At 37.6% G+C, this 141,396-nt stretch overlaps 12 protein-coding genes across 18 annotated transcripts; 4 read left to right on the top strand and 8 right to left on the bottom strand.

Moving 5' to 3' along the window:
• Positions 1-4,090: 4,090 nt before the first annotated feature.
• LOC116203678 (mediator of RNA polymerase II transcription subunit 23-like) lies at positions 4,091-19,437 on the bottom strand. Of its 2 annotated transcripts, XM_031535538.1 has the most exons (22): positions 19,093-19,437; positions 18,957-19,000; positions 18,313-18,412; positions 17,252-18,217; positions 16,047-16,281; positions 14,032-14,249; positions 13,642-13,849; positions 12,504-12,784; positions 12,140-12,223; positions 11,375-11,469; positions 11,059-11,221; positions 10,720-10,965; positions 10,109-10,279; positions 9,838-9,951; positions 8,415-8,540; positions 7,928-8,076; positions 7,054-7,303; positions 6,246-6,969; positions 5,766-5,947; positions 5,306-5,409; positions 5,007-5,222; positions 4,091-4,639 (listed from the first exon to the last, which is right to left on the bottom strand). In XM_031535538.1, the coding sequence occupies exons 1-21, from the start codon at positions 19,189-19,191 to the stop codon at positions 5,018-5,020; spliced, it is 4,764 nt and encodes a 1,587-aa protein (XP_031391398.1). In that variant the 5' UTR covers positions 19,192-19,437; the 3' UTR covers positions 4,091-4,639; positions 5,007-5,017. The 2 variants fall into 2 exon arrangements, with proteins under 2 accessions (XP_031391398.1, XP_031391397.1); XM_031535537.1 differs by lacking the exon at positions 4,091-4,639 and having other exon boundaries at positions 4,681-5,222.
• Positions 19,438-24,509: 5,072 nt separating this feature from the next.
• Positions 24,510-25,792, top strand: LOC116206177 (guanine nucleotide-binding protein subunit gamma 2-like). The gene is made up of 4 exons (XM_031538976.1): positions 24,510-24,805; positions 24,926-24,978; positions 25,371-25,415; positions 25,532-25,792. Exons 1-4 carry the CDS (start codon positions 24,542-24,544, stop codon positions 25,611-25,613), a joined length of 444 nt encoding a protein of 147 aa, XP_031394836.1. The 5' UTR covers positions 24,510-24,541; the 3' UTR covers positions 25,614-25,792.
• Positions 25,793-29,673: 3,881 nt separating this feature from the next.
• Positions 29,674-32,684, bottom strand: LOC116206423 (syntaxin-22-like). The gene is made up of 7 exons (XM_031539295.1): positions 32,331-32,684; positions 32,080-32,173; positions 31,657-31,796; positions 31,439-31,510; positions 30,998-31,155; positions 30,795-30,895; positions 29,674-30,121 (listed from the first exon to the last, which is right to left on the bottom strand). Exons 1-7 carry the CDS (start codon positions 32,504-32,506, stop codon positions 30,056-30,058), a joined length of 807 nt encoding a protein of 268 aa, XP_031395155.1. The 5' UTR covers positions 32,507-32,684; the 3' UTR covers positions 29,674-30,055.
• Positions 32,685-33,845: 1,161 nt separating this feature from the next.
• LOC116206422 (potassium transporter 4) lies at positions 33,846-39,540 on the bottom strand. Its single transcript, XM_031539294.1, has 9 exons — positions 39,126-39,540; positions 37,776-38,016; positions 37,449-37,694; positions 36,902-36,952; positions 36,555-36,815; positions 36,305-36,357; positions 35,988-36,102; positions 35,604-35,858; positions 33,846-35,295 (listed from the first exon to the last, which is right to left on the bottom strand). The coding sequence occupies exons 1-9, from the start codon at positions 39,168-39,170 to the stop codon at positions 34,202-34,204; spliced, it is 2,361 nt and encodes a 786-aa protein (XP_031395154.1). The 5' UTR covers positions 39,171-39,540; the 3' UTR covers positions 33,846-34,201.
• A 7,794-nt stretch (positions 39,541-47,334) lies between these two features.
• LOC116206124 (nudix hydrolase 13, mitochondrial-like) lies at positions 47,335-50,774 on the bottom strand. Of its 2 annotated transcripts, XM_031538896.1 has the most exons (6): positions 50,317-50,774; positions 50,096-50,188; positions 48,638-48,752; positions 48,454-48,537; positions 47,948-48,097; positions 47,335-47,823 (listed from the first exon to the last, which is right to left on the bottom strand). In XM_031538896.1, the coding sequence occupies exons 2-6, from the start codon at positions 50,164-50,166 to the stop codon at positions 47,563-47,565; spliced, it is 681 nt and encodes a 226-aa protein (XP_031394756.1). In that variant the 5' UTR covers positions 50,167-50,188; positions 50,317-50,774; the 3' UTR covers positions 47,335-47,562. The 2 variants fall into 2 exon arrangements, with proteins under 2 accessions (XP_031394756.1, XP_031394757.1); XM_031538897.1 differs by lacking the exons at positions 50,096-50,188; positions 50,317-50,774 and adding an exon at positions 50,027-50,048.
• Positions 50,775-81,999: 31,225 nt separating this feature from the next.
• Positions 82,000-86,771, top strand: LOC116206254 (putative serine/threonine-protein kinase). Its single transcript, XM_031539073.1, has 8 exons — positions 82,000-82,853; positions 83,603-83,837; positions 84,227-84,435; positions 84,728-84,854; positions 85,050-85,121; positions 85,397-85,583; positions 85,666-85,798; positions 86,204-86,771. The coding sequence occupies exons 2-8, from the start codon at positions 83,687-83,689 to the stop codon at positions 86,471-86,473; spliced, it is 1,149 nt and encodes a 382-aa protein (XP_031394933.1). The 5' UTR covers positions 82,000-82,853; positions 83,603-83,686; the 3' UTR covers positions 86,474-86,771.
• A 568-nt stretch (positions 86,772-87,339) lies between these two features.
• Positions 87,340-91,944, bottom strand: LOC116206253. Its single transcript, XM_031539072.1, has 15 exons — positions 91,335-91,944; positions 90,758-90,852; positions 90,505-90,609; positions 90,294-90,398; positions 90,138-90,209; positions 89,842-89,954; positions 89,554-89,694; positions 89,126-89,194; positions 88,846-88,930; positions 88,656-88,727; positions 88,472-88,572; positions 88,240-88,357; positions 88,102-88,161; positions 87,905-88,015; positions 87,340-87,771 (listed from the first exon to the last, which is right to left on the bottom strand). Exons 1-15 carry the CDS (start codon positions 91,438-91,440, stop codon positions 87,661-87,663), a joined length of 1,464 nt encoding a protein of 487 aa, XP_031394932.1. The 5' UTR covers positions 91,441-91,944; the 3' UTR covers positions 87,340-87,660.
• A 121-nt stretch (positions 91,945-92,065) lies between these two features.
• Positions 92,066-98,630, bottom strand: LOC116206252. The gene is made up of 9 exons (XM_031539071.1): positions 98,088-98,630; positions 97,852-97,988; positions 97,401-97,514; positions 97,235-97,318; positions 96,206-96,379; positions 95,047-95,203; positions 94,410-94,558; positions 94,194-94,320; positions 92,066-94,018 (listed from the first exon to the last, which is right to left on the bottom strand). Exons 1-9 carry the CDS (start codon positions 98,403-98,405, stop codon positions 92,534-92,536), a joined length of 2,745 nt encoding a protein of 914 aa, XP_031394931.1. The 5' UTR covers positions 98,406-98,630; the 3' UTR covers positions 92,066-92,533.
• A 10,753-nt stretch (positions 98,631-109,383) lies between these two features.
• LOC116204696 (histone-lysine N-methyltransferase, H3 lysine-9 specific SUVH4) lies at positions 109,384-119,607 on the top strand. 2 transcript variants are annotated; one of them, XM_031536908.1, is made up of 16 exons: positions 109,388-109,627; positions 109,721-110,329; positions 110,435-110,527; positions 111,586-111,654; positions 111,961-112,015; positions 112,148-112,254; positions 113,361-113,537; positions 114,042-114,140; positions 114,510-114,608; positions 115,873-115,922; positions 116,009-116,097; positions 116,300-116,459; positions 116,728-116,833; positions 116,927-117,109; positions 117,750-117,983; positions 118,976-119,607. In XM_031536908.1, exons 2-16 carry the CDS (start codon positions 109,730-109,732, stop codon positions 119,087-119,089), a joined length of 2,235 nt encoding a protein of 744 aa, XP_031392768.1. In that variant the 5' UTR covers positions 109,388-109,627; positions 109,721-109,729; the 3' UTR covers positions 119,090-119,607. The 2 variants fall into 2 exon arrangements, 1 of the variants encoding a protein (XP_031392768.1); XR_004156393.1 differs by lacking the exon at positions 118,976-119,607 and having other exon boundaries at positions 109,384-109,627; positions 116,728-116,841; positions 117,750-117,886.
• A 2,239-nt stretch (positions 119,608-121,846) lies between these two features.
• LOC116203519 (alpha-mannosidase At3g26720-like) lies at positions 121,847-132,360 on the top strand. Its single transcript, XM_031535268.1, has 30 exons — positions 121,847-122,005; positions 122,231-122,577; positions 123,093-123,176; positions 123,291-123,379; positions 123,668-123,842; positions 124,061-124,180; positions 124,350-124,433; positions 124,539-124,610; positions 124,961-125,074; positions 125,214-125,314; positions 125,404-125,497; positions 125,901-126,068; positions 126,171-126,260; positions 126,585-126,650; positions 126,746-126,802; positions 127,321-127,540; positions 127,748-127,887; positions 128,096-128,164; positions 128,370-128,429; positions 128,501-128,572; positions 128,911-128,958; positions 129,072-129,191; positions 129,342-129,407; positions 129,872-129,984; positions 130,111-130,195; positions 130,686-130,796; positions 130,871-130,966; positions 131,102-131,149; positions 131,516-131,584; positions 131,967-132,360. The coding sequence occupies exons 2-30, from the start codon at positions 122,332-122,334 to the stop codon at positions 132,180-132,182; spliced, it is 3,093 nt and encodes a 1,030-aa protein (XP_031391128.1). The 5' UTR covers positions 121,847-122,005; positions 122,231-122,331; the 3' UTR covers positions 132,183-132,360.
• LOC116203520 (probable plastid-lipid-associated protein 10, chloroplastic) lies at positions 132,323-136,538 on the bottom strand. 3 transcript variants are annotated; one of them, XM_031535271.1, is made up of 9 exons: positions 136,242-136,538; positions 135,291-135,558; positions 135,082-135,195; positions 134,626-134,760; positions 134,226-134,321; positions 133,532-133,612; positions 133,085-133,171; positions 132,881-132,936; positions 132,323-132,726 (listed from the first exon to the last, which is right to left on the bottom strand). In XM_031535271.1, exons 2-9 carry the CDS (start codon positions 135,444-135,446, stop codon positions 132,666-132,668), a joined length of 786 nt encoding a protein of 261 aa, XP_031391131.1. In that variant the 5' UTR covers positions 135,447-135,558; positions 136,242-136,538; the 3' UTR covers positions 132,323-132,665. The 3 variants fall into 3 exon arrangements, with proteins under 3 accessions (XP_031391131.1, XP_031391130.1, XP_031391129.1); XM_031535270.1 differs by having other exon boundaries at positions 132,323-132,721; positions 135,291-135,541; positions 136,242-136,535; XM_031535269.1 differs by having other exon boundaries at positions 132,323-132,721; positions 136,242-136,534.
• A 1,017-nt stretch (positions 136,539-137,555) lies between these two features.
• On the bottom strand, positions 137,556-140,855 carry LOC116205555 (SUN domain-containing protein 4-like). 2 transcript variants are annotated; one of them, XM_031538183.1, is made up of 5 exons: positions 140,425-140,855; positions 139,636-139,827; positions 138,187-139,397; positions 138,004-138,089; positions 137,556-137,908 (listed from the first exon to the last, which is right to left on the bottom strand). In XM_031538183.1, the coding sequence occupies exons 2-5, from the start codon at positions 139,796-139,798 to the stop codon at positions 137,656-137,658; spliced, it is 1,713 nt and encodes a 570-aa protein (XP_031394043.1). In that variant the 5' UTR covers positions 139,799-139,827; positions 140,425-140,855; the 3' UTR covers positions 137,556-137,655. The 2 variants fall into 2 exon arrangements, with proteins under 2 accessions (XP_031394043.1, XP_031394044.1); XM_031538184.1 differs by lacking the exon at positions 140,425-140,855 and adding an exon at positions 140,039-140,410.
• Between the last annotated feature and the right edge of the window lie 541 nt (positions 140,856-141,396).

Raw genomic sequence — 141,396 nt, 5'->3', positions numbered from 1 at the left:
AAGGGCCGACTTGTGGCAAAATGTTTCAGACAAGTTCATGGTGTTGACTATGACGAAACTTTTTCCCCGGTGGCTATGCTTAAATCCATAAGGATCTTGCTTGCAATTGCAGCTTATTATGATTATGAGATCTGGCAAATGGATGTCAAAACTGCTTTCCTGAATGGGAAGCTCCTCGAGGATGTGTATATGACACAACCTGAGGGTTTTGTCGATCCACATAGTGCCGAAAAGGTTTGTAAGCTACAACGGTCTATTTATGGACTGAAGCAAGCTTCTAGGAGCTGGAATCTTCGTTTTGATGATGCAATCAAAGAGTTTGGTTTCATCAAGAATGAAGATGAACCCTGTGTTTACAAGAAAGTTAGTGGGAGCATAGTGATCTTCCTGGTGTTGTATGTAGACGACATACTTCTGATCGGAAATGACATTCCTTCCCTACAGTCTGTAAAGACTTGGTTGGGAAGGTGTTTCTCTATGAAGGACTTAGGCGAAGCTACCTACGTGCTAGGTATTAGGATCTATAGAGATAGATCCAGGAGAATGCTTGGCCTAAGTCAGAGTGCATACAGAGATAAAGTGCTTCGGCGTTTTAGCATGCAGGATTCTAAGAAAGGGTCGCTGCCTATGTTACATGGCATAAGCCTTTCAAAGGCTCAGAGTCCTTCTATTCGAGAGGAGAGGGATCGCATGAATAAGATTCCATATGCGTCGGCTATTGGATCCATCATGTATGCTATGTTATGCACTCGATCCGATGTCTCGTATGCTTTGAGTATGACGAGTCGATACCAATCAGATCCAGGTGAGAGACACTGGATCGCAGTAAAGAACATCCTTAAGTACTTACGAAGGACTAAGGAGATGTTTTTGGTATATGGAGGCGAAGAAGAGCTCGTTGTAAGAGGTTACACCGATGCTAGCTTCCAGACCGATAAGGACGACAGTAGATCGCAGTCAGGGTATGTGTTCTGCCTGAATGGAGGTGCTGTGAGTTGGAAGAGTTCCAAACAGGAGACAGTAGCCGACTCTACCACAGAGGCCGAGTATATTGTTGCCTCTAACGCTGCAAAAGAGGCGGTTTGGATCAAGAAGTTCGTGACAGAACTTGCTGAGGTTCCTAGCATCGTAGACCCAGTGGATCTCTATTGTGACAACAATGGAGCCATTGCGTAAGCTAAGGAACCCAGGTCTCACCAGCGATCCAAACATATACTCAGTCGCTTCCATCTCATTCGCGAGATTATCGACAGAGGAGATGTGAAGATATGCAGAATACCAACAGATGAGAATCTCGCAGATCCACTTACGAAGCCTCTTGTGCAGCGCAAGCACGAGGCTCACACTAGATCTATTGGCATTACACAAATGCCAGATTGGCTCTAGTGCAAGTGGGAGATTGTTGGGAATTGATGTATGCCCTAGAGGCAATCTATAATCAGTTTTGTAATATGATATCTATTTCATTATAAAACGAGGCATTTATGTTATTGTGTAGATTGCGCTAAATATGATTTTACACAATAATGTCCTTGGAATAGTATGTTCAATAGGGCATCAAGTGTGACTTGATTGTGAGATCCTATAATTACTGAACATTATTCCTAAATGTCCATAGTCAAAATATTATCGTTGATTAGGACAACGATAATACGGTTAGACTAGTATGGGTGTTGATTGATGACCAAGTCTCACAGGTCATGGATATGGAGATATCAAGTCACACCACAGGTATACATTAAGAGTAATGTGTACCGGACTGATCCGCCATGAGATTGCTACATGGGTTGTTACGTGACTGTCATTAGCATATCTCAAAGTGACTATAGTGTAATAGTCCTTTGACTTGAGGTCACCATGAATTCCTACATGTAATGTCATATACTTTGATACTGTCAAACGCCACCGTAACAGGCTGGTTATAAAGACAGTTATCGGGTATATCACATAGCATGGAGAGGAATGTGAGTGACCAAGATAGGATTTGTCCCTCCTACGAAACAGGAGCGATATCTCACGGCCACTTGGTAGTTAAGTCTAAAAGTGTATGCATACCCAAATGAGTCGATATTCATTTGTTCTGATAGACTTACCTGGTAAACCAAGAAAGAGAGATATTGAGCTATACAAGGATGTCATCGACCATGCCTTGGGCTCAATAGAGATATGGAGGACAATGGATTATATTACACGGTAATATAGGTCACGAGGTTCGTCGAGAAATTGACTTTTCAATTACTTGAGTAACAGTGATGCATTGCTAGATGTCGCTCACTGTTTGTAATATTGAAATAGAGATTTCGATATTACTGTCAACGTAATTGGGAACCTATAGGGTCACACACGACGACTAAATCGATGGGATATTTTGAAACAATAAAATCGTCTAATAGAGATTAGATGATTTATGGTGCGACTAATTAATCGGATATTTAATGAGATTAAATTTGTCGATTAATTAGACTCGATTTATTAGATTAAATTGACCAATCTGATGCACGATTAATACGATGACACATTGGCCAATAGTTCAATGTCACCTAGACTTACACATGTCACTTGGAGCCTTGATTTTCCTTATCCCACATCGGTCATGGGAAAAGAATTTGCCTCCCCATTTGCTTATAAAAGCAGTAGAAGGGGATGGATTCAAATATGTGTATGTATGCTTATATATATATATATATATGAGACAATGTATGCATATATAAGTGTACGCATATAATTGTAGGAAAAGTTAAAGTTGAATTGTTCAACTTTAATTAATCCTACTAGTTTAATAAATTTCGAGTGTCGCATCGGTGTTTCTTTCGAGTATTGGCCGCTAGCACCGCCGATCTCGAAAACTCGTTGACAAAGTCGGTGTGGATACTAGTAGAGGCGTCACGCGTGGGACGCTCGATCGACAACTTTAAATATTCCAGGTACGCTTTTATTTACTCTTATTCTTCTAGTAGGTCTTGGAATTAGTTTCACGGGTATGAAATTTTGAATTTCTATTCCTTTTTCGCTTCCGTTGCGCCCGGTGAAACTAGCACCAATGTCATTTTCCCCCTTTTCTGTGGATCAATGGACTACTTTTACCTTCATGCTTCTCTATCTGAGGTGGAAAATAGAAAGAAAGCAGGGAAAAGGGTCTCAGTGGAGGAAGCATGGAGGAGAAGGCATGAGGTCAGATTGTAGGAGCTCCGATTTGGTGCTCTAGTGGTAAGTGTTAACAACCAACAGAGTTAACAACGGGAGAATTGAGGAAAAATATGGCTAAAGGACTAAATTGAGAGACACAATTTTTTTTTACCATTAATGGAGTCAGCTACATAAGGACCATGTTGATGTTTTTATGTGTCACTTGAGGACCATTCTGTATGAGGTATCAAAATGATGTTATGAGGGACTAATATGATGTTACGAGGGCCAAGTTGATGTTAGGATGAACTAATTTGATGTTATAAGGGACCAATTTGATATTATTATAAGGGATCAATTTGATGTTACTAGCAACTATCATGATGCATATTTCATCCAAAGGACCCGATTGATACATTTTGATTATTTGAGGGACCAAATTGCTAGTTTACTCTAGAATTATCAAATATTATAAGTCACATTGGACTGAGTTGTCCACACTTGCTGAATTTAGTAATCCAAAAATGAAATGATTTTATTTACTTATTTATTATATTTTTGTGGGTGTTGATTATTTCCTAGTGCCCTAATACTGCACTTTGAGGAATATCTTTAAAAGTGCCTCGATAATTGGAAGTTTTCTCAATGTCACATAATATATCCATTATATACATGACTTTCTTCCTTCTCCATATAACAACGCTCGAGAAATGATCTAACAATGGCAACCACCAACGAACCACATAATCGTTCAGGTACAACTTGGTTGGGTATATGTACCTCACAGGACTTAGATATTTGGAAGGAACTGTTGTTCGTTCGGTTTCTATTAAATTGCGACCTCAAACTCGAGCCTGCAACAACCAACACTAGTCTATTGAGAGCGAGGAGGCGATTTGTATATCTAGTAATAACAGAGTCGAGACTCCGCTTGGACCTGATACCACATAATTGCTCTCAAAACTCAATACAAGAAGGGTACCATTCAATATGTGAATCCGCCATCTATGATTAGGCAAGTCTGAGATGAAAGGAAGCTAGTTATGCCCAGAACGAGATATTCACGAGGTACACCCTTGACCTATCATGAGAAGATATCATGGACAAGGGCAAGGTGCCAATGCTTGGCACAGAAAAAATTGGCCCGTGAAAAAGGAACGTCACAGAGCATTGCTCGAGCTCTGGTCCGTAGACTCCGAACTCTCTGAGGGATCAAATGATAAGGTATCATTCTGAGCAGTTTATATATGCGAGGGCCAAAGAATCTGTCTATCTGAACTTGCACAAGTGAACCAATGTTCACCAAATTTGCACTGCTGGTCCCTCTACTTTTCTATTCTTGGAAAAAAGGTCCCTCTGTCTGCCTTTGCCCTAAGTTTGCCTTTGTTTGTTTCCCTAAGCCCAAGGCCTTTTGCAAGTGCTGCTGCAAAATACTTTCGGATCATGTAACCTCTACACGCACAAGCACTGGAACTTCGGCACGTAGGGCATGATGTCTCCGGGTATAAAATGCCTGGAGCCACCAACTCATATAAGGATTAAAGAGTCATCCCAAAAGAAAAACCGATTCAAGAAACTCACTAAAAGAATTTTTGCTAATTTACATCAAGTCAGCGATGGAATCAGGAGAGGACAAATACACAGAGACAGATAATTGCAAGTTTAGGTAACTAGGAATTGTACTGAGGTGTTCCCCGAGTGAACGGGGGAAGTAAATTTAGCTAATCAACAATAATCATCCTAATTAACTACGTTCTATGTACAATCCTAGAATCATATGTGTTTGTGAACAACCAGTTAAGTGGTGATCACCGAGCACAATTAGTTATCGTTGACAGGGTCCATAAGTCAACCTAATATCAGCACAGATAAATATGTACCTTCGACACGACTACTGCAGACGATTATGGGGGATTTTGGGATAAGTTGCCGCGTATATGGAGGAATTCACGTCAGGTTTTAGATGGGAGAGAAGGTGCTGCACGTCTGGCCGTATACTCTCAGATAAGGTAGCAAAGAGAGCCAAAATGTCAGGCTTGGGCCTGCTACTGGGCTGTACGGGACCGCCCTGTCCTTCATAGTGCACGACATGATGCCTGTGGCAATAGCTAGTCAATGATACTCAACAAAATGTTGTTGGATGGGCTTTAGCATAACAAGAGTGAAAAATAGTACTTACAGAAAATCAATGAGATCGGCTATCTCTGATGCTTCAATTGGGGTCGGTGGCTGAGTGTTCTTGCCGAAAACATCCACCAGTACACTTAATAGGACCGAGAGTGTCTGGAGTCAAATTACAGCAGCGATTAGATCAATAAATTTAGCACAGATATAACAAGAAGTTTAAAACTTAAGATAAACATGTTGCGTCATTAAGTGTGACAAAAACTAAAAGCCCGGGCTTGGTTTTTTATTTTTTTTATGTTATCAAAATTCAATGCACTTCAATCCCCGGCACGCTTACATTAATAAGGATATTCAAGTTCTGAAATGAGTTATCGCCTCTATATCTTTCCCGTAATCTTTCTGCAGTAACCAAACCAAGAAATAATAACAGAAACCGAAACTGTCCCAGTCCTCATAGCATAGAGATCATGCATCAAAATCTAAGATCAACAAAAAATAAGAAATCTATTCACCTTGGTAAAGAGTGAGTGAGCATTGGCAAGTCTAGGGAGCAGAGGGCCCATTATACGGAATGCTATTCTCAGCATTGCAACAGATGTGACCGGCCTGAGATTCTTTATGATGACATGGGTCCCTTCCAGCCATTCTTGTGGAAGATTGCTAAAGAAAGAGTGCAGTAGCGCAATAATGTTACCTGACCATCACATTACATAGATTGTAAGCACTAGGGATGCAAACAGATTCACCAACTCATAAGATGGTTCTTCTATGATTTTTAAATCTTAATCTTTAAAGCTTTCAATTATTGAACCAGAAAACTACTTCTCAAACTGTTCTGAAACCCAGTTCTTCCTCAAGTATGCAATTAGCATATTGCCCGATACTTGGTTAAACTTAAGAAGTGCCCCAATTCAATCTGCCATAGCCTCTAGCTTCAATATAATAGCATTTACGAGAAAATTTGACAGCAATGAAGAAAACTAATTGCATACTTATAGCTGTCGAGGTGTTGTCCTGAGCAGCCCACGAAGGATCCAACAAGGCGTACTTAACAGCAGAGTCCAGCTCCCCACGTGATCTCTTCCCATCAGTAAGCCACCAACTGTCTTTTATTATCTGAGATGCCTGTATATAGAGCTGCACATGAAAGTCGGCGGGCAGCTGAGACAACAAGAGCCCACAAGCTTGAATCAACAGGCAAGACAGTTGTTCACTTGTGTAACCACTCCGCCAAACAAAGTTTGAAGTATTAGCTGAAGGAGATGATCTGCTTGCACTTAAGGAATCTGTGCTTCCTCCCGACGGAGAAGTTGGTAGAACTGAACCTTGCCCTCCGATGCTATTTGGAGCACCACGAAGGTTGTTGGATTGAATTAGTGTGGGTTGTATGTTAACAATGATTTGGACAAGAGATGATACAATCTGGGAAGCGGGAACAGGGAGAGAGAGGATCTCTATCACCGAAGTTTCGAGAATTAACTGGGTGTATGTTCCGGGATCCTGAATCTGGTAGAATGCCTTTAGAATCTCCGTTGAAGTGTGTACTTGGTTTGTCGGTGGAGTTTGGGTACGCGGAGGAGGACGAACTGTGTTACTATTCAGTGGAGGTATTACATTGTTTACCAGCTCCAGCAAGAGAGTTGCAAAATAGTCTAGAGGTGGGCAAATGGGATTCGTCGCGCTGATCAGCTGCTGGAACACTTCTGAGAATGGGATCTGAAATATCAGATGATCACATGTCAATAATGAGTCTTCTATGTTGAAAGAATTGTTTTCTGTGGAGCGAATATAGACAGAGACCTTTGCCACCTTCTGAGCATCAAGTATACTGAGTATGCGAACTATGAGCTTTCCTGGAAGGTGACCATAGAAGTATGCAAGTATATCCCGGACAAAAGAATATCTAAAAGGATGATAAGCTAGAAATTGAGAATAGATCGTCAAGAGTCGCTCAGTGCTATCAATGGCATCATTTTCGATAAGTCTGTAAATGATAAGGGGGAACACCGCAAGCAACCGTGCTGCTATGTCATCAAAGAAGGGAGGATACCTGGCATCAAGAGTTTGTCAACAGATGAATTATTACGATAGCTCATGCATGCGAAGTGTATATGCATGATATGTGTATAAGAACTAAGCCAGTTTCTAGCTGCTGAGCAAGAGGTTGACAAACAGTCAAATAGCAATAAAAAAAGAACCAAGAGGTTGCAAATTCCTGGAAACTAGGATTGACATCTAATTTGCTCCATATGAAATTCAAAGAAAGTCTCAGTATTTGAATTAATTGGTAATCCAATCAGTTCGTTGATTTTTGCAGGGTATGATGGTCTTAATGAAGTTTCAAATTATTGAAACAGTACAGATTTAGTGATAATAGATTACAAGATTATTCGTCAATTTAGCTAGAGGAAGGAATTATGAAGACGCTTTTCCATCCTCAGAACAGGGAATTTGGAGGCTATATTCTAACAAAGTTTACATCCTACTTGATTTAACATGATTCCAATAACTAACAAACAAGGAAGACAATTTCCTCTCCTTTTACTCCTCTCCTCTCCTTAACTAGAGAATGAGTGTTAAAGATACAGCCCCAGATAAATGCTTCGTGATGATATAGAAAGGTCAATCATGTGATTTACATAATAAATTGCTATTTTATATAGGATATTATTACCTATCCTTCCACGAGAGATGATTCCCTAGAGCCTTTTGTAACTCCATACGCTTGAAAGGTGTAGTCCGAAGCCAATGCTCGGGAGGTCCACAATTCAAACAATATAATTTCACTCTCTGTTGAAGTTCTTGTCTGTCAAGGAGACTAATCTGGAGCCCAATTTTCATAGAAGCACAAATTTATCAGTATTATCAAGGGGAGGAAAGATTTGTTGATTCTTGCATCTATATCGTGCAGTAGCAGATGCCAGAAGAATGGAAAGCTTCCTAGCTTTAGGCATGATGTTAACTTGAACTTGAAACACACTTAAATAGTTCTGAGGCATCTCAAGTAAGACTAACTGGTAGCAGCCAGACAATCCAGCTTATTGATCTAAATATTCGATGAGGAAATGACTGGTTTCATGGCTGTATCACAGATTATAAATAGAAGAGACTTGAAAAATCTCTAATTAAAAAAACCTAGAGAGATGTTTTATGAACCATACCACGATACTTAAGGCATGTGGATCATCGTCGCGGTCAGAGAGGGCCAGTAGCAAGATGTCCAAAGGGAGCAACTCGCTTGTCCAAATAAAAAATGCAAGGTTGGCACAGGTTTTCAGTAAAATGTCCTGAATTTAACAAGAGAAAACAGGGGTCAGAGATCCTGAAAGAGGAGCTGCAAGAATTAAAATAGAGAGCTGTCATGGTCCTTAAAATCATAAAATACATATGGCAATTGATCTTCAAACTGTTTCTTCATTCAGTTAGAAAAATGCTTCAGGCGATTCTCCGAGATATAAGTTTGTCGGGAAAAATACCCGTCAGCCCCCTAAAGTATCGATGCAAGGAACATTTACCCTTAAAACTAATTTTTGGAACATTTAATCCCTCAAGATCAACTTTAATTTTGCAAACATGTCCCACGTCCATTGCATGTGATTGGAAAAGTACAATGAAATTTATATTGAAAATGAACAAAAAGAAAAAGCGGAGTCCATCACCGTACGGGCACCCCATGTCTGACCACCTACCTTCATTTAAAGGATGTGATCAATGAGGCTGGGTTGGTCTCACTCACAAAAGGAGTGAGATGCATAAAGAACATCAAGAAACTAGCAGAACTAAAGCTTACTGAGCTGAATTCAAAGTGGGGTCAGCTCAGAGTGGGATAATGAGTGAAGCTTCAGTGAGCTTAGAAAAGACATCTGATGGAGCTTCCTATATGAGGTACTCTTGAGCTGGGAAAAGCTGAAAACTGAGTAAAGAAACACAAAAAGTGGGGGAGAGGGAGAAAGCTTTAGGCGCAGATCAGTCTCACTCATCCAGTCATCCTGTCTCTCACTCGTGACTGACCAGTCTGGCCTTGGCCGTATGCAACCGTCATCAGCCGCATCCTCCGGTAATGGAGGGGTGGCTGGAACTGGAAGGGGGTGGCTGAGCAGCAATAAGTACTTTTTTGAAAAAAAATCTGAAATCCTTTTTTTTTTTTGAAGCGCAATGAATGCATCATTTTCCATGAATTTTGATAGAAATTTTAAAGGCACAGGGACTCAAATTATAATTGAGGAAGTAAATGTACAAGTTGCCGAAAATAGTCTAGGGATGCTCCATACCCCTAATAGTTTAGTGGGCTGAAGGGCAACTCTACCTCAATAGTATAAACTGAGAGAGGTTTTCATTTCAGCCTAGAAAAATATGAGGATATCCATTAACAGTTTAAGATCGCAATAGTATTCTAATTATGATTGCTATGTTTTTCTTTTTTCTTTCTCTGAAAGTATAAGAAAACCTAGAAGTGACCCAAAAATGTTCTCTTTTCTAAATGGAAAAAGGTTTAGATCCTACAATAACAGCACCAAATGGGCAAAATGGACCTATTCCGTTTCCAATGCCACTTTATGAAAAATTTCAGAATAAACCATGAACCTGTATTAAATGCCCACGCTGACGTTCCACTTGAATGCTATGAAGTAGTACATCCACCATTGTATAAATATTGGCGGTCACTTCCTCAGGTGAGACTTCCCTCAACACGCGTACCTTAAATCAAAATCAAAGAAAGAACAAGAAATTAATTATATCAAAAATCAAAGAAGGAACATGAGATTAATTGGAAGACTTCTTAAGGGCTTGGATTTATTAATGCAGAATTAATTAAATATTTGCCATGCCAGAGTTCATCTACAAGAGGTCTCACCAGGTTTGTGCTGTTAATGCTCTCAGGATGCCCTTGCATCAAAGTCCATGCCCCAGCACATAAATACTGCCGATGTTGAGGAAAACTATGGCTGATATAAGTTGTTACATACGAAGGGTCAGCTGAAGGGGAAAGAAGCTGAGTGCATTGATTGATCACAGTTGTTTCTGCCTGAGAAATGTTTAATAGAAAAGCTTAGAAAGATGTTCATAGATTTACTAAGATAATTGGAATCACATATTTTGGACAAAGTGGAATGTCATTTTACTGATTTAGTTTCCAGTCATGTAGAAAGATTAGAAGAACGACTAGAATGCCCTCAAAACAAATTAAACATTTCTTTTGCTTTGAAAAACAGAATGAACATTTAGCAAAAAAGTATGCGGACCTTTTTTCTCCATAAGCTCTAAATAAAATTAATGAAAAAATTGCTCAGATATCGATCAATTACATGGCAACACATCAGGAAAAAATAATCGTAAACACGCATGGTGAAAATCAGAGGAAAAAAAATTGACTGAAGGGAATACAACATCAAGCATTGAATTTGAGAGAAAAGTGAAAGATTAGGAAATCAAACATAATTTTTTTGCAAAACATCAGGAACAAACCTGCTGCCATGCTTGAATGACAAGGGCCTTTTTATCGATCCGCGCTGCCAAGGCATCGCGAAGAACTGGTGGGAAGTAGCGTAATGTTTTCTCCGACCATGTGTGTTGGCTTGTTGCTAGTATCTGCTCTAGCATGTTTGGTACATAAATAACGTGATCAGCATCAGCAATTCCACGTGTTTTGATCAGGATGGCAAGCGTCATTACTGTTACTCTATTCAGTGTCTCTGTAAATTCAGTTGGACCCTACAGTATGAGACAAAACCAGAATATCTTAGATTCTTAATTATACTAGCAAAGAAATAAATCAAGATTTTTATCTTAGACAACTGCATTTACCTTACCCTCCCTCTTCACCGAGAAAAAATCTCTAAGTGAGAAAATGACATTCATGCACAAGTTCTCAGCTAATCTAAATACACGATGATCTCCTCGTTTACCCTTCAAAGCAGCAATAATTTTTGTCACATCATACATCAAAGCTTTGGTTTTCCCTTGGTACCTACAGGAAATAACATCTCAATTATTCTCCTCAATTTCCAGCATCACTATTCAACCACTATAATGTATAACAACAAAAGGCCGGAAAACACTAAGTGATAGTATATTTCAAAAATGCATACTATAGGTCATGGCATAAACTCCAGAGAATTACCTATAGAGAGGAAGCAGGCGATAGTTGATAATCTCAAATAACAAAAGAGTGACCCCAGGCTTGCTCAGCAAAGCAGGATTCCTCTGGGCCAAGTGCTGTAAAATGTTTTAAGATTTATGGTATAGGTAATGGGTAAGAAAAGGTGTTACGATAATCAGAGAAAATTTGATTCAGGAAAAGTCAATGCAATTTAAGAATATAGGCCTCAGCTGAAAACTTAGGTATGGGAAATTGGGGCTGATATATGCTTTCTTTTGGCTACTTCCTAAACAAAAACGATGAAGGTCCTGCATTGGATTGTTAAAAGATGCAATAAACTATTCTGCGCTTTTAGAGAACAAGAAAGCTCTGAAGACTAACAGGAAACTCATGCCAGGAATCTACCCAACATTTTCAAACTTAGCGACGCTTTCTTCATGTTGCTATAACTTTAAAGTCACCATACATTATGATGAATATGGACCACCACGTTTGTAGATGACAACAAAATGCAACTCCCCTTTTACTATGAATAATGTGAAGAGAGAACGAAAGGACGGTTGGCAAAAAGATTTCAAAGATCAGCATACTTTTCAGAGATACTGCACAAGATCCTTGCCACTGCCATTGAACATTTCAAATTTATCCTCTCAGTATAGTATTTTCTAAACTTAGGGATCTTTCCTTATGTAACTTTCATGTGTTGAGTTGTCTGTGATTTCAAATGTGCATGAAATGACCACCCTATTACAGAAGATCCCTTCTATTAAGAAAGGACAAACTTACACTGATGTGTGACCGAAACAACGAGTGAGGTGCAATGAGCAGCAAGCGAGTATATGTTTCAACCATTGCAATGCTTGGCACAACCTGTTTTAGCAGCAAGAACAAAATCTTCAAAAAAGTTTCAACTGAGAACTATCATATCAGAAACCATAGAACAAGAACTAGACAGGATGTCAACACAGCAGAAAGGACAAGATAATCAGCACGCAAAGTGCCGACCAATTAGTGTACTCACTATGCCAAATATTTCATGGCTTGATGAATCTAAGATACACCTTTAACAGCAGTGATCGCACAGGAGATTGGTTTAATACAGAATAACAGTAGAAAAATAGGAAGCACAGAAATGCATAATTAGTCCTACCTGACTGGAGAATAGAGATTCTTCCATCTGTTGAGCCAACTTCAAGCACAGGTTCATTGAAAATCCTGATATCAGGGACATCGGTAAGGGGCTTACTTCTCTCATTACCATTATCCTATCATTTGGCTGCAAATTAGATCCTGGTAATTGATCTGTATGTCCACCAGAGGACAACCAATTCATCACTGTTTCGGAAGCAGCTTGAGCCGTGGTGTAAGATACAACCCAAAACATCCCAACAGAACGCTCATCCATAGTCATGTAGTCCATCATACGATCACCTGGAAGCAGAAATAGAAAATGCTCAAGTAAATGCAATGGATGTAGCTCCAACAAGGTTCTTGCTAAAGAAAGAAGAGAATATTTGAAATCATTATCAATAATTATACCACCATGCTGCCACAAAGATTTAAAAAGACATTTAATATTACTTAAAGCTACATATTATATTGAAGAGATCGGGCATTCAAACTTCTGCTTAACCAATCAAATAAGCCATGCAATATCTCCAAGCAATATCTGTATATCAGCTCTATGCCACTGGTGAAAGTGATGGTCACAAGGATGAGTAGTTTTGGTTAATGTATGCACGCGCATAAAAAACTAAATAGGAAATTTCTTTGAAAAAAGAGACCAGAGAAAAAAAGATAATCTACCTACAGAAGTTCTCGCTTCGTCTGATGTATAACTAGGATTTGACGAAAGATACTGGTCTTTTTTTAATTGGTAAACGGATCATTAGTATTAAAAAAGAAAGCACCCAGAGGATGCAAATCCCTCTACAACAACATTTACTGAAGAAGAAAGAAAATTCATCTGCATGACAGAGAGAATTAAATCTATCAAAACAGTCATCGATTAAAGATACCCATTACTACATCAACTCATAATAAGCCAACACAACCTGAGGTAAAATTACAGGGTAAACCATGGTAATAATTCTTGTTACAAGAAAAAGTGACAAGATCTCTACTCAAAGATATCGAATCAAAGAATGAAAACAGAAGTGAAAGAGCTTGTGATGTTGACAGATGATAGACAACATGAATTATGTTGAGGACTTCAACAAATATTTTCAAAAGAAACTATATAGTATTAGAATAAGTTCGAATTTGCTACTTGACTATATAAATACCACCTTTTGTCACTTGTTTCCACCATTCATCAATTTGTCTTCCTTTCTGAAGTTGTTCACCATTCAAGTACTCCCTCGTTGATGTGTTCAGTGCCCGCATCTGTAAATTCTGACAACTGCTTACAAAATCAAGCAGGATGCTTTGAGCAGAATTGGGATCAGCATTTCTATCTTCTCGATGAAATGACAATATCTTCCTTGTCGTCTCCAACTTTTATGCATACAGAACATAAGATACATCAGTTTGAGCAGAATATTTAACCTACTGATAACAAGAAGCCATGAGAGTCCAACATGCATCCACAATATAGTGGTTTCAGATATGGAAAATGCCTCCATAATATAAAAGGAAATAAAATGTACAGTGCTATCTGGGAAATGGGAAAAATTAACCTTTCTTGCATCTGTACTCAATGCAGTCATCACAAGCTCCACCCTAATAATTTCTGCGAGGAGCCAAGTAACATGATTTGTGCGAAGAATATGAGGATCGCTTTCTGAAATGTGTATAAACAACTTGTCCACAAAATCAACAAAATCAATGCAACCACTTTTCACAAGGAAAAAGAAGATATCTGAAAAGGAAAGCCACTCTTGCCAGCAGTTCAGCTCTGCAAATGAAAAATTCATAAAATGATTAGCTTATATATCATGCTATCTCCATTGAGCATCATTATAAATGGCTATAGAAGCATCAGCAATACTCCGCTAACCATTTTTTTACTGGACATAACGAACATGTTCATCACTGCAATAAGTTGAGTTTATTGAAAAGGTTTGCGAGTGTTTTTTGTTTCCCAATCTTCACTTAAATTTCTCATTTCTATTTATTCATGAATAAATTAATCTCCATTTCTATGTTAGCTACTTAGCATATGCAATGTCCAAACTGGTCAATCACACAAATGAAACTATGCAGAACTAGGTAAAAAATAAAATAATAATAGAAAAACCATTAACAACCAACATTCTATAGGGATAGGTTTGGTGCATGGGAATGGAACGGAAAGGAAGGAACATAAAGAATTTTCTATAGTAAAATGTCATTATATATTGAGGAAAAAAAGTAATTTTAAGGTTGAATTTGAGAATATGAATGAATCCAAAATGTCATTTATATATATGCATTTTCAGATATAAGAAATTAAAACTAGGTTATGAAACTTATATAACACTTAGTAGAATGGTGGAATGAACATTAATGGCTTGTTTGATTTCTAAATCCGGTTTTAAGATTTTAACTCTAACTTTAACTCTACTCGCTACACAACATAAGTCAACAACACAATTATCACTTTTTCATTTTTCTTCAATTTTTTTAACCATTCAATTTAATTTTTAATAATAAATTCTCTCAACTATTCATTACTTTTTCTACAATTCAACAATACAATCATTACTTTTTTTTAACTATTCATTACTTTTTCACACTTTTTCTCATAATTTTACATCACGATCATTACGAACCAATTAAAATCAAAATTCAACTCAACTCAACTCTAAAACCAAACACATTATAAATGTTCCAAAGGAAAATCATTCTATCAAGTTGAGGGAAGAATGCCCACCAAATGGAATGCTCTTTTGAACTCATACGAGAAGTACAATATGATGAAATGGAGTGGAAGGATGAGATATTTATTCCATTCAAATTTCCGTGTACCCCACAGGGTCGAACTATCTCAACCTATATTAAGCTTACTCCAAGGCAATCCAAGCCTCTAATGCCATATAAAGTCACGTGAATTCCAGCCATTTCATGCCACCACATGAACTACATTGTTAGCTTGGAACTCTTCAAATTTTTTACGTGTTATTATTCTTGCAGTTTTCTTTTCAGAAAATCTATAAACATATTTTTAGGTACCCAGATTAATCTTAGGAAAGTTTTACTCATAATGAACGTCAGAGCAAGACCGATATTAACAGGAGAAAGCAGTAAATTTGAATAGCATTGTAATTTTACTATCAGACAGTGCAGAGAATTGGTTTCAACATATTAACAATTTTAAATCTTCATCTATTCAGCATATTGCCTCAGCACAAGACGGATAAAATACCAACTCAAACTGCAGCACTTTCAATGAAGAGCTGAACGCATATTCCAAGAACAATGTGAAGAATTGGTTTCAACATATTAATAACTTTAAATCTTCATCTATTCAGCATAAGGCGGACGAAATACCGACTCAAATTGCAGCATTTTCAATGAAAAGCCGAATGCATATTCCAACAACAACAACTATTATGACAGATCGAGGAATATCGGATATCAAAACTATAGCAGAATACATCTGTGAGGTTAAAAGAGGTAGCCAAAAGGAAAACTAGAAAGTCTAGAATATGGGCCAAATACTGACAATTTTAGATGAAAAAAAAAATGATACGAAAGCACGAGAAAGTGTTACCTGATTTTGTTAACTTCAATAGCTCAATAATCCGGCAAATAGTTGCCTCACTAATCATTTCGGAAGTGAAGACTGCACCAGCAGTTGGTGGTTGCCCAGCAGGTCTATTGAAAGGAGCCACGAGAAGCACACGCTTCCACCAGTCGGGTGATGGAGTAGTCCGAATAGCATGCCTTATACACCGCAAAGCTCTTTCCCAATCTAAACTTCCCCTCTGAATCGAACTTGCAAGCTCCTATACAATTAGAAATAGATAAATAAATAGGAATTCTCAGCAGGAATAAAAGGTACGACCATTAAAACCCGTCTGATCTTTCTCATTGTAAAGAAAAGTTGACATATATGAGAGAATTACAGCAACATAAGGGCAATTATCGGCCCAACTCGGAATTATGCAGGTAAACTAAACATATATGTTTAGAAACAAAAGATGAACAAAGTTTAAGATCCTAGAGTGGCATTTCAGAGGCCTACAATTTCCGTACAAGTTAAAAAACCGAGCAACTACAACACACAAATGTTACAGATATTGCAAGTGACAAAGGAGACCAGCTGCTACTGATATTTAAAATTGGGATAAAAGCGATTACAAAGATTGAGTACAAAGATGGAATTGAACAGAATGGCAAGATTTAGGGTGAAAAGAATAAAAAGCAAATAGTTAAGAGGCCAAAACCGAGGTACAAACTTGAGATCTTGAATTGACCATTAAAATTAATAAAAAAAAAAAAAGACAAATCTCCAATAGTGATACAATAATAGTTAAAAAAATTCATGCAAAGCTTTTCGCATAATCTTCATTTCCCCTTGCGTAGTTTATCAGCGACAATACTGCATTCCACCTGACACAGACCAAATTTATGGCTGGTGCTGAAAACCATACTTTACCAGGAATTTTTCCATGATTTGATCATGACCCATTCCCTCTACCTAGTACTCCGCATAGCATTAAATAAATAAAAGTAGTCAAAGCAAAGGCAAAATATGAATAGGAAAAAGATATTCACTCCATAAAATTGGCTAAATTATTAACCTAAATGAACAAATAAACGACAGCAGGTATTTCTCCAATCACTCATATAGTGCCTTCTAATAATCAAAACCGCATAACTGCTTAAAGTGGGAAAAATCATACCAAAAGGCACTTTTACATTGTCTCAGTAAAACTCACTTTGTTAACATAGAGTACCAGGAAAAATAATCACCTCTCCATGCAATGGCTCTCCAAGTACGCTTGGATATGTAATTGGTGAATACCTTAGGTTACCAACCGCTTCACCTGAAATATTAGGAGCCGTAAGGGATAGTATTCTCTGCGTTCCAAATGTAGGGCAATGGAGGTGCTGATCTAACATCTGCATGTGCATAGCCATCATGTCCCTTCTCCTGTGTATCTCTAAGATGAGAGTAAATAAGGCTTCATCATCCGGAATGTTCTCTATGAACTGTAACCCACTACGCAGTAACTCATAAAAAGGCATTCGGCATTTATCCTGCTCGACCAAAAGCCAAATGACATCTAAACAATTGTGCAGCCATTCAGTTAGAGCTTTGTCAGGTCTCCAGAACTTTGTACCCTCAGACTCATCACTACCCTGTTGCCTCTGATCCCAATTGACCAGCCAATTCAGCATATGAGAGAAAATCTCAGCATGAGTTGCAGGTTTCAAATTAAACTTAAGACCGGTCAAGATAATCTTGCAGCATAGCTGGCGCAGGCTGCTTATAGCACTGTCTCTGATAGATGAATGGACTCTTGTCATAGATTGATCAGGTAATTTAACAGGTGACATCGCAGCACCAGATGATGGTTCAATCATTGATTGTGTAGGAGACCCTATGCCATGAGCTGCTGTTAAAGGCGATGCAGGATTTGAAGGTTGAAAACTAGATGCATTCGGAATAGCATTGGAAGACGGGATTGTCCCAGACTGCGGCAAACCCGAGGATGACACAGTGGGCATCGATTGACTAGCTTGACCCATTGACATTTCAGCTGACGAAACCGATGAAAGAAGGGACGGCAAAAGAGTATCCCAGTTGATGTGACCAATGCCGCACAAGCTCTGCAGTGCAAAGAGAAGAAAATCTGCCCGTGGTGCATGACCACTGCACTGCACAACCAGAGATATGAAAACTGATTCTGTCACAGCACGCAACTGATCTTGATCCTGAAAATTCATGGCAAGCGATCAACAGGAAATGTTGAGTTCCACTAGCATAAATGGAAGAAAATCTGCCCCTAAATGGAAATTCTAAAACCTACCCCAAACTGGGCCAGAAGTTGCTGGAAGTCCAGGATGAACTGCTCATTTCGAGGAGGAAGTTCTCTGTTTAATGCAACCACACGCTTCTGAGTCTTGTTCCTGCAGGTCATTTCAATGCCAAATCATAAAGTTTTCTTCTTCAGCCATAACAATATGACCATCTCTCTCTAACACCTACTGAAAAATAAATATAGGTCTCATAGAGCATCTTTTATCTAATCTTTCTTCTCTCTGACATCCTCTCAACAACCACAATATAATTTACAATTGGACTTGAAGCGCCTCAACTAATGCAAACCAGCCCAGCAAAAAACCCTTTTACAACAAAGATAAAGCAAGACGCAGTTAGTAACATCGGCATTATTTCTAATGAATGATCAGCCCCATACGCGGCCAGAATGTCAAGCAAGTATTCCTCGGTACCGCGTGAACTTCGAAGTAACCAGAAATTCTGTCCGCATACTGAATTTGCGGAAACTGGGTCAGATGAATGCTAGTTCAAACCTTCTGCCCCACTTGGAAACTAGAATTAACGAGTTCAAATGACACGAGCAAGCTCGGACGTCAGACACTCACAAAAACCTTGTGATAAGCTAACTTTAACAAAAACCCATGAATTGGCTATTTGTCGAAATACACTTACGGAGGCTCTCTGGCGGAATCATCAGTCTTTTGTCGGCTACTTCTCTGCAAATTGAACGGAATTGGGGCATCAGTATCGCCAGAATAAAAATAATAGGGAGACCAACAAGGTGTAAACTGAGAAGAGAGTGAAGTACTCCTAAGTAGAGGTTGAACAGGTCGATAATGGCGGCACGGCCAGGGTGGAACTGGTAGGCTCGAGAGGCCGAGTTGGATCGCTGCTGCGGCTGATCCATTCTCCTACGCCCTGTTTGGTGCACCGGCGGGTAAATTACACCTAACGGGCATTACCACAGAGGCACCCGGGGATTAATAGAGAGAGGGGGAGCCGACTGGGGATCGGAGATGACCGTCGGCCGGCGGCGAGTGAAGGTGGCGGCGACCGGAGGCTCGCGCTACTGCTGCTGACGTTTTTTACAAGCTTGAATAGACTGTGTAGTGTTGTAGGGAGTACTCGACTCTTTGAGCGTTGGGTTGGGACTTACAGCGTGAAGTTGGTTCCTTTTCAACTTACCGATTTTGCATCCGAAAAAAAAAAGTTTAGAACCAAAATGATTAAATGATTAAAGATTAAGGAATGAAAATGAAAAGAAAATTAACGTCGTAATTTTTTTTTATGTTTAACGAAACAAATCACATGGGCTAATCATAAATAAAAGAATATGGTGCGATTTGTACAGACCACAATACATAAGTGGTGTTTTTGTCTTTATCCCAATAATCATTTGTGTCCTGAACTTTCATGTTTGATCCAATTTGCTTCCCGTTGGTTTTGTTCCCGAAGCGCGGGCCGTTTTTCGATTGACGGATCGTATGAAAACAAACGTACTGAGTTAAGCTACTTACCGGTTACAAAAATTGGGGATAAACGATTGAGTTTATCAATGTAAAATAAGAAATCAAATTCGATTGTTAATATAAATTAAAATATTGACTAATCTCTTGTATTAATAAATTTATCATATCAATACTATTACTGGATAAATGAGGAAAACTGAAAATTGTAAAAACAATTAGGAAAAGGGGAGACATAATCAAGACATACTCTCTCTCGGATATAAATTATATAAATATAAAAAGAAGTATATACAGAATTACCTTGTTTTAAGAGAAATTACAATAATCCACATGATTGCTTAAAATCTTGATTTATGATGTACTTGATAATATGTTATATATTTTTCATTGGCTCTTGTGAAAATATGCCAATTAAACCATATTTAAAAAAATGAATTAATTACACCGAGCATGTAAAAAATTTGCAAAATGTAACACTTTCATTAAAAAAAAAAATTTGTTAAGATTTGGTACAGAACACTCGAATCGGTTGCAATTATGTACGCTCCATCAACTGTTCCTCTTCCGCATAAGTGGCTGATGAATTACCAAATTACATTCGACGTGGCACTGAATTTAAAATAAAAATTCAAATTTTAATTAAAATCAAAATAATAAAAGAAATAAAAATAAAATAAAACAACTCAATTTGTGTTTGCTCTCTCCCACCCCCTCTCTCTTCTCTCTCTCCTTTCCTCTATCTCTAGCTTCTCTCTCCGTCTCCCCCAAAAACCACCACCACCGACAGGACCTGCCCCTTCGACTTCCTTCGCTCCGGCGGCCGCCTCCAGCACCACTAAGCCCACTGAAACCTCGTTTAGAATCCTCTGCCAGGCATCTGAGACCGCCAAGGTCCCGCGCGACATCCCCGGTGCCAAAATCCGCGTCCTCGACGAACCTGCCTCTGGTTCCTCCTGCGAGGAGCGTGTAATCCTCGTATGCTCGCACTCAGCACCCATTGAAGCCAAGGAAGAGACCAACGTCGACTTGAACTGACGTTCGATTCCGAGCTCTAGCGCGAGCACTGGAGCCCAATGGGGGTTGTCCTCCGCTCAGCAGGCTCTGGTGCGGGTGTTCGAGAGCGTCGTAGCAGTGGCTGAGGATACGGAGAAAGGAACTTGTTTGGGCAGCGATGAACATGGAAATGCCGACTGAACAGTGGTCTGTCGGGTGCTACCCGGGAGTAATCAGGTGGGTTCTGCCGCTGGTAGGGAAGGAAGGTTACCGGAGAAGATTAGGCAGGAGAACCCGGTCTTCATCGGATTGGTTCCCAGGGATCAGCTTCCTTCCGCCCTGTGCTTCTCCTGCTGACGAGTTGATCGAGGTATGTCTAGCCAATCCTTCTTCTGTGCCCAAGGGAGTTGGACATCAAGCTTAGTAGCTTGGCTTATGCTTCACGTATGATATGTAAGTGGAAGCTTCTCGCCCAACTGCAACCTCTCTCAAATTTATTTTAAATTTTGAATTTATTATTTTATTTTAAATAATATCTTTTAGTATTAGTATTATAGTTAACCATTTAATTTGTTGACCATAATTTACTTCTCTTTATACTCTAATCCTTTAATCGATTAGGTGGGATTGATAAAGGTATATTTAATTTCATTGAATTTATTTAAATATGAGATTATACTTTAACTAATTTAATCTTACCGTTCTATCGCTATTTATTAAGAGGGAATTAGATAAGTGTGCGTGTACAAAACACTTCACTACAAGTCATATGGCCCGCACATTGCGCGGGCTTTTGTAAATTAAATTTTTGAATTTATATATGGGATATACGATCCGTTAGACTTTTGTCATGAAGTTCCATTTAAGTTATGAAGGTGTCCCATAATAATTATTTTCCTTAAGTAAATGTGATAAAATGCAATTTATACCCTAAAAACATTTAACCTTATTCCGAGTATGGCAAATCTAGAGACTTTAACAAAGACCTTCCTAATGTTTTTGTTTTTTGTTTCTTTATCTTTTCTTTTTTAATAAGCATGAATATAATAAATAATAATAATAATAATAATAATATAATAATAATAATAATAATAATAGGGATATAGAAAAAATGTTATGTAAAAAAGACTTTTTCATTACAATTTAACAACATAATCATTACTTTCTCTCAATTATTCATTACTTTTTCACACTTTTTCTCATAATTCAACAACACAATTATTACAATTCAATTAAATCAAAACTCAACTCTAAAACCAAACACACAGTTTTCCGATATCGTATTTGTTCACATCTTATTGTCTTGATTTTGACAAAGATTATTCAACGAAAGCTCTTAATCCTCTTCCCTGTTTCACTCTTCTGTTTAACATATATTACTTGAACACATATTACAGAGTAATATGCTTGATGAGATTTTGAACTTTGTTTCAAAAAAGAGATTGTGTCAGGCAGGCATTAGAGAGCTTTTTTATGAAAAAAAAAACTCTCAAGCGTATTTAAATATAAAAAGGATTTTTTTAAAAAAACTCAAGTATATATTTAAAGATAAAAATAATATTTTCAACCTTAATATTTTATTTGGATTTATTGTTTATTTCCCTTCTGGAAAAGTACAATAATGTGGATTTAAGGGTGGTCCCTAATATTTTATTTATGCATTTACCCTTTTAACCCTATACTATTATGGCATTTGCTTGTCTAACCCTATTTAATGCATTATATACGATTTTATGTAGATATATTGAGATAGATATATATATATCAGAGATATTATTATATTAGTAAAAGTTCACATATAACACAAGTTAAAGTTCCTATTTCGAAAACTTTTCTCCTCATTTTTATAATAAAAATAAATCACTAAGTAGTAAGCAATAGTAAACACAATCTATATAGTGAAAATAATTAAAAAAATGAATATTAATTTAAAATTGTGAGAAAGTAATTTTTTAAGATAGAATATTTGTTGAAGAAAATTTTTTGCGAAAGAATAGAAATATAAAAGATGATTTACGAAAAGGTCATTTCATAGTTAATAAAAAAATATTTGATTTTAATTTATAGCAAGGATTACACAAGTATATGAGAATATATTATTAGTTTCATTTATACACTGTATTGATTATTTGCAAACCATCAAGATTAATCAAAAAATGGAAGATAATTTTCCAGCCTGCGGCAACGCTCGGAGTCGGCCCTATTAATTTATCAAATCAAGAGAAGATGCAGCATTGATGTAAATGTACAATGGGTGATAAAACTTTAGAAAAATTATAAACTGAAAAGTTTCTTAAACAAAGCCAAAATTAAAGCAAATCCAGCGGAAAACGCAGGCTTTAGAAGCTAGTAGTTCATATATCTAAGCTGCACCAACATTAGCTAGGTCGATCGGTCCAATCGGAGCTCGCTAACTCAACGAAAGAACCTCAGGCCGGCTGGGCTGACCATGAATTATATCAGGTCCTAAAGGCAATAATCGATCATAGTCAAAAACAACAAACTGCAAGAATGGGGACTTACGCTTTCAGGGATGCGGGACTGGAAAAGGAGCTCCGGGGCAACTTGGAGACCACATCGGAGATCCATGGAGAACTTCAATGTCTTCTCCGGCACCATCGGACTAAGCAGGCACAGCACGACGATCCACTCCCTTGTCGATAAGAACACTACTGTTTAAGGCACATCATCAGCCAGAATAGACGCTAGATATATTGGTTAATTCGTAACAAGTATTTTTGTTGTGGGCTACGACAACCTCAGCCTCATCATCAAGCTTTCCTCGCGGTAAAATCTCATTTCTAGATGATCAACACATAAAAGTGCGGCGATTTGCTGAAGGTTAACCGTCCTAAAACAGTAACCAAACGTGACCGATGAACCTACTGCTGAGCACGATGATACATCTTCGTGACATAAAACTGGCAGCTGAATTGGTCTGTCCTGCCCCTCCGATAGGAAAGAACATTATTATCTCAACAACCCATCATCAAGTTTGCTTCTTCTAACCCGAAATATGGAACGCTCTTTGTCAACTTTACTACGCACATCATTTATTAACAGATAGAAATAGACAAGATGAACTGTTTCGACCAACTGTGCAGAATTCTTACCGTGTATTTTGGTTTAAAAGTTAAAGTAATTTTATTTTTAATTGTGAAAAAGGACAAAATATCATGTAGTATGTTAAATTAAAATTAAAATTAAAATTTTTTACTTAAAAAATATGTATTTTTATTATGTAGTGAATTAAGTTAAAGTTAAAATTAAAATTTTTATAATTTTATCTCTGAAAATAAACCGCCATTACCTTCTGTATATGCAGTCGTCTGCGTTCACGTAAGGATGACACTGTTGCCACTTTGACAACTGATTTATTCATTAACTGTTTTTGATAGGTAATTTATTCATTAACTTATTTCTTTGGAAGGGACAATCTCCTCTAGCCATTATTGACAATTCCATTCTCAATTCCCCTCACTAGCCCACTTCGGCCCCCCTTACTTTGAGTATATATGAATATAGTTATCTGTCATATTCTAAAATTGAAAAATAAAATTAAAATTCTTCCGAAATTTTAGAAATATCTAATCCAGAGTCAATCTAGTAGAACGGCGACCATATCCAACTATTCTTACTTGTCGCTTCCGACTACACGCAATGACATTCAACAACAAGAAGTATATATATTTTTAACTGTAATTGGTTCGGTTAACTGTATCAATCTTAACTGAAGACTACATACATACAAATACGATATTGTTTCCTTCTTAATCATATCTCCACGTTTGGTCCATGTACCATTGTCTGTCTCAGTTTCTCTCTCTCTTCTCTCTCTCTCTCTGTCCCCCGTTTTCTTCCCTCTGCTCAAGCTCAAACTTCTCCCCAATGGCGGAGGAGCGCCAAGGGGAGCCATCAATGGCTGCGGGTGAGGTAGCGAAGAGAGCAGAAGGGGCCGCCCACCTCCCGAGAACAGAGCCCCCCGCCTCCAGTTTCGTCGGTCGGCACAGGCTAGCCGCCTCCATCACCCACCTCCATAACCAGATCAAAGCCCTTCAGGTCAGTCAGTCAGTCGCATCTCCCTCTGACCCGAATCGTTGACTTCATCATTGATATTTCCGAAGGATCAATTGGAATGTCTGAAATGGGCTTTTCTCTCTCTCTGTTTCCTCCCTGCAGGAAGAGCTGGAACAGCTCGAGACCATCGGTGAATCCTCCATTGTCTGCAGAGAGTGAGTTGTCACCAAAAAAAAAATCTTTCATCCTTTAATTTTCGGCTCTGTAGACCGAAAATCTGTCTCAGTTTGGCCCGAAATGCCGACGGAAATGAATCGGAGTTTTAATGACCCGTTGGGTCGCATTGGCCTGTCTGTTTCAGCAGTACGTTGTGATCCGGAATCTCCATAAGACCATGTTATCTGAGAAAACTTATTGATCTTTCCGTTGTCGGGGATGGGCATGTTTGAGACGGATTACGGAACTGGAGAGTGCGAATTGGCGAAACGAATAAATCCCGGCAAAAGCAAAGCTTGAAACTATAGGCTTTTAACGTGATTAGATTAGACATTGGACGTTATATCGATGTTTACTAACTGCTGCAATTGTTTCCGTATGTTTCGCGCAGACTGATCCCGAGTGTCGAGTCCAACCCAGATCCCCTGCTTCCAGTGTAAGGCTCCTCTTCCCTTCTATTGCATACAACAGTCGGGTCGATGGATTGGAAGTCATTTTAGGTTCGATGTGCTAATCATCGGATATTTGTTCTTTGCGCTATGGCTGAGGCAGGACGCGAGGCCCAGCCGATGCAGGATGGGACCGGTGGTTCCGTGGAGACAACACCTCCCGAAAGCACAAGCGATGGATCTAAATGACACATCGAGTTTCATTCTTCTTATATAAGCTAATTTGTGGTTCCTTTCGAGATAGATATAGATACGGATAGATTGGTCTATATTTGCCGTGTATTTTCGATGATGCCAGCAGCGATTACTCCTAATAGAAAGTAATGGAAAAGCAAATTATCGAATCAGGATAAGACTTCCATCCTTCTTTGGAATGCGTCCTTCCATAAATAGGACTTCCAACCTCGTCTACACACCACTGTAGCAGATGCCAAATTACAGCCCTCATCTTGCCGTCACTCTAGCTATGTCGGGCACCGAAACGATTGATCAGGCCGAAAGATTTAAGCACGTATGAGGCATATAAATCATCGATGCTTCCGAAGCACTGAACTACATAGTTCGTGTACGCATCTACGCATCTTAATTAGCGAGTTTGATCTTCTGGAGGCAAATGAGTCCACGACAATGAACTCGAAAGGAAAAGTAGGTGACCAAATTCAATGGTGGGTGTACAACGACATTGTATCTGTCAAATTGAAATCAGGGGATACGACGTATATCCTATTGATTTTGCTGGCCTATTAATAAGGATTGGTCGTGGGGAGAAAAAAAAAATGAACTCCGAACTTGCTGGTACTTTTTTTTTTTTTGGGTGAATTATTGGGCTGAAGCCCGGCGAACTTGTTGGTACTTGGTTTAATGGATATTCCAAAGTCGATGAAAATAATATTGGTCGACCAGGCAACTTGGTGACATGTACTGGGCCAAAGTCTTGTATACTATAGTTCAATGCCAAAGGTAGATTCTTATGGAACAGTCTTGAAGATCTCTAAATGGAAATATGGCTAGATCGTAGCGGGCTCTTTCGTTGTTGTTAGGAAATACATACCAGTGGTGCCCGCGCCACAAGACGTGCTCAAGAGTTCTCGAGAATTATATACCATCACTGTGAATTTCACGAACAATTTTGACGTTCTCATACCATGAAAAGGAGATCCGGTATAGAGATGCCCCGAAGAACATCGACCTTCTGGTGATTGCCTCGTTGTTTGCCATCGAAAGCCTTTTGTGAGAAAAAATGGAAAGGACGGAGAAGTAAAAAGGCAAACATGGTGAACCAAATTAGACAAAAGAACAAGGACATTCAACCGTCTCCTTTGTCTCCGTGGATAGATCTAATTCTCGACTTCCAAGCATTCCAAAGGTTGAGAGCGATGAATATCGGTAACACATCACTCGATCAAAGAAATAAATTTATTGAAGAACCACAATTTTATATATAGATATGCCTAATAACTATATATATACGGGAACCAATGATCTTTTTTTTTTTTGTTGATGTTTGGTAAAGTTTTTACGATAGTAAAAGTGGACAACAGTAGTAGCGACCTTGCTACCCCTGCGATGCAATATTTGAACTTTTGTGTTCAACCATGAACGTATCAGCCGATGTTTCATAAAGTTTGTTTCAAAAGTTTGTCCAATTGGAACATTGGACTCTTGATCACATGTTTGATCAAACTTCCATCAGTAGCAACTAAAACGGTTGAACGACCTAGATAAACCATTTGGATGAGACTCCTGCGCCTCTCTCCTGATCGACATACAGTTATGGAAACATACGTCATTCGGAGCCTGTCCACTGTGCCTTTTCCCGATAGAAAGAGTAAGAAACACCGAAAGAGGAGGGCGAAGTGGGTGAAATATCTGTCGACCAAATCACTCGGTCCTGGAACACAAACATCGGACCAACCAACTAGAGAGAATCCAACTGGTCCAGGAACACAAACATCGGACCAACTAACCAGAGAGAATCCCCTCGACCAACTAACCAGAGCAAGGAGGCCTTAGAGAGTTCAGTGCCCATTTCCATTATTTTGCTTTCTGCTAAGGGAAAGAGAGAGGGAGGAAGCAGTTGATATTAGTGATATGCCTGAAAGCTAGTTTATGTGTTCAGATAATTCATTTTATGGTAATAAAATTTATTTTATTATTCATATATTGACTATGTTTATTAAAATAAAGTCAATAAGATATTTTATAAATGCTTCATTCTTATAGAGTTAAGAATATAAGTAACGGAGTATGTCAGTATGAATATCTTTAAACTGTTCACAATCTATTCGGCATTATCTCTCCGGATATATCGTCACATTTGTCTGTATCTATGATTAGTATAAAGATACTAATGAAGATGGAATAGTGAGTCTCATGCTATCTGACGACGGTTGCCAGGCAGATACGTGGACACTTTATGTGATAAGTGGGTTGAACGTGACGTGGAGATATTGTTCACATGTTATCTTTACTATTGTCAATGAACATTATCTAGACTATGATGTTGTATGTAGTCCTTAGACTTGAGATGGCACGACTACCTCATATATAGGCGATTAAGATTTACTACTGCCTATATGCTTGTGCTCTGCATGGGTATCCGGCAGGTGTGGTCATAGTTCGTTGTATATGGAGATATGTGACCTATCAAGATGGGATTTATTAACCTGAGTAAGCGGGGAAATGATCCTACAAATATGAGTTCGATTTTGGATTAAGTAGTCCTTAGCCAAGGCAGTTGAGCATAAATAGGAAAGAGTTTATGTTTTAAGTCATATCGATCTAGGAATGGAAATCAGAGATTCGTATGATGGGCTATAGAGTTTGACATTCACCGTGACTCTAATTAGATCGGGATTATGTAGTAAAGGGACAGGCATACATATAATGTATAGTCATTGGTTCACCGGGGTATATTAATTATTCATTCATCATTGTTAGGATTATCATGATGTGCTGGTAGGTGTCATTTATGTTAGGAATATCATAATTGTATATTTCGTTAACCTCTGTGACGGAAAATTTATGGACGGTGTTATATGCCATGTCACTTTTCCGTCATGGAAAGGTATAAATGTTAGACGGAATGGAAACGTTAAGGGCCAATTGGTTGCAAAAATATGTCAGTGACAAAAGTGGTGGCAATTTAATAAGTGAAGGGTGACAATAATAGTCTACTCTATTAGATAACTTAAACTACAAGAACATAATGGTGATTAAATAATTAATGAAGATTAATTATTGATTATTATTTAGTCCTTAGGTTTATTCAAGAGTATATAAGGATATAGTCATCTTGCATTTAACCTAAATGAGAAATCAATCAAGCAAGCCGTCAAGTGAGAGAGAGAGACGGCCGGTCTTAGAGCAAACCCTAGGTTGTCGTCGACCACCCCAAGCCGAGGCTAGCCACGGCCAACCAAGGCCATCCCTCGGCTTGTCTCTTGCCCTTGACCACCCGACTCCCTTGTTGTGTCCTTGAAGCTCCGATCGTCTTGGTGATTGTAGACCGGAGTTCCTAGGCTCACGTGGAGTATCTCTTGGCAAGTAATTGTTCGTGTAGACGAACTAGAGGCCAGGCAGGCCAGGCAATTGAACGGCTTGTTGCAGACCGATCCATTTAAAGGGTAAGATAAATGTAAACCTTTTGATCGGTTTCCTTGTTGTCTAATCTGATAGAAGTATGGGCTAGTATGGGAGAAACATAGACAGGACATAGAATTGCACCGCCATATGATAGATACCACAGTACAATAGTCAAGTCATTTCGATACCGGGAATCAATGGGAGACGGATTTTGACTCTTTGATTTGGAGCTACTCCAGCTGCCAAAATCGCAGGTCCACACGAGCCATTCCCATTCGCAAGCTCCATTCTGTTGGCTGCATCTGTCAATATATGTAGGCACAGCTATGGGCGATCACACGTACGACAAGATGAACTCACTTGCTTGTCATCTTCACAGCTTCTGATCGACAATAACTTCCAAGCTCAGACCATACTATAGTTTCACCAGGCGGCGTATTACAAAGAGAGGGAGCACAGAGCATTGTCTATTGTTATGACCTCCACAGAGATTTGTGCCCTGCCCCCTGCTTTAAGTTATGGCAAGAAAATGGAACAGACCAAGAGGAAACAAGACTAAAGAACATTATTGCAATATCCGCTTAAGGAACGGGAGTTCGGAATTTCACCAGGAAAAGGCGTTACAACACGTTGCATATATAAGACGGGAAAACCGAAGAATGACACATTGAGGGGAATTCTATACCTTTTAGCAATAACACTGATAACAATGAAAATAGACATATCCGCATCCTCAGTATTGTAAGCAGTTACACGCTTTCCTCTACAAGCACTCGATACAAAAAGAATGAAACCGACTTGTCGAGCAACGGAAGTTGAATACAGGAGCACACCAGGACAGCAAAACAAACTGGAGAACCCTAATGAATAAATTCAAAAAAAAGTTTTTCTTTTCAAAAAGTATATAATAACTGTAAAGGGGGAGTTCCACTTGACTCGCGCACTACGAACACCGCCCACTCGCACAAAGCAATGTCAGTGAAAAGAATTTTTCCAAGATGTAAAATATCATCACAGCTCGAATGCATGGCAAAGTCGCACACTAGACGAGGATAACCACGAGGAAGATGACCAGTGCCACCACAACAATCCCTAACAGCCACCAGCACTGCAGAGCAAAACCCGAGACAGGAAGATATCAGAAAGCAAAATATATGAACATGAGGGAAATTCAAGCAAAGTAAAATCCTAAACTGTGCAGACAACTCAGTTGCACATGGGAGTTTCCTTTTAAGCCAGTTCAGCTGCTAGTGGGTGTTGTTTTAATAATGCCCTCCACAAAGCACGTGCTCTTTTCAAGCAATTATCAATATAGTCGCAATCAGGTGGGGGTGGCCAGAGGGCTTTTCCAAAGATTACATCAGAAGTTTATAATATATATTGTAGGCATGACGAAGATCCACGTTTATGTTCAGGCTTTGACTCGAGTATTAGTTGTTCTGTTGTTACTCAACTCAAAAGGCATAACCTAGTTCTCCTCAAGGGCTTGTGAAATTGCATTTCTTTAACTTAGCAGAAGCCACAGCAGCAATCTAAGCACAGGCTTCAAGCATAGCAATTTTACAGCATAACCCTGGCAGTAAAACCATCATTGCAGCCATTCTGGCATATGAACAATATAAGAAGCAGACTTGGTTCAAACTTTGTTACTCCAGATGTTCACGTCTGATGGATGATTATTGGTCTTCACTAACGGCAACAAACCATATCATGCAACAAACCATATCATGCATCTACAGACTCAATGCTTATGCTAAGCAACAATAGCTTGAGGTACTTACCCATGAGCATTTAGTTTTAGCACTTTTGGAGGCCTTAGATAGCTGAACTCTAGCTTGTGTTGTGGCAGCAGAGGAGTTCTCAATGTTTGATTGAATGTCATCTGCCACAATAGATCACACAACAGGAAACAAAAGAGAGCTCATTAACCTAAAGAAGGATATTTTGTCTTGGTAATCAAACCACCTCTTCTTTAGAATCTTACCAATAACGACGCCTTGCTCGTGCACTAAGACAGCAAGATCCCTGAAAATTTCATTGGCTTGTCCAATTTGCTCTTCCACTTCTCTTATGCCCTGATCTCTTTCCTCAATCATAGCCTCATTGAAAGCAACTTCATTATCCAGAAGAATAAGCTCCTGCCTAAAAGGGTAATCCAGAATAAGTCGACTCCAGCCAAGTGTTTTTGCTTATATAACAAATGTTTCATTTTGTACACAGCAGTTATCTAATTACAATGGTAAGAGTGCCGACTAAACATGTAATCTAGGCAATTAGAGGATTTTCATTTTCATTTTCATTCCCGAACTATAGTGACTGAAGCTATCCTATGCTAGAAGGCTCCTTGCGCATTCTTTAACAAATGACAAAGCGTAAGCAAAAGATGTCATCAATGTCCACAAGGTCCAGTGATGCATTAAATTACCTCTTCCCTTTCATGAGAAAAGGTTGTTGTTCTTGATCCCTCTTAGATGCATCTGGTTCCACAGATTCTGATCTGTTACACAAGAAGAAAATTATGGGTTTGCACAATTTAAACAAATTAAAATGAATGGATCATATAAACAAAGAAAAAAAGGGGGGGGAGGGGAGAACACATCGCAAGCCGTTAGAACTATTTTTGTGTCGGAAAGGATTCTATACATTGTTATCGAGGTAGAAGGAGGACCAGCTGGGGCATAAGCCGATTCTCGCTCAGCAGCAAGCTGTTGGACTTTCTGGAACTCTTGAAGCGTAGTCTGAAAGTCTCTTGCAAGCTTTGCATCTTCTATTTTCTTACTCGCCTACCAAATCAAACTAGTGATTAAGACACATATTCTTAGTCACAAAAACATGCGTTAGGACAAGAACCTGAGATTAGGAAATAAGTTGCAGAGTCACAGACATGAAAGAACAGCTACCAAAGATCAAAAGCAGAGAGCCGTTGTCCTCTTTAGATTATGAAGCAGTTGAAAACAGAGAACGGGCAAAGGTTTGATTGGAAATTTCTCGGTTCCGAACCGGACAACTGGAAATTTCTGAATTGACAATTCATAAAGGCGTTGCAAGCTGAGAGGTTAAGCATACATTGACGTCGAGATCGTGATCCGATTCGCTCAGGGACTTGAGCTTCGCGGAAGTATCCTTCACCAGCTGCAGTATCCGCTGCCTCGAACTGTGCCTGCGATAGGAAGAAACCAGAACAGAAAAAGGTCACATCCTCAGCGCCAGAATCATTCCTTTCACTCTGCGGCGACGATCCCTCCGAGTAAACAAGCAGACATGTTCTAGTAGGAGGGGAGCAAAAAGGAATATGGAGGGGAAGGAGGAGTAAGGACAGCTTCTGGCGGTGGTCGGGGGTGTCCTTAGCGGTGCCGATGGCGTCGACGAGGCGGCGGAATCCGGCGACGGCGGTATTGATCTGGAAGATTCCGGCGGCCACGGCCTGGGACGGGCTCTGAGGCCGAGAGGCGGAAGGCCTGCCCCGGCCATTCTGCACGTCTTGGAAGCTCATCGCTCTCTCTCTCTCTCTCTCTCTCTCTGTGTTAAAGGCGGAGAAGAAGAGCTTCAGCTCAGTCCTCAGTCTCTCTCCGTCGCAGAGAGTGAGCAGCTAATGAGCTAAGAATGAACAGTTCCGTTCAGAGAAGTGGCCTCAACTCTCGCTTCCCCCAGCCAGTTGAGATGGAAAAAGCAAATTTACTGTGAGAGCGAGTGAGATTTTTTTTCTTGATGTGCCACTAGTATCTGGAATTTTAATTGATTCCCAACTAATCAGGTCAAATGGGATCGTAAAATTCTTTCAATATGAATTTTCTCCATTCAAACTTGAGATCTTGTTTAGAGGGAACAAGAGCGAACTCGCTTGAGCCAACTCATTTTTGATAAATAGTGAAAAATTATTTACATTTATTTTTTCTCATTCAGTCACCCAGAAACCATGCACGGTCTGTATGATCGTACTAACATGTCCGGTTGGTTTATGTTGTGTTCGCGTGAACCGTCTGAATTAGTCGGATAAAATCTGAATACCTTAAAAAAAAAAATAAGTAACATGCTTTTCGACTTATCATTTGAGAATATATATAAGGATGTCAGGAAATTTCGAGCATAACTTTGGACACACCAAACAACATCCTCGTATAGTACACGAGCAGCTGAGAGGTGACCGGTCCGGTCCTCGGCTCTCTGGTTGCCTTTCTGCTGAGGCACTGTACCGTAGTCGAGATCGAGCGTTTGAGGCTAAGACAAATGACGACCAGCAAGCACATTCCTCATGAGATAATCCCGATAGATTTTGCACGTACTGACGGTCCTTGGGCGATCCATCATAAGTGCAAACAGAACATCTCCATATGTTGTTAGTGTTGTGATTGTGATTAAATAAATTAACATAATATATGATGTTTGGTGATGTTCGAAGGGGATTTGGCCGGTGGCAGGTTAGAGTTAAAAAAAGGTATATATATAGTTAATGACCGGATTACGTGCGAGTGCGTTGTCGAATGCGATGTTCACGTCTGCCTACTGACATACACAAACACATACAAACATACATAAACCAACCAATGCGGCCTTCCACAATGTGCAAGATAATGTATACTATGCAACACCCGACGAATCATACTGCACGTAAAATCATCAGGTTTCAACGAGAAAATTTCTGCCTTTCAAAAAAATGCATAACTATGCCGGCCATAGCAAGAATATCAAGCATAATTTCCGTTGAATCGAGGTTCCTCAAAGAGGATTTTCTTTGAAACGGTGAATCTCAATCGGTTTGAGGGTCTAATGAAATAACCGAGCATCCGAAGCTATATCCACACTGTTTATGGAGCCGCAAAAAGAGAGGTGTGTTTCGGTCGAGCAAAATACAGAAGGCATGTATGTTATTGATAATGCTAATGCTCGACTTTTACTCCGCGACCATTACCGGCATCTAAACTGAAGCAACCCCGAAAAATGAGAACCCGAAGAGGAAAGAAACTGTTGGGTGTGATCTATCCTATACACATTGAGCGAAAGGAAATTGATGAAAAGAAAATATAATCTTGACCAAGTGTAAGATTCATCGCCCAAAACTCTTGATAAATCCCGGTGTGCCTCTTCCCAACAGCTCTTGTTTTCTCCATGTGCAACACATCACCCATTTCCACGCGAATCTCGGGGTTGGTGGGGAGAGGATATGTGTTAACTACGTTCCTTTCATACCCTAGACATAATATATCATGCCCACCTCGATGAGGCTGATGTGGGGGATGTTGAGGGCCACTGCAGGCCCCCTGCAGTTCTTCCGGAGGAACGAGTATCCAATGTCGATCACAAGCTTCTTCAGGAATGAGGAAGACCTCCTTCCCTTCACGTATGAATGGCCCATTATATACGCAACTCCTGCCTCCTTTGCCTGTACCAGGTCAAGGAGCTCATCCCTCACGGCTGGATCCATCCCCTGGTTCGGTGGCAGCTGGAACCTCACCTGCCGCCTCCGGATCTGAGGATTCTCATCCTCGTAAGCAGACCTCAGCCTTTGAAGGGCAACCGACTTGCCACTCTGGATTGAGCTCAAGCTGCCTAAGCTGCTCTCCTCAATTTCGGAGATGACTAAGCTCGTGGTTGATTGGATGTTTCGGGTGCTGATAACAGCCATTCTACCATCGAGAGATGAGGACTCGGAGCTCGAGAACTGGGGTTCCTCCGCCTCCATCTGTATGAACTCTGCAATGCTCTGTATGAGTTGGTTCTCAAAGTCTCCATCATCTTTCTGAATGTCCTTGTAACCATATCTCACTATGCACCTATACATGCGATAAGGTCTTGGGCAAACTCGGCCGATAAGGAACCTTTCGTCGGGAGCAACGAATGGAACAGGGACTGACTTCACACAGACAAACACCAAAACTTGGTGGAAGGCAGGGAGGTTGGTGACGAAATGGGAGAAAATGGCAGGGACTCCCGTTGCTAGCTCCGAGTATATGAGGCCAATCCCAGGGACACGCACAATGCCGAGGCTTGGACCCAGGCCGAGGAGCCACTTGAGGGAGACCTTGTTGTGAAGGTCGTAGTTGTACTTCTTGCGGGTCCCATAGTGCCAAACAAACATGACTACCATGAAGATGCAGGAAAGCACAATGGGGACCCAACCTCCCTGGGGCACTTTTATGAGGGCAGCTGATAGGTAGACCCCCTCGATAGTCCAAAAGAAGAGAAGAAATGCCCCTGCAAGCAGCAGACTCCATTGCCAGACGAAGACGATCACGAGCGCCATCAAGAAAGTCGTGACAAACATGACCGTCATGCAAGCGAGTCCTGAACCAAAGAAGGATGTAGGGTACATTGTCAGACAAGTCACCTCCAATGTCCAAAAAAATGCTTTCACTTCGGGTTTTCATATGAAAGATCTATAGCAACAGTTTCAAAATATAAGCTTTTGAAGAACTCGGGAAACTATACGGAGTAGGTTGATAGCCACTCAACATGGGCAACCCATCTATTGTGGGTAACTGGAATTAGCCCCTCGGAAAGTGGAAGCAAACAAGAAAAATTACATGCTGATCAGCGCGGCACAAGGCAAATAAAAGTAGCACTAGTGCTCAATATAGGTAATTGTGACTTACCATAAGCATTTCCAATCCAAGTCGTGTCTCGGAACCCAATAGTTATAGAGAGAGTGAGAACCATGAGGATCCAATTAATCTCGGGGATGTAGATCTGCCCATAAATATGCCTCGAGGTGTGAACAACTTTGACTCGTGGGAAGCACCCAAGAGCATGGCACTGCTTCACAATTGAAAATGTAGCAGTGATTACAGACTGACTCCCAACAATGGCCGCAAGAGTGGCAATGACGAAGACGGGCCAAAACACAGGTTCTGCAGAGAAAGGACAATAGTAAATATGTTAAACTAAAAACCAAACAGATAGAGACATTAACATGAAATAATCAACAACTAATCATTTTAAGCAGTTGGCCACAAACGACTTTGTTTTAAAATACTAACCAGGTATTGAATCGTAAAAACTGTAGGGAATGGAGTTGATATTCTTGGACAGGAAAGCAGCTTGGCCCATGTACTGAACTACCAAAGCAGGGTATATGACCAGAGCAAATGCAAGCTGCAGGGGCAGGATCACGTTCAGGACTATTGATAATGTGAAAGAGTATGTACAGAGCCAAGAGTCAAATATGATATATTTCACATAAGGTGAACCAAAGTACCAAATAATATGATCAAAACTGATCCTTCGAGTTCTTTAAGTACCACTGAACTATGTCATAGATTGTTCATGCAGAAGTGCAGCCTGTTCTAAAACTCACCCTAATTGAAAAGGCAGTAAAATGGCCAAGATCTGCGAACATAGCTTCAGTACCTGGATATCCCAAAGACAGGAATCGCTCAGTAGATGAAGTGGGCTATTCAATGCAATATCAGTCAAACTTAAGTTAGGCACCTGAAAGTACTACTGTATCATCTTCAATAGAACAAAAATCAGGGGGACAAAGAATAAAGATTAAAGGTTTCGCAACAGAAAACTTTTGTATCATAATATATCCAGAGCTAACCTACCAGTAATTGACAGAAGAACACCTCCAAGAGAAATCCACCCATCTTTACCAGTCTCCTTGAAGAACTTGACAACATAATAAGGAGACAAAGCTCGAACTATTTTTGGATTCCAGTGTATCGTATTGTAAAGCCCAATGGAGAAAATGGAAAACAGCCAGATAATTACTATTGGAGCAAACACGAAAGCTACACGGTGGGTGCCACAGTGCTGCAAGGCAAACAGGCCAACTATTATGACACATGAAATCAGGAGACATTCGCCTGCAAATAGTTAAGAAGTGTCATAAGTAAACAAAACATTGGAGAACAAGTCAATAATAAATGCAAGAAATAAATAGCTCACACACCATTGGTTAACTTTTCTTCTGTCACTTGCAATCCTGATACAGCTGATAAAACTGCAAAAGATAATTGAGCGAATAGGTAAATGCAGATGGCCATGTGATAATGGGATCATGAAAAGATTATAGCTGATAAAATTGCCATTATAAGAAACTGGAAGAAAACCACTGTCAAAAACCAGAACCAGAGTTGCTAATTCCAGAATCTTTTGGACAAGTTAGGAAACTATGACAAACCCTATTTGTTAACAATGTTACACTTCCAAAAGTAGAATACTAGAATCCCAATCTTAGGGAAAGTCATTACTATAAGATTGGTCATTGCTTACTCATCATCATGAGATTCATGCTAGAGAATACTGACTTTTTACCACTTCAAGATTCTCACAAATAGTATTGTATCAGCTTTCTTCAGCCTTAGAACCAACAATTTGCATTTGAATGCCAAGAGGAACAATCAGGAAAAAGTTAAACTCAAAAACAAGATCAAAGTTCAGTAGGGATGAGTATTGGGAACCTCATCCAGCTTTAGAAGCAAATTTCAGGACCTCACCTGAAATAGCTGGTGTGAGAACACCATCACCAATGACCATAGAAGCACCAATAAGCACCACAATAAGCAGTGCCGTCCGCAGCTTCTTATGCTTCTCCAAGAATCTCTTAAGAGGAGAAGAAGGCAAAGCCTGTGAAGATGGTCCGTATTTGTATGCCGAGAGCTCCTCATCAGCTGCTTGTTGATTGGGAAGTAAGCTGAACTTTGCATGTCTACAAAGCAGCGAGTACAAAGCAAACGTCCCACCTAAAAAGCATCTTTGAAGACTCTGTTAATAGCTCAACTCTATATTACCTTATATAAATTTGAAGCAAGAGTTTCACGCACCTTCACCGTTATCATCAGCACTCAAGAGGATGAAAACATATTTAAGCAACGGGATTAAAGTGATGGTCCAAAAGATCAAGGAAAATGCGCCAAATATTGCTTCCTCATTTTGGTGTTTCTGCAATTTCCCTATGAACGTGCTTGAATAAACATAGAGAGGAGAAGTGCTCAAGTCTCCATATACTACGCCTAAGCTTTGGTATGCCAATAACAGATTCCTCGAAAGATGCATCCATGAAAGCTGCACCAAACAAGAATACAGCTAAGTATTAGATGCTTCATTCTAAATTATACCACAATGACAGATAAGGCTGCTCGTCAATCAACAACTTCCACCGAAAATATAATCCAGAAGATGTAAATGAGGAACAAAGCCTGCTTCCTTTAAACAATTGATTTCCAATAGAAGGCAACTCAGTTTTCATCGGGGCAACTAAATACTATGCAATAAGAGCTAGCGGACAGAAAAAGTGATTTTTGTTTTCTGACAGTTTTATCAGTGGAAATTGAACTTCCTTCGACAATTATGAACAAAAACTGGGAACGCAAATATGTTGCAATGAACTCAAACCACAGACTATAAACCTCCCCACTATTAGCTGGGGAAAACAACTAGCACGGGGAGATTTTTTGTTTCTCTGTGCCTTTATTGCGATGGTCGATAACCTCAATATCCACCCAACGTCATATCAATATGACATAGAAGCAACTCAATTTCCCGAAACAATTAATGTCCAATTACATGACGGACCTCAAGTCCACTGCCAGTAACCACTATAGGCTCTTATCGAGGGACCAACACGGGGCATGAAATTGATACTCTACTGTTGTGAAACAAGAAACGGGATCTAAAAATTAGATTAGTATCCAAAGAACTGCTGTGTTCAAAGGGTTCCCCACTTCACCACGACCAACTACTTAGACTCCGGTTACTGCATCCTCAAAAGACCGAAATGCACGGCATGAACCATATAGCTTCATAGGAAGCAGTGTCCATAACAATATGCCTCCTCTCCATCTACCCAAAAGGAAACAGGCAGCGTCACTGATACTTTCGGGATCAGGGGAAGTTCCAAATGGCATTCATTAGTGAGAATCCCATCTCAGGGATGGGAACACGGGTTGCCCCGGCCAGGGGGCAGCTGCAAAGGAACATCCGTGCCATTAATGGGAATCAACCCAAATCACCAGAGGAGCAATCGGGAAATGGGAAAACGAGATCCCTCCCGTCGGGCCAATGAATCACACACATCGCGAGCTATATGCACATCATGTACATACATGTTCAAATACACAGACAGAGAGATGGGGGAGACGGGGAAACGGATTGGTAAAAGGAAGAACCCTAACCGCGGGAGGATTGCGGGGATTGGGAACCCCAGACTCCGGCTCCATTCCCAGAAGCCAACCACGACCCTCCCTCTCTCTATCTCTCCCTCCTTCTATCTGTACCTGCCGACCTCAACAGCCCACTCCCTCCCTCCCTCCCTCCCTCTTCTTCGAGAAATATTCAATCTTTTTTCTGCATGGTTGATGAATAAAAAAAAAAAAAAAATCTTTTTTCCCTTTGAAATTGAGACTGCGACTGCTCTGCTCTGCTCTGCTCTGCTCGGAGGGGAAGAAGATGCCGATGGACCTTCTCGCGCTTCGAAGACGGAGTGGGCGTAATATAACCAGAAGAAGCAGCCGCCGGTGCAGGGCTCCGCTGTCTGCCTCACACGCGGAGGGGACGCGCGTGCGGAATGTCACTCATCTCTTTCTCCCGTCCGTCCGATTCGGTCATGAGGTGGAATTTTATTTTTTTTATTTTTTTTCTGTAATTTACTTTTTTTCGATAATGATAACTCCTCCGCTGATATTTAACGAACTCGGTAACCCGGTCGAACTAGGAGTTGGATTGTTTTCTTTTCTCGGTTAGCTAACCGGGAATCGCGCGCGTATAATAATCTTACTTGCTACGAAATTTGTGAGCGAATTATGGTACGGGCTCGTCTTCGTTATGGTTAGGTGATGGCCCTATGGAGAACAGTCAAAGCGAGATGTGATCTTCACACGGCACGAGTTGTCGAAGCTTGGCCGACTGTGTTGCCAGTTCATGGTATGAGTGGAGGTCATTCGAGACTTCTTTTGCACAGACGAACCAGATAATTCAAATCGAATTACTACGTAAAACATTAATCGTCCTATTCAACCCCCGATCGTGATTGATTTTGACTTCAACCGGCTACAGGGCGAATCATCAGATTTGAACAGTTGAACTGCGATCAATTTCATTCCATAATTATGGGCTTCTACTTAGTAATTATGGATGTCACTATTACTTCATACGCTCTTAATTACTATGGTGCATCCATTATAAGCTGCTCAAGCTAATAAGGTTCTACTTTTTTCGAGTTTTAGATCCTGCTAGATTTTTATCAAGCTTTCAACTTGAATAACTTACATTTAAATTGTCCAATAATATTGGCTAGGTAAAAGATGCTAGTTTCGAGGGTTCATGGTTTTCAATCATTTTATCCTCTGAGTTTCTTATGATGATAAATATCAGGTCGTGTGACAAATTATACCTCAAATTATGTGGAATAATTAATTATGAAGCCAAAGCTCCAATCAGTTGGCTCTGGGAGATTGGAAGTGCAGGATATCATTATCGGCTTAGAAGCTACGTGCCAAATATGGTCCATCATGTAATTATGAGGAGACAATAAGTGGTGTGATTAGATTTAGAGTTAAGGATACTGTGTTTGGTTTTAAAGTTGAATTGAGTCAAATTTTTGTTTTAATTGGTTTGTAATGATTTTGGATGTTGAATTATGAGAAAATAAGTAATAAGTAATGATTGTATTGTTGAATTGTAAAATAAGTAATAAATAGTTGAGAGAATTTATTATTAAAAATTGAATTGAATAGTTAAAAAATTAAAAAAAATGAAAAAATAATAATTGTATTATTAATTTTTATTGTATAGTGAGTAGAGTTAAAGTTAGAATTAAAATTTTAAAAATTTGATTATAAAATCAAACGGGGCATGATGTGTATCTCATAGTGACTGCTCTTTATAGACTAGACTAGTTAGCTGTGACACAAAGGACAACGCACGCACTTTCCAGTAGACTCTATCGTGGTTGAGGGGCTAAGATTCCACTGATGTTGGCATAAGGTTAATGATATTCACTTTTTTTTTGGGGAATTATTAGTATCATCTTACTAATTAATTATGTTTTAGTCCATCTGAAATTTGAAATCTTGGTACGCTTAGAATGTCATGGTTCATGGGAGGACACTAGCAAGGTTGTTAACTAGAGGACGCCATACCAATTTCTAATACTGGAATTTCGAGTCCTTAAGCTTTCAATTCCTCGGACTTAGACAAAAGAAGAATTGTTATCGAATCTTGATTAAGGTCCCGATTAGACCTCATCCAGACAGATGCAAATAATCGAAAGACGGGGAAAAAGGAATGGCTTAGAAAGATTCTTAAGCATGATGATGATGATAGACACGACATCATATATATATGGTTTGAAGAGCATATCCACTTCATGATCTTATTGCCTCCCACTTATATATGGCTCATTTCCGTATACAATTAATATTCTTTAGCATTGCATTGACTTTGAATCGTCAGCAGCAAAAATTGCCAAAGCAAATGCAATAATAGAGATATGCGGCAGTTACATGAAAGGTACGCGAGAGTTTTTAACTTTCGACTAAAAAACGACACGGGATATACTATGTAATGCGAATAATGTACAACCAAAGACTAAGCAAATGACGAGTTATTATTATATTGAAACACATCATCACATAGAAAACAAGCTTATAAAATCTTACATCATTAGGGTTTTAAATTTCGATCCGTTAAACGACCCAAAGTCAGTTCAAGTACATCCAACGTACGCATGCCATTTACGTAAGGGGCAAACATAGAGGAGCTATCTATGAATTTCTCGACCCAAAGCCAACAACAAACGATAGATGACCTATCGGATATTGGATAGGAGCAAAAACATATATTATTAGTATTACATGCGTGTGTGTATATATATATATATACATATAATATATACAGGAAAATTGCATTATATTAGTTAATAAAAAAAATATAAATAAATAAATCCATTGATTGTAGTCCGTAAAATGACAGCTGACGTGGCAAATCCGTGGAGAGCCGTAAACGACCCTTTCATCTCCACCTTGCCCGCGGATTACACGCGGGGGCGCGAAGTGCACGCGCGCCTGGACGCGAGTGGGGAAAAGCAGACGAAAAAATGGGTCCGTTTTCGCTTAGTACTCGAGCTTTAACTCGCGACCTCAGCTACTAACTAATTGAGATCACGTACGGATATGACGTGGCGTCGCCTGGGCCCATCTGGTGCTGATCTGATTAAATCAATGCTGTGACAGGGACCGGATGATCGAATCAGGGCCTTTGGTTTAGTTGACTTATTCTTGGGAACTCATTGACTTCTTTTGAGACTTCCTCGTTCCTTCTCCGTTTAGGATGATCATGCCAATGACTAATGAGAGTGGTGCATGATATGCTGAGGCTAAAACCCCGAGTCACTTTGCAATGAAGTTCCAAGTTCGAAACTCCTCGGTACGCATACCTGCTATTTCTGAAGGTTGTTATGCTCGTAAAAATTGTCGATTGAAGAGATGCGATTGAGCACTTATTGAAGCCTCCCGTCCCTTTCTTGGATCAGTTTTGGAATATAAAACACGTATCAATCCACGTAAACACGATAGGTAAGATCAGTCTTAATAAGTGGTTCGGATGAGATCTATCGAGTTCTTCACTAGAAGCCATGCACGGTTACTAGGAATTCTTTGCTTGCACGCTTAACCAAACGTACTTTATCATGTTGAGTTTGAATGGGGTTCAATTGGCAAATGGTACAAAGAAAATTGCATATTTTTTGCTTAAATTATTCTAAAACACGAATTAATTGAACTAGCGTTTAATAATCTGTTAAAAGAGAGTGGAACAATTGATACATGTGAATTCCGACCATTGACAACCGATGGGATCGAGGACGCTATAGACACAGCGATTAATTGTTGTTTGATTCTACGGCGACATGGTTTTTGGCACGAACAGATCTTCATAGGAAAATTGCCACCTGATCAATTGGATAAAATATTACAATGTTCATTGAAGCAATGAAAATCTCTCATATTGCACAAAGAACAAAAGGTTTTAGTCCTTCAGCTCGATGCTGATGCGTTTGAAAAAAAAAATTGCCATTTTTTTTTTCTGTAGATTGATCAATATAGGGTATAAGTCAAACTATTGATAAAACAACTTATGGATAGAAATTATAAACCCTTGAATTTGATTGCTAATAAATGGTGCAGATTTCTAAAAGAATATATTAATTAATTTGACAGAGGCGTCGAACTAATTTTAATTTCAATTTTTAGTATTCCTATTAAGAAAATCATAATACCAATTTAATAGGCTTTGACAAACTTTAATCGCGGTGTAAGGTTTGAACTTCATTGAAAGTATCTTATAGTCACGACCAAATCACTGTCCAAGCGAGTAGTCTCAATCATAGCTTAGTACTGTATTCATGTGTTTCATCCAAAAATATTACGACACATCTAAGAGCATAAATAAAAAAAAAATTCTACTTAAACTGACTATCAATTCAAATTGGGCACTTTATATTGAAAAGAAGAAATATAGAAAACATATATTTTGTTTTGTAAAGGAAAAATAAAAAATAGGTATTTTATATTGAAAAGAGGAAATACAAGAAAATATATTTTTTGTTTTGTAAAAGAAAAAATGAAAAATTGGAATAGGTACTTTATATTGGAAAGAGGAAATATAATAAAACATACATTTTGTTTTTTAAAAGAAAAATGAAAAAAGAGGATGGTGGCTGGGGTATTCGAACCTGGGCAGCTTATTTACATTGGACGGAAATTTGACAGTATAATAAATTTGGAATAAAAATTAAATGTTAGAATAGCTCAAATTTTTTTTAAAGAATATGATAAAATTGAAAAATTGTCAAAAGTTGGACCGTGTAGTGTTATTTATTTCATTTTCTATAATTATTTAAAAAATAATACTCATGAAAATAAGTAGGATAAAAATTTGAGAGTCGTGGGAAATAACAAATTGCACAATTTGACAAACTTGCAGCGATGAAAAAGAGTGTGAAAAGATAAAAAATTTCAATCTTTGTAAGAAATTAAAATAAAGAATGTAAAAATATAGTAAAATTGAGAAAGAGAGTGTAGTGTTATAACGCATAAATCCTCCCGTCCACCAAAAGATTGCATATGATTCTCATCTTAGTATTACTTGTGTTTCTTTATTAACTATTAAAATTTCTATATCATTATATTAGACTCGTGAATCTTCTTTCTAACTGAAAAAAAAATGTATAATAGAATAGATTATAGGATAAAAATTTCTAATTTTCTCTTGAGCGACATCAAGAAAGGTTGAGAGAGTGATTTTCCAATTTCCTTGGGAGAATTGGGGCGCTTGCAACTGGAGGAAGAATGAGTGAATTTATAATCTATAATTTAATTAATTAGTGTAACTTTCCTTCTCCCAAAAATACCATTGGATTTGGAGGAAGGAAGTTAAGGCCAAATTAGTATATCCACACACTACTTTTAATTTTAACTACCAAGTAACCACTCCACAATTCTCTCCCTCTTTCACAAACTTTTTTTTTTCTCTCTTATAAATATATGCCGTCACTTCTCTTTTTCTTCTTTTGTTTATTACACTGGTTAATAACAAAAAAAAAAACACAAACTTTTTACATTTTAACAATTCTAATACAGATTTTTTTATTAACCTAAAAATGCACAAACTTTCTATTTGATAACAATTATAGCATGACGTCAATTTTTCAATTAATTTGGACGAAATCGAGGTCACAAAGAGCGCCGACGGCCTCAACTAGGGGAGGGCGCTAGCGATCTCAATCAGGAGATGGGCGCTAGCGACCTCAATGAGGAGGTGGTGGCGAGGGTTGAGGCCCCCAACCCACTGAAATTAGGAGAACCCTCAAATTGGGGATTCTCCCGATTTCGACAGGTGGAGTCGCGACCCTAACCATCACCCCCCAATTGGGGTCGTCGGCTCCTTCCCCCGGATTGAGATCGCTGGCACCCACTGTGGCCTCGATTTCGTCCAAATTAACGAAAAATTTGACATTGTGCAAAAATTGTTATCAAATTGAAAGTTTGTGCATTTTTAGGTTAATAAAAAAAGTTTGAGCTAGAATTGCTAAAATGTAAAATGTTTGTGCTTTTTTTATTATTAACCCTATTAAATTTCTTTATTAATAGAGAAAATCTATATTGTGAGACTTTATCTTTTCAGTGGACCGACTTGGCTCAAACTAGATTAGTCAGAACCCATTAGACTTCCGAATACCAGGATACAGATAAAAAGAATTCTTTATTAATTTTACTGTTCCACATCTTTAATTGAAGAAACTATGCTTTTTCTATTAAAAAGGCAAAAAATTCTATTTAAAAAACTATTCACACTATAATAGACATGGTATGTGGCACACGAGGAATTTAAATGACTTTAGAAATATATTTTTCTAAAAATAACTTAGAGTGAATATAATTTTCAAATAAAAATTTAATTTAATTCCGTGCATAGTACGGTCCTCCTGTATGATATATAAGATATATCTATAATATATAATATGCACCAGAGTTTGTACATTATTTATGCATTAAACATATCAATGTAAATAATTAGTTTTACTTTTTTAATATATTTCCAATTTTATTCATTGAGAAATGCTTCATATAGAAATAATCTTGAAATTTTCTTCACAGCAAACAAACATAAATTTCTGTAATAGAAATTTATGCTCTAAAATATTCTAGACAATTATTGTATGTAGGTTTTCTACTCTTACTTATATTATATAAAAATATATTAATTTTTCAATCAATATTGTAAAAAACGAAGAAATTTGTATGTATTATAAATTATTTATTTGCCTTTATCATTATAAAAAATTTAAAATATTAATAATTTTTGCAATAACAAATTTAGATATGAGATGTTATTTCAATATTGAGTGTAATGTTCATTATAATTTCCCGTAAGTATCTTTAAATTTTCACAAATTACATACCTATAAATATTATTGCATTATAATCATTAACTGGAAGAAGCTAATTTTAGATAATTTTATAATCTATATCTATCTATTATTATGATATTTATTTTAAAAATCAAAACAAAGTAATTTATATAATAGTTAGTTTATTTATGCAAATATGTCTGATTTTCATTAAGGAAATTATTTAGTAAAAGAAATAAAAGTAATTTTACCGTAATTTTTTTATGTTAATTTGAAGACCTTAAATTACACATATAATTTTTATTTTTAATTAAAACTATTGAAATACAAATAATATATCAAAAACAAACTCCCCAATTATAATATTCATTTCAAAAAAGTATTTTTTAGTAGGATAATTATTATCATATATAATAAATTCATCCTAAATATTCACATAATGCACAAAATGATCTATTCATTAAAATAAATAATAAAAAAAAGGCGTAAGACGATCTTGAGCTGATCATAGTCTGGATTACTCTTAGTTTCGACGGGGTCTTCCTATATCCCCTCTGTAATTACACATTTAGAGGGACTGGCTCCGATTTCAATGATGCACACATTTGGTCACTTTTTGGGTTGCGGTAGATCTGATCATGGATCAAGCTGAACTGGTCCAAAAGTTAGCCCGGCTCGCTGTCTAGTCAGGTCAATCTAAGCTCAAGCCCGAGCCCGAGCCCGAACACCACACAATTCATTTGTTCCTCGTCATGTGGGCCGAATGAGGCATCAGATATTGTCTTAAAGTTTCAGCCCAGCCAATTTTTTGTCAAAGCCCTTCCAAGTATGATATGATTGGGTATTATTGGGGATGTGACTACTTCCATTTTGAGATATACAATGATACCGGGTAAACTCGAAATCGATCAGAACGTAACCATTAGAGTAGGGTCCAAGTAGTTTTATTGAAAATACGGTAGGGTTCAAGTATTAAAATACGGAACCAGTGAAAACCGATTCCGATTCCCGTTTTTTCACATGGAGTACCCAGAACTAGAATCGAAACCGATACTATGATAATCATTTCCATATATAGTTATATTCAGATATTTCAATATTTAAAAAATATAGTTACTAATTTAAATAAAAATAAAAATCTATGTCTACATTTTATTTTGCGAGATTATTGATTATTGATGATACATTTTCAATTTTATTTAGCGAGATAAAAAAATTTACAGATTTCAACAAGATACCTGAAACCCGTGGTATAATAGAGGTTTTGGGTAGATTCCGCTTCCAAGACTCAACAGGATTGGTTCGGTTCAAAAATCTTGTAACCTGCCTCTTTTAAAGTAAGATCTGGTATCGTGAAAAACAACAGTACCCGGACACGCACACCCCTACTTCTATTGTTATATTTCTGTTTTATTATATTAGGCATACTGATCTCCTTTGTAACCGAAATATTTCTGTCATTTAGATTGATGATAGGAAAAAGGGAAGAGGCAACGATTTGGGATTTCTTTTTGCACTAATAACAACCTCAATCACATAACAGAGAGTGCAACCGCTTCCCTTCACAATTTGTTACTTTTCACATTTGGGAAGAGATTTACACTGCACTCCGTGAATCTAAATCTTACACGTAATGATACGAATAATGGACAATTTCACTGGTCATAATGACGCGAGCGCTGTATATAGTCAGCAAGCACAGGTCAGGTCAGGGGCAACCTCTTTACAGTGACGATCCATGAGAAAGGCATCATGGCAGAGTGACGCTGTGCTGTCGGGGCATCTATGCAGCAGCTGGGTGGCACGATAGGGGATTCAGCCACCATGTCCGCGGGTGGTGGGGGCTCGGGGGATTCTCCTATCATCTTGAGCTTTGCCTCTTCTGCCAGTACCCTGAGGAACCTCTCCAGCGCCTGACACATCCATTGGTAGCGGCAGAGCTCGAAAGCTTCCTTCACGTTTACCTGTTGAAGGCCAGGAAATATGTATGAGGACTCTAAACTAGGAGAGCTGAACCAATCCTCAGACCAATCACGAATTCCTAAAAGGACTTGGACGAAAAGCAAACTTAAGCTTAGCAATACTGACCCATCTCCGACAACGGTTTTCTCGCTCTGGCCAGGCCTCAAGCTCCTCGGTGACCTCGAGTGCGAACATATATCCTCGGCAGCCTCCTTCTAGGCTGCAAACGTCCTGTCTGCTCTTACTCCTAAATTCCCAAACACCAAGTGGAGTTTCCTAAACATAGAGGAAAACAAAGCACCAGTCCTGCTTTAGACATGCACTATTAGTACCAATGTACTAGGCATGAAGTAGATATCTTGTACCTATCAAAAAAAAAAAAGTAGATATCTTGCAAATACAGCTTTTTGCCTTGCTAGAAACCGACCATAGGATTGGTCTGTGGCTCCAACTTACAATGATTAAGTCCATCTACACTTGATTTTGGAACTAACAGTGATCTTTCCATCTAACTATATGAAAAGGAGTCAATCCCCTTTACCAAGATTAAATCAGGTCTTAACCAAAACCGGTGACTTAATAACCGAGGCACACATTGAGCCTTTGGTTCAAGGTAAGAAAAGATAACCTACATTGAGTACTCCTCTTACTCCAGCCTCCTCTTGAGCTTCACGACACGCTGCTTCTTCAACGGTCTCATCGTCCTCCCATCCACCCTGATAGCAAAACAAGGAGATCCCCGTAAGTCAACTCGGAACAGGAATAACTATGCCAGAGTGCCGCCTGATGGATTAATAAGCCACGTGAATGAGGTACCTTGGGGAAGACGAGATCATCTCGATTCGGGGACGAGACCATAAGTACTTCTACTCTGTTCTCTATGCTGCCTCTCTGATAGTCATTGTCCTTTGTGAGTCGGTAAGGGATGCATCTGTCGCACAGAAATTCTATTCAGTATGCAAACGGTGGGGAACAGCATAGATTTCAAAGAAGTATCTCAGAGCTTGAGACTAGGAACAATTTCGCATACCATAAAATTAAAGGAATCCAATTGAATTAGTTCTTAAGCTGCCCTCACAATAAACAAATCTCAAAAGAAAAGGAGACACAAGTTCAAATGGTGCATTCCCAAGCCTCAACATTTTCTATCGCAGAATGAAGATCTATCCCCCGATAGACTTGGGTACCCTCGTGATAAGCAATTGATATGAATCAGCAGGAATGCCATCCGGCTCGTTTTCGATACTGCATTTTCATGAGCAAAAACGCCACTCTTGATGTTCTTTATCTGGTTTTTATCAGAGTACGTCCAATCGGAATACAAGGAATCTATCCTTTGCATTGTTTTCCATTCCTCAGAAAGTGAAAACTGAAAACTAGAAATGCCCCATTCAACAAGAAAAGACCCTCACTCAGACTACACGCTTCAAGGAAAAAATATTGCCGTGACGACAACAGTTGGCAGACCCATTTCCGAGCATTGCCATTTCAAGTCAGGTTATACACTACATGCTAATCTTACTTTCTCCACCACTTGCAATAGTGAGAAATTTTTAATTACCAGCTGATGACAACCTCCGGAGACTTTTGGGACTATATGGAAAACAATTATTGGGCAGGGAATGCTTCATCACAGCCACTAAACAATTGTGAAAATCATGTTCATGTCACAATCAATACCATGACTAGACAACAGAAGAAAAAACAGCAGAGAAGAGAAGAGACTCTCGTGCCCCCTCAAGCTCCCCATTAAAAACTCCCCACACGACAGAAGAGAAAAAAGATAAAAACTTTGCTGCTTGCTTTTCTCAACAAATAACTATCACAATGATTTGATCACCCATATTTCCACACAAGAGGACAAGGGCAATCACCCATAGTTTACAGTGAAATCCTCATATTATTTTACGAATACATACAAAATTTATATTATAAAAATATATATAATAGATGTGTGTGTGCACCCGTGTCTAGACCCACACGGTGGAAAAAAAAACATTTTCTTTTTCTTTTTGTTGGGGGTGGAAATTTATAATAGTGGATAAGGGCAGGTTTTGTCTCTTCTTCTCTCCCTTCTCTTGGTCGGCTCGAGGTTAAAATTGAATAACCGGCCAAGCTCATAGCACACAAATCATATTGGAATCTGTTCATCTTTTTCCTTTCCACAAAAGGACAAACTCAAGCAATTGCTAAATTCCTCAATACCTCATCTGTAGATATAATCAATCCATGAAGGGTAAGCTTAGTAGCGGAAGGAACAGGGCAACAACGTACCCCGAGACCAGTCGCAAGTTGTCCTCGTAACGCTGTCTGTGCCGCCCGGTCCGAGCCACCATTGCTGACATCTTCCTCCTCGTCGGACCAAATCTTCACACATAGATCAGACCACAAACCCGGGTTAATAAGCGGCACGAGACTAACAACGGAATCTCTGCATCACGGGAAATGAAATCGAGCAACCGAAGCCAATCGGGTATTCAAGTTTATATATGTACCAATGAGGGGTTGGTTTCTTAGAGGGCCAATGCAGAAGCGACCATGCGCAAGAAGCGACCTCTGGGAGGCGATTGAAACCAGAGCTCGGCCCCGGAATCGAACTTCAGAGAAAATCGACAAGAACCCAGCAAAGTTCCTTCAGAACCGAATTTCTTGTCTTGTCTCGGCTTGTCTTGTCTTGTTTCTTGTCTTAACACATCACAAAGCTAACAAGAACAGGAATCTTCTGTATGAACAGAGAGAGAGAGGGAGAGAGAGAGAGAGAGAGAGAGAGAGAGAGAGAGAGAGAGAGAGAGAGAGAGAGACAGAGAGAGAGTTGTTAGAACGGGGAGAGAGAGAGAGAGAGAGAGGAGGGAAGGAACCGGTGAAGAGAGAGGGCGAGAGATTTCTCCGGGGAGTTGCAGAGCGGACGTTTGCCATATATAATAGCATTTGCCGGTCCCTGAACCTGAACGTCTCGCACCCCTTCAAGGCCGGGCCGTAATTTTTTAATTTAATTTAACTAATTTATTTATTTATTTTGAACATTTTAAATTTTTTCGCAAGCATAATTATTGCTAATAATAATAATAACAATAATAGTGGCGATAATAATATGCTGATCACTTTATCTCAGTGCTGCCTGCTCTTCCCGTTTCGCATTACTGGGTTAATAATTGCTTATCCATAATAAATTTTGGACGACCGATATAGTCCAATATCATTCGAAATATATACCACCGGATATGGGCGATGGACCTCATGTGTTTCAGATGCAAATCGAGATCTTCTCGGGACAGGGTAACGGAGTAAAGGCCGCCTCTGATTACTATAACCTTTGTACACATAATAAAGCTCGAAACAATGAAGTCACTGCATAGACACATTTAGAGGAAAGCTACTCCATGACATAAGAGGGTATGTAAAATGTTATAGGGCCCATTTCTTTTCCATTTGATGATATTTTTATTATTAATTTTCTCTATTTTCCTGTAATTAATTTATAGTTTTTTGCTGATGTGAACCATTATTGTCCGCATCGGCTATATTTAGAAAAGATTCCCCACAACATGTGGCTAGTTTTCTAAATCCCCCTGCATTCACATTAGGTTAACTCCTGGATAATTATAGCTCGAGTCGAGCCTAGAACAACTGTGAACACGATCAACATCGACAAGAAAACTCAGACGGCCCCATCATAATCGATCATAACACAAAATATAAGCATAAGCTTATGATAGAATCAGTGTATATGTAATCTAATATTTCTGTGATCAAATTTTCTTGCCACTAGTAAATCGAAGTAAAATCTAAAAAGGAGTAGAAATACCACCTTCAATGAAGGATAAGCACGAGTCCCCGATGGAACACGTGGCACCATGGAAAAATTGCAGGTTCTCATAATTTTTTTAAAAAATTCAATGGGCTCTCTATGCCCCTTAAATTAAAATTAAAATTAAATTAAAGTTCCAACGAAAAAAAAGGGAAAGAAATTAAACAGAGTCAACCTAAAAGTGGGGGGGGGGGGGGGGGGGGGGGGGGGAAGATCTTAGTGGTTGGTGCCCCCTGATTTCATTAATCTCCCTGTTTGGTCCCACAACTTCTCATATGTTTGCCTTCGAGGAAAGAGTGTGTATTTTTTTTATTTCCTTATATAAATAATTAAAGCACAATATATAATTGTAGTAATAATACAATATAAAATGATAGGTTTAACTTACGTTTGTTTCTTTCCCTTGTCTTTATTCTATTTCTATTATGTTTTGTTTAGATCAAGAAGCAAATTTGAATCTACCCGCTTCTATGTGCTTTTTAGGGTAAGTTCAATGGAGTGGAATAGTCATGCCACTCACTTGGAACTAATCAAAAGTTTCAATTTTAATCCGGAAAAATGGAATTTATGTTTTTAATTTTCTTTGTTTGATAAGACTCTAGTCCGCATGATTCACTCATGAATGCCATCAAGAACATTTAAGTTTATAGCTGACTATATTGACTTCTATTCAAACTGCAGAAAGGTCACCGAGTCTCTATTTAAATTTGAATCATCATAAAGATATATATGACATAGTTATTTATTATAACATTATCCATCACGAAAATTTAAGAAGCATGTGCTTATATAGTAGCCAAATTCTCACTTCTAATGTGGATATAATTTGCATGCAACATGAACTCCTACTGTAAATTCATGGAATTAGAACCGATTTCTTAAGCATTAATTAGCAGTTAAAGAAGGGACAAATATTCGAATATCTATCGTTAATTATTGACAAAGTCTCTTATATGTCATAGTGTCAATATTTGTGAATTTCTGGTTCATTTCCCAGGGTTCGTGAACTTGGTTGGAAGATTTCAAAATGCACACCTAGCAATGTATGTTGTGGATAGCCGGCATTTCATAGCTTGAATATTTCAAGCAGAAATAATTGTTCAACAAGTTGATGCATCCAAATGGGATAAAAAAAGTTGACTCATTTTTCTCCAATTCGATCAGTCATCAGAAAGACCGAGCAACTTGCACATAATATAGAATCGAGCAATCATTCGATTGGAAAGGTGTACGCTAAAAAATCAAATGGGAGTAGAGAAGCTCAATTCGTATAATGCAGAATATGATTTTTTTTCGGTGAATTGCTTGTGCATCCCCCTGCGATTTGAATATTCTACGCATTTCGATCGCAGTCACCCCCTCAACCTGCTATCGGGCACAACATAGGTATAGAGGGCACATCATGCGAACTTTCTATCTAGGCGGGCAACCTGCTCGATCATATAGCAATTCGAACCCACGGGGTCCAGCCTGACACATTTATGCATGTGTCCCGATTCTTATAACATGAACAAACTATGTATCCGATTACTTTTTTGGCAGATCCTGACGACAAAAATTATATTCGGCTCATAATGTGGAAGCCTCGAGGGCAAATATACAATCTAAGATGTTCTTTGGGAGGGGGTGTGCACGTAACGTGTTTAAACTATGAGGGGTACGCTTTTTATTTATCTTTAATATTTGGATTAAATGCATGATATCATATATCTCGTCAGGTTTTCTATTTTTCTTTTGGCCCAATATATATCTTGAAGAATCAGAAATATACAATATTTTACTTTGTAGGATAATATGGATATAATATAATTATTAATTTTCACCTGAAAAGTTGACAAATTCGAGCGATTCTTCAAATTAAAAGAAAAAAAAAAAGAAAAAGAAATAGTAACACTAAGTCGACGTAGTCATGAAAACATGTCCTTGAAAAGTTCTGTTCATCAGATTGCGGGTCATGAAAATCGGAAGAGGAATTTCAATTTTAGAGCACATACGCTACGCTATTATATTAAATTATTCATTTGTCGTAGTTCCATCACTAGCTAGAATAAACGGCTAAACCTTGCAATGGACAAATGGACTTTTTCCGGTAGGAATGGAGGAATGAGAATTTTTTTTTTGTCTCAACCATAGTATTTAAAAGTCTAATTGGCCACTGACTAATTCAATCGAGTCGGTTTGGTCCACTAAATGATAAAACTCTCATAACGTGGATTTTTTATATTCACAAAGATTTAAATTCGAAATATTATTTAAACAGAACAAGCGTTAAACCGTTTGAACCAAATTACGTTATTTGATGAATAGATTTTGAGGGAGAGGATTCAAAATCAGATCATTTAACTTAGAAAGTTTTCGCAAAATTAATAATAATTCGTTTTACTTATCAATAAAAAATCCAATTTAAATGGCGATATTTTGGAAATATATGCTCCTTGATATATATTTTTTCCACTATTTTCTTTCAAATTCTTCATGAAATTCAAGTAAGCGATAAGATTAATAGTCGTAAAAACAGTTAGACATATAAAGTATATAAATTATGGGTATTTACATCCAGTGGCCTGTGAATGGTTCCACTTCTGTCCACTCCAGCCGCAATTTTATTCGGATGACAATGATCCGATCAAGTATGAAATAAATGTCTACGCAAAATATATATATATATATATATATATATAAGTCTCTAGAAAATGGGCTGTAATAGCAGACGGAAAATATGACAAATGATTCCAGCAAGTTATATTTTAATTAATTTCTCGATTAAAAGTAATCTTCCGTCGATTAAACTTTGGTCCATTTAATTTAGATTAAGCTATGGACTTTTTTACGAACTAACCGATGTATATATATAATGCGCGAGAACCTACACAGCACTTTGTGTTAGACTTTTTTTATTTTATTTTTTCAGAAATACTTTTTCTGCCGAAAAGTCAACCTCCGAATTGTGCCGAGTGTGTGAAGATACAGATTTGCCCCTGAAGTTTTGCTTGTATCACAGAGAATGCCATTATGTCTGTATTCGGCAAGTTCCTCGGCAGATTTTTCCGAGGAAATATCATCACTCTTATTTTTTTTTTTATTGGAAAACCTCAAAATTTTGCATGACTCCTAATTCCGGCAATTGAACGATTCTTCGTTTTAAGCCACGATATCCCTCTTGCACTGTGGTCCATGGTCCTGCAACCATTGTATTGCGGTGGGACATTGAGACGGATGGTTTGGTTGGCATTTATAGCCCGTAGCAGAAGCACCTTTCTGATACGATATAAGGAAAAATCACGCCGTGTAGTATGGCTTTCGACCTATTTTAATCCGATAGTGCACAATCGAACTTAATTTCATCAAATACACCATCTAGAGCACCATCAATAACTTATGAGTTAAAAAGGTGGCCGAAAGCTAATGTGGGATGGGTCCAACATACCATATCAACAGAAAAAAATATCACTATATAATACGGTATTGACATATTTTCACCGAGTAATGCATCAAATTTAGTTTCGCCACCTAGCACGAACCTTTTTTCTACTCTCTTATTCTTTCTCTCCCTTGTCTCGAGACAGGAGAAAGTCTTATATGTAACAGATATATTATATAATAATGTCACAAGCCAATAGAATTTCCCAATTTTTCTTGATTTTTAGTAATATTCCAAAAAATTGATGTTGATAAAAATAGATTTTTTTTATATGTTTGGTGACACAATGCCACGTGCTATACCTGTCATACACAATACATTCGCAAGTCCGAATGCCTCTAACCCCTCTTATCCCGGGCTTCACACGACTAAAATTTTTGCCAACGGCGAGTCGACCTAGGCTTCCTCAACCCTCTCTCTCTCATCCCCCTCCCCGACCGTCTCTCTCCCTCTCGACAGATTAGTAGGCAATATCAGACGAAACTTCCACCCGGCCATTCAAGTACCTGACGTCTCGGAAGGCCCTGCTGACTACGCAGAAGTAGATCGCCACCATTATTGCTATCCCAACGAAGAGCAGGGCCAGAGAGATGACGATTTCGCTCTGCATTTGTTTACATTTTTTTTTAATGGTTTAGATTTCGAAATTAAAACGTCTGATGTTATCGAAACCGGCAAGATTGGTTCTGCTTTGATCACGTTTGTGTGTCTCTTCATCTGATTTGATCATGTTGGCTAAAAGGGGATAAATAAAGCAGAACCGAAGGAGGAATAGGGTCCTCTATTAGGTGGGCAATGAGAGAAAACTTGAGAATGAACCAAAATAAAGAAAGGAAGAAAGATTGTTGTTTTTGGGATCCCTCAGGCATCCTTTTGTCTTCTTAGCATAGTGAACAATACCGTGACATAAAGAGCACGAAGCGATAACCAAGAGAGGAAGATGGCTGAGATGAGGAGCAGCCGTCGAGAGAGGGGTCAAGACTCAAGAGGGAGAAGAATGAGAGTGGGTAAAGGAAACCGAAGTCGACTCGTCGCGGATGGAATTTTATTTCCTACCTAGACATCGTGCGAAATTTGAAGGCATGCTAAATGCTGCATAAACAATGCCAGGCATTAGTAAAAGTATAAACCCTAAGGTTGCATGTTATTATTATTATTTTTTTTGGGGTAGTCCTGCTATATGTATTTATATACACGCACAAACACTTACATAGTGTTGTTTTTGGGCCCGAATTGTCAGTGCTGCTTTACTGGGGAATGCAAACGCTTAATTAATACGACAGAGTGGTCAACGTTGTAAAATTCTGAAAAGAAAAAAAGACATTGGAGTAAGTTTGACCGCGGATCATGAAACCTCGGCGATCTTCTCTATCTAATGAATGGAATGTCTGCTTTGAAATAGTCCGCCCTGCACCCACCCTCCGAGTATATGCTTCAATAGGATCACATAAGGATATATTGTGATTCAAGCGATTTGACGTTTGTTCAGCTTAAATAATATTGGGTTTGAGTCTTTATAAACGTAGAAAATTTACAATTGAAAGAGCTTTACCCCTAGTGAGTCAATCCGACTTAATTGGATTAGTCGAGACCCAATGAGTCCGGAAACCAACATACGCATCGAAAAAAAAAAGGAAAAATATTATGAAAATTGTAACCACAAGACAACCTTTTTTTTTTTTCTCTTTTCCCCCCTTAATTCGTTGAAGTCGAGCTTTTTCTGTGTCCCACGTGCAATATGTCTGATTGACCATATTCGCTCCAGTAGATAAAGCAGAGTTAATATATACGTAATATATATACATATATTAATATCCTCTGAACAAATTGGTTTTTTTCTTATTAATCAATGACTTAATTATTTGATTTGCTCCTTTGAAATGATCAATTAATTTGATCGTATTTATGTATTTAGTACAATATGCCAAGTTCATAAACTAAAAAAACAGTGATAAGTGCATGCGCCTTAGCTAGAGAACAAAAGAATGATATGAAATACTTTTAGAAAAAGTATACACATAGTTTTCTAATATGAATTATATTAAGTACACCAAAAAAATATGAATTATTTTCCACGGAACGGACCAGGTGCCTATAATTGATATTAAATCTAGGTACTTCCGATTCGTTCAGCATCTGGGGAAAACATGGACTGCATCTATTCCAAAATGGAGTATTTCATGCGGATTTACTTGACCTATAGAATATGTCATTCATCCAGCTTTTCCTGAGCCCATAGATACATATAAACACACACACACACACACATATATAATAATAAGATAAATCGTGTTCTTTTGGATTTTAGGGTGGAAAATATTAATTTCCTAGTAACATATACGTATATGTTTCGCCACCTGATTCGGCTTTTTCTGCAATTTGTCTTCCCTTGTTTGTGGAATTTCTTGATGCCATTGGCACTGGCCATTGGGAAGACACCGCACGCAACACCACACCTCCCTCTGGCTTTTTCCATGCACGAGCGCATTAATATTATATATGTGTCTACTGCATGTGTACATCAGATAAGCTAAGACGTTCCTAATTCTGCATATTCTTCAACTTCTAACTTATTCCAATTGTCGGTTCCTTTCAACTTCTACTAGTCTAGTTCCTCCCCGAGAATTATGCCTGAATATGCTACCTCGAGCTTACCCAACAACCTCTTCGGAAGCATGCATATTACATGATTTCAGATTGTCTCTTAAACATTTCCTTTGTACGTTTTATAATTCTGAGTATTATCAGACAGTGTCAAATATGTACAACGCTTTCGGTTCAAATCGTGCGGGCTATACAGCACCTATATATATATATATATATATATATATATAATTTGCATATGCGTGAACTTGCCCTATATGATTTATCGAGGGAAGGTGATACTTTTATCCTAGCCCTAAAATACTATCGAGAGGAAAAGGATGGGGTACTTTCTATGTATAAGTGGCAAGCCACTATAGGTTTGGGGGAAGAGGGGGGGATGAGGTTAACGAAATAGTAAATAAAGGCAACTGAAGGGACTTATAGCGAAGCTTCCTTTCATAATATTGTCGCTACATTCTTTTATTTATTTATTTTTTTTGGTGGTATGAAGCCTATCCTACTCAAGGTTAATCATGATAATTTATCTTCATATAAAACATCTATTAGATGCTATACCATATATATAACTGAATTTTTCGGCCGCGAAATATTGACATTTACATTTCTACTTAATTACTTCATGTGATGTGATTCTTCTTGTTCTTTGTTTTGATAAAGTTGTTTTTCTTTATTTTTTTGGGTTATAAAAGAGGATTATGACATAATATAATAATAAAAATAACAAATTTAAATAAATGGGTACGAAAATTCCATTGATGATGATTGAACCCGAAACCTCATAGTTCCTAACGGTGACTTGTACTATTGCACCGAATCCCCTTCATCTATTTTTCTTTGCTTTAATATGATGGTTGTAGCTAAATATCTATATATTTATACATAATATATGAAGTCTGAAGAGTGTATTGTCATTATTTGATTTGAAAATCTCATACTCCTAGTTTAACGTCTTTGGTTGTTAGAATTAGCCCATTCGAACACTCTTAGCTCTCAATTAAATTGTCCCTTCACTTGCTTTATTTTATGGAAGTTTGATGTACCTTCACCGTGTGCATGCATTTCTATTATTTCTGCCATTAAGTTATCCCTTCACTTGCTTTACATTACAGAAGTTCGATGTACCTTCACCCTATGCTTGCATTTTTATTATTGCCGTCGTTTTATTAAAAAATTACTTCACTATTCCTTATGATACATATTCATCTATATATAATATATAAAGTCTGAAGAGCGAATTGTCATTATTCGATATGAAAACCTAAAACTCCTGGTTTAACGTAGTTAGTTGTTAGAATTAGCGAATTCAAATACCCTTAGCTCCTGATTATATTGTCTATTCACTTGCTTTATTTTATGGAAGTTCGATGTACTTTCACCGAGTGCATGCATTTCAATTATTGCTATCGTTAAGTTGTCCATTCACTTGCTTTATTTTACGGAAGTTCGATGTATCTTCATCGTATGCATGCAATCTATTATTGCCATCATTTTTAAAAAAATTACTTCACTATTCCCGATGATACATATTCATCTTTTCACTTTGCATAGAAAAATAAGACGGACACGATTGAATTTACAAAATAAATGAACGAATTTCCCCAGTCATCGAAATATAAGTTAATGAAATTCGATTTCTTGAGCAAAAGTACCATAGAGTCTAATCAAAATGCAAAATAGAGCCATCTGGTTACAAACAATTTCTCACGCGGCTTGCTCTATACGTGGGAAAAAAACATAGGCACACATGACATCCTACAACTTGCATTCTACAAAGTATGATTTAATGAAGTTTGATCCCAAGCAAAAGTAACATAGGCACTCCTCAAAGCACAAGATGAAGCTGTTCGGTAAATTCTTATCCATCTACCACGCAACACGCGAGTTCCGTCTAGTGATACATAAATGTTGAAGAACGAGATGTGAGAGCTTCATTTGAAAATTTTCAGCTCTTGGTAAAACATCATTGCTTGCTCGAATCAATCCATTCAATAACTCTCAGCTCCACGGTTAATCGATAGTTCAATTCCAGTTCAATGAAGTTTACTATATTTTATTTGTGTCCATGTTCGACGTATTTTGATTATCCATCCATATTATTTGTATGTGTAATTATTGCTCTAGAAAATTAAACGATTCCTCGATAGTTTGAAAGAAGTCCTTGATTTGAGTGATATTTTTCAAGTTTGATGTACCGACTACTCTATAAATACGAAATAAAAGTTCATCATTTTGCATTATTTTATTATTCATGATAATTTTCTAACATTCTAAATCTCTCATTTTTCGTTGCACCAATGCATATTACGATATATATTCTTCTATAACGAGAATTATTCGAATTCCTCCTGACTATTCATCGTAACCCACAATGAATTCCCTGCAAACTCATGAGATAAATCCTCTAGCCGCACATGCCATTCCTTGGTTTCATATTACAGAATCATTGACTTCTACACATATGATATCGCATATAGTCATATGGCTAAATTACATATTAATTTGATAATATTTAGTTATTTTCACATTTTTGTTGTATTGATTATTTCTATTTGATAAATATATGAGTTTTAACAAATAGTTTCTTTATATATATCATTTATACATGATATATGTTAATTATTTAATTTTTTTCATATGAAAATTGATAAAAATTTACCGTGTAATGCACAGATGCCAACTAGTTAACGAATAAATTGCTTTTATTATAGGCTTTAAATGGTGAGCAATCCGCGAGTAATTGAATGGAATTGTTGCCTTATTGGAATCTCGGTTGACTAAGCTCGATCTGGCTTTAATTCTAGCTAGCTAAAAAGTATAACTATTGTTTTATTATCTAATCGATACTATCTTTTATGGTGGTGTAATATTGCAAAGTATATTTTACAATATTTTTGTGATCGAAGAACTTTTTTTTTTAATTATAAATGAGACCTACGAATTTAATATACATATAAAAAAAATGAAAAGTTACATAATGGGGTAAATAGTTTGTTGGGTATCCCTCCAATTTGGAGGAAGTTGGGCTCAAATAATATTGGGCTTTTATCGGGTTTTAATAGGCCCAAGGACCCACTTTAGTTAGGGTTAATTTGCAGCTAAATTCGCTGGGTAAGAGGCGGCAGAATTAAGCAGCAGATCAGCACAGAATAACAGAGAAGAGCAGAGCAGAATTCGGATCAACAGGGGCAGCGCGCAGCTGGAGATCAAACCTCGATCGGGATGTCAAACGAATTCCGATTGGGACGAAATTTTGACAGCAGCTTCACAACACGTGGGGCTAAGTTCTGAACGGTCAGAATTTCTATTCGAGCTCTATAGGTGCTGTTTCAGCTGACTTTGTGAACCACCTGGTGTGGGTGACGAATTTAGTGTTTGGGTGATCCAAGAGAGTGTTTCTCTTGAGTTTGGTGATCCAAGGGTTTACCCTTGATGAAAGACATTGTATAACCTTCATTCATAGTGGATTGTTGATTCGGAGTTGGTCCCGTGGTTTTTCCCCACATCGGGGTTTTCCACGTAAAATTCTTGGTATTCTTTTACTTTACTGTTTGTTGGTTGATTTGATTAGTTCCTATCTCGATTACACTAATAGGGGAGGAAGATTAATCGCTGCGTTATTGTTTGGTTGAGTACATCCCTTCCCAACAAGTGGTATCAGAGCCCAAGGTAATGATTCTGGGGAAGTGCACACGTTATGCGTGAAAACCCACACCGCACCAAGGCCCGAATGTGGAACTCGTGGCTAGTGAAGGGCCTAACAATTGGTATCCGAGTCCGGAAGTGGAAGCCCGGCTCGAAGTCCTCCATATAATCGAGAAGGGGGGGAATTGTTGGGCCGGTTTCTCTCCTCTATGGAGAATGGTGAGTGCGGGTGTTGGAAGTAATCCCATATGGAAAAGTTGAAAGGAAATCCATAGGTTTATAAGAAATAATGGTCTAGCAACCCATTGACTTAAACTTTTGGGTTGCGGATGGGCCCGAGTCCAAAGTAGACCTGTGGATTTTACCTAACATAGTTGTATCGACGATAATAAGACATTTTTTTATTAATAGGCGAGAGCGTCTACTACTGTATTCTAGCCATTCTCGTGTTCTCGTGGTAGAAGAAGTTTTGATTTTATTGAAAGCAATCTCTCTCTCTCTCTGTGCTGATGTTTTCACTATAACCCAAATTTGGTTTTTATCTACCGAGAAAAGGAACAGAGTCATTTGACGATAATTAATCATAACGCTAACAATTTAACCTATGCAGCCATTTTATCAAAAAATGGAAAAGGAAAAAAAGGCAAGAGACATTAAGAAAGAGAAATTTCAGTGAAACTTTCTTTTTTGTTGGGTAAGGAAATTTCGGTGAAACTTTCTTTTTTGTGGGGTAAGGAAATTTCGGTGAAACTTCATCAGTGTTTTGTTCTTTTCTGGCTTCATTATTATAACAGTATGACTTATTATCATGTTATATATCATAACTAATTTGAATAACATTGTAGATCGACTTATACTCCGTTACGAGGTCATACTTCCTACAGTGGCATGTTCGCATGAATTCATAACAAATTAAATTATGGAAACTGATCAATCAGCTTATACCGACCCTTCTTAATTTTTTTTTATTATAGAGGTTGCATATAAGAATAAATATTTTATAGAAAAACCATGTTTGTATATATATATTCCCATATGGTGCGTAAATTTATATATCGAGGTTTTAAATGCGTCGGTGGTGACAACAGATTAAGTCAAGAACTTCTTAAGATAACTAATAATAATATTGGAAGACAAACCCAAAAGGCAGTAGAGATTAAATGAGCCCATATGCACACCCCATATATAAATATAAATAGATGTATATATTTTTTAGGTTGATAAAACAGATATAATTGAATTGAGATAGTGACATGATATCATACGCATTTGCATGCTGACATTCATGTCCCCTTTGCTTGAGGGTCCACACATGCTCACACCCGATGTTCACATATACTATAATATACGTGTGTATGTCGATTGTCGACTCAAGGTATATTAAATATATACATGCACGATTATACATATCTATATATCTATATACTGTCTCTTGTAAGTTATCAGAGGACTTGTGTCTTAATTAATCTATATGTACTTAATCCCTGCTTCCATGCATCTTGTGGGCACCCTGAACCATAGGGCAAACTGAAACTAGCCCTATATATATATATATATATATATATATATCTGAGTGTGTGTCCGAGCTCGCATTTCTCAGAGTTGTGCTCTGGATATTATTACAAGGTTGTTAACCCTAGCGCTATTTTTTTTTCCAATTAGTTGCTCTAAACAGATAATGATATATTATTATCGGATAATATTACATAGCTGAAACACGCAGGTTGATGTCCATGTTAACAACCGAGGTGTGAATCTAGCTATTTTAATGGATATATGACTATGATATATAGTTGAAACATTTCTCGGAACATGCATGATTAATTATCGGTATAGATGATTAAAATAAAAGGAAAGAGTGGGTGCCCTGATTGCCATGTCATTTGGACGGCCATGACACCATTTAACGATAAAAATAGGATCGATCGGGAAAACAATTGAATGCTAGTCTTCCCACAGTTATATAGGAAAGATCGGGGGAGTACCATGTTATTGACCAAAACATCGTGTACTGTGTTCTTATTTAAGCAGACATATTCTGACCCTTATAATACATTGGCCAAACTGACCTGCAAATCAGACTATATATATACACACACGCACAAATATATCTTAGAGAAAGAGAGAGAGAGGAGAGGACGGTGCAGAGGAGGACAGGAGCAAATAATAATGATTATAGAGAGGGGCGGTTGAGTTGAATGATGATCCCATGTGAGGTGGAATTTAAGCAGGTTGTTGGCCTGAAAGACCGGCCGCTGCCTGCCGGATCTGTTTAAGATTATATGCTATACACACACACACACACACACAGACACACACATCTATATATATTTTGTCAACTAAATATGTATCCATATGTAATAATGTTATTCATTTATACCATGCAATGCCATAAATCTGATTGCATCGCATGTTGGATATCTTACGTATTCTGAACTAGGTATATATGGAACTTCAGGATATTGAAACCAAGAAAATGAGTTGAATATATATATATATAAAAAGTTGAATCTCACACAATAAATAGGGTTAGAAATGTAATTTTATAGATAGTTAAGACCATAAGGGTAAATGTCTATCTATATTTGAATTCCACACAATATATAGGGTTAGAAAGGTAATTCTCTAAATAGTATAAAGTCGTAAAAATAAATGTCTAAACAATATTTAGGATTAAAATAATACTATATTAAGAAAAATAAGTACTATCTTAATGATATACTTTGCATGAATTAAATGTAAAATTTTAACAGAATTTTGAAGAAAACTAAATAGTAAAATTATATTTATATGTATACATAAAATTAAATACAATCTAATAAATAGCAACAAAACTAATAATGTATATACAATTTAGATTAAATTAGTAAATGCATACAAATTATTAAATATTTAATAATTTTAATATCTTGATTTAAAAAATGTAATCTCAAAATTTATTTAGAAAAAAAATACAATTTCCTAAAATTACATATCTGTAGAAATTTTTTTAACATAATTAATAATTAAAAGAAAAATTTACTGATGTGCAATAAGTATATTTATGTATTGAATACTTTTGATATAGTAAAGATAAATCTATTTAAAAATTCGAATTTGCAAGAAAAATTTATGACAATAAATGATTTGCATTTATTTTTGTTACAAAATATATGGAAGTAATCTATTAAAATTTTCTAGATCAAATTTGATATTCAAAAAAATATAATTTTTTTCTAAGTAATATCATTTTGTTATCATCCATATTTGTTATCATAATTCATTTTGAATTATTCTTAATTTGTTATTGTATATATGCACTAATATTTAAATGGTTTCAATTTAAGAATATATATAACTTAATGAACATTTCAATTATGATATCAAATCTTGAAAGATCCCTCTAAAAATAACTAGTCTAACCGATAATCTATGCGATGCAGGGCAAAATAAAGCTAATGAGAATGTATATGTTTCAACAAAAGAAGAATAATATAAAAGACGAGAGGGAAATTATATATTTGGAGAAGACTTTCTGAACTGAAATCGAATCAATTTGGGTGCTGATCAATCCTTATATACGTGTGAGTATACATATATAAATAGATGATCGATATGGAAGATTTATTCAGAAACTTAGCTCATGGTGGGCAAAATGGAGTACATGCAGATGATTAAAACAAAAGAAAACATTGAAAATAAAAGGGAAGAGATGCGGAGATCTCAGCCCATGCTTACACTGGGAACTTACACACAGAGAGGAAGGTTGGGGATCCGGGTTTTACATCCCGGGTGCTTACATATGAGAAGAAGGAAAGAAGAAGAAGAGAGAATGAGATTATGTCTGATGGTGAAGTCCCCCTTTGATGCTGAAGGAAGGGTCCTTTTATGGACGCTGGGAAGCGCCTTATCGCTGTGCAGCTTTAGACTGTACATTCACATGCGGGGTACTGTTGTGCTCAATGGAAGAACTGTAGTTACAGTGCCTTTTTTGTCGCAAAGTGGGTCAACATGCTGCTTTATGTCGGCCACTCTCACTGAAAGGTTTTTTGTCCGTTATGCACCACTGGAGAGTGGTTGGACGCTTCCAGAATTATCGCTGAGTGGGGCTAGCCTGCGAACCAAAAGATTTTTTGTCCATGAACCACCTGATGAAGCAGTGGTCGGACTCCCTTGGGTTTATCATTAAGTGGGGCCAGCACTCTGATCAGTACTGCAATAATGCAGCATTGGGTCCCATAGCATTCTCATCCTCGAACTTTTGTAACCACCGTTCATCATGGGTGCTGAACCCTGGTTGTAGTGGCTTGTCGATGAGAGAGATGTATAGGAAAACCCTCTGGCATTTACCTGAGAACTGGAGAATATGCTCTGGATATTTGCGCTAGTGCCATTCGTTTACCTGAACCCAAACACGCCATTTGCTGATCTGAGTTATGATTTGCCCTCCACTTGTCCAGTATCTTGCTTCCGAAGGTAGTATAACCTTGGAATCTACTGGAGAGATGAAGATGTAATGAATCGCAGGTTGAACCTGTATAGGAGAGATCCACTCAGGAGGAGAGGACTCAATGTTGATGGAGAGACTGGCGGATCTCCTCAATGTTTTGGTGATCAGATTTCAGGCATTGTTCCCAAAAAGGGATTAGAGCTCTGACCTGTGTGCGTCTTCTGGTTTGAGGATCATAGACTTGAGAATCCCGTATTTCAGAAGATCACAGAAATCGAAATGGTGTTTGTTAAAATGGTTTTTTATGGGGAAAACATAAAAACTTATTATGGGTATTGATAATTCTAGAATATACCTACAACCATCCATCATTAAGATATCAGCTCTTTCAAAAGCTTCATCTTCATCATGTAAGTCGCAGGGTTTTTGAAAATCATTTTGAAAATGGTTTTTTCTTTCCCAATTCCATAACCATCCGTCAGTTCATTTTGGTGTGGTAGCACAGAACTGGAGGATCCGGGTGAAAAAGGAAATTAGGTTTGCAGTAAAATTCTGGAGGCTTATCTCTGAGATTTTTGAGACAATGTCATCAGAAAGTTTTGAAAGAAACAGGATTTCTCCTGCTGGTGGGAAGATGCCACTGAGAGTTACCTCAATGGATTTTTTGGAAAATATTTTTTCAATCACACTTTCAGAAGGATTGTGTGACCGAATTATGGTCGGAGAAGATGACTCCGTTTCCTGCCTGATTTTTCTTTTTTCTTTTTCAAGAGCGTCTTTTTCCATGAGATAGGACTCATGAAATTGTAAGACTTCTATTCTTTCAGAATTGAGTTTTTCAATTTCTTTTTTGAAACACTCATTTTTTTTTCAGAATATCTCTCCTTTTTTCACTCTTTTTGAATTTTTCAATTAGAACATTGTTTTCTCTTTGCATTTCTGCAAAGTGCTCTGTGAAATTTTCAAACTCGACTAACCTCTGTTGAAGGAAATCTCGAGCATGAGCTTTTTGGAGGGATAGCTCGTGCTGCAGCTTTTGATTTTCCAGACAGAGTCCTTGCTGCAAGGATGCCCTGCTATTGCATAGTTCCTCCAAATGAAGGACCAATGCATTTATGGTTTCCTCACCCTTTTGAGGATTCTTTATGGATAACCATAAATTATCCAAGATGAGTTGTTGCCTAGGATTAGGCCTCTAGTCCGTGAGGCTGGACTTTAGACGGAACTGCTTTTTTGGATGCAGAGGCAGATTCTATCTTTTTTGTTCCTCCGAAGAGGAGTCACCCATTTCCTGGTCAAACCAGGGAAATTCCATTTTCCTGCAATACATAAAAATGTTATTGCAGATTTATATTTAGATTTATTCTTACAGGGGCCTGTAAGATCAGATGACCTATGACCAGCTCATAGTCCTCTTTGGTTTTCAAAGTTGAGTTTATGTGCATAAAACATGGTTTTGTATCGCATGGAGGAAAATTTTTGCAATGCCTGTCAAAGAAAGCACATAACACTTGGGATACAGGATGATCGATGAGGGCACAGATATTGTGGATGTATGCAGTGAAGATACGATCCATGGACTCTGTTTCCCCGTCCTGTATATCATTTTGTATTTTCTCAAGACCGTCGTCTTGCAACAGTTCAAACAGCCATTGGTATAACCACTCTTGAGCAGATTCCACGGCTATTTCCTGCGCAAAATGTATTAGTCTGTTTTGTAAATACATTTATCAGAGATAAAAGTAAATTTTATTTTGTTTCCAAGTTTGTGCATCTCTATGCTATATTTGTGACAAGAAATGGTTTTAACAGCTGGATGAATGGGGTGCCTAGTATGACCTTATGGGGAAGGTTTCTTACTAGCAAAAATGATGTTTGGTACCTGATCCTATTTTGTTCAACTTCTACCTGGTTCAACTTGTATATGATGTTAAGCTTGGTTCCACTGACAGAAGATAGTGTTTCAGTTGTTTTTTCATAAAATCTAGTGGGAATGATTTGTTCATTAATGCAATTTTCGTCTACACCTGTGTCAAACAGAGCAATTGTATCAATTTTCAATTCATGGTTTATAACCAGCGTGATTTTGATTAACCATTTGAAGGCAGGGGGTTCTTTAGCCAAGGTTAGGGTTTCATGCTGATCATTTCCTTTTTTGTCCAGAACTTTATCTGGGTCTTCATTTTGGTCCATTAGGTTTTTACCAGAGCTAGCTGAGGGTTTTGCAGCCTCAGTGAGTAGCTCTTCCAATCGACCAATTATCGAGGAATGTTGTTGCTGCTCCATCTTGAGGCAATCAACTTCATTCCTTAAGATTTCAAATTCCTTTTGGGCATCAAATGAGGTTTTATGAGCTCGTATATCTATGAAAACCGAATTATGACGAGACTGACTTCATAATTTCCGAATGTCAAATGAAATTTTTGTGAAATTTTGAATTCTCTTTTGCATTTTTTATTCATTCGATTTTTGAAATAAGATGTCTTTATGGTCTCCTTTTAAATTAGTTGGACTTGTCATGTATTTTTTGAATCAATCTACTTCGTATTAAGTTTTTCAAATCAATAACCCAAAAGGTTTTGATTTGTTTTTAGAATCATAGTAAAACTTGATTTCAACTTCTAATTTCTATATATTATGGCAACATGTGTTATCAGTATAATAGTTTGTACGATTCGTTAATGGGCTTGTGACGACACTATATATAAGTAAGCTAACATACATAAAATGTGATAGATTCAGCACTGAAAAGAACTACTACCATGAAAGTACGTCAACCATTAGAATTAAATGTGAGTTCTTCAACTTTTCACTTTTTTTTTCTATCCACTTATTTTACTCTGATAATCTCAGAATACTTAGATTGCTAAATGAAATTTCATGAAACTTTTTGGTTTTTCAGTGTTTTATTATAACCTCAATATCTGAATTTCTTGAAATTGTCAAGTTTTTCAACTTTCTTTTTATTTTTCAGTAGAAACTTTTTATGGAATTTTTCTTTTTAATTTTGTTATATATTCATGGTATCTTTTCTAATTGGTGGAATAGAATCATTTATTTTTTGAATTAATATATTTTATATTTGTATTTCACATTAAAGACGATTAAACAAAAATCTTTGATTTGTTTGTCAAATTAAGTACTTCATTTGTAGAAATTGATATGAACTTATAATTTCTATAAATTGACGATGTGTTATTTATATAGTATATTTTTGTACAATTTATGCAACATTATAAATAGAAAGTACCTCATATAAATTACGACCGATCTGGTCTCAGAAGACACGATCTTCCATTAGATGTGAATCATCAGGATCTCAAAAAATAGATCTCTCATTAAAGTGAATGCATTTTCTTTAACGTATTGTTTTTTATCTATGTTTTTTTTTTCAGTATAATAGTCTTCAACTAACCATGAAATCCCTGCGTTTCCCAACACCCAATATTAATCAACAGGAAAAGAACTCGAGCAACTTATCTTCAAGAACCATTAATGATCAATAATCAACACTCAATAGCAAGGGAACACAAAACGAGGATAAAGACTAACAATGGAATCCCTGCATTTCCCAACACGGAAAATTAATCAACAGGACAAGAACTCAAGCAACTTTATCTTCAAGAACCATTAATGATCAATAATCAACACCCAATAGCAAGGGAACGCAAAATGATGAAAAAGACTAAAGAATTTTTATAGAGAATTCGCGAATTAGTGCAAAATAGATGAACAACATTGAGATGGGTAGGCCTCGGTTTCGATATTTGAGATCTAGAATCAGAAATGAAAAAAAAAAAACCACCTTCACTAACGATTGGTCGTACTATTGAGAGTTGTTGTCTAGAGGTAGCAGTATTTTTTGAGAGCTCAGCCAGTCACAATCTATATAAGATACTTTCTACTTATAACATATTATCAAAATATAGATATATACTATTTAATTTGTTTTTTATAAAGTAATTACGAGCCATATTTATAAAATATATTATCTAATTTGCTTTCTAAAAAGAAGATATGATTCATATCTAAAAAGAATATGATCAAATGATCTAATTTGTTACTTGAAAGACAAGTATAATCTTACGTGATTTACTATTTATCAAAAAATTGTGGTCTTATTCGTTTTTGAAAAAGAAATATAGTATATAAATTTAAAAATGAAAGACAGGTCCCACAATTTGTAATCCATTAAAAAATAAAAAACTCAAAAGGTCTAGAAAATTCCATTTAGCAATTTGAACATTATGAGACAAATCAGGCCAAGCACGGAGTAAATCAATTCATGCAACTGTGTGAAAAAAATTAAATGGATACCTTCGGGAACCAACTAGCTAGACAAAATACTCCTTATGTTGTTAAGAGTTTCAAGCATTAACAATATCTACACAATATAACCCAGGAGTAGGTGATTTGAAGATCATATTTTTACCAATAACATTTGTACAAAAATTAGAAGGACCCTTTTCAATTCCTAAGTATAAGTTTGACTTCGCACAAAACGAGCAAATAATATGTAATATCCGTGCCATATGATCTTTTTTGGCAACAATTACGCAGTATTATACTATCTTTACTTTTTTGCACCAAAGTCATTCTATCTAAACCAAAATTTTAGAATATTATTTTTTTTATTCATTGCAGATATAGCAATAAATAAGAAAAATCTTGTATATCTTCATCTGGAAGAATTATATCCATGCTCAATTAACTCGCTGTGCTTTGTGTTCACAGCATTCTATAACTTTGATCAAACTTTTACAGGGGCTAGATCTCTTAAAAAATTACAAGACATAAAGATACATGTTAAAGCATAAGTCAAAGATCAAAAAGCCAAAAACATGCTGAAAAATTAAAAATACAAAATAATTATAAGTTAAAAGACCCAAAAAAATTAAAAAACACGATATTTACACTTTTTTCCTAAATATAGCACGATCTTTACAAAATAGTACAAAAAGACACGACATTTGAAGAGTAGCACAAAAAGGCACGATCTTTACATTTTTTTTCCTAAATATAGCATAACCTTTAAAAAATAGCACAGAAAAACACGACATTCAGGCACGATCTTCTTTTTTAAAGTACTAAAAGCGCAACTAAACTTGAAGGTCATGCATTTTAGTACCATTTTTTAGAAGTCGTGCTATATTTATGAAAAAGTACAAAGATCGTGTCTTTCTGTGCTACTATCAAAATGTTGTGCTATATTTAATAAAAAAGTGCAAAAATCGTGCATTTATGTACTATTTTCTAAAAGTTACGTTATATTTATGAAAAAGTGCAAATGTCGTTTTTTTTAGGTAGTTAACCTAATAATTAAAGAAATCGTCTTCACCTTTAATAATAGATTTTTTGAGAGATAAAATTTACATCTAATGAAAACGTATAGTCAATCACAATTTATGTATTGTAGTTCCTATTTATAGTATATTTAGACCAGTTAATGAAACGTACAAAAATATACTATATATAGATAACATATATTAGCATAATATATAGAAATTAGAAGTTTAGATCGGATATTACACGCAAAGTCTATGATTTGAAAAACAAATTACAATCCTTTTTGTTACAATCTATTTGAAATTCAAATATGAAATAGATTAATTTTAAATATATGTGAACATTCTACCAATTTGAAAAGAGATTGTGAATAAAAAATTAAAAAGAAAAATTCCATCAAAAAAATTCTACCAAAAAGTAAAAGGAACATTGGAAACTCTGAAAACTTCAGAAAATCCCATTAGCAATCTAGACATTATGCCATCACTGAAAATTTTCATAAAAAGAAAATTGGAAAAAAAAATCTCACAAAATTTATTTAGCAATATGGGCATATGCCATCAGGGTGTACGATAAGTGGGAAAAGAAAAGTATAAGGTTGCATACCTCACCTTCACATCTAATGGTAGATATATTTTATGAGAGCCAAACAATTGGCATCTAATGTTAGCAGTATCTCCGAGAGGCAAATCGGTCATAGTTCATACATCGTAGTTCCTATTTACAATATTATTATCACAAACTCATTAATGAATTATACATATAACACATCTTATTTTAATATATAAAATTAAACGTCGGTCCCAAATTCTGTACTATTTTATTTGAAAAACATATCAAAATATTTTGAGGTATGATCATTGATTTGAAAACCAAACATGGAATAGATTAATTCAAAATTTTAATTTCGGTCCCAAAAAATTAAAAAGAGATTATGAAGACATCTTACTTTAAAAATCGAACCAATTAAATATTAAAGAGAAATTTGAAAATTTCACAAAATTTCATTAGCAATCTGAATATTCTGAAATCATTAGGCCAATCCAGCCATAGCTCTGCTTCACATATACAAGGCATGGAGCTCTGTGCGGCATATAATAGAAACTGATTCATTTTCTTTGGAAAATTTAAAATTATTATCAGTTTGAAAATATTCTATAAATAATATATTTTGCTAAAATAATTAATATGACTAATATAAAATAAATTAAAACTTGAAAAATTCATGAAATAAGTAAAGTTTGAAAGATCAAATCCAAAAGAATTCTTATATAATTTTTTTTAAATTTATCAAAGTTTGGAAAATAACCAATAGACAACATATTTTATTATAAAATTTAATTGGATTTAGGCTATCATTGGAAACTTGAAATTTTAAAATGTAGTATACAAATAAACATAAATATTTCAAAATTTCAAAAAACAATTTGGTCTCACAATTTGTAATTTATTAAAAATTAAAATAAAAACTCAAAATTTTGAAACAATTTCATCCAACAATCTTAGCATTTTGAAGCCATCATTCCGGGTCAACTATAACTCCCTTTTATATATATGGATCAATAGATAAAAAAAGAACAGGAATTCAAAAGATGCTCTACAAATAAACACATTTATCCAAAAATTAAAAAGGATTCTTAATTTATAAAATAGTAATTTACAAAAAAAACAAAAACCCAGGTTTTATGTAATATTATGTGGATAATTTACCAAATATATTTTGTGGATAATAAATCTTAATAGAAAATGAAAACTATATTCTGGTAAAAAGTACACGATTATTAAATACTCTGTAACTAACATCATTTCATTTGAAAATTAAAGATATATATATATATATATATATATATATATTATCTAGATCTTATCTCTAATAATATATATTTAAATTTTAAAAAGGAAAAATTATATCGCATAGAACAGTTTGTTTACTTTTTTCATATTGCAATACAAATCGATTCAATTTTATCATTCACTGTGAAAAAGAAATTCACTATACAACATATCGTCTATATTCAGTCAAAAAAATACGAAAATAAACTAAACAAAAAGAAGTGATATCGGAGAAGTGTTAGGGGCGCACTTGCCACCCACTACCCTCGATCGGTAGATGGGGTAACCCCCCCCTTCCGATCCCAATTGATTTTTATTATTTTATTTGTGTTGTTTTGAATTTCACAAGTTACTATCCGTCCAAAACTTTCAAAAAAATTCATCGTTTCAACTTTTTTGTCCTTTTTTAAAGGAATAATGTTGTGGCGTGAGATTTTTTTGTGTTATATGGTGAAATTAAATCGATTTGTGCTATGGCGTGAAAAAGGTCAACAAATTGTGCTTTACGATGTAATTTTTCCTAAAGATTTGTCATTTGTTATAAAAAACAATAAGAAAATGAGGAAATTTCACTTAGTAATGGGGCATTCTTTCTCGGGTTGATCTCTCCATGTCTCTCTCTCTCTCTATATATATATAATTACATTATATTATGTATGTGCTTATGTCTGTATGATCTTCTTTTGCTTAATGGTAGTTACGCACTGGGGAGAGTTCTATATGGATGGACGATGCTCTGCTGCTAAATTTCTAGGTGAAATGTACCCTCGACTCGAAAATTTCAAACCACGTGAGCCGAATAAGACAAATTACTTATCCATGAACGGACAAACAATTAATTCTTTCAACCCAAAAGAAGACAAACAAAGATTCTCGATCGAGCATGCATGTAAATTGAGATAAAAATGTCTAATTTGACACGCATTTAGATATACTTCCTGTACATTTTTAATCAGCAACAATTTGTTAATTAAATTACATTAACTAATTTCTTCTTTGTAAGTTCTTTTCTAGTTTGCATTTGGCGTTTTCTATGTTGAAACAAAGATAATTTTAAAAATAAAGGAAGAAAGGGAAAACAATATACAATTCCTTATTATATTTAAATTGATACTGTCGTAAGAGTTCTAATAGATACTAGCTAGGTACGTATTCACGAAAAAAATTATAATATATTAAAAATGACATGAAATATTTATATAATTTATATTATAATAAATTTTATTTCAAGATATTTGATATTTAATTCGCACAAGAAACCACCCCAATATAAGTATTTTCGCTACGTGAGAATATCGATTTCTCCGTCTCTAACCCTTGTCCAATTGAATAAAATATATGAATCAAAAGGGTTTTAATCAGAGCAAATTTATCATGCCTTTTTATATAAAAATACGAGCAATTGGGTTTAAAACAAAATCTCGAGAGAGTAAGCATCACGTTTCGAAATTCGTTTTACACGTGCTTTCCCGGAGAAAGAAATGTTGTCAATTAACTCGTACAATTTTAAAAGGGTAAATTGCATTGGTGGTCTAAAAAGTTTTACAAATGTTTCAATGTGGTACAAAAAAAATTTCTACTTGATGGTACAAAATGTTTCAAAGTTGTTTCAGTATACTACAAATCGTCATATCGCCATTGACGCCGTCAAGCCGTCTTTTATATGATTTATAAATTTTGCACCATCATGTAACTTACGTAAAATATTTTGTACTATTAAGTTATAACTTCAAAACATTTTGCACCATCATGTAACATTCCACAAAAACCGATTTTGCATCATCAGCGCCGGCTCGACGGCGTCAATGGCGAGATGACGATTTGTACTATACTAAAACAATTTTGAAACATTTTGTACCATCAAGTAGCAAAATAAACTTTTTGTACCATTTTGAAACATTTGCAAAACTTTTTGGATCGCCAGTGCAATTTTTCCATTTAAAAAATTGGCAAAATAATCAAAATTAAATCCATAGCACTCGAGGACTGATCTGTTTATTCTCGAAAGTTTATCTTCTGACATACGATCCCAAGGTGCTTTCATCCAGTCTCTGATTCAATGTGCTTCCTGAATGGTAGATCTAGCCCGAACCGGAACGAAGTGCTTACAGCTGCCCCTCTTTGGCTCACCGTCCGTTGGGCGACGGGCTGAAGACAAAAAGGACTCATTCTAGGATCGAGCTTGGCTTGCTATTTGTGCAATACTCCCGCGTCCCTTTCCCTTAATAGAGATGTCATTCCTAAAGTAATTTTAAAAAAAGAATAAATCGAATTAGATTATTTAAATGCAATAATGATTTAAAAGTTTAAATGAAATCATGTGATGCATAAGGGTGATTTGAAATTTGATTTTGCCACACTATGAGTTAGAAAATTTTGGTTTGGCTGCAGTGGAGGCTTGAAGATTTGGGTTTGGCCACAATAGGGGCTTGAAAATTTTGGTTTGGCCACAGTGGGGTCTTTGAGGATTTTGGTTTGGCCGCACGAGGGACTTGAAAAGTTTGGTTTGGCAACACGAGGCTTGAAAATTTAGTTTGGTCGCACTGGGGGCTTGAAAATTTTGATTTGTGGCTGGGAAAACATTAACTTCCACTGATTGAGATCTGACTTATGAACCGGGAAACACATGTCATCCATTAGTCGGGGTTTCTATCTACAAGTGGGGAAATACTACCACCCGTTGATCGAGTTTTGACTTTGTGAATTGGGACACACATGTTGTCCATTAGTCGCGGTTTTGATTTGCGAGGAACACACTACCATCTGTTGATCGAGTTTTGACTTGTGAACAAAGAAATACATGTCATCCACTGGTCAGGGTTTTGACTTATGAATGGGGAAACGCATGTCGTTCACTGGTCGAAGTTTTGATCTGTAAGTTGGAAACACTACCACCTATTATTGAGTTTTGTACTGAAATAGTTTTGAAAGCTTGATTTTTTCTTAAAAGTTGATCACAAGCAAAATGATTTTTTCTGAGAAAAGGGCGATAGGTGTCTATCGGCTTATGTTCTTGTTGGACAGATGCTGCGATTTTCTTTGTCAATGTATGTATTCTCTGACAGATATTTGCTATTTTGGTTTTTCATATCTAAACAAAATTAGAAAAAAATCTATTATTGACAAAAATAATTCATTGTTGACAATATTAATATTTTTAATATGTCTTGTGGGATAATCCTAAGTGGTACCACCATTGCACACAAGAGCTTATCCTCTCCATGGTTGTAACTTATAATGAATACTTACCATACCATTGCATGTTGTTACACAGAACGTTCAAGACGCAGGTATAAATGTCCCATCTATACTATATATCAACCTTTCACAAAAAAATTGTACTTTGTGGACTTGAATCATAAAGATGAAAGACAGATCGATCCCTTTGTATTTAGATGTATGCCACTCACTCTAGTTCACAGTTCAAGATAATGAACGGATTACATCTTATCGATGATTCTAGTACAGAAATGAATTGCCAAGAAACGTTAGATGTATACGTATAAAATTTAGCAAGAGATTCGTGGTTTTCTTCCTACGGTGATTTTTTTTTCTTTGAAGAATAAAAAAAGTGACAAATTTCTAGAATAATGTGTATAATATGCTGAAATGCGTCTTCCTCCATTAAACTTCTCCCCGACTAATAAGGACAAGAGAGTTCGGTAAGAGATATAATTAATTGCTTTATGGCCATAATTAATTATATGCTATTCATTGGTCTTTTTTTTTTTTCCAAATTTCCATGTACAATATTTGAGCACCAGAACGAGAAATTTGTCGGGATATATAATCCGGCATGTTGTTGTCGGATATATATGCTCGCTTCATGAACCGAGTAAATTTCTTGGCTAAATCTTTTTGCTAAGATATTCTGAGTTTCGGACGCAATCAGGTTATCATAATATATTCAAAAAACGAACTGCGAGCTTGATCGAACACCAGTATGTACAAGAGACCATCGTTTAAGGATCAAAAGATACAGTTCTGAAACTGTATTTGATCAAGCCGGTTGCTCCTGCTTTGTATTCATTACTACAAAAATCCGCAGATGGTGCATGGACGATGACGTCTCGTCCTCCATCTTCTGCAATATCCTACATGAAATCGATCTTCCTGGATTTAGTCAACGACGCGTCCAATCAATTTTAATGTATCTGATGTTTTACCTAGCAAGAGCTACATGTTTCTCGTCCCTGCAACTGCAAGTGTGAAGTGAGGGGGACAGAGCTCGTCCCACTTGAGCTTATCGTCTGAAATCAGCCGATATTTAATCAATTGGGTGACCTTTGCCTTTTAAAATTAGCCAACAAAGGCGTTTACCTGAGTCAATGCCATTTGGAGACGTGCGATGGAACGATATTTTTAATGATCAACCCCACGAACAAAAACAACGTTTTCATTGCCGGGTTCAGTGTTTCTGGGCCCAGTCGACATGTGCATATCTACTTAACGGTCTGCGGAGGTTGATATCCATCGTTCTTGTGTTGTCGTATCATCATCGTATATCCTTATCACCATTCTGGAAAACATACGAATACACACAGGCTTTATCGCACTTTCCTAATCGTGAAAAAAGTACAAGCACGCGAAAGGTTGCTAGAGGTGTGACTTTGCGCATCTCCTATGACTTGGTGAGTTAGAAGCTTAAGAGAGATATACGTCGTTCTCAGGGAAAGCTGTACTTTTTGCATGTTGTCGACAGCATCGTCGGACTCGGTCCACCGAACTACGACAATGTTGATAACACGTATGAGAAGCGCCGTGATTGTTAGGAGAGGGATGTGTTGGATACACGTCATCATGCTGTTCCTGAAATAGTTCCCACCACAATCTTCATCACTTGTTAGTTGTTCTTGTTATTTTCTTCGGGCCCATGTAGTTTCTCGACGCTTGCCCTTTCACGTACATTTTGCAGAAGACTCTTCTGCTTAACTTGTTATATATGACCAGATTTTTCGAAAGTGTATATCATCATGGTTTCAGTCACGCATCCTTCTGTCAGATGCATGTCAAAAGAATAAAAATGTTACAGAAATAAAACGATACAATTTAGATTTGACTTTCCACCGAGATCACATTGTAAATGTCATGGCACGGTCAGTACGAGTTTCCGAAGGGTAGACATTTCATGTGCGATATCTGTCTACTGATCGAGAAGTGATGAAGTGACTGAATTGGAAAGATAAGAGAGAAATTATCAGAGAAAATAAAACCTAGAGCTAAATTTCTGCCTTGTTCATATATAAAATTCGGCCCACTAGTTAAAGCGGGTTGACAGAGCACAGCCCAATAAGCTGGGCCGTCCGCAAGAACCTCTGCCGCATTGGCCCCTTATGCGGAACAAGCAAGGGAAACATTGAGGCTAGAGCAAAAGAGCCATTTGACGTCCGGGTGGGACTCTTGGCTTATCGCCGCTCCGTGTAATTTCTTCGGCTGTATGATCAACGAACATTCGGACGATTGCAAAATATCATCGGAGAATGGGAGGGACAACTAAAATGTTTCGTTAACTTAACCGAGATGCATGTATATTGATTGCGGCCCATATAGTACGAGGCCCATTTCGTTGGGCTTCTCTTCTGGATCAACGATATAGTGCCATCACAATATTGGGATTCATCGTCTTCCCCCAGAAATATACCCACTACAACGACTTCAAAAAAGTTCTTAAAACCGATTGATGAGGCTTCTCCGATTTTGGGACCGGCAAAGATGGCATTAACCCGATATAGGCTAGAATCCCGAAAGAGACCGCCCGAATTGGAATGACTAGCTGATCGGGATCGAAATTGGATCATTCCATAATTCGATATATTATTCCAACCAGTTAAGTTCAAAAAAGTATAAAAAGAAAAATGTGCAGTCATGGCATGTGTATATTATATTTCAGATGATAAATTTTAAAATAAAAGCGAAAACTGATGACGTAATTATGATCTCATTTTTAACTCTTTTTTGAAAAATAATTTTCCTAGGAGCAAAGAGAAAGTGGAAGAAATTCTCTCAGGAGCTGAGACAAGAATCTATACACATAGCAAAGTGTTTGGGCCCCAACCTAACATGTGATGTGATGCTGTGGTCCATGAACTTACCTTTGTATTAGATAGACATTATAAATTTATATGCCGACTACAAAAGGGACAAAATGAGAGGAGTATGCCATGACCCAACATGATCATCCACCGGTGTCCCTTTTCATATAGCCAACAACGTTCTGCTCGGTAATTCCCGTTACCTCTTCATCGTGTCGAATAATTATACCAAGTTGAAGACATTATAATCTTGTTTGCTACTCCTTGTCTCTCTTGACTATTAAAATCGATACGTTCTGTTTCCCCAACTTGAAACATCGGAGACGGGAATATGACCTCATGATGATCTCCCCGGTTTGCAGGTCGATCGATCCACATAAAGCACGAATGAAGGTCAAACGGAGGTATCTTTTTACATGGAAAGGGAAAGTCGTAAAGACATTAAAGGCTACTAATTATCAGGTTTTCCAGAGAGGAAGAAGAGATGACCTAAGAACCTAAGACGACCGACGACGACGACGAAGACGAAGAGGACTGATATGAGAGACAGACAGAGAGAAGTTCAAGTTGAGTGACCTTTTTTCTTTGTTGTGTACATTAGTATTCAAAAGTCTAACTGCTACGGCTGACTAATCTAGTTATAGTCAGATTGATCCACTAAGAGGATAAAACTCTTTCGATCAAATATATTATCCAGTTACAGAACTCGAACTTAACACATTGATTAAGAGAAACAAACAGAGAAATAAACCGCTTGAACCAACCATTATTGATTCAGTAATTAATTGAAAGGGCTCTATAATAATTATAATTAATATAATAAGAAAATCTTTTATATATATATATATATATATCATTGACATATATTCACAATAATTGTGTGGAAGTTGACAATTATTTATCAATAATTAAAGCATTATATGCCTTTCTGAATTATTGTTTCCCTATTCCCACATGCTGCCACATTCTCCCAAATCCTCCCCGAACGGAGAAAGATTTGCCAACCTCGTGTTTTATTACAATACGAGTCGGTGTCGCATCATATACGAATGCATACATGTATCTATCACATGAAATGACACGTTTGAAAATGAGAGAATGGAACGACCTACCGACCCGATGGGCTCGGCCCTCGGATCGCACTAATCAGGGTGAACCAGACATGCAACCACTTCAGTCGATCAATGCCTAAACCAACGCCTTCTAAGGCAATTGATTAGGAAGGCAATATATACTCTCTAAAGTATTTGCTCTCCTAATTTATCTAGGATAATATATATCACAAAAAATATCTTAAATATATCGAATTCCTAAAATATATGTCGTTATGTGTATATATATATATATATCTATGTATTGGCAAATTCAGCAAATATATATATATATATATATATAGATATTGGCAAATTTAGCCAAAAAAAAAAAACATATATATTGGCATCCTATCACTTCACCCCTCCTGTGTATGTCATTAAATTCTAAGCAAGGAGACTCGATCTCCTATTTTGCAGGTTTGGAGCAGCATCAAGCAAGGAGGAGCTAGAACGAGAGAGAAGATCCATTAAAGACTCGAGGTACAAAACTCGACTGACTCCATCGTGACCTCTCATGTATACGTTTTGACGTGCAAACATACAATATGTACGACCTTACATAGGTTATATAGATCAATAGCATGTCCAGCACATAAGCTCATATAATACGACCTTACATAGGTTATATGTGGGCCATAGTTAAGCAAACTATAACCCGATCAACATATGTAAATTATAGTAAGCAGCGTATATATATATATATATATATATATTCATATATTCTGGACAAAATTATGAATGATTCCAATGTGTCTGCTATAACCTGCCCTGCATATAATATTGAGTCGAATCCAGTAAATATTGGGATTATCTTTTATATTTTTAATTTTTTTATGAGAAAAACAACAGTTGGTCAATCATTAAAAAGAAAAGAAGGGACTGGCTAATCATGGGGCTTATGCTAAAGAGTGACGAGAATCCAAAGTGTTACATGTGAGAGAAACCTTATAATATATGTATATATGTATTTATATATGAATTGGCCTAATTAATTGCTGAACATAGTGTGGAAGTTCAGTAGATGTAGCCGTTATAAAAAATATCCCCACTCCCTTTCAAGTATTGCCACTTCACATTTGTTTAATTTATTTATTGATCTATTTATTTTGTCTGTTCAAAAAATAAATTTGACAAATAATTAAATTACAAAAAATTTTGATCAGTAGGAGCAATGTCAACATAGCTGGCTGGTGGGGATTGCAGCCCCACAGCTTTTGAATCTCTTTCTCCCATGTAGTATTTTATTCATACTTCTTCTGATTGGAGTATATTTGTTGTAAAATGTATATTTTAAGGGAAAAAAAAAAGAAAAAGAAAACAACATTTTCGTTCCGATTAGGTTTCGATAAACAAAGAATAATGGTTCTGAAAACAACGCAATGGGAATAATACCATGGTTTTCACGCTTCCTTGCGTATGAGAACCGATTCACATAATGTAAGTGTGAGGTGTATTCCTATTGAGAGTCCTTTCGGGTTTGACCTTGGAGGGTAGGAAGATCGATGTGGTTCTACGAAGGTGAAACTCCCATTGTCAACGTTTGACATAGATTATATATTCATAATCGTGCGTTTTTATCTTATAAGATTGATAATATTATCTTAGTTGGTCATGCCAACATTGCCGCGCATTTCAACAAAATTCCATGTCATGGATTTCATGAAATATCCAATGCGCGAGAGCGTGATAAACGATAGTACTCTTTGCGTTTGTCGAACCGCAAAAAAACCCGAATGCCAATCATCTGACTTACCACAACAACACGATCAAAACCAAATTGAACCGAACCGAACCGAACCGAAATGGGAAGACTGAACATGCAGCATGTCTTGGGTTGGGGGTAGAGGGAGAGGGGGAATCTGTTACAGCCAAGATGCTCTGTGCCACTCGGCTAGTAAGAAGTGTAAAACTACAAACAAACCTCGACCCATCTCCTCCTCTTCCTCACTGTCTGTCTGTCTCTGTCTCTCTCTCTCCTCTGTCTCTCTCTCTCTTCCATCTTGCAGTAGAAGACAACCGTTTGTATTTGCTTTACAGCCCACAGAAATACGCCCAGAAATACATATATATATATATATATTGATTTATTTATTTATATACATAAACAGAGAGAACTTCTCATACCAATACAAGGAGACACAGACAGTCCATCTTTCTCTCCATTCTTTCACCCAATTGAACTGCATTTCCCTGTTCTTGAATTTCTCGACTATGCCCCACTGGGGCGGGGCGCAGTTTGAAATCTTGGCTGGGGGTTCCCACGCTGAGACAGCAGAGGAATAAAGGGTCGGGTCCAATTTTCGCTTTGATTGGTTTTTTTGTTTAATTTATTCATCTGATTCTTTAGTTGGGTTTGTTTGGTGCGTTAAATTTCGTGAGTTGGAGTGGGGGAGTGAAGGAGGAGGAGGAGGAGGAGGAGGAGGAGAGTGTAATAAACCCCGAAAGTTGTTGTCGGCGGGATGTCACTTTCTGTCGGCATTGTCTGTATCCAACGATGATTCTCTGATTTATTTAATCGGCAAAAGAAGAAGTACACTAAGCCTTCTCCCTTTTTTGATGATGGGGTTTCATCAGCCGAGCATCTGAACATCCTCGGTGGATTTCATTCTTGTTTCCCCCTCTGCAAAAAACTTCCAAGAACTGGAGTGGTGATCGGTGGTGTGTCGGGTTGGTTGGTTCTTGTTTGGTTTGATTTGATTCGGCTATCCTCGTTCATCAACATTTGTTTGCTTGGAGATTTATGGCATTGAAGTTCAATGTGGGGATGAGGGTAGGTTGCGATTTGGCTGGCCAATGCAGCTGATGTTCATTCAGGTCGTGGTTGGCAAATGAGGCTGAATTCCTCTGATACCCGGCTGCGATTCTCGGGACAAATCTCAGGTTCAATGAAATCTTCAGTACATGCCCTTTTGTGTGATGTTGTTCTAAGAAGATTTTTGGTTGTGTCCGAGTTGTGAAATGTGCCCCACTGTATCATCTGCATTTAGATTCATATTACTGCATTTTCAGATAAGCTGTAGAGGCAGGCATTGTCTTTTCTTGTGCTAAATGGTATCGGCAGGTTGGAAATTTTTTCTTTCGATGTTTGTGGAAAATCCGATGATCTAATTGGTGCTACGGGGAGGAACTTGTTTCATTATCATATAGATACTGTTGAAATTATTCTACGGGGCGGAAACTCTGGTGATGTCAAGATTACCACAACTTTCAGGCAATTGCTTATTGGAACCAAAATAGTTGTTGGATAAGCTGTGATTGCCTTAGATATTGTTCATGACCATTCAGAGATCTAGTCAGTTTTTCGCAGATAAATAAGAGTTGATGATAATTTCCATCACCGACACCCTTCAATTTTGTGCCCAGCCCCATTTAAGCATTGACAACTTTTACTATTTCAACTATTCCCCTGTTTTTCGTCATTAGAATAGCTTCTAAGGCATTACAGGCGAAAGAGAGAGTGAAAATTCTTTCTTTGACCGGTGTGATGTTCTGGCCTATTTATTTTTTTGCATTTTGCCATTTCACATATAGCTAATATTACCATTTAAACATTTTTTACCATATATAATTCATTTTGTCGGCGCCGAAGCAGTTACTTATTTATTTATCATCTTTCTCATGGCTGGCAGGGTCGATGAGCTTCTTTTACACAACAGAGAGTAGTAAAAATAAAAAGTCGCGGGTGTAGCTTTAAAAGTTGGATCCCGTGCCAAATGTCAAGGACTCTTGCAGCAATAGCAGGAGGTGCTGCAGGAGCCGTGGCTTTGGTGGGGATAATTGCGTTTCTTATATGGCTCTGCCTCTCTCATAATAGGAGCGCTTCAAGAACTTCCGAGACTGGTTCTTCTGATCCTTCCATTCAAAGTAAACATCAGACATATCACTTATGATATACGATCCCTCTTTTATTTGGTGTTGATTTGTTTTATCTTTTTGGGAAAATTTCACTTTACATGTTTTCTTTTAGTGACAAGAAACTTTTTTTTGCTTCTGGCTTGAACCCCCTTGTCGGATTTTGATGAAAATACTCATCCAACAATTGGATATAAGAATATCGTTTGCGACTTGTTCAGTATTATGGAATGGAATACAGTGATATGCCATGACTATAGTTTATATGCTGTCCCACTGCTTCACCATTTACCATAGCAAATTGGCCTTTTTCGCTTTCATTTGATATCTGATGGTTGTCCCTCAGCATCCAATCTCAATTCAATTATTTTAGTCTGTGCTGATTGTGTTATAATATGTAGTTGAAAGACATGTCGGGATCGAGATATTGCGAGAAGCAAGGCGCTTTGACATGGAAGAATTGTCTATGGCCACAAAGAATTTCAATGAGAAGAATCTGATAGGGGTTGGGAAATTCGGTGAGGTGTATAAGGGATTATTACTTCATGATGGAATGCTTGTGGCCATCAAAAAGCGTTCTGGAGCTCCAACTCAGGAATTTGTTGATGAGGTTTTACTTACCTTCTGCCTTTTATGACTTACTGAATGACGTAGTCATCCTTATTTACTCCAAGAAGAAAAGGGAAATTAGAGGAAAATATATCCCAGGACTATAAAGTAAAAGCTTAAATTGAAAAATTGAAAACTAACGAGAAAAATAGGGTCAGGATGCTATTCAAAATAAACATTATTTTATGTCGGCAATTTTCCGTTGATTTCTACGGCAGTTATTGAAATTTGGAGTGAGGTCTTGCAGTAGTCCAATCTGATGTGATGTTTCCCTTGCTTGTCAATACTATCAGGTACGATTCCTGTCTTCTATTCACCACCGGAATCTCGTGAGTCTTTTAGGCTACTGCCAGGACAACAATCTACAATTTCTCATATACGAGTACGTACCTAATGGGAGTGTATCTAGTCACCTGTATGGTACTGCTCTATTCCATCACTGTTTTCTTTCAATCAGCGAACTTTTTGTTATTCCTGAAGCAATACATTATGTAGTCCAAACTTACTATTCCTGATTCCTTTTTTTTTTGGGGGGGGTAAAACTAATGATAATTTTGCTCCGTATGTGTTAAAAAGTGCAACAATTTTTTAAAGTTCATATATATTTATGTGCAGGACCTAGTCAAGGTTCGGGTGAGAAGCTAGAATTCAAGCATAGGCTTTCGATAGCTCTTGGGGCAGCTAAAGGTGATCCTCTGCAAAATCAGTGAGCATTTATGGCTTTCCTGGTATCAGTTTTTCTTCTCTCAAGAGAAATATAAAAGATTCAGTAGAGCAAAACTCTTTATCGGACTTTTCCCTGTTTGCAAGATTACAATTAGTAGTGTTTCATTCTTGCATCATCCTTAGTAAATGTCTACTTCTACAGTGACAACTATGTTACACAGCATCTGCATCAGTTGTTCCATTTCAACAGTTTTCAGTGGTCAGCAAACCAAGCCTAATCTGTATCTCTTTAGCAGGTTTGGCCCATCTTCACTCTTTGAGCCCTCGTTTGGTGCATAAGGATTTTAAGACAGACAATGTTCTCGTGGATGAGAATTTTATACCAAAGGTTGCGGACGCAGGGATCCGCAACATTCTTGGGAGGTCTGATGTTGCTGGCCCCTCTTCTCAGGTGACAACAGATGAAATATTCCTTGCCCCCGAGTAAGCCTTTTATGATGCATGTTCTTTCATTTGGTTGTCATTTTACATAATCTTTCTTGTAACATTTCTTCAAATCTTTCAGGGTAAGAGAGTTTAGAAGATTCTCTGAGAAGAGCGATATTTACAGCTTTGGTGTATTCCTTCTGGAATTAGTAAGCGGGAGAGAAGCTGCAGTTTCTCCTTCTCCAGAGTCTAATCAGAACTTGGTTGAATGGGTATGTCATTGCCAGCTGAAAGTTTGTCCCATTTTAATGTTTTCATTACCTTACTGAAATGCAATTCACTAGATAGTTTTCAGAACCCCATTGGACCAGGCGGGTCTATCAATTCAATCATTTACTGCCAATATGGCTTGTCTAGCTGTTGTATTAGACCTCTGGCATGATAACTCGATCGATCCGACTTGATATAGACATTATAATGTGTGATCGTTCTAAATGGTTCTCTGCATTTCTCAAGTTTACATATGGACTGGCCCAATGATTGACCAAGGAAGGTAGAGTGGATAGATTTTACAATATTCAGAGACTATAGAAGAAATTTGATATGATGTCTATATGTTTTTCGACTGTGTAAATTGATCTGAACTTGGTGTGTTCTTTCCCTCTCTCTGCATAAAGCTGCAAAGCAATCAAGACTACACCAAACTCTCTGACGTGATAATCGACCCGAGGCTGCTGGGGAGCAGATTCACGGTCGAAGGCATGGAGGAGTTTGTGCGGTTGATCATGCGCTGCATCGAACCCTCGAGTGAGAGGAGACCCGCGATGAGCTATGCAGTAATGGAACTCGACCGGATACTCGAGAAAGAGATGAGCTTGACTACAGTCATGGGGGAAGGAATGCCCAGTGTGACGCTGGGAAGCCAGTTATTCAGAAGAACAAAATAATGAACAGAAAAGAAAGAAAATATATATTGGTTGTTGTTGGTGTGAGTAAAATTCCCCATCTTGTTTATTATTATCATTTCTACAGAATATTTTCTGCAAAAACATCATCAAAGGAGAGAAAAGAAGACAACAATTTCATTTTCAGCTGTTTGACAAATTGTATAAAAGAACAGCTGCCCTATTTCTTCATTTTTTCTCCATCTTCATGTTAATATGTTGGGGGAAAAAAGGAAAAACAGCCTTCTTGTATTCATCTCTTACTGTGAATAATATATGAAAGAAACTTCATTTCTCAGTTTATGTTGCTGTCATGTTCTTTCGATTTGAAGAATCCCAATTATGCATTGTTGTCCTGTGGTGGATCGGTTTATTTCGATCAGTAATCCAGGCTGTTTCCAGAAAGGTCGGGTCGGTGCAGATGGAAAATTGAAACAGGGCAATTCCGCTGTTCTACCAGCTTTTCTAATGTATCCGAATGAGTAATGCTGCAATGATTCTTCGATTAAAGTAACTCGAATCTGAACTGTCTTATCGAGCGATGAATACGGGCAGGGGGACCGCGCTAATATCGAACCACATGTAGGATTTGTTTCATGCCATTGTCTTGGTTTCATTTATGAATCTTGTCGGGTGGGAAAAGGCCACTAGGACAGGAAAATGAGAGCTTGCCTTGTTACTGTTTGGCCAGACATTCATAGCGAACATCCAACATTTATGCTCTCCACTTTTCTAGAGGAGAGGGAAGACCTTGCCCAGTTGGTCCCAAATGGGAATTTCTGGACCACTCCTCTTAGTCCATTTACTCGCTCCTTCCGAAAAAATTTTCACCCCGTGTTTCTTTCTATCGGTTTCATCTGAGATTGCGATTCTTGCGCAGTTTCATGTTGAAATTTATGTAAAAAACTGAGACTTTAGGGTAGCAATAGTCACCGTTTGCCACATTACCTAAAACGGTTATCTGATGTCAAGAAGAGCTGCAATAAACTACAGAGGATCCTTGATTCCGACTTTAGGGGTACAGACCCTCTACTATAACAGATGGATCTTGCCCGTATATACATCACAATGGCATGTAAATGTAGTGACTATGTCCTGTCAGTCTTTCGGTGACCTCTGCAACAATTTTGTCTCAGCCTTTTACGTCCTAAGCTACAGCAAAAGGAGGAGGGTAGAATTCCGGGAAAAAGTCAAGGTAGTGAGGAACCCTCTTTTACCTTAAGGACAACCTCCTCCGTGGTCGTGCCGATGACCCTGTTAGCGTGTCTCAACTCCACACATGAGTAATGTCCAGAATCGTCCTGTTAGCATCATCTTCTTGTGATTGATCGGAGTATACATATAGCGGAGACATCGATCCAACATATCTAAATTTTTTAAGCTGGTGACTGGAACCGTTGTATGATGTTAATGAAGGGAATTGTAGCAAATTACCTGAGAGACAATTCCTAACTTGTCTAGTTTCTGAACAGCATCATCAACATCAAAATTGCATGTCTTGCTGAACTCTTTCTTAATAAGTTCCTCGCATCGCAAGTCAATATCCTATGCACCGAATTACAAGAAAAGGATGAACTAACCAATATGTGTTGGTTAAGAGGCAGTACAAGGAGAAAGGCAATATGTCTTACCTGTTTATTGGCCTTTCCATTTTGCATCAGTACGAAGAACGAGATGATAACCTCTTTTACCTGCAAGGAACAATTATTGTTTGAAATCGAGTTACTGTCGTGTTTCCTTCCAATTGTACGTTCAAGTGTTTTGCTTACTTCCTGTTGAATGACGTCATCACATAGTCGTAGAAGAGTGCTCCTTCCGCTGTCAAGTTGTTTGTCATAGACACATCGCGTTATTAAGTTTTGATATGCAACCAAGTTTCTCTGGAACCTGCATAAACCGGCACATATATAGATATGTATATGGAGTTGCTAGAAACTTGTAATAATTACCGAGAAAATATTACAGTGAGAAAGAATTAGCAAAGTGGAAGAAGAAACTTGCGTGAAGTAGGTTTTGACGCAGTAACCGACTACTGCAGATAGGATTGCAAAGATCACGCGGATATCCGCTTTCGGCATTTGAAGTGAACTTACTACTGTGACCTGCAGAGAGCAAGAGAGAGATCTGAGGAGGGTTGATATCAATAAAGAAATGGCCAACTTGCACCTATAAAGCAAAGACTCACCAGCCCGATCACTGTGGAGACAAGGAACTTTACCCAGTCCAGAGGAGTTAAGGTTGGATTCTTCTTTTCTGGCTTTTGAAAGAGAAGAGCTCCAATATCAATTTATTTGTGCAGAGTAAAAGATGGAAAGGTTAGGTGCAAACGGGCCATGCGTTTAGCCGGATTCGAGACAAAGGGAGAGAGAGCTTACAAGTACTATCTCCAAATCTGCCATCGGGATGTTCTTGAAATGCTTCACGTATATGTTTCGTTCATGGTCTATACCACTCGCTCGCCTGTAGATTCACTTTAACACTCTTTTCAGATACAGTACTCGGTCCCGGTTTTACTAGGAAAAACTGAGTTTTGACGTCAGATCTACCTCCATACTCTTTCTTGGTTGTTTATACGAAACGACTTATGACTCTGCCCCAATACTTATAATACGGAAAAATTATCGGGATTTTAAGAGCTTTAAACCAGTATGATACCTGTAAAGGACAATTATCCGCTCGAAGGTGGGTTCTTGGATCGTGTTCTGGCTCAGCAGGTTACAAATACTGGTGACAAAAGGGAATGAAAAATCTATATATATCATCAGCCGTAAAACCATCCGATGCATGGAACTTAAAGATGGTACATTCTATAAGCAAATCCGAGCTGCTTTCTTTGCAATATGGAAAGTTGTGATCAATATAAGGTGCTGATCAGAGTTTCTTAGTGAAACGTGATTAATTTGAAGATTCGAGCTCGTGAAAAGTGCTCTGGTCGATAAAATCTTAAGTAAAGCATATGTTTTTGTCAACAAGTTGTTCGCGCGAAAATAGTTTTCCATCAAATGAAATCTTCAAAAACAGTTCTCTGTGAACCGGACCCTTTTGTCTACAGTAGCTGTCAATTTATATCTAAGGCCACAAACCTGAGATTCATGTTTTCAATGTGGATCCGCTCCACGTACATGCCTTCATCTTCTTCTTCTGCGCTGATGTTGACTTCAACTTGCTCCTTTGGAGATTTATTGCATGGATTCTTCGACTTTCTGAAGAAAATTCTCTTCAATCTACGAGCAACCAAAAAGCCACCAGAAAGAAACATTAATTCAAACATTTGAAACCGAAACTTGTCCCGAGGAATATACAGGTACAAATGTTCATGATCATATATACATATACTCTCTGCTGCCTATGTGATTGAAACAAGTACATACCCAGTATACTTGAGAAAACGTCTCCATGCACGTGCAACGATCGTATTTACCTTCGTTTTAAAGAAGTAATCTGTTCTGCGATCAATTCCAATACCACGCCGAAATATTATGTACTGAAAATGAGCGGATGGGATTTGCACGAGTTATATATGTATACTGGAGAAAGAATAGGATGCTTGACAAGATTATTAAACAACACTTTCGATGAGTGGTGATAGGCCCGATGCTTTCAAACATGTATTAAAGAAAAAAATAAAAAAAAGAGCACATGAATGGAACTTCAATCAGTTCGATACCTTATCAGCAAAGTAAGGAAGATTGTCATGAGGATTCTCTGCAAAGTAACTTGTCAGAAGCCGTCTGTCAAGCTACAAAGAAGAAAAAGCATATCATGGAGTCGGTAAACTGGATTGAGAAGAAAGATGTGCTACTAAGTTAGTCTTCTGTAACACCTTCGACTCGTCCACTTTTATCGGAAGATTTAAGCGGTACTGTGCAGCTAATGCAACATAAATCTCATCGTCTGTCGTTATCTTGAAATTACTCTTTTCCATCACCTGTAGCAGTGCATGATGGGATGAGAATAAGGAACTTTCTATTAGCTGGAGAGAGATGTGAAAAAAAGAAAAGCAAAAAAAGTTTGCAAGTCATAGATGATGTTGCCTGAAGCAAGTATGTGAGGAAGTCGTGTTCGAAGCAATCGATTTCTGCGGGAGTGAGATTCTGCGGATGTGCCCCATGAACGGGATCAAACAGGGTGTACAGATGCTGCCAATGTGCAGATACAGTTACATTAAATCTCAGTCGTACATAGTGGAAGAAAGTGGTAACGAAAACTGATGGTGGATGCAAAACCGAAACGAATGAGCGAATTAGACCAACTCAAGAGAATAACAAGGATAAAGCTGTTGATTACCATGAGATCCTCAAACTGGAGAATATACCAAGCTCGAACCGCAGAGTCCACTCTCTGGCAGAACTTTGCAAACTCAGCTCGATCGGCTTTGTTCTCTGTAGGAGTCGAAAAACTTGGCATTAGTCATCAATTTGGTGAAACTTTTTTTTTTTATGGGAATTAGGTGAAACATATGTATATGCATCTGAACGCCTATGTCTTTAACAGATAATTAAGAAAAGATCCAGTTTTACTTTGTTTAATTACGCTCAGTGAAGATTTTCATTTCGATCCAGTGTCTCCTTCAAGATGATCCATAAGCCACCTCATATTTCGTTCGCAAGTAAATATATACCATATCGATTGGCATCCCGGGAGCAGACCGAGCCCCTCTTGTTTAATACACATAGCAATTGAACGGTACAAAATCTATGGTAATTACTTATCCAAAAAAAAAATCTACGATAATGAAGAAGTGAAGGTGAGCAAAATAACTTCTTACGCAAGAAAACAGATTCAAGACGGAAGCGTCTGTTTCTGAGAACAGCACACAGAGATTACGAAGAGAGAGAGAGAGGGGTTGTAGTAGCCGGAATACCGATGAGGTTGGAGAGAGTGGATATGAGCTTGGGCTTGAGGATGGGGATGACTGACTCCTTCTCCAGCCTCATTATGTCCTTCTTCTTCTTCTTCTTCCACCCCATCCCTTCCCTTCTGTTTCAGCTTCTTGATCTTCTTCTGCTTCCGATCGATAAGATAAGACTCGGCAGTTCTTCTTTCTGGAGCTATGGTGTCCGGTTACGATGATATCAAATAAGAAGAAATTGATAGCAGGAGACAACAATGTCCACCTGACCAATTCCTACACTGATCTCTCTCTCTCTCTCCCCCCTCTCCTTTTCCCTATGAGCAACAGACGTCGCCTTGTTTGGCGGGAGAACTGTCCTGAGTTCCCATGTTACGGTGTCCTTGACCGAGTATTCGTGCGCCACTTGTCACGAAAAGAAAGCATTGCACTTCAAAAGGTACACACAGTTTTACTAATCCCGGTCAATCGATAACGCAACAGAGAAACGGAGCAGCCAATCCTGGTGGATCATCAGGAGAACTCATGCCAATGCAATTGGTCTTGAAATATAATTACCCACTGGTTATGCAGCAACCGCATCTTTAATCCCTCCCTTACTAAGAGAAGCTCGACGAGGATGAATGCCGTAGAGCACGCTTTGACAGTACATAGAATGATTGGAATATTTGGCTCTTGTGGCATCATCTAGCTCTTTAGCCGGTCGAATCTAATATAGGCAAATAAAGGAATCAACAGAAGGGTCTCCCAAAAAGATGCATACAACAGCAGCAAAATTGCCAGAGACAAAAGAATGAGAATTGTTTTAAAGCTAAGACATTGTAATCAATCCCTTTGCTTTGGCACATTTACGGGACTCCTAAAAGACAGCTCCTGGACAAGCTAATAAAAAAATATTTGCTGACAAAAAGCTAAGAAACAAACTACCGAACAATAGACAACAGTAAAAATTTGTAAACCCACGAGATTCTCTGGGCCTGCCCAAATCGAATCTAAACTACCTATATACAGCGGTGTCGAGTCAGCTCTCTTGTATCGGTATGTACAAATCCTATCTCAGAGCATTATACCAACCCACACACCTGTGGTGTGGATCCTTGACCCGCCCTGAAGCCCCCATACACCTATAAGAGCACAATGTCCAAAGGAAAATTCAAAAAGGCTCTCACATAAGCGAGCTGCCGAAGCAAGACTGCAAAAATGTCCGCCTCCTATTGATTCCATGAGCCCAAAAATGGTGGCTTATCCATGGAATCATTCATGCTGGAGTTCTGGTGTGGAGGCAAACTCATCCACCCGGTGTCGTCGTCACGCCTGTTCATATAATCGAGTGAAGGACCTGGTTGATGGGGCAAAACATTTCCGATACCAGGCCCACTCATTAGCCCATGGCCATAGCTCCGGGAAGGAATGACCTGTTCGATGGAGTCATAAGATGGATGGCGTGAAGATAGCTGGTTGCAATGAGGTAAAACACCATACATGCTCTGGTCCATTACGAGATTGTTGGTTTGACTCGGGCCAGCTGAACTGCTGGCCCACCCACCTCCGCGGACCTGATGCTCGTTAGAGTTGGAGAACCAGTTTTGGCCTGAGACAGGCGGAGGAGGTTGTATCGTGGACGGCACGTGATGGGCCCACTCCTGGATGCTCACAGATGGTGGCAACAAATGATGCTCTTGTTGCCTTTGCTGCATCAGGAACCTGTTGCCTCCTCCGCTCGGTAACATGCTCCCCGTGGACATGTTCTGCTGGATGCTGTTCTGCATTCTCTGCCCATATGTTTCAGTCAATACGTTATTGGGTATCTGAAAGTTCAAGGGGCCCATGTGTTTCTGCTGGTTATTACTATTGCCTGGATGTAGCATTCCTTGCTGGCTGCTGAAAATTGATTGTAGCAGCTCATTCTGGTCCCGATGAATCGCGTAAGAGCCGAAGGAATTAGAATCTCTGTGCAGTTGTTGCGCTTGTCCATGCAAGTTAGATTCGAGCTCAATCCACTGAGGGGCTCGTTGCTCTCCATCAATGGGGGACAGTGATGGGGGGAGTGGGATCTCAGCCACGGAATTGAACTGACATCCCGTAGAAGAGGAATCAAAGTAAGGGAGTGGCATGCTGCTCACACTGCTTACTGGTTGCCACATGTCACCACCCTGGGAGAGGGGGACCCGATCGATATCAATCAAATCAGCGCCATTCAAATTCCCAGAATATGGCGACACGTCCTGAGGTGCGGGACCCGATTGCAAGATCTCAGACTCCAGACCTACGTGATTGAAATTAGGGTCACCGCTCGATGAAGATGGTGGTTGATTCAAAAGTAGGTCCTGTGAGGAGCCAGGAACAGAGTCGGTATCATTATTGCGCGCGACAATACCAGGATGATCCAGTATTGAACTCATCCCCACTTTCACATCAGAGCAAGGAAGAGCCTCGTCATGGTTCTCTGCAACAAATTGCTGGTCCTGCTCATCCACTTTCCCATCATCTCCTCTTTGATCGTTAACTAAGCCAGGAGCAGTAGACTCATCATCATCCTCCATTGACGATGCATAATCTGCTCCACTATTATTTTGTTGGTCATGTGAAGAGCATAGTGGAGACTCTTTGTCCTCTTTCATGGTCAGTCTCTCATCAATTCCCTCGTTATCCTTCTGAGCTAGAATTTCACTCTCCGGAATTTCTCCCTCAACATCCTAATCAGCCAACCACAGAGGTAACGCATTACAACAACAAACAATGAAGTTTATAAGAAAGTAAGTTTACTGTTCTGCTGGCAAAAGATGCTTTAGGGAATAACCCAAATGGGCCTCATCAATAAGGCTGCTTTTACCATCTAAGTAGAGGAAGGGGTGGGGAACAGATAATAACCTCCAAGAGTGAATCATGTCTCTCCAACAGCTCTTGCTCCAAGGATCTCATCATTTGTCGTCTCTGGATACGAATCTCATTCCAAAATCCATATGCAGATGGAAGGTCATGATTTGCCAGTCGCAACCTATTTGAGGAATTGTGTAGAGAGTAAAAGTATTAAAACCTTTCGCTAGAAAAGATGAAAAAACAAAATGCCATTAAAGATAGGCTCACCAATGATCATGCAACTTCTTTTGCTGTTCCTCCACAAATACTTTGTATGGTTGTATGTGCAAATTTTTGAGATTACCTAGGGACCTAGACTGCATGCTCGAACCTGACTCCTCCATGCTCTTTGCAAGTTTGTGCTGCTTCTTACTAATCTAAAACATATCAATCAGAAGTCAAACAAGTAATATTCAAACAAATATTAAATGCGTCAACCACACTCTGCTTCCACAAGTTGTCAATGTTGTTTTCGTTAATCCAAGTCAAACAGTGGACAGCAGACTTCGTTTTGAGAGTTCCCAGATATATCAGCCAGATAAGGATATTGTACAAAAGAGATGCTAAACAACACTTGCCGCCACTTGCTTGTTCCCAGCAAGTATTAAGATCAATTTCTTCTAGCATTTCCAAATGACGAAAATTGGAAACTAATTTGACCTAGATTAGCCATAATAGACAGATGATTCTCGATAAAGGACAAGTCCACAAAAAAGTAATACAGTACTTTAATTTTCTAATTATATCAATGACTTCTGCCCAATAAATTACAACAGCTCCAACCTTTAGAATTTTACGACTAAATCACCTTGTTATCAACCTAGAGCCAAATCTATTAAATCCCGGAAGCTGAAGTAAAACAAACCTTGACATATGACATGTATTCTGTTCCATCATGATAGACAACATTTTTCCTCGTCACCTTGACACTTTTCCTTCGCATTGCTTTCCCAATGAGAACGTCATCTGAAGCAATGGGTGGATCTCCACCTCTATCTTTGATGGGCCTTTTCTTGCTTATCCTATAATCATTACAAATTAAAATTAATCAGAAACAGAGAACTACCAGTAAAGAATCCAGATTCAATGGAACTCAAATGTGTGTACACAAGTATCATGGAACAAGATCCATGACCACTGATGCAGCAAGGAAACCAAGCAAAGAATAGCTCAAGCATAAGATTGTGAAGTGACATAAATCAAGACATGATCATAAAACAAAATCCATTCCAAATGAGTTATGAGGATGAAAAAAGCATGAACTAAAGCATCTCCAAGCAAGATTACAAGCAAGCAGAAGAATACCTGATGAAAATGTGGAGAGCTGAATTTATATTGAATTCTAGTAATATCAATGAGCATTCACGGGGCACACTTACTAAGCATAATTACACATTGTAGGTTAATATGACTAGCAGAAAAAGATATACTGCATCGTCAAGCCAACGGTAAAGCCCCATCACAACTCCAGAATCCCAAGGTGCTCATAGATGCAGCCTATAAAATGGAAGTTGGGGACTCTGTGCGTAATTTTCTAAAGTTTTGTGCTAAAAATGATAAAATGGGTATAGTTCATAGCACAACCCAACCCCCCCCCCCCCCCCCCCCCCACCAAAAAAAAAGGAAAGAAAGAAGAGAGATGCTTAGAAAAGAAAAGAAATAGAGATGCCAATTGCCAAATAGCAACAACTGTCATGTCATGTACCAAGAAGCACCTAAGAAAACATACTTGAAACACAAAATTGATGAGGCACTATCTTGCCCTATTTTACACTTGCATAGACTTGTCCCCACATACATTAAAATTGCTGCTGTAAGATTAAGCAAACATCAGTGCCAGGAAGCACCAAAGAAAACATACTTGAAACCATACTTAAAATTGCTGCTGTGCCAAGAAGCACCTAAGAAAACATAATTGAAACCTTAAAATTGATGAGGCATATCTTGCCCTATCTTACACTTACATAGACTTGTCCCCACACATATTAAAATTGCTGCTGTAAAATTAAGCATAAGTCAGCTACCTTTTACGTGATTCTCCAGCCTTCTTAAATGATTCGATCGGTTCATCACTATTACTCGTCTTTTCCTCTGTGCCCAAAGATGAAGACTTAGATGTACCAGCAAAGCTATTGTCAAGGTCACAAATTTCAAATTCATCTACACGTGAGAACTTCTTCTCTTTGTCCTTCTTTGACCTGCAAAACATCAATTATTGAAATGATTGAAACTTTTTTTTTAATAATGTTTCTGGCATAATTCAAAAGAATCATCATGTGATAAACAGAGAAAAGATTACAGGACAATCAATGTTCAACTACAAAAGTCCCAAACACTTGACATACGCAAGCACGAGGTCACGCACATCCCAGGGGATTTCAGGTGCTATTCTTTGATAATCAGATACACTTAATCCCCTCCCTTTTATGACTATCAATTATGTAGGTAACATATACATTACACATCCAGTAGATAAGGTTCAAAATTATTCACTGTCACCAATTAAACTTAAGAATGTTGAATCACAAAATATCTACACATGTTGAATCCAAAAACTCTACAAGTGGCAGAAGCAAGGTTAGTGGAAATGCAACATTTACTACCTACATCAAAATGTGATACTGATATCTACAGAATGAAGGGCAGTATAGATCAAACAGAAAGCAAGTGATGCTTTATACTATTGTACCTAGTCCTGTGAATAGTCCTCAAACATCCGAAAATCCATATGCTCCTAATGATTCTTGCCCCTACATTAGGTGTATACTAGCTCAATTAATTAAAAAGTTGTCCCTTTCATTATCTTCAAACACAAGCCATTTCACTTTCCAGAGAAGCTAGTCCTCTTACCACTCCTCACAGGACTAAGCTGCGGTGGCTCCTAATATCTGATAGGAGAAATATAGCGGACATAAAGGTATGAAATGTATGGCTTTGCCAACGACACCTGATGTTGTTTGCTTCACTGACAAGATCAAGCATATTTGTTACTAGAAGGTAGGGATTAGTCCTTGTGCATGCATACAGAAGAAATAAATAGGAAAAGGACAAACCTCATAGTTTTTCGATTTGGTTCCTTTTCAAAGTCCTTGGAGTTCTGCCAGCTTTCCTTCATCTTGAGCAAAGATCCAATCATGCTGCAATGAAGAGCTTGAGAAAGTTATATTACACAAATATTATGTAACACCATTAATTTGATTAATGCAATATGTCCCATACTCATTATGATATCTGTGCAACTCTGAGTAGTAAGCACTCTTGGCAGCCTTTAAAGACTGTTCACGATGAACGACAGCATCAGGATGCAGGTTGCCTGATTGAAGTGAAGCTGCCCTGCAAGAAAAAGTTCCCAAGATGTCCATATCCCATCAAATTTTTTTATTGCAGGAAACGTAGACTGAATAGATCGAAGGACGTCTCTAAAGAGCAACATAAGGTACGCCAGCAGCAGGGGAATAAAACGACCAACCATACTGCAGTAGAGAGCTGACTACCACAGGACTTAGCAACATTACGAGTGAAAATAGATGTCAAGAATGCAAAGTTTACAACCAAAAGCTGTTCAATATAGCAAGAAACTACAAAATGACAGTTCGCGAGAGCAGAATGAGCTGCCAAGTTCGTAGTTAGACCACTAATGACCTTTAACTACTGGAAATGTAGTACTCACCAGTCAAGAAAGGGGTTGCCAAAATGAAAGTTTTCTCCCCCCAGCAATTGTTTCACTGCTTGCTGAGGCTCTGTTTCCCCGGGAAGGAAGTGGGTGAGAAATCTCCTCTCTCTTTCCGACAGACAGGTCTGCCATACCTATGCATTCATTCAAGCCCAATACCTCAATGACGACGAAAAAATCTCAGCACTTTGCAGCAAAGAACAACCTTTTTCCAACATACACAATTCAATTACCTCGTGCGACAGCACGTCCTCAATATTCTCCAGCTTAAACAATTCAGTGGGAACATCAAAGGCATCGGCCAATATCTTGTGACCGTGAGGAAGAGGCTCGACGAAAGGCCTCAAATTCCTCCAACTCAACCCAATTTGCTCCCTTTTCGCAACCACTCTCTTCCGGTTCGCGTCCCACTCCAGAGAAACACGAGGCTTCACCCTGAAACCATTGCTCTCCGTTGACACCGCCTGCTTCTTCTTCCCCCGGGGCTTCTCCCGCAAGCTGACGTCCGGAGCAGCGCCATTCAACCCCTTCCTCCGCTGATCAGCAGCCATTACAAGGAATTCAGATATCAATTATCTCCGGCGAGGGCCATGGCTGGGGCATATACCGGTGGAGAACCGCTGCAGAACGAGGGCAGAGACGGAGCTGGGCGGCGGAGGCGACTGCCGGTGGCAGGAAACGGCGAGGAGGATTGGGAATGGGGGGGGGGTGGTTTGACACTGCGTCACGAACCCTAGGTCTCCATCTCGTTCACTCTCATCGCCTACTCTCAATCATCGATATCCCATGAGATGACTTTTGGATCAGAAACCAACTGTGGGCGACGGTCATGGTTCAATGGCTGGGATTGTCCCTCCCCAGCCGGGAATCGACGGTCCGATGCTTGCCACGTGTTTCCCTTCTCATCTATATATCTATCCATCTATACGTACTTGGAGAAATTGCTCTGTGCTTGCACGGCTTGGGTCATTACTTATATGCATATTGGTGTTCATGTATTTACATTACATATTTTAATAAATGTATATAGGAAAAGTTCATCGCAAAAGTTTTAGCTAAAACTTGTATTTTTCTATATTAATTCCTTTTGGCCTACATAAATCTTTGTTGTCCAATGCTATATACTAGGGTCAATATGCTGTCCAATGCTATATACTAGGGTCAATATATATATATATATATATATATATACATTGAAAAAGATTTAGAAACTAATGAAATATTAGACTTTTTGAGAGGAAAATAATAGATTATCACCTTATTTGATTGGATTAATGCATGTGTAACATTATATTTTTTTTAATCTCGGTAATTCACTAATGAACTTTTTTAACATATTAGTATATTTAGACTGCTTCGTTTGATATAACTAGTTCAATGTGAAGGGCTTAATCTAATAATAAGAGACAAATGGATTTGCTTTAATTGATAAAAACAAAAATTTATAACATGCCATGCATATATAAGAGACAACCAAAATTTTTTATGTAGTCGGTCAATTTATTTTTTTAATTACTGTGGTCAAACTTTAAAATATTATTAGTTAGAATTTTGTAATGATGGAGCTTGAATTCTCTACCAGAAAAGTTGATTTTACATTTTTCACCCAGCCTTCCCCCGCATATATAGGAGTCATTATTGATTTCTTATTTACGGTAGATAGTGTACTTTAAATAGATGATTGAAGTCTACCCTCTTTTGAGGAGGAAAACACGGTAGAATTTTGTATCTTTTGTTGTCTTAGAATTTACTTTCTCTTAAATCGTTGCTTTCAGTACTTGTTCAAATAGTATGAATGTGCCAATAGGGATTGGTTTCTCCCTTGGAGTATTAATTAATCGGTTGCATCAATGGATGTTATAACAAAATAAAATAGAAAATCAGTTGAAAATTAACAATCAAATAAATAATATCAAAAGTAAAAGATTAAATTTTTTCTTAAGATGTGAAAATAATACCCGTAAAGAGTAGGGAGTATGACCTTAATGAACTAATAAAAGTTGGATGGAGAAATTTTTATGAAATATTTCAATTTTTCATTTTCTAATCATTAAAAAATAAATAAGGTAGTAAAATAACACATTAAACTTTTAAAAAAATCTCTATTTTGGTTTTTGCCTAATAAAACAAAACATCGTGTATGAGAAACTTGCTTTATTTATTCTAAAAACTGCATAATACATACAATATAATAAATTAGATTATTAAAATAAAATGAAATAAAGTAGAGTTACAAGAGTATGAAGTAATTGAAACTCTCCCTATAAATGTCCAAAACTTTACAGGTTTACTATTATTAGGTAGATATATAGATAGATCTATATATATAATATATACAAGAGCCATCCCCGAGCAACTGCGCAAGCGGGGGTGGTTTTGTTTTTCTGTTTTTTTTTTTTTGAATTTTTTGGTAAGCAAAGATTCATCAAACAAAAGCACATAGGTCAGCTGATAATAATGAAAAGTCCCACTAATGTCCAAATAAAGCAATTGAGAAATTGAAACAAAGGCAAAATGAAAAACTATCGGTGCGTTTGGATTCAGAGTTAAAGTAAGTTTGATTTTGATTTTGATTGTGGAAAAGAACAAATGAGATGTGATTATAAATTTGACTATGGAAACGTGTATTTTTGTTGTGTAGTGTGTTAAGTTAAAGTTAAAGTTAAAATTTTTGGATTGGAAAATGTGTGTTTTTGTTGTGTAGTGTATTGAGTTAAAGTTAAAATCAATTGTTTAGGAATCCAAACAGGGCATATTAATCTGGACAAAAGAGTGAAGCATGATTCTATAATTTAACGCTCCGTTTGGTTTCGCAGTTAAAATCACAAAAATTTTAACTTTAATTTTAACTCAACACACTATATAATAAAAATACACATTTCTCAAGTCAAAAATTTTAACTTTAACTTTAACTCAACACACTACATAATCATTTGTCTTTTTCCACAATCAAAATCGAAATTACTTTAATTCTGAAATCAAACACACCATAAATATTTTAAAATTTTTAAAATGACTCATTGTTTTTTTATTTTTCAAAAAATGCCTCAACCCTCTCTCCCCCTCACCCCTAACCCCCCCCCCCCCTCGACTTTCTATGCTACTCTTCCCCATGTCCTTCCTCCCCCGATCCATCCATTTTCCCTTGCCCATCTCCTTCCTTCCTCGATCTATCCATCTTTCGTTGCCCACCAGATCAAAATCCCTATCCTCAACTTACAATCAATGGATTGATTTGCCGGAATTTGAAGGATTTTTTGTGACCTTTTCTTCTGCAACTAACGAATTATCAACAACTTCAAATCGGAATTTGGGATTTTGGGAGCTGGTTTTCGATTTTTAGAAATTTCATTGCTGATTGAAGGGGGTTAGGGTAATGAAAGAGTGCAGTTGTGGAAGATTGCGGCCCTGTCCATATCCCCGAATAATATCTTACAATTAATTATTTGTCAAGTTTTTGTTTCAAAATTCCTCCGTAACCTACATCTGATGCATCCATTTCTACTACGAGACTAGCATGAGGATGTGGCAATCCTAGACATGGCAAATGATGCATTTTTTCTTTAACAAATTGTACGGCTTTCATCATTTCTTCATTCCATGCACGTGGATTTTTTCGTAATCTTTGAAATAAAGGTTTACAAATTATTTGTACACTTGGAATAAAATCTGAAAAATAATTTAAACATGCTAGAAAATCTCGGAAGCTTATTCTTGTCTTTAATTTCGTCAGGAAATTTATGTGCAAATTCTATTGACCGTGAAATGGGTTTAACAGTGCCTTGATAAATATCATGTCCTAAAAATCTAACCTTGGTTTGGAACAATTTCATTTTTGTTGCAGATACTACTAATCCATTCTTTTTAATAATATTAAAAAATGCATGCAAATGCTTAAAATGTTGGTCTATGTCTTTTGAGAATACTAAAACATCATCTTTATAAACTATAGTGAATTCCATATAAGGATTAAAAGTATCATTCATTATATTTTGAAATTTTGAGGGTGCGTTCTTTAATCCAAAAGGCATTACGTTCCATTCGTAGTGTCCAAAAGGTACTGTAAATGCTGTTTTAAATTTGTCTTTTTCATCAATTTGCACTTGCCAGAATCCTGATTTCATATCAAATATTGAAAATATTTTTGCATCACATAGTCTTTTTAGCAAATCTCTTTTATTGGGTATAGGATATCGTATCCATTTTAATACTTTATTTAGAGGTTTATAGTTTATCACTAATCTTGGAGCACCTCTCTCAATTTCCGCTTGATTTTGCACATAAAATGTTGCGCAACTCCATGGAGATTTACTTTTAATATTAATCCCTTTTTTAGCAAATTGTCAATTTCTTTCACACAAAATCGTAATAATTCTTCCTTCATTTGGATTGGTCTAGCCTTAATAGGAATATTTCTTTCATCAAAATCCTTTTCGTCAGGTAAAGAAACTATATGTTGTTTTTGTTGCCAAAATGCATTTGGTATTGTTGAACATATTTCCTTTTCAAATTTTTCCTGTAATGTTATTATCTTTTCTTGTATTTCTTTTTTCGTAAGTTGTTCTTCTATTCTTTTTCCCTTTAATGCTTCATCTAAATAATTTAAATGATTTTCCTTTGCCTTAATCATGTCTATTGTTTTAAAAATCGAATTGCTTTGCAACACCAAAATATCTCTTAAATCGAATTGCTTTGCAACACCAAAATATCTCTTTCTTTTACAGAATCTAAGAACTCAAAACATAAAGTATTTCCCAAAATATTAGTACTGATTCCTTTTGTCATTACTTGGAAAGGATACAATTGTGTTAAAAATGGCGTTCCTAAAATCATTCCTATAGGAATGTCTTTGAATAAGATAAAAGTTGTTTTAAAACAATATTCTTCTTTGCAAACATGTGCTATTGATATTCTATAATTAATTTTTAATCTTGATCCATTCACACCATGAAGTCTTTTAGTAGTCTTTTCGTAATATTTTGTAGGTACTATCCCTTCTTGTAAACAATTCATATCAACTCCTGTATCCATTAAGGCTATAGTATTTAATTCAAATTCTTCGCCAATCATTACCTTTACTTTCACATGCCATTTTTGAATGGGTATTGTAGAAACGATATTTAAAAATCCCTCATGAGAATTATTAGTGGTTTCTAACGTATCTATTTTATCTTTCGTATTTTCTTGATTTGTATCTTGAGTGTTTTCTGAAACCCTATTAAACGTGGTAAGAAGATTCTTTATTTCAAAGTTTTCATGCTTTAATTCTTTAATTTGCTTTTTAATTTCGTTTATTTCCTTTTGCAAATCTTGAACCGTAATAGGTTTGCTTTTTGATTTGAATGCGTCAAATATATGTTTAAGGTTATATGAAACTATATCATTTTCTTGCTTTCCGTCATTCTTTTTCTAAAAGCCTTTTCCTAAATAGCATTAAAGCTTCTAATTTTTCTCTAGGGTTATCTATTTCTTCTATTTTTTTTCCTAAAATTTCCTTTTCTTCTTTAGTAATTACATTAATAGATTTCTTACAAAACAAACTCCGCCCTTGGTGCAAGTGCTACTATCTGACTCTATATGTTGAATTTCGTAAATATTTTCAGAATCATTTGAACTGGTTTCTTCAAAACTGGAAGATTCATTTTCAGAAAGAATAGATAATATTTTTTCTTTTAACTCTTCATCCATCGTGATTTTGCTAATTTTCTTTTTAACTCGACACTTTGAACTTATGTGTCCTTTCTTTCCGCATTTATAACAAACTATTTCTTTTTTATTTCCTTTGAAAGGTTTTTTCGTAATTTCTTCCTATATTTTGGACAATATTTTCGATATTCTTCCTTGAGTGGTTGTGGTTTTACTAACTTTCTCTTGTATTTCTTTCGAAAAGATTTCTTTACTCTTTTAGAAGGAGGGGATTCACTTTTCGTTAGACCATATTGTGAGCAGAACGAACATAATTCTCTTTTAAATCTTATCATGAGAAACTTCGGATTTTAATTTATGTACATAACATTAATCCTTCTTTTGTAACATAATTTATTATTTCACCATACGTCAAATGAGAGTAAGATATATTTTCATCATGTCTTCCCTTATTCGTTCTCTTGCCTTTTCAGCAAATAAAGGAAGTAATCCTGAAATAAATTTCTCTTTCCAAAAATCTTGATTATAGTCAGTTCTTAAAAACACTTTTGCCATGAATACATCTTTGTACCATATGAAATCATGTAGAGCTGGATAGTTGTAGACCTTTCTTGTAATTGATTCGGATCACCTACAAAATGTTTAGTGATTGCATAAATTAAAGTTGATACTGCTATCTTTATGTCTTCTCCATTTATGTTTTGCGTAGCAGTTAAAATATAATTTCGTCGGTCTTCCGTTAAATAATTATCTCACCATCCTTTTAAAAGGCCAAAAAATCTTGCCGTTCAAAGTTTAGCAATTGCATGATCATTATTATCTTTACTTCTATATGCAGTAGCGGCCATGGTCATTTCATTAAGAATACTAATGGCCTGTTTGTTTTCAAGATTAAAATCACAAAAATGTTAACTTTAACTTTAACTCAACACACTACACAACATTTGTCTTTTTCCACAATCAAAATCAAAGTTACTTTTAACTCTGAAACCAAACGCACCGTAATAATTTGATGCTCCGATAGTCCATCTGAATTCCATTCATAAATACACTCGGCTGAATAGGAGGTAGAAAAAGCTGGTTCTTCATATTGTAAATCAGAAGGCGAAGGTCTAGGGTAATAATTTTTTGAAAAGAAATATCTTTTATTTGGATTATATTTTCTTATTTTGTTTATGTTTTTATTTTCCGTATTCATTCCCCTAAACCGGTCTACGAATTTCTCAATTTCATCCTCATAATATTCACTTTCATTCCTTTGTGAAATTACTTGAATATTTCTTCCTGATTTATCTCCTAAAGCAAGTTTGTCTATTTTAAGGGTAATTTCTTTTAACAAATCATTAGTATTTTCCTTTTTTAATATGAAAAGTTCTTCATCAGAAATTTTGATTTGAGTTGAGAAGAAGAAGAAGCAATATTAGTTCTGGTTTTTATTGGAGATTATGTCCAGCACTCTATTCTATCTAACTGTTATAACATGGTGTGAAGGATTTGGTTAGAAAAATTATTTTGTATTTGAACATTTCTTATATCATATTTCGTAGCAAGACTATTAGAAATTCCTTGTTCATCCTTAATCATCTTAAAAGGTGCCGCTGTAATGTCTTCCGTTAACTTTAATTCCTTCAATGGAGGGTGAGCTGAGACAAATGTTTCACCTTTAAAAGTATTCCAAGTTTTGGTTGTTCTATTAAGAGTTAATAAATTTAATTTTGTGTAAGTTTCAAACCATTCGAAAAATGAAACTTCTTCCTTCCAATCATTCATATATCTATAATAATATTTCTGAATTTGATCTCTCTGAGTTTTGTCATATTTAGCAAAAAAAATTTATCTTCTATCTTTATTTCGTTCATCATAAATTTCTTTTCATAACTTTTCCTTTGTCAAAAACAAATTCTCTAATTATCATGTAAATTTATCTATATTATGAATTATTTGCTTGCATTTCAGACTGTGTTGAGGACATAGATATTTATGTTTCTTATTTAAAAACAGGTTTTGGAATCTGCCTATTAAAATATACTCTTTCAAAATTTATGGAAGATGTTCTTACCGTATGGAGAGAATTCTTAGAAGGGGTTGGAGACATTCCAAAAGATTCTTGATAAGAAGAAATTCTCCTAAGTCTCGGACCTTCAAAGTTTAATTGGACACTTCTGTCTTCAAACTCTATTATTCTAGAAGGCATACTACCAGAGGAGTTATCAGATTTAGGCATTATTTCTTTAAGTTTCCAGAATTCTAGAAAAGTAAATTCTTCCCATTTTAAAGGCTTAGGAGTCATGATACATGATATTTGCGTGTTTGCTTCTATTAAAACTGTTTCTCCCATTTTTGATGTTTTCAAAGCTTTCGGTGAAAGATTAGTGGCTATTAACTTATAATAAATTTTATATATTAAAACTAAACATTTTCCTTGTTTTGCAAAATCGTGATTTTGCATTTGTATATTTAAAGTTAAAGTATCTAATACTAAAGGGTCATTTAAATCTATAGAAAAGTTGGGATAACAATTAAAATATACATGACCATTATGTAGATTAGACTCTAAGATTGCTAGCAAAGATTTCTTAAAAGAAATAAACATTGCGTCCTTTAGACAAACTAAAATAGGCACAGCTAATCTTGATCTATGCCAGGATTTTACTGCTATTTGAACTAATCCAATATGTAAAAACTTACATTTCATTCTATGTTCTCTTATAGACTCTTTCGCAAATAATTGTAAATTAATGGCTTCTTTCGAGATGGGTATTGATTTTTCAACCGTCTTAATAGTGTAATCTTGAAAAGAATAAAAAATTTCCAACTTCATAAATTTCTTTTTTATTAGTCTTTGGAATATCTCAATTTTGTAAATCATGCTCTATATTTGCAATTTGGACTTCCCGAGCATTATGAAGATCTTGATTAGATTCTATTGTTGGCGTAGAAAATTCCGTTTGAGCAGAATGAAAAGAATAAATACTACTAGTATCTGATCTAGCGCTTGATTTTCGGCGAGAGAGTTTTTTGACTAATGAAGACATATTAATTTCTTTCTACATGATTTTGTATAAATTGAAGAGAGTAAGTTTAACCTTGAGTGTCTTTAGGTATTATGCGATTGCCGCCGACCAACGGTCTCACTGCCTCCTCTTTGGGACATACCACCAGGACCATAGCCTTCAGCAAAATACTTTCAAGGCACCTAAGTTTAACCTTACTTACTGCAACTTTCACGATATCTTGCAGATTATAATTAAAATGTCTTACAATATCCATTCCATTCTCCCCCCAAAAATTTTTGCGATTTGGCTCTGATACCATTTCTAACCCAGGTATTTATAATAAAATAAAATAAATAAATATGAAATTAGCAAATAGATGGTGAAAATTCTTTTCCTTTCATTTTCCATTAATCTTTCTTTATTCTCAATTAAAGTAAATACATAAAATAATTCTTGCTTTAATTGCTCTTTATAAGCATTTAGATCTTGACTCCTTTTGAATAATGGCGTTTGATAAATCCTTGGAACTTTTGATAAACTTTCCAAATTATTTATTCTTTCTCTTAAGACTTTGGCGTATTTTATCCATTCGTTAAGATCATTCATATCTACCTTTAAATGATTCATTAAATGTTTAATCGTCTGATTATAACTCATTTTTATTTATGCTTCGGGGTCATCGTCTCCTTGAAACCAATCACCATCCAAGCTTTCGTTATCTTGATTTCTATTGTTTTGACTTTCATGTCTTTCATAAAGACTTCTTATGATTTCTTCCCGTAAGAATTTCATTTCTGCATTAAATGTATACATCATATTTTCAACTATTCTTTGACATTGCTTAAACTTATATGATAAAATAATGAAGATTCAACATAAAATTGTATAAATTTTCTCTATTTATAAAAATTTCAAAATCACTCATGTTTACAATGATATATCACCACCTAAACCTGAATATAAAAGTTCAACTTTTTTATTTGTATTTTATTTCATCAATTATAAAGTAAGCCAAGTAAATTGCAACTTGAGGATAATGTAAAAGGTGAACTAATTTCAATATTGCGTAATAAAATGGAAAGAACGTGATCAAAAGTTATAGAAAAAACTCAATAGTAAATGTATTATTAAGACTTTATGCAAATCATATACTGTGCTTTTCAGTATAAGTAGATAAAAAACTTATACTACCATTTTGAATATTCATGCTTTACCAATCATATTAAAGAATTCACAATATGCAGATACGTTTTTGTGTTAAATCTTAAAAAAAAAAGAAAATGCATATATTTCGTTAAATATTTATAGTATAAAATTATGCAATAATTAAAAAAATAATGAAACATATAAATTTATTAAGTTTACACATGCAATCTTAAAAAAAAAACATTTTTTTAAATTATAAAAACTCATGTCAGAATTACATACAATACATGGGTAAACGCAGTAGTTAAGAATGATTTAGAAGTTTCACTTTAAAAATGATCTTTCAGTATAGATATCTTAAATAAAGATATTTTCAAAAAAAATATTCATAAAAAATGATCTTCCAATATAGATATTTTCAAAAAATATACCCTTTTGGATATTGAAATTGAGAGTGCAAAGTTGCAAACACTTATCCTACAAAACAAAAAAATATTTATCCAAAAAAAAAAATTGAAAGTGCAAACGTAACTAAAACGTATTGTCACAACAAATATTTATTTTATGAGGGCTTATTGATATGGCATTGGTCGACCCCATTTCACAATTGACAATTTGGCATACGTTAAAAAAAGGAATATTTTGCTAACGATTCACGATTCCGAGCACATCGAAATTTCATGCCTTTAAAAATAACTATAACACCGAGGTATAGTTTTACAAGTGCGACATTGATCCTCCCATTCCGAAGCTCGACTAAACTCTGTCCCACTTTGGGTAGGAGATGCGCTCTTTAATATCGATAAAAGATATTTTTTGGTAATAAGAGAGGTCGACAAATAAATACATTATTAAGTGCTCTATCAATACCATTCCAACTAAACAAGGCAATGCCAGCTGCCATGGGACCACTTCAATAAAAATTATCATACCGTTTGGTGATAAAGTTAAATTTAATTGAATTTGATTTAGTTTGATTTGAAGAAGTGAATACAAAAGTTGTTGAGAAAAGTATGTAAGAGAATTTGATAAAGAAGATAAAAAAGTAATAATTGTGTTGTTGAATAGAGGAAAAAAATGTTGAGGTCAATGATAAGTGTTGAATAAATGAGAGAATTTAATATTAAAAAGTTAATTATAATAATAAATAAGTAAAAGTACGAGAGAATGCGAAGAAAAATGTAAAAAAGTAATGATTGTGTTTTTTTTTAAGAAAAAGTAAAATTAAGTAAAATTTAATTTTGTAAACATATAAGTCATACGAATTCTCATCTGGTTTTGGCTGTCTGAATTATCGAACCATGGATCGGATGGACAGAGTGCTCCTCACTCCAGTAAGATTCTCAACCCCGCCGCTGTGATCAAAGCATGACAGTGCAAATAGTGAACTCGAGTGCACAGGATTACAATCTCAGGGACACGACTGTCCCGTTGCTGTTTTCACGGACAGCGGGAGAGAGAGCGTGGGAGCTCAAAAATTGCTAAGCGGGAATTCCACAAAATATGTCCAAAAATAGCAGAAGGTTGATTTTTACCCCTGAAAATTAATCGCGACTGACGGGCGGCGGTGCGGATAACAAATTATGTTGCCGATGGACGGACTATACGTATAGTGCAATGGCTTGAGATCATTGTCGGGAGTGAAACGATGTCTGCGCAATAGATGCAATTTATAAGTTGATAAAAGCTCGTGTTTTCACTTCAGATCATTAATAAATAATAAATAAAAAAGGGGGGGAAAATTGTATTTGAGCGGCGAAGCGTAAGTCTGGTCTTCCCAATCGACGCGCCACTCGCCGTACAGATCTTGAGAGTGGAGCCAATACAAACGGAGCGCCATAGCTCACTCTCCCCTCCCTCCTCTCTCACTCTCTCCCGCTCCTCTCTCTCACTCATCACTCCTCTCCTCCGTCTCTCCTGCTCTCTCCGATAAGCCCTAAAAGTCCTCCCCGCCGTGTCTTCGGCCGCTCACACGTCGTCGTCAGGTCGGTGGCCTTCCCCGGAGTTGCTGAGGTTTGAATGCTCTTTTTGATCGATCGTTGCTTTCGTCCTGATTTTCTGCCTCTATTCTGCTGCAGGTGCTGGGAATGGTGGTGGCGTCGCTGCTGCAGCGCGTGGACTCCACGCCGAAGAGCAAAGCCGAAGCTGGAGCTGACCAGTGCGTGGCGGTACCTCTCGACTCCGACGCCGTTGAGAGTCCTGGTAGTGAGAGCAACGGGAAGGCTGAGGGCGGAGGGGGAGATCCTGCCAGCATACCGGCCCCGAGAAGGCAGAGCTCGAGGATTCAGACGATTCAGGCCAGGCAGACCGCCGAGAAGGAGCGGCTCGCGCGCTGCAGGGCAAAGCTGCTCGATGAAGAAGAGGATGGCCGCGCGAAGAAGAAGGTGAACCTCAGGAGAGTGGGCTTGCACGATGTGGAAAATGCGAGCAAGGCAGCTCGGAAGGAGGAGCAGCAGGCTTTGGCTGTACCGACTGGGGAAGAGAAGGACAATGCTGCTGTCAAGAAGAGCGATTATGTTAAGGCCAAGGAGACGCTGTGTGGACGGGCTTTGGGCGGCAGCGTGGATGAGGAAAATGGAGCTCCCTCTGATAGTGCTAAGGCTCCGAATGGAGCTGAGAAGAGCGATTATGCAAAGGTTAAAGAGACGCTTAGGTTGTTCAACAAGCATTATCTTTACTTTGTGCAGGTTAGTTGTTCTCTCCGCAGCTCGTTTTCTTCTTTCTTGCCACCTCGGCCATGGTTTTGTGTTGTGTTCGTCGGCAAATGGCTAATTCTGTGCGTCATTTATTAGGAGGAGGAGAAGAGGTGCAGGAAAGAGGTAGTCGAGAAAAGAGCTGCTGCGAAGGGTTCAAAAAAATCTAAGGCTGCTAAGGGCAGTTCTAAGGTTAGTTTCCGCTTCTCCGTTGTACCTTTGCTTTTGACAGATGTGTTAGGGTTTGGCTCGTCCCTCCATTCTCTTTGTTAAAACCGTTCCCGGCGGTAGAGTCTCTGGTTCCCTCTCTGCATGTCCTTGTTTTGCGACTAATCTGCATGTTCACGATACGATACCATCAGGGGATATGAAAAATATAGCATTTTTGCCACTAATGTGGCTTAGTTCAAGAGGTTTGGTTCCGCTTAAGAAAGGTCTCGAGTTTGAGTCCTTGAGAATGTAGGAAATCCAAGCTGGGAGAGCTATGCCCTTAGTGGGCTGACCCGGGGCCCAATTTGGCTTCCAGATACTGGGTTCACACCGAAAAAAAAAATATAGCATCTCTGCCTATTGCAGAATGTGGGGATTACATTCCTATGTGGTTGTGGTGATGGTTAGGCGGATTAGTTAAGCCTGGTTACTGTTTTGTGGCCTTTTGCATGACAAGCTTTTATCATGCCAGTTCTATACAAATGAAGTGATTATCTTATGCTAGCAGATAGAGCCAGTCAAAATATATTTCAAATTAATAGTTAAAGTTTGCTCAAAATCTTGCATTACACGATAGCATTTTTGGGAGGTAGAATTCTTTTAGTGCAGGACATTTTCTTGTATAGTTAAGTTTCCATTATCTTCTACCTGGCATTGAAAAATTATTTTGCTTAGTTCCTTTGTTTTTAATATCTTACATTTCACGATTACCTTTTCTGGAGAAATAGTATTTGTTGGTGCAGCATTTTTGCGGGCTGTTGATTTAGTTACTATATCAAACATTAAGATATGATTCGCGTACTTCATTTGTAGTTAATACCTTTTCTGTGTTTCTGTAGAGATGGGTTTTGGGCTTTGTTTCCGCCAGAGCATTTATCATGCATTAAACTTTACTCGGCCTCGCTGAACCTCCTTCAACTTGTCGGGGAGAACATGTTTATAATGATACCACTTTATTTAATTGTTGATTCAGGGGCTAGACTAGGGTTCGTTAGTAGATCTAATTGTATCAATGTATAAGGTTGATAAGGTTTATGCAGAAAGGAAATGGACCTGAGGAGGACAAAAAGAAGTTGGCCAAGCGTCCTGATCTAAAGGCAATATCCAGGGTATGCGCTCCATGTATTTGCAAGAAATGCATTCTATGGACCTCCTCATTTAGATCCATTGCCATTAAAGTGTATTTATTAGAAATGCATTCTATGGACCATCCGTTGGTCCATTGGTTGATATTTAAGTTAAGCTTGTCAGTGTCTCCAGTATTGTACTCGGGGTTGTCGGCATTATGATATTTCATTCTAGTTCTTGAAATTATTAGGCCAATTTTTATTTTATTTTATTTATTACGTCGTCGCTTTTTGACTCTTCAGCCTTACTCATGCTCTTTTTTACTCCTTTTATGTTGGAGTTATCAGATGCTGGAGACCCGTTCTGTGTTAAACCCCAAGAAAAGGGTTGGTGACATTCCAGGTTCGTTTGCTTTCCATACATTTTATGATGCTATTACTTATTTTCAAGGATTAAGAATGAATTTTATTCATAGATAATGATTTTTATACATGGAGTTCTACTTGTGGGTTCAATAGCTGCCTTTTGCTGCAGGTATCAAGGTTGGGCATCAGTTCTATTCTCGGGCTGAAATGGTGGTTGTTGGATTTCATAGCCATTGGTTGAATGGAATTGATTACATGGGGATGGCATATAAAGCGGTAATGCATTATCATCTCCTTTCCGGGGTTTTCATTGATATAACTTAAGCTGCAATGTACTTGTGTTTCTTCACTTATTCAATTATAGTCTAATTTGCAGACTGCCACTTCTGTTCATCTTGCTATTCATATGCTCTAGATGAACTTTTAATGAGGGGAATGCTTTGTCGCTGTTTGACACGGAAATGATGAAGAAATGTAGTTAAGCATACTTTTCACTTTTTAATTATCATAAGTGAAAGTTGTTGAAGTGACCTCAAGGTGATACGAAATCCTATTTGTAAGAGAAGCTTCTCCAAGAGAGGAATAGATGGTTCATGATGTATTACCCACACTTTCATCTCCTCTTAAGACAAGTCTACTACTACTTAAGAAGAATAGCTAATTGAAAACTATGTTGAAGCCATACAAGGGACACATTACGGGCCTATCCTACGTCTTAGGAGGAATTCCATGAGGTGAACAAGGTTCTCAAACTCTAGAGTTGACTCTTAAACTTCTATAAGTTTACGAGTGTACCGGATGAAAATGAGTAGACTCTATTCAAACTTTAAGATGGAAGTAAGCTCTATAAACTCTTGAGTAGACTCTTTAGATTCGATAAACTCTACGAGTCGACCGAGTTTACTTGGGTAAAAAGGAAGAAAGCTCGTTCCCACTAAATGACAAGATACAAAAGTAAAGCTCATTAGAACGTATAACATTTTGTAATTTAAAAAGTTCAAAACAGAATTACAAAAATGCCTGAATTCTTGCTTTTTCAGTTAAATTCTTTGTGAGTCTTCTTGAAATTTAGTTAATTTGAAATATAAGTGTTTATAATTTTATCTTTGCTTGTGAAGTATCTGTATACTGGTGTGTTTATGATTATGATACCGAGAGTTGCGTGGAGTTTACATATCGAGTTTATGAATTGAATTTACTAAAACGCTCAAATTTGATAACCTAATAGTTCATTTTATTTCTCTTGACAACAGAAAACCATGAAATTGGAATCCATTGGCAAGAAATATTTTTGTGAACTGAGATTTATGTTTTACTTATGATGACGTGATGACGGTGCTGATATAGAGAAAGAAACTTAATTCTTAATTGGGATGTTGCAGGATTACAAGGACTACCAGTTCCCACTTGCTGTTGCTATTGTTCTCTCTGGCATGTACGAGGATGATTTGGATAATGCCGACGAAATTGTTTATACTGGTCAAGGTGGGCATAATCTAACTGGTGATAAGCGCCAAATTAAGGACCAAAAATTGGAACGCGGTAATTTGGCTCTCAAGGTCTGAAAAACATTTCCCTGCATCGTCTGTCTTTAGGTTAATTCTCTTTGTTGATTCCTTCATGCTAGCAAAAAACTTGGATATATTAACTACATCACTGTAACTTGTGGTCTATTTGCTTGTTTTAATAAAACACCATTTAAGGGACGAGTTTTTATTTGCTCTGCAACTTGTATGCCAGTTTTTGCATTAACGAGTCCGTTAGTCCTTCCATTTCCTTTGATGAACCTACTAATAGGTATGCTATGCTCCATACTCCAACTGGAGCTTACAAGCTGAAGCTGGTTCCTTAGCATAACTTATTGTGATGGCCTCTATTTTGGAATTAACTATTTGTATTCCTGCTGGATTTTGGTAACTTTAAAGCATGTAGTGTTGATATTATGCTGTGTTGCACGGGTGGTTTTGTTACTTAAAACTCTTTTTACATGGCGAGCACTGTATATGTATTATGATACAGGCATGCTGTTTCTCATACTTATGGCATTATATGTAATACTGCAGCATTGTATAGACCGTGATGTGCCTGTGAGAGTGATCCGCGGCCATGAATGTGCAAACAGTTATACTGGTAAAATCTATACATATGACGGATTGTACAAGGTAATTATTTAGATCAAATGTTGGAATTTCTATTTGATATTTCTAAGACAAGGTCTTCACTAGAATTTTACATTTTTCTCAACCCAAAAGCATTTTTGTTCTTTCTGAATAAATAAAATGTAATATGCTTTTTGTCGGCTCCTTGACTACCTCCAGAGTTCTGTTGCTGTAATCTGGACTTAAATCACCTGCATGGGAGAACTCGATAGCAGATTCCAAGTGTTCTATTATTTACAGTGTTGCGGTTTGTAACTATGATTTCTGGGTAGCGAACATACTGCTGAAGTGACACTGTCACTCCTGCATGCCTTGGACACCTTAGAATGGTGTTAATGAGACTGGATAACATGCTTGTCTTTTCATCTATAGGTTGTTAAGTACTGGGCAGATAAGGGTATATCTGGATTCACTGTCTATAAATATCGACTAAGACGGGTGCCTGGGCAACCAATGCTGACCACTAATCAGGTCAGATTTATTTTTGTGATGCTCACGATTCTTGATTCTTTTTCTGCTTTTTTATCTATTAAATAGCTTAGTTGGGCTGTTCATGCTCATTGTTCTCCAAATTGTATGGGCTATTACTTTTACTTTATTGAAGAGATGGAACAGTTGTTTCGAGGTGATGAACGATGAAACTAGTTCGTGCCGTCATATTTATCACTGATGTGATATATCTAGTCTAGAGGCAAAATTCTAATTATAATTTCGCTAGAGAACTATGAGAACCATCAAATCAACCTTGTTACAAAAAGGAAAAGAAAGATCCTTAGAGCCAGAACTGGCAGAGTGTCTCATGAGGAGATATCAATGTGAGTGTTTTCCACCGAGCACATAACAAAGATGAGGATGCATAGCATATCTTGTCATACCCGATGGCATTTCATGTAAACCTCCATAGCGCTGCGATTTTGTTAGTAGTATGGATGATCATGGGAAAGGTCTGACTGGAATCTTCTCATACCCATACCCTTTAGAAAGGGTCAGTCTCCAAACTCTTCCTAAACCTGTTAAGAATATGGAGAAGAATTTTCAAATCCCCTTCTCACTAAGTTAAAGGAAAACTCTTCTACTCATTAAGGGACTCTTAGCATAAAAATAAAAATAAAAAATAAAAAATAAAAAGAAAGAAAGAAAGAAAAGGAGAAATTGAAAAAGCAGTTACAAGAAAATGGGTATTTTATCACAAGAGTTTCAGGAATAGTAACACCAACAAAATTAACACAAGTCACAAAAGAGTTTCATCACACTGGGGGAGGCAAAAGATGAGAAGACGAAGTGAGTGAACCCTAATTGAAAAGGGTATGCGGTAAATCTAATAAATAGCAGGGGATAATCTAATAATTATACATCTTAACGGGTTTGGGACGGGTTTTAATGCAAAATTCCATACCCTTCCCAAATCCTAAAGAGTTTTAACTAAAAATCCCTGAAACCATCCTGTGACTCCACGGGTAAAACACTTTAATGGCTCATCAGGGTATGAGACGGGTCTGAAACCCATTTACCCAAACCCATGATCATCCCTAGTTAGAAGGGTTTATTCAATCTTTTCATTACATTTATGCTTTAATCATCAGCTAGCTAATTTATAACCAGGGAAGGGTAAACTACCATAGGAAAGTTTAGAATTAATGTGTCCAGTTTACTCATCTTAATTTTGAAATTCGTTCATCCATTTCTTTACATATTGAAGATAAGTAATCACAAATCTTCTTTTTAATGATGGCAGGTTCAGTTTGTTTATGGACGCGTCCCTCAATCTGTTTCAGAATTACGCGGGTATAATACGTTGCATTGGAGTAAACCTGTTACTATTTTTTCTGCAGGAATAAGATCTGATTGTGTGTACTTTGTTGTTGCCAAAGCATGGTATGTGAGGATATTACAGGTGGTCAAGAAAATTATCCTATACCAGCTACCAACTTAGTTGATGAACCACCTGTTCCACCATCAGGTAAACGATTACCTTATCATGATGTTATTTCATATGTTTTGAATGCAAACCCCGTCTATTTTCTGAGAATAACGTTGAAATTGCTATTCTCATTGGTGCTAGTCCATGTATTGAAAGGAAGAGGATGATGTTCCTGACAGTAACTTATCCAACCCTCAGTTGTTAAAGCTGGCTTATTCGGGGTTCATTGCTGAAATTTCAGGTTACAAATATATCAACTCAATTCAAGTTGCGAAGAATGTTAAGCTTCCCAAGGCTGTAGCTGGATGCAATTGCAAGGGATCTTGCATAGATCCTAGAACCTGTGCATGTGCTAAATTAAATGGCTCTGACTTCCCATATGTTGAGCGAGATGGAGGCAGGTGAGAAATGCATCGTAGGGAGTATAAAGTTTAGCTAAAAATGATATCAAATCTCTATATTTGGTTTCAATGCCACCTGCAAAATTTATTCCAGTTCCAATACTATGAGTTTTAGTTCTTTGGATCTGTTCGCTAGCATTACATATTGGATGCTTAGAGTTTTTTGGCTCTTCCTGTTGAAACATGTTTTTTTTTTGGGTGAAAACTTGAATATTAAGTTTTGAAAAAATTTATGATCTGGGGATCCTTTCTTGTTTTTTCCTCACAGATTAATAGAATCGAAGGATGTTGTCTATGAATGTGGTCCAAATTGTGGATGCGGACCTAATTGTATAAATCGCGTATCCCAAAGAGGACTGAAATATCATCTCGAGGTTATCAAGTATACCTAATCTATTTTTATTAAAAAGTAATTTGCTGCTCTTGCTGCTTGTTCATCAATCATGAACTCTCCTAATGGATCTTAGGTTTTCCGGGCTCCACGTAAAGGATGGGGAGTTAGATCATGGGATTTTATACCTGCTGGCGCACCTGTATGTGAGTATATTGGAATCTTGAAGAGGTCAGAAGATTTGGAGAGTGTCTTGCAGAATGACTATATCTTTGACATAGATTGCGTTCAGACCATGAAGGGGCTCGGAGGGAGGGAGGTATGTTCTTGCATATTCCTATAGTTAGTCTTCTCTCGTACCTGGATTTTCTTCCAAAATATTACATTATGATTAAGTTTAACTATTCTTCTTTTTAAATAAAAAGATCATATTGTGCATTGAAAGCAAGCCACTTTTCATGGGTAAATTCCATCTATGCCTCCTATAGTTTCATTAAAGCGCTGTTTTAAAATAGAGACCGATACCCCTTATTCTGAGGAAGACGTTGACACACTTCTCTTAAATCTTCTAAAGTACACACGGCACCTCTATAAGTTTTCAAAAGTACCTAAAACTGTCAAATATGAATTCTCTCATCAAAATTGACACTGTCCTCTTACGTTACCATGTCATTGGAATTTTAAACCCTCTCATGTCGCCACATCAGCATCTTATGTTTTATAGGTTTTTAAGAATTTTTTATAATATAGTTTCAATATATAGTTTAGTATTAGAATAGAGCATTCCACTATCAATATCCACAGTAATGTTTAGCACCGTACAGATTCTGTCTTTAGGATTACGCATATTGATCTGCTATACTTTGCTATCATGACATTTCATTCTGTTTAAATTTCATTAATTTTTCCCTGTTTCAAGCTCTTTGGGACCACAAGTAATTGATTATATTGATCAACAGAGGAGATCCCGTGATCCATCTAGTCAGGCTACTGATCATGCGGAGGGTCGTGATGATCAGAGATATGATGCACCAGAGTTCTGCATTGATGCAGGCCCATCTGGAAACATTGCTCGTTTTATAAACCATAGCTGTGGGCCTAACCTCTATGTTCAGTGTGTTTTAAGCTCACACCATGACCTGAAGCTTGCTAGAGTGGTGCTATTTGCTGCAGACAACATACCCCCATTGCAGGTTTTTCTCAGTTCTCTCGTGTTTGTCCTCATGTAGATTTGGGAAGTTGACCAAGTTTGTGGTAATTGCTGTCCGAAACTCGAATATAACTCTTAGGAGTCTTACGATTTTATATTTTTACTTTTCATGGTGACTCAACTCGCTATAGAAATTTAAATTTGATAGACTCGAGTAGAAATGCAAGTTTATACTGTAAAAAACTAGAGTTTACCTCAAAATTTGAACTAATCTAGTGCAATTTTTAAAATAATATAAGGCCAACTAATTGATCTTCAAGATTTATTTTTAATCTAATATAAGGCCAATTAATTGATTTTCACGATTTACTTAGAATTACAGTGCGTGCATTTTTATAAAAAGTAGATGATTAATTCATCACTTCCTGTAACATCCATTTTCCTTTGCAAAATCGATGTTTGAAAAATATAGAAAGAGGAAATGTTTAGTTTGCTATATAGCGTAATACTTGGAATGTATGTCGAACCTTATTTCTACCCGAGTAAAGGTTATTATTTATAACTATATGTTCAAATTATTCCCATAGTTCTGTATTCGATTTCTATAGAAACGTATGATTATATGTTTTGATTTTGTGGACCCTCCACCACTTCCAAATAGAAACTCGATTCTGATTGCCTTGTTTGTGAAAAATGAGGTTGGACCTTTTGGTCAAGTAGTCTGACAATTTATTGCTGCATGGTCCTGATGAGTCTCTTGTTTGGTTTCTATGCATGCTTAACCACTTAACAGAAGTATGGGATCTGCAAAGCTGGAAGCTAGTATGACATTTTCTGATTGCATCTAATGTGTTGTTTTCTGAAGGAGTTTTAGTCAAAATCTTTCTTAAAGTTGATCATGTATAACGGATAGATGTCTTAAAATGTATTGATGGATGTTAATTATTTGCATAAATAATTTGATATCTCCGGGCGGCAGTAGTTTTGAATCTATTGTCCCTCAGTTGATTGCTTTTGCTCTTTTCTTGCTTGCAGGAGCTCACATATGATTATGGCTATGTCCTTGATAGTGTCTTCGGTCCCGATGGCAAGGTGAAGAGGGTGCCATGCTACTGCGGGGCGGCAGATTGCAGGAAGCGCTTGTTTTAGGTGCTAATTATTAACCATTAACAAAGCATAGGGCTTTATTCGAGTTTTTGCTGTTCCTCCCTTTTGTCCACTATCATTGACCTTTATTCAGCAATTGACCCTTTAAGACTCGGGGCTCTTGCTTTCAACCTTGTGCTATGAAGATAGCCCAGCATCCGCAGTAGAAAAAACAAGTAGGATTGGAGAAGGGAAAGGAATAGGGGCGATTTTTGTGAAGAAAAACAGAAACTGCAGAGGCGAATTGTTTGTCTGTCGATTTGGAATCTGTACAGTGCTAAACATTACTGTGACTGCATGGTATTTATCTTAAATCAGCGGGGCTTTCATGGAAGCGAATTTCAATGTGGCCATTTTTGTATCGAAGGTTTGGAAAGGGGCCAGTTTGCTAGTTGAATAGTATGGAAATGAGGAGTGCAAACAAGTGTTAGGAAGTTGCGTATTGTTTTAAATTAGGTTTTCAACTTGCTACTGCACTCATAATACGTAAAGGTTGCTTTACGTAGAGTGCAAACTGTCTATTCCCCACTTCCATCTGTGGTCCCTTCCCTTATCGTGCTTTTGCCCTTTGAAATTTCTTCCATATGATACATCAGATCAGACAGATACTAACGGCGGATGATTTCTGATCCATTGTTAATATTTTGTGCTAAATGATGTTCTCCTGATATGATTTTAAAATTTCAGAATCTGTCATTCGTCGTAGGTTGAAGGAAAAGTGGCAGTGGAGGCCCTCATCCGGGCGGTGGTAGCCAAGATCGAGCCATCACAGTCTGCGGTCGTCTCTCTCTATGTGAAGTAGAGAGAGAGCAAGGAGATTGGAGCTGTGGTGAATCCGACCACCACAGCTCCAATTCCCCCTCCCCCACCCCCTTCTGGTCGGAGAGAGAGGAGAAAGCAGGCAGTGATGGCTGGCATTGGGCCCACCGCACCTCCCTGCATATTCAATTCAGCGATGTCATTTTACAAAAAACTGGATCATCATCTGCCGTACACGTGGAATTAAATATGAATAAATGCGAGTAAATTTATTTTTTATGAATAAAAAACTTATTCAAAATACTAATTCATAAATTTTTCAAGGGTAAAAAAACGGAAATCATAAAGTTGAATAGTACGGAAGAGAGAGCGGAGAGAGAGTGATCCGAGGGGGAGAGAATAGGAAAGGGAGAGTGGGTGAGAAAATGAGTACTTATTAATTAATCTGCAAATTTTCCTTTTCTACTCTATCTAGTGATTATAAAAAAGCAAAATGTGTTTTACGAATATTTTGAGAGCAGACCCGATAGATAATCTCTAGCTTTATAATTAAATTTTCAGACTGTGTTTTTAATTTTAAAATTAAATACTTTTATTTTAACGGATATTCTAGTCACTTGACTTTATTAACATTCTAACCCTAAACCTAAATACACTCTGATTGGAATGACTCTATTCCAAGCCCTAATCCGTGGATCATATCACGTAACAAAAGCGAGCGGACGGAGTATTTATCTGCCAATTCCAACCCGAAATCTAGGAGGAAAATTCCTTTTCTTCCGATTCGGCTCATGCCAAATGTCTTTTTGTAAGAAGGTGCTCTCGCTTTTTTTCTAATTACATCAATGTTACTCAGTGTATTCGGCGACGTCGAATTAGGAGGATATAGCATATCTCAATATAGAAATGGATAAGCTCCGAAACTCAAATTTAACACTATAATTATTATTGTTTTATCATTTTCTTCCATTTAATCATAATCTCTCACTCGTACATTTTCTTAATAATTTTTATTATTAATTTTTTAATAATAATTTTTTTAATATATTTTTACATCTATATATATAAATATATATATTTTCTTACACATTCATATATTTATTAACAATTACTGTAATTATTTTTGTCTTTTTATGCGACCAGCCTCTTGGACTAAAATGCCCCAGTGGATCCACTCTCTCCCCTGGCCATGTGAAAGGCATTATTGTCCAACCAAAATGACTCCTACCAAATAAATAAATAAAAGAGTTAAATGCAATTGCCTCCCGATTTATGTGATGAATTTAGATTTATTTTTGGACCTTCAAATTTTTGCAAAGTAGCCTCCGACCTTATCATAAAATAAATAAGGTGATCTGTTGTTAGTAAAAAAAGAATACATGTCACTTACATGTCATATTGGAAAGGGGTAAAATGTCACTTCATGAATTGATAGCTGCTTAAGAGAAAAAATGAACAAATATTGAATTTGGGAGCATTGATCAAAACTCGAGATTATGCATGAAACAAAAGTTATACACCCAAACCACTGGTGTGGAATACAAGAAGATACCACAGAAATTTGAAATCAAGAACAAGCTGACATCTATGCTTTCAACATTCAAAACAAATCACCTCGAGTGTGTGGATTTTGTTTTAGCAAGCTGCGGCGTTTAGGGTGTGTTTGTTTTCTCAACAATGTTCAACTCAACTCAACTTTTTTTACAATTCAACAACACAATCATTACTTAATCATTATTTTCTCTTAATTATTTATTACTTTTTCACACTTTTTCTCATAATTCAACAATACAATAATTACAAACTAATTAAAATCAAAACTCAACACGAGTCTCAATCCAAACTGAACAAACTGACTGTGTCGGGCTGCCACTACCTCTGGCCGCTGGGGAAAAGGTGGCAGCGATGGGCTTTTCTGGTCGAGGAAAAAGGCTGCAGGGGTGTGCTCGTGGAGAATCCCACAATGGTGCGGTCGACTGGTCAGCAACAAGAAGGCTGCATATTGGTGGGTTCGTTGAGAAGCCTGCAGGGTGTGCGGTTGACCGGTCGCCGATGCGAAGGCTGCAGTGGTCGTCGCCGCCGACAAGGCCGCTCATCGGCGAGATGGTGTCAGTGGAGGGCTTGTCTAAACTCGGTCATGGAGAAGTTCTCATCATTGCCGTAATTTTCACAAATTCAATTTTTGTCAATTGTTCCTTATTTACATTTAAATAAAAGGCCGGTAGTTCTCTTTGTCTCTGTCTCTGTCTCCACTCTCACTGTCTCAGTTGAATTTCGTTCTTCCTCGGTTGTTTTTCTTCATTCTGCTTGCGGACGGAAGCAACCAATCTGCTCTGCTCTCCCCTTCTTCTTTAAGTAAGCAACTCGGTATTTTCTTCTGCGCAGATGAAATGAAGCAGCTAAGCTAAGCAGATAGTCCGTCCCACCTCACTCTGTCTCACTGACTCTGCTGTAACGAGCACCCACTCGGGGGAACTCGGTGGTGGATGATGGCAAGAATCAGCTCCCTTCGCTTCCTCCCCATGGCGATCGCTACTGTCCCACTGACTCTGGCCCTCCTCCTGCTGGCCCTCTGCCTCCTCCCTGCTCAGCCCGCCTACATAGCCTACAACACCACCCCCTCCATCGTCCCCGGCAAGATCAATGTCCACCTCGTGCCCCACTCCCACGACGATGTGGGCTGGCTCAAGACCGTTGACCAGTACTACGTTGGCGCCAACAACTCCATCCGGGTCAGTCAGCCAGTCATTCAGTTGATTGCCCATCTGCCTTCCCTCCTCTGATCATCCTCTGCTTGGACTTTTTTGCTCGCTTTTCGCATGTTCTTGCGTCTGTCCGTCTCCGTTGCTTTTGTCTCCTACGAGCTCCGCGGTGATGATCGGTTTCATAGTCGTTCTTACCGAGCTTCCGATTTGTTCGGCGAGGGTGAAGCGATCATTTAGATAGAGGAATTTGGTAGTTATGGCCTTCTTTGCTCACTGAAGTTTCTCTGAGCTTCCATTTCTAGCACAGGATGAAAACTGGGGTAAAAGTCGGAACTTTAGACGACATGAACTCGAAAGATTATTCTTTCCTAAGCAAACAGAACTTGAGCATACCGTGTTCGTTGGTCCTCCTCGTCCCTTAGTATTATTGTTGTATACCGGTATGACTGGGCAATTCGATTTTGAGTATGCGCTCTGATGCCTTTTCCGTTGCCTTTTTAATTCTGCATTCGAGATCATTAATGTGCTGGTTTTATCCGCAGGGTGCGTGTGTGCAGAATGTGTTGGACTCAGTCATATCAGCTCTCTTGGATGATAAGAACCGCAAATTTATTTATGTCGAAGTGGTACTATTGTTGTTTCTGTTTATATTATTTGGATTTCATTGGGTTTATCAGCAATCCATGGATTAAGCCTTTCCACCCTTGGAGATTATGATGCATCTTGTAACTGCCATTCAGGCCTTTTTCCAAAGATGGTGGAGGCAACAAAGTGATGCAATGAAGATCAAAGTTAAGGAGCTAGTGGACTCGGGTCAATTGGAGTTCATGTGAGGCTCACTCCTCCTCTGTTCTTGTTGATGCCTCTGTTATGAACTCTTAGAAAATGAATTATATCTGAAACATACCAAGAATGGATTGCGCAATCCATTCTTTATCTATTTCTGGGTTTTTTTTTTTTGGGAAAAGCTTTTATGGATGCTCATGGAATATCAGAGTTATTTCGCTTATTATCTCCAGATTGATGCATTTTCTACCTTTCCATTTACAGTCAATTGGAATTGTCAGGGAGTGTTCTAAGACTGACAATTTTACTTTGGCATTTTTTTTTTGGAAAGAAATGGTGGTATGTGCATGCACGATGAGGCGACCCCCCATTACATTGACTTGATTGATCAGACAACATTAGGGCACCAATTCATCAAAAAGGAATTTGGTCAGATCCCAAGAGTCGGTTGGCAGATTGATCCTTTTGGACACTCCGCTGTGCAGGCTTACTTTCTTGGTGCTGAGGTTATTTCTTGTTGCAATATACTTTTACTTCTCATGATCATCTCATTCATACAGTAGTTCATGTTTGGTAAAAGGGATTTAGAACGTGGGGACTGGAATCATTGTGCAGGATGATCTCGTTTGATATGGCAATTGTACTCCCTAATGATTACATCACGTAGCACTAAAAGTGGCACAAGAACACGATCCTGTTTCATAACATTGAATTCTTTTTGCAGCTAGGATTTGATTCTCTCTTCTTTGCACGCATTGATTACCAAGATAGAGCTAAAAGACTGAAGGACAAGACTCTTGAGGTTATATGGAGAGGTTCCAAGTCTCTCGGCTCATCCTCGCAGGTTAATGGTCTTCACTCTCTAGTTATATCTTGCTTATGGCTCTCGTTTTTCTCTTTTTAAGCTTAGGTGTGTCCTGTTTTAATTTCTTTTCTTATGTTCTGATGGCCACAATCTGCAATTCACGTTTTGACAGTTTATGTAACTGCTCATGGTACAAATTTATGGGCAGATATTCACAGGTATATTTCCACGGCATTATGATCCTCCTGATGGTTTTGTCTTTGAGATAAACGATGTATCCCCTCCTGTTCAGGTAGGTAATCCTCTTGATGCTGCATGAAACATCCTCAACTTTTGCCTTCCCCCTTCACACCCCCATCTTTAGAGAAATCATACTGACATAATCTCATTTTCAAAGGACGACGTTCTCCTGTTTGACTATAATGTTCAAGAACGGGTCGATGATTTTGTCGCAGCTGCTTTAGCTCAGGTAAGATCTTAGCATCCCCTTCATTTACTCTTCCTTGGACTGCTCTGCAAATATTTTACTTTTTCTGAGATTTATGATCCCACATAAATTCAGCAAGAGCTGCAGTTAAAAATCCCCCTGTCACATTTCAATTGGATTTGCCATTATATGATGGTGTTCGCACGACATATATATCTGAGATGTTCATTTGGGTGGTCTCCACCGATAACTCTAGCCAAGTTCTAGGAAGATTCATTGGTGGTGCTTTTCCAATAATTAAACGGAAGGAAGTTGCCCGCTTTTAAACCTGAAAAATATGTAATTGCAATTTATGTTCTTCAATTGATACATAAGTGTGATTCCATTTTTAGGCTAATGTCACCAGAACAAATCATATAATGTGGCTCATGGGAACCGACTTCCGGTATCAATATGCAAATTCATGGTTCAGGCAAATGGACAAGTTCATTCACTATGTCAATCAGGTACTCAATTTCTAGTAGCCTCAGAACTGTACATTAGACAAATTAATAAGAGTGGCGTTTATGAAAGATTGTTCCATCAATGCACTGTGTTCTTTAAATATAAGATTCTAACCTTTTCTTTTGGTTGAAATGCTCCTAGGATGGACGTGTCCATGCTTTATATTCTACCCCAACAATATACACAGATGCCAAATACACTGCAAATGAAGAATGGCCCCTTAAGTTCGATGACTTCTTCCCGTAAGTTTATTCTGAAAAATTAAGTTACTGCTTGTAAACTTAAGACATTGCAAACCCTAGCGAAGAGATCTGTTCTGTCCCATTTTCAGGTATGCGGATCATCCAAACGCTTACTGGACTGGTTACTTTACGAGCAGGCCAGCCTTCAAAGGCTATGTCAGAGCGATGAGTGCTTATTTTCTCGTAAGAAGATTGAATCTTGATTAAGTAACTAATAGAGTCTTTGGTTCACTTCTTCATTCCTGCAGTTTCATGGTCTAGTTTAGAATTTTGGAGTTATTTCAGTCCTGCTAAAACTTGTCCGCTGTGGCAATTCTTCAGTTGATTATGAAGGAAATGCTAACTGTGTATATAATAGTTTATGCACCGTGGAGTTGTGTCTGATGGATCTTCTTTAGTTGACGAATGACAGGACTATGAAAATGAGGATTGAAAACAACTCCAGATTTCTGTGTTCGGCCAAAATTTAGCATTTAAGACTGGACCAACTGACAAATTAGAGGGATTAATCTTGTCATGTCTCAAGATTTAGTTGGCTCTCGTGGATTAGCTTAAGATTCTTTTGCCCTATTCACTCTCTAATTAGGCTGCAAGGCAACTGGAGTTCTTTAAAGGAAGGACCAGCTCAGGGCCAAACACTGATGCATTAGCTGATGCGCTTGCAATTGCGCAACATCATGATGCTGTCAGCGGTACACAAAGACAACACGTTGCTGCTGATTATGCATTGAGAATCTCAATAGGCTATCTTGAGGTTTGTAAATTTGTTCAACTTCCTGTAGTTCTCCTCTATGAGAGGCAGATTTAAGCACCTTATGAGATGCTTGAGAAACTCTGTTTTCTGTTATTTGTATAGGCTGAGAAGTTGGTGGCATCTACACTTTCTTTCTTGGCGGATTCAAAAGTGGGCATGGGAGAGAAGAAGTCAACAACGAACTTTCAGCAGGTTTTGCTACAGTACCTCAAAGTTTCATCTAGTATTTTGAAGCCAAGAAAGAAAAAAATCTTCTCAATGGGAACTAAGGACAGGAAGTATGCATTGGAAGGAAAATAAGGACAAGAAAGAAAGTTGTTATCCCGTGTACTGCATGGTTTCCATACTAAATTGAAACATTGTTGATCTCAAAGATATATACTGGGCTAGTGGTTTCACAGTTATTTTTTTATTCGACCTACCCTTTTTGACACCGATATGTTTGAACAGTGCAATCATTTGATTAAGTCTAACATTCTCCTTTGCTTCAATAACTTGCATAAATTCTCTTTACAGTGTCCTCTCCTTAACATCAGTCATTGTCCTCCATCAGAAGCTGCTTTGCAAAATGGAAAGAGACTGGTAGAAACATATCTTAGCTTTATATTTGTTTTCCTTTTTCTTTTTCACGTTTTTGGTAATGGTTTTCTCTTTGCACACTGAATTTTATTTTGCAGGTGATTGTCATTTATAATCCTTTAGGATGGCAAAGAAACAATGTGGTTAGAATACCGGTAATTGCTTGCACCTTTGCCTTTGCCTCTTGCTTATAGCTTTTGAGGCATTTACTATCTGTTCAAGGATGGCCTGATAAGAAGAAAAGGCTTTCATACCTTAAATCTTTTTCTTTTTTTCTTTTCCCTTGGCTTCTGCTTTTTATGGAGAACTTCCAAGTATTGATAGCTTCAAGAATGTTTTTACTTATTTTTCTTGAACACAGCTTTTGCACAAGCAATAACTAACTTTAGCTTGATGTGCCAAGGGTTCTTCTATGGACCTGTTAATTTTCATTCTTTTTTTTTTATACTGATCTTAGAAAATCTTTTATTTTTTTAATGTTAGACATCCGCATCATGTGCATGGATCATAGTTTGGTCAACCTACAGAAATGAATGTTGACCGTCAAATTTGGATATGCTAGAGAGCTTTTAATTAAATATATAAGAAGATGTAATCCGATTTATTCATTAATACTTATTCCTACATATATATGTGGTACGTGTGTTTTTATATAAACGATTCTTTTTGTCAGGTTTCTGATGAGAATTTGATTGTTCAAGATTCTGGTGGAAAGATTATTGATTCCCAGCTCCTTCCCGTATCCAATGCCACTTTAAAATTAAGAAGCTTCTATACTAAAGCATATCTAGGTGCATCTCCAACCGAATCAGTCAAGTATTGGCTTGTGTTTTCGGCATCAGTGCCATCCCTTGGTTTCAGCACGTACACTGTTTCTGCTGCAACACAGACAGGTTAGCCATCTCATCTGTAATGGACTTTCAAAATAACATGAAGAGATCTAACAACGTAGAATTATCATAGGCCTGTTCAGGCTAGTGCAATGAAAGAAATGACCAGGTCATTAAGAACTATGAATTAGAAAGTCTGGTCTGGTCTGCTTTTGAGAAGAGAAGTAGCTTTTAAGACTTTGCTTTTTTAATGTTTGCTTGTCATGTAAGGTCCACACTCGTTCATGTCAACTGTATCCTCATCAAGAGAGAGTCCAGATGCTACCATCGAAGTTGGCCAAGGAAGTCTGAAACTGGTTTACACTGCAGACGCAGGGAAGCTGACTCAGTATGTTAATACAAGGAATCAGGTAATGTCCTTCAATTTGAATTGAAATGACATGAGAAGAATGTCTTCTGTTCTAAATGGAATTGCTTCTGTCCTTAGTTCTTAGTAGTTGATATCTGTTGAGTCTTCCAATATGATGGGATGGCTTTTATAATTACAGAAAATATCAAACCCTTAATAATAATTGGAAAAAGAAAAACTGAATGTTCTAAATTTCTTCACTGTCAAAGGTTAGAGCAAATGCTGAACAGTCATACAGTTATTACTCTGGAAATGATGGGACTGATAAAGACCCTCAGGTACAAATTGTCCTCCCCTGCTAATTACAATTGTGTCACTTCTCATTTAACGATTATCTTAGTTATCTTTCTTTTTTTCTTTTTACATTTTTTCATTTTTTCACTTATTTATTATTTTCCCTTTTCCTTTTTCCCCCTCTTCCATTTTTGTGTGTTTCATTTATTTGTGAGCTTCATTCATTGAGCATTTTCTCCTTTTCTGAAGGCATCTGGGGCCTATGTCTTCCGTCCAAATATGACATATCCAATAAAATCTGATCAGAAGGTAACTGATTTACAACATGAACAAGTCGTAGTTTTTAAAATATATATGTCTAATGAAGATGCTTGTCTTAGGCCCCTCTGACAGTGATACGCGGTCCTCTGCTCGATGAAGTACATGAGGAGATCAATTCGTGGATATCTCAGGTAATTTTTATTTTTGAATTGCCATGTGTTTGTAGCTCTTAATATCACCTTGAAAATTATGGTGGCTCTTATCCTAATTCTGTGCATAACAATTATGATTCTTTTATAATCATTTCGTTTGCTATGATGACTTTTATTAGATTATTAGACAAAAAATGTCAATTCGAAAAGCCCAAAAAACGGTTCACTTTTTTCATAGGAAGGCATTTCCATTTGTAGATGACTTATCTCTTCATGAGAAAGCAATCAAAGTGACTGCTTCATTGAATTTTTATGTATTGTACGATTGGTTAGAAGAGTTCTTAGTAAGTGAAGGCCATGTGAATATGATTCTGCAGGTCACAAGAATTTACAAGGAGAAGGAACATGCTGAAGTAGAGTTTACTGTGAGTTCACCATTTTTTATTTGTTAATTTATTTGGATCATGAGTTCAATCTTGCATATATACTTACGTAATCAAGATAGGCAAAGTGTGTAATGACTTGTTTACATTTCTAGATTGGGCCTATACCGATAGATGATGGAATCGGTAAAGAAGTGACAACGAAGATAACAACTGCAATGCAAACAAATGCTACATTCTACACTGATTCTAATGGACGTGACTTCATTAAAAGGGTATGCTGATTCTTGCCTTCTATTTACAATTGTGGCAAATTTTCCCTCCCAATTGTTCTTCTTAATGAGCTCCCTTGAGAAATAATTACATCAGATTTCCACTTTTCTATTTCAAGATGATTTAAGTTAATGATTCAACCAAATTGCTAGGTTCGTGACTTCAGGACAGACTGGGATTTGGAAGTACACCAACCAGTTGCTGGAAATTATTATCCTGTAAGTATGCTTTAATAATCCACAAGTCCACTATATATCTAATCAGATTTGTGCATTTGGTGTCAAAGTAACCCCAAAGTCTGGTGTATCAGATCCAAACGGGGAATGCCAATCTGTGGTCGGTTACATAGTTAGTGCAGAGTAATGGTCAAGAACCCACATAAGCATTTAGTAAATATGGATTTGTCGTTCACCAAAACAAAAAAAGAAAAAAAAACGATTTGTCACTCATGAGAAGGTTAGAACCTAAGATATATTAAATAAAGTTTAAAAGTTTCTCTCTAATTCTAAATAATATTTAAAAAAAATTTTCCGTAGTTCATCTAACTAGCATAAGCTTCTTCCAGAACAATTGGAAGTGGTCCTTTTGAAAATTTCACTCTTGTTCACAAGTCAGCGGGGAACATACATATAAAGCTCTTGTATGCAAAACTTCTTTTTAATCTCCTTTTGCTACATTTTAGATCAATCTTGGAACTTATGTGGAGGATGGTGAAACGGAACTTTCGTTGTTGGTGGACCGTGCAGTGGGAGGATCCAGTCTAGTCGATGGTCAGATTGAGCTCATGCTCCACAGGTTTCAATCTCATACAATCTCTCTTTCCAATTTTGTACTTGAGATGTGCAGACATAGTTATATGATCATTGATCAATTCGTGACATTGTCGGTTCTCTCACTGTCTAAGATCTTTCAATTTTGTAGGAGGATGACTCATGATGATATAAGAGGTGTTGGTGAGATTCTGAACGAAACAGTTTGTGTTCAGAACAAATGTGAAGGCTTAACAGTAAGATAACATATCAGCATCATGCCCACCATCATTGATTTCATTGAAACCAATCAACTTCTCCATTAACTCGTAATTCAATATGGTGCTAGTTATTGCAGATATACCCCATGTTTATATTTGTATGACCAATTTTTAGGACTTTTACAATGATATTGATGAAGAAATATTTGAATGTGTGGGATGTATCTAATTTCTCTTTAGGTGTTGAGGCGTGTAGTAAGCGGAAACTTCTTGTTAGGCAAATTTCATGAATCAAGAAAGTTTTGCAGGCTTGGCCCGCCCTTCTTACCACTTATCCCAAAATGGAAACTTTTGCAGGCCTATGATATTAAATTACAAATTTATATGATTTTTGCAACTCCCGAATATGTTTTTTAGCCGTATTTCTCTCTTTTTCACTGAAAGGGATCTCATATCTTATCTTCGTGTATTTTTTCTTTGATTACTCGCATCTATAATACTGGCTTTCTTGCTTGATGGTTTGCAGATTCAAGGGAAGTTTTATCTCAGGATTGATCCGAAAGGAGCAGGTGCCAGGTGGCGACGCACATTTGGCCAAGAGATATATTCTCCGCTATTATTAGCCTTCAGCGAAGAGGTAAAAGTTGTCTTGAACTCGATGATCTTTAAGCATGAGAGGCATTAGTAACATTCTTAGTTCTCTTTTCACAGGACGGAACTAGTTGGTCTGAATCTCACCTGACTACTTTTTCCGCTATCGATCCTTCCTATAGTTTACCAGGCAATGTTGCCCTAATAACCCTCCAGGTACTTGCAAATCTCCTCTATGTCCGCTAAGGGTATGGTTCTGTCGATGAAATAGTGCGAACTTATCATTTTCTGTTTAAGTTTTCCACTTCGGTTAGAATGATTTCTTTATCTTTCTCCGGCTGATCCTTTCAGGAACTTGAAGATGGAAGAGTACTTCTCCGGTTGGCTCACCTCTACGAAGTACTTATCTTCTCTATTCCCTTTCCTGCTCAATGTCATGCTATTGTATGTTTGTTTTGACAAAAACTTTCATCAGTCAATCTCAGTAGAGGCTCCAGGACGACATACTAGTCAATAATAAGATTTACTTCCAAGGGTGACCGAACAGAGCACATTATAATATATATATATATATATATATATATATTTTTTTTTTTTTCCCCTTTTCCCTTCTCTTTTAACAGTTTCGAAATAAAAATAATATCCTATATGACTGGTTTACTGCAAAATCAAAGCCAGAGTTTGCAAGCATTTTAACAGGCAGAGTTCATCACTTAAGGTTTACATAACTCGCCTTCTAATTAAGGATGTTTGTGACTTGCACAGATCGGAGAGGATGAAGAGTACTCTGGAACGGCGAGCGTGGAGTTGAAAAGGTTGTTTTCAAACAGGACGGTGAGAGTTCTGAACCCTTTACTCCACTCAACCATCCTCTTTTCATTGTTTGCTGCTGCCTGGATGTGTCATTTGTCGAAGTTGTCTAGAGGTGTCCTGGGTACTTCAATGTGGGACCGACCATCTCAGTGTACAATTTTCATGCACCTTTCTACCAACTAAAACTTACAGGACAGTCGGCCGCACTTAACATCATATGGATTTAGGTTTTGATCCTTGTTGCAGTTGGTGTTTGATGAAAATCAGTTGCTTTGACGACTAAGATGGAATTTGGGACGAGAAGCGAGTGAAAACATTTCCTGAGCAACGCTTTTAAGAGGACAAGTTAATTATATTTGGAACCAGGAGTTTCCTCACTACTTTGCCGGTAATTCTTTTTCAGATAGTCAAGGTGACGGAGACGAGCTTATCTGCGAATCAGGAGAGAGCTGAGATGGAGAAGAGAAGGCTCAACTGGAAAGCTGAAGGCAGCTCCCAGGAACCTGAGGTAAAGCGGGGAGGGCCCGTCGACCCTGCAAAGCTTGTTGTGGAACTCATCCCGATGGAAGTCCGAACTTTCATCATCGAACTTAGTTATCTACAGAAGCATAGTTCCTGATGGAGAGTGTTCACGACCGGATGTTGTCCCATGTATTATTGGCGTATAAAGTAATATCCCATGTCATAGGAAATACAATAGAGGGATTTTTATGTTGTACGCAGGCAAAAATCTGAGTACCGTAACAATGGAGGAGAGTACGCGATGAATCGGTGATATATTCCAAGTGTTCACATAATATCTCCGTTGAAAAAAGAAATTCAATCTCAACAAGGCAGCACATAACTTCACAATTTTCTAAAGACTATCGAAATTGAAATGTACTCTTGTTATTTTCGATAAAAGAATACCATTCAGTACAGATCAAAGTCGTTATCATTGCTGAAGGACTCTAAAGTGAGAAATTGTGCGTGCTCCCACGGAAATGCGGTGAACTCCACCTTCCATTTACTTGGTAGAAGCCAGTCAGTGTCAGGTGGGCTCAGAAGTCGAGAGGCTGAGCTCGAGTGAAAACAAAGACTCCACCCCCTCCAACAGCACGACCTAAAAGCATGTCCCGATCCAAATATGACAAGTAATAAAGCCCTCCAACGCCTTGCCTGCACTAGAGTTCGAGTTGTGTAACTGTTTCTAGTCATTCTTATGCATATGTCACCAGATATCTGGGTATCAGTACAAGCCTATAAAGCAGACGTTTGAAGACCATGGATCTTGGGACACAAAGGAAATTGTGGTTATTTAAGGGCATGTGCTCGTACCTCCCCGGATTCTGCACCGGTATTTGAGCTTTGAAAGCCCGTATAAATTGCAAAACCTGCGGTGAAGATTTCTTTCAATTCAAGCCCGTAACTTGAGAAAAGGAAAATTGTTGAGGGTACTTGGGAGTAACTGAAGGTTGCCAATCTAATGACTATCACCTACTCCTTTGAAAGAAGAATGTATATAAGCAAGCTGATGGGTACCTGTAGGCTTAAGAATGAGCGTGGTAGTATTGCTGGAGTGATCAGTGCTTGCAACTGCGCGCTGATCTTAAAATTTTGAAGATTAATCTGCAATGGCGAATTAGTAGCTTCAAGTATAGTTAAAAGCTTCAAAAATCAGCTATTATTCTGCAGCAATTGTGAGAAATCTTATAGCGAGCTAGATCAAGGGAACAATACTAGATTGCCTCCATTTATCTGAAGCAGATTATATGTTAGTCCTTCCGATTAACCAAAACGGATTTTATTTGTGGATCTGTTTACATTCTATTTCTAATGATGATGACGATGACGATGACCATGACCACAACCACGACAGCAAAGTGAATCAATAATGATAATGATGATGATGAGGCTGACGACGAGAACGACCATGACACACCACCACCAAGATGATGATAATATAAGTATGATGACAATTGAACTTACCTCTTCAAACTGAAGATAGATGTTTCGGGCGGAGACAACTGAAAATTTGGCAGAAACAAGAAGAGTTGCACCATTTTCTTCCTATGTAGAAAAGAAGAATCAGAAACTTGATTTCAATATAAAACGTAAAAAGAAAATAAATTATGTACTACAAGTTTAGTTTGAAACAGACAGAGGGGAAGGGAGAAGAGAGTAATGGAGGGGTGAATAAAGAGACATGAAATCAATCAAAACCAGTTTTGATGTCTCCTTGCGGCTATCTCTTCCCCGCTTTCACCCCCCTTTTCTCTTAACTACACAGAAAACCAAAGATCTACTTTGCTCAATCGAAGAGGACCAGACTCGGTGTCATGCATGAGAACTGCCCAATCCAATATGTATCTGGTCGACAACTGAGGTCACTGGCTTAAGTATGGTTTCATTAATTAACCAAACATCAGAATATCAAGAAAAACAAATCTGACCAATGTAATTAGTCAGATTCGTGGATTATGGCAACCAAATAAGGACTAGATAGGCTAGTATACTTGTAGTATCTATTGTAGAGAAGAAATACGTGTATGATACCTAAGACAATGGAAGAACAGAAGAACGAAAACTTAATATGAAAACAAATTTATGCATAAGGGTATGGTTTACGGCTGAAGGATGAAGCAACCACAGTGACTAAGCGAAAGAAGAAGGTTAAGCTTACTTCTAACAAGCTGGGTACACTCCACTGGACAACATTATCAACAGAGCCACCATCTGATTTTTTGCGGCAATCAAATCTTTGGAAGATCTGCCCAACCTAAACCATCCTCCCAATAAAAGCAAATGGGTACACATAATATAATCATAAAAAGTGAAGCTATACAATTTTATCTCATGATCTACAAGGTCAGATTCAATTGGCAAACCATTTTCAACTCAGTAATCTTTTGTTGCTGTTGTCCAGTTCAGTGATAGAACCACATGGTTGATAGCAGGTATCAACTGTTCTCTGGTCTAGTCCTATTCAAACTTAGTGCACATCGGTCTGTTGGACCAAACTGTGCACTTGACCAGTATTTACTATTTATTTATGTATGCTTGAATATCCATGCTTTCAGCACCTGAAAGAAAGGAAGCCTAGCAGCAGATTCGAAAAGTACGAGGACATCAGGTGCAGAAGTATATTGCAGACGCCACGTGCCATCCAACTTCACCAAATCAATTGGTGCACCACTGCAGTATCCCTCCAGGCTAACCTGCCCATTTTAAAAGAAGATGAATACAATATAAGCTTGAACTGATCTTTCTTTTCTTTCTTTTTCTTTTTTGCTTTTTTTTTCATTTGATTTCTTATATATATATTAACAGGGAGCTCCTTCAGAGATGACCCATGATCCCACAAGGCTCGCCTCTTCACAAGGCCCATGTAAGTTGAGGCACCCCGTTAATGCACGGACCTAAGAGTGTCGTCATATCCTGGTCCAGAATTCATACGGCGGCTATGTCGCAGAACATGAACTAATGAAAAAATTGGAATTATTAAATAATTAACTTATGATAAAATGATGGGAGCATGCCATAGCCTCTTCGATAAATGAGCGTTGATCGGCATTTGTAACCAGACCCCGCTGCGTGTCCTGGACAGCTCGTAGTAACTCATGTTTCTGAGTCTCCAATGCAACCTCAGATAACTTGAAACATGCATAAATCAAATTAGCTCAGGAAGGAGAGAGAGGGAAAAAAAAAACACTAGATAAAAATATCGTGAGGGGAAAAGGAGCTAAACCTGTGCCTGTTGGGCAGTGCAAGCTACGGTATATGGAGATTTTTTCCGAGAGTAATATCTCCTCGGGGCATAACCATTTGAAGGACAGCGGTTGACTTCTCGACCGTACTGCTTTGGGGCGGGAAAGCATAAGCGAGAAGCAAATGCCAACTCCATTTCTTTCAACAACCCTTCAAGCTCAGTGTATCAGCGACAGCTGGGATCATATGATTTGAATTGATGCTCGAGCTTATTGGTGCAGCGCTGAGTTTCTGCAATGAACCTCTACCTGTTTGTCACGACAGAATAACAAGGAAAGAAATGCAATGACGTGAATATCATCAATTTATAGAACTTCCTTCCCTTCCCACACGAGCCAAAAGAAATTGTGCAAGAGACCATTTGCAAATTGCACACTAGAAACAAAACAGACTAGCCCAATTTCCGACAAGTTAATTCGTATACGAAGTTGGCTCTACTCCAAATCTAACGGGACTAATTTTCGAGAATCCAAATTCTCGAGTTTAAATCAGAGTCCTGTTGCAGATGCAAAGCGTCAATATTAGCTCTAAGCGATAACTGCATCTTGGAACAACCATCTTTAATATCAAAAACCCCCACAGCAATCAAATTCATCTTTGTCCCTCTATTCATTAGTAAGCACACCAGACGGCGTAATGTAGGGGAAACATTCAAATAACAAAACTTCTTAATAATGGTATGAAATTCAAAGTCAACAAACAAATGCCTTTGGTTCATATATGATCAGACGCTTTGACAATGCCAACAGCAATCGCATTTCTTGGTTAATATGCCTTTCTTGAACATTCCATAGTCCATACATATCGATGATGATGCCAAAAATCCATGAGAACTCGAACTCGAATTCATCGAAAAACAATAACATGGCAGTGATTGCATTACATAAACCAATGTTGAGTGAAATCATAATCAGAAGTGCGGGACACTTACCCTGACCCTCGAAGTTGCCCGAAGCTACTAACACTGTGTTAGGCGAAATGGAGATGCCGCTGTGTGGAGGGCCGGCGGCGGCTGTTGTGGTCCTCGGTGAGGTGGAGCGGAAATTGTGGGCGGGGCTCGGCTGTGTTGGCGGTGGTTGAGCTGAGATATTAGCCGGCAGTGGTGGTTCACCGCTGAGTTCGGCCACTTAACGGCGGTGAGGTGGTGCCGTCCTGGTTATTGGCGCGGTGCCGCCACGTCACTCCTGCTCCGTTTTCGGCCACTTTCGATTTGATTTGAAACGTTATCCTTTTCATTTTCTTTTGCCACCTTTTATTTTGGTAACATTTCATTTTACACCACTAACTTTTTGGTACGTTCCATTTTGCACCCAGCAGGTATGCATCAATTTGGATACTCAAGTCTGGCTTGTGAATTCATGGAGGGATGAGTTTGTATAATAATCCTCCATAACCGATCCTCCATAGCCCTCCTTTATAGGGATTTGTACTTCATAAGGATTTGTATGGATCCCGGGTATATCCGGAATTGATCGAAATCTACCCATTAGGGTAGGGTCCGAATAGCTACTATAGAAAATAGGGTAGGATCCGGTATTAAAATAATGAATCGATGAAAACCGATTTCGGTTCCGATTCTTGCATATAAGGTATCCAGACCTAGAACCGGAACCGATACCCGAACTCGGATAATAATTTCCACGATAATATATATATATATAGTTATATTTAGATATTTCCACGATAATTTTTTTTTAAAATTAAATTTATGTCGACATTCTGTTTTGCTTGATTACTGATTATGGATGAGACATTTTCGATTTTATTTAATGAGACAAAAAAATTTACTGATCCCAATAGGGTATCCAGAACTTGGAGTATAATTCAAGTTTCGGATAAGTTTCGGTTCCATGACTTAACATGGTAGGATCTGATTTCAAAATCTTGAAATATATCTCTTACGGGATATGGTCTGAATATCGTGAAAAAGACAGGGTACTCAAACCTGCACACCTCTACTCCTTAACCAGCGATCCAAACAAGTGTTAGCAATTTCCGTTGCAAGTGTAGAAGTACGGTGACTTCAAACCGAACTTTAATGGTGTGTTTGGTTTCAAAGTCAAAGTACAAATGATTATGTAGTGTATTGAGTTAAAGTTAAAAGTTAAAATTTTTGACTTGAAAAATATGTATTTTTGTTGTGTAGTATGTTAAGTTAAAGTTAAAATTTTTGTGATTTTAACTGCGAAACCAAACGGAGCATAAGAATTATGAAACAAAACCAAGCAGAAAGAGAGTTGACAGCTGAACAGGAAGACGATCTTAATTCGAAATGCTTGTTTAAATGTAAGCCGTCTCTTTTCATCAAAGCATCGAACTACTTGCAAGAAATTTCTCGATTATCATTATAACGAGAGTATGAAAAGAATGGCACTGCAGCTCAATAGTAGTAGAAGCCAGGAAGAGCTCACGCGACAAAATTTCCTGGGCTCGTCATCCATCCTATGAACACTCAAAAATGCTGTACAAAAACTACCCGCCATATCTACCAACACTCTCGCAAGAGCTACTAAACCGAAAACAGCACATACAAGAAACACCACGACGCCCTTGTTCTCCATGGAAACCTGCCGCTCCTTCACCTTCTCCACCTCGGACCTGAACCGTTGCATAAACAAAACCATTAGTTGTTAAATGACACGTGTGAAACCATCGTCGGTTCAAAGTTCGATTCTTGGAAACAGAAGAAAAACCTGAGGATGCTGTTGTCCCTTATAAGATTATCCAACTTCAGTGACACGTCGGATTTCCAAGACATGAGATCTTCAACATCTCTGTTCTGCAAGATTGATAGACAGCTGACATATGTTAGATGGCGATAAAACATCTAAAACTCAAGAGACTGAAAGAACTGTACTGTGTTTGATGGTACATACCGTAGTCTCCTTACTGTGAAGAAGAATTTTAATGTCTGATCTGAGCTTTTCCAGAAGTGCTTCCTTATCTTCTATATCTTTATCGAGTTCCTTCAGGATGTTACCATATCTGGAATTTAGCTCCTCCAGGTACAGCTCTAGGACAGATAAATTCAGATCCAGAGACCGAACTTTCTGCATCAATATTTTCAAAACAGTGTCCCCAGGCATTCTTCCTACTTGCTGACGCCCTTCATCTGCATGCTCACGCGTATTTTTTGCGACATCAGTCTCCTGAATAACATCGACCAAATTCTGATAGATATCATCGCCATTAGCTGACTCTGCCCGAGAAGGCGGTTTCTTTTCGACATTTTCTTCCACTGGATTTTCTGGAAGGGAGATCAAATCCTCAAGCATCCTTTCAACAGCATCCACTCCATACACTTCGAGGACACTCAGCGTACAGTAGAATTCATGCCCATAGTGGCTCAAAAGATTTAATTTAAGATATCTCACCCATTTTGGTTCGGAAAGAGAAAACCTCTGGGCCACCTTGCCATTTGCAGCAGTAAAATTTCCAAGCTTCACCCAGGAATCTGTAGGGTAAGCCAAACTCCCCAGCAGCACAAACTCTTTCAGATTGGAAGAGTAGTGCTCGAAATTCGCGATCTCAATCGTATCTACCAAGGTTTCTTCTGAAAGTTCTATAACGACATATTTCTCTTCAGCGGAACAGGGATTACGCAGGTACTTGTCCTTGTCTCTGCATAAGATGTTAGAGGCACCTTTAGCTTCCTTGTTAAAAGCCAAGACCTTTGCTCCCTTTGAAGCCGAAGCATAGTTGTATACTGCACCCCCGGGCTCCACCCTATGAATCACACTCTCAGACTGGCCATTTTCCGATTTGCTTCTCGAGTTGAAAGCCTTGCTCTTGAACTCATCAAGACCAAGCGGCACACCACGGGACATCCGATCAACCCTTGAGAGATCTTTCCCACGCGTAGCACTTGTTGCTGAGCCCTGATTTTCTCTCTCTGGCACATAATTCACAGCTCCACCATTGGGATGGCTATCAACCTCACAGGCCTCGAATCTGGAGTCACCTTTGACATCAGAAAGTGATTCTGATGCGTGTTCATTATTCATAAACTCAGACTGTATAACCTGTCCTGCTTTAGCTTCATCCTCGGTTGATTTTTTGGTTGACGATACTCCTGATCCATGTGAATCTGGATAAATGACAGAGATACCCAAATCAGAAGCTATCAACACAAAGAGATTAATCACCCGAAAGACTAGACAACCAAAAATTCGCTATTCAGCCCTCGCGTATGCAAGGGATGATCTCTATCTCAGATCACTGTGAAGAGCAATTTCAATTCTAAGCAAAGAGCGAAGAAATGAATCTCATTGTGATAGCATGTCCCAACTACTTCCGGTCTATTTGGGAACTACTTTGATACTCACCTCTATGTCCATCACCGTGACTGACCCACAGACTGAAGAGGAAGAGAAGCCCCCAGAGAACGAAAACAAGCGACAGAGAAACCTTGTACAAGTGATACCGGCCACTGATGACCTTGTCCGAACAGGCTCTCCTCTGCAGAAGAGCTCTCTGCGATCTCTGCATCGTGCATCAATCCGATCCAATGCTGATCCCTGCATCAAATGACACGAGTATTATAAGCCAGCATGATGGTTACACCTGATAAAAGGACAAGTTTCGTTGCTTGAGAACTAAGCTCAGATCCTATACAGAATGCAGATTCAGCTCAAATACGAAATAGAGCGCTTTCCTTCTCCTGTCAAAGAATAAGCTCGCCTTAGCAGCTAAGCGAACAGACACTTGATTCAGAAGAAACAGACTAACCGGAAAGAGACCCCAGCTTGCTCTAACTACAGTCACCAGTGGAGGAATTGCCTATAAAACCACGAAATGGAGCTAAGCGGAATCCACTCGATCAGTCGACTATCGAACGGCTGTGCTTTTTATCAACTAACGTGAAAGCAATGGTTTGTCCATCACTTTTCCTAGGAAACCCCGAAAACAAAAGCAAACCTCGCCGGCCTTTATGGGCGGGCAAATGGGACAGCACCAGATCGCAGTGATCGGCACATCGATAACCGAATCCGATCATGACACCCACTGATTCATCCAAGAATCAAAACCCAAATGGAAGAAACTCATGGAGACACTGACTTGAACCGGAAGAAATGAAGAAGCTGCTGCCCAAAAAGAAGTGAACAGAATCCCACCTGGGCACTGTTTGAATCAGCCGAGGAGAGAGAGCTCCGGCATGGGAGAAGCCAGAAGCCTCGAGATCAGAGGAAGAAAGGCGGTCTGCGCTGTGAATCCACCCAACCCAGTTCGCCTTCTCTCGGATTAAATAAAAAAATACCAATCATGGCGCCAGCAAGAAATCACTCCCTCCTTCGCCTTCTCTCATTCGGTAACGTATCTGAGCACGATTGGAAAGTAACAACTCATGCTTCCGTCTGACGTTTGCTTGGCTCTGCCTCTGCCTCTGCCTCTGCTCCTCCTTCCGATCAGTGAAGAGCCTTTTTTGAATTTTGAATCGGTTGGTTGATTGTATCGGACCAACCAGAGATCAAAGGTGGAACCTTTGCCGCAGCAAACGACAAGGCAGGCCGTGGAGACGTTGCCGTATTTGGCTCCAGCTCAGGTCTCATTTCGGTTTTAAAAAGCACGGAAATTTCTTGTCCTTTTAACGGAAAAATTACGAGAATACCGCCCGACACGGAATGAATCGAAGGCGGCGGTAACAAATTTTAACTGTATCGTATCCGAGGGTGAAAAATTAAACAAACTCTCTTGACTCTATCGGGATAATGTACCGAATCATAATCCAAACGCACGTAAAATTCAGGTCACGCTATTCCCTAGCATTGGCAATACTTCCCTCCTAATCTTCAACCGTCGGGATTTTTCACATTATCGTTATATTTATTACTAATTTTTTTTCTTAAATTAAAATATACTTCCATTTTAATTTGGGTTACAATTGCTCCCTCCAATTATAATGCTTTTGAATTTTCATTATCAAAACTTGCAAAAGGAGAAAGTCACTCTGTCGTTACCGTGGACGAGAATATCTTGTTTAGTGCGGTGCTATTTACCCTCGATATGAGCAAATAAGGTTTCGAATTCAATTATTACAAGTGTATTTCGCCTTAATTTCTCGTTAGGTCGGTGGGTTTAGGAAGAAA

The sequence above is a fragment of the Punica granatum genome, chromosome 4 (assembly GCF_007655135.1).
Source record: "Punica granatum isolate Tunisia-2019 chromosome 4, ASM765513v2, whole genome shotgun sequence".
NCBI lineage: Eukaryota > Viridiplantae > Streptophyta > Magnoliopsida > Myrtales > Lythraceae > Punica > Punica granatum.
Note: the sequence above shows the minus strand (reverse complement) of the source record. Positions and strands in the feature narration are given on the sequence as shown.

Coding starts and splice junctions, on each gene's coding strand:
- LOC116203678 (XM_031535538.1), bottom strand. CDS start 19,191: ATGGATCAGCCGCAGCAGCGATCCAACTCGGCCTCTCGAGCCTACCAG. Junction 18,218..18,312: donor AACTTCTGGCCCAGTTTGGG/GTAGGTTTTAGA, acceptor ATGAATTTTCAG/GATCAAGATCAGTTGCGTGC. Junction 6,970..7,053: donor ATGCTCAGAAGGTGGCAAAG/GTCTCTGTCTAT, acceptor CTGATATTTCAG/ATCCCATTCTCAGAAGTGTT.
- LOC116206177 (XM_031538976.1), top strand. CDS start 24,542: ATGTACCATTGTCTGTCTCAGTTTCTCTCTCTCTTCTCTCTCTCTCTC. Junction 24,806..24,925: donor ACCAGATCAAAGCCCTTCAG/GTCAGTCAGTCA, acceptor TCCTCCCTGCAG/GAAGAGCTGGAACAGCTCGA. Junction 24,979..25,370: donor TCCTCCATTGTCTGCAGAGA/GTGAGTTGTCAC, acceptor TGTTTCGCGCAG/ACTGATCCCGAGTGTCGAGT.
- LOC116206423 (XM_031539295.1), bottom strand. CDS start 32,506: ATGAGCTTCCAAGACGTGCAGAATGGCCGGGGCAGGCCTTCCGCCTCT. Junction 31,511..31,656: donor CCTTCTACCTCGATAACAAT/GTATAGAATCCT, acceptor CTTGTGTAACAG/ATCAGAATCTGTGGAACCAG. Junction 30,896..30,997: donor CGAGCAAGGCGTCGTTATTG/GTAAGATTCTAA, acceptor CTATTGTGGCAG/ATGACATTCAATCAAACATT.
- LOC116206422 (XM_031539294.1), bottom strand. CDS start 39,170: ATGGAGCCGGAGTCTGGGGTTCCCAATCCCCGCAATCCTCCCGCG. Junction 36,953..37,448: donor TCTCACACCAGCTATTTCAG/GTGAGGTCCTGA, acceptor TATCTTTTGCAG/TTTTATCAGCTGTATCAGGA. Junction 35,859..35,987: donor TTTTTACGATTCAATACCTG/GTTAGTATTTTA, acceptor CTTTCTCTGCAG/AACCTGTGTTTTGGCCCGTC.
- LOC116206124 (XM_031538896.1), bottom strand. CDS start 50,166: ATGTCAGCAATGGTGGCTCGGACCGGGCGGCACAGACAGCGTTACGAG. Junction 48,538..48,637: donor ATGATCTCGTCTTCCCCAAG/GTACCTCATTCA, acceptor TTTTGCTATCAG/GGTGGATGGGAGGACGATGA. Junction 47,824..47,947: donor AAAACCGTTGTCGGAGATGG/GTCAGTATTGCT, acceptor GGCCTTCAACAG/GTAAACGTGAAGGAAGCTTT.
- LOC116206254 (XM_031539073.1), top strand. CDS start 83,687: ATGTCAAGGACTCTTGCAGCAATAGCAGGAGGTGCTGCAGGAGCCGTG. Junction 83,838..84,226: donor TTCTGATCCTTCCATTCAAA/GTAAACATCAGA, acceptor TATAATATGTAG/TTGAAAGACATGTCGGGATC. Junction 84,436..84,727: donor CTCAGGAATTTGTTGATGAG/GTTTTACTTACC, acceptor CAATACTATCAG/GTACGATTCCTGTCTTCTAT.
- LOC116206253 (XM_031539072.1), bottom strand. CDS start 91,440: ATGGGGTGGAAGAAGAAGAAGAAGAAGGACATAATGAGGCTGGAGAAG. Junction 90,399..90,504: donor TCCTCACATACTTGCTTCAG/GCAACATCATCT, acceptor GCACTGCTACAG/GTGATGGAAAAGAGTAATTT. Junction 89,955..90,137: donor TTCCTTACTTTGCTGATAAG/GTATCGAACTGA, acceptor GCTCATTTTCAG/TACATAATATTTCGGCGTGG.
- LOC116206252 (XM_031539071.1), bottom strand. CDS start 98,405: ATGGCTGCTGATCAGCGGAGGAAGGGGTTGAATGGCGCTGCTCCGGAC. Junction 97,989..98,087: donor AGGACGTGCTGTCGCACGAG/GTAATTGAATTG, acceptor ATGAATGCATAG/GTATGGCAGACCTGTCTGTC. Junction 94,019..94,193: donor GACATGATTCACTCTTGGAG/GTTATTATCTGT, acceptor TTGGCTGATTAG/GATGTTGAGGGAGAAATTCC.
- LOC116204696 (XM_031536908.1), top strand. CDS start 109,730: ATGGTGGTGGCGTCGCTGCTGCAGCGCGTGGACTCCACGCCGAAGAGC. Junction 112,255..113,360: donor TGGGGATGGCATATAAAGCG/GTAATGCATTAT, acceptor GGGATGTTGCAG/GATTACAAGGACTACCAGTT. Junction 117,110..117,749: donor AGGGGCTCGGAGGGAGGGAG/GTATGTTCTTGC, acceptor ATTGATCAACAG/AGGAGATCCCGTGATCCATC.
- LOC116203519 (XM_031535268.1), top strand. CDS start 122,332: ATGATGGCAAGAATCAGCTCCCTTCGCTTCCTCCCCATGGCGATCGCT. Junction 128,573..128,910: donor TCAATTCGTGGATATCTCAG/GTAATTTTTATT, acceptor ATGATTCTGCAG/GTCACAAGAATTTACAAGGA. Junction 130,196..130,685: donor ACAAATGTGAAGGCTTAACA/GTAAGATAACAT, acceptor GATGGTTTGCAG/ATTCAAGGGAAGTTTTATCT.
- LOC116203520 (XM_031535270.1), bottom strand. CDS start 135,446: ATGGAGTTGGCATTTGCTTCTCGCTTATGCTTTCCCGCCCCAAAGCAG. Junction 133,613..134,225: donor GTGTACCCAGCTTGTTAGAA/GTAAGCTTAACC, acceptor TTTTCTACATAG/GAAGAAAATGGTGCAACTCT. Junction 133,172..133,531: donor TCTATCTTCAGTTTGAAGAG/GTAAGTTCAATT, acceptor TCGCCATTGCAG/ATTAATCTTCAAAATTTTAA.
- LOC116205555 (XM_031538183.1), bottom strand. CDS start 139,798: ATGCAGAGATCGCAGAGAGCTCTTCTGCAGAGGAGAGCCTGTTCGGAC. Junction 139,398..139,635: donor TCACGGTGATGGACATAGAG/GTGAGTATCAAA, acceptor TCATTTATCCAG/ATTCACATGGATCAGGAGTA. Junction 137,909..138,003: donor AGGGACAACAGCATCCTCAG/GTTTTTCTTCTG, acceptor GCAACGGTTCAG/GTCCGAGGTGGAGAAGGTGA.